This window comes from Chionomys nivalis, chromosome 9 (genome assembly GCF_950005125.1).
Source record: "Chionomys nivalis chromosome 9, mChiNiv1.1, whole genome shotgun sequence".
Classification (NCBI taxonomy): domain Eukaryota; kingdom Metazoa; phylum Chordata; class Mammalia; order Rodentia; family Cricetidae; genus Chionomys; species Chionomys nivalis.
This window is the reverse complement of record NC_080094.1, coordinates 35658660-35760277: the sequence shown is the minus strand read 5'-3', so window position 1 is coordinate 35760277 and position 101618 is coordinate 35658660. Positions and strand designations below refer to the sequence as shown.

At 39.6% G+C, this 101618-nt stretch overlaps 2 protein-coding genes across 5 annotated transcripts; one reads left to right on the top strand and one right to left on the bottom strand.

The window, feature by feature from the left end:
• Positions 1-744: 744 nt before the first annotated feature.
• Esf1 (ESF1 nucleolar pre-rRNA processing protein homolog) lies at positions 745-47657 on the bottom strand. Its single transcript, XM_057781932.1, has 14 exons — positions 47571-47657; positions 45538-46214; positions 41989-42320; positions 37764-37877; positions 37036-37136; positions 36251-36403; positions 35169-35283; positions 32939-33083; positions 27341-27499; positions 18047-18168; positions 14369-14456; positions 6341-6417; positions 5033-5179; positions 745-2435 (listed from the first exon to the last, which is right to left on the bottom strand). Exons 2-14 carry the CDS (start codon positions 46175-46177, stop codon positions 2142-2144), a joined length of 2487 nt encoding a protein of 828 aa, XP_057637915.1. The 5' UTR covers positions 46178-46214; positions 47571-47657; the 3' UTR covers positions 745-2141.
• Positions 47658-47804: 147 nt separating this feature from the next.
• Ndufaf5 (NADH:ubiquinone oxidoreductase complex assembly factor 5) lies at positions 47805-82908 on the top strand. 4 transcript variants are annotated; one of them, XR_009057758.1, is made up of 11 exons: positions 47805-48046; positions 51584-51624; positions 55861-55924; positions 59777-59824; positions 61896-61999; positions 64077-64116; positions 65268-65465; positions 69625-69685; positions 76317-76413; positions 79587-79670; positions 80002-80036. XR_009057758.1 is itself a non-coding variant. In XM_057781746.1 (11 exons), exons 1-11 carry the CDS (start codon positions 47828-47830, stop codon positions 80327-80329), a joined length of 1032 nt encoding a protein of 343 aa, XP_057637729.1. In that variant the 5' UTR covers positions 47805-47827; the 3' UTR covers positions 80330-82908. The 4 variants fall into 4 exon arrangements, 2 of the variants coding, with proteins under 2 accessions (XP_057637729.1, XP_057637730.1); XM_057781746.1 differs by lacking the exon at positions 76317-76413 and adding an exon at positions 80240-82908 and having other exon boundaries at positions 80002-80084; XR_009057759.1 differs by lacking the exons at positions 79587-79670; positions 80002-80036 and adding an exon at positions 77271-77454.
• The last annotated feature ends 18710 nt before the right edge of the window (positions 82909-101618 follow it).

The following is a 101618-nucleotide window of genomic DNA, read 5'->3' as shown; positions in this document are numbered from 1 at the left end:
TTGTGGGCCACAGGACATCACCTAACAGTCACACGGAGGGAAGCTTGAGCAAGACACCTCAAAGCCTGCCCCACAGTGACACACTTCTTCTAACAAGTCCACATCTCCTAAGAGTGTCACTCTATGAGATTAGGGGGCAATTACATTCAAACTACCACAAGTATCATGGATATATTGATCTTATATAAGTTGAGACGTATTCTTTCTTAATTTTAGATTTTAAAAAAATAAGGAGATATCAAACCCTCCCATATTCCAAAGTAATTAATTTAATAGACTTCACCTATATATAAAACTGTAATAAATTTTTTTTTTTTGTTTTTCGAGACAGGGTTTCTCTGTAGCTTTTTGGTTCCTGTCCTGGAACTAGCTCTTGTAGACCAGGCTGGTCTCGAACTCCCAGAGATCCGCCTGCCTCTGCTTCCCGAGTGCTGGGATTAAAGGCCGGCAAAACTGTAATAATTTTATAGGAAGACATAGTAACTGTAAGCAAAAGCACAGTGAAATGACAGAACTTTAGGACTACAAGGGTAACAAGGTTTATTGGGGCTAGCTACAGAATAGCCCAGGCTACACAGAGTTACCGTTTCAAAAAATGAAATAAAACAAATCAGAAAAGGAGTCAGTGTGCTCAACTGTTTGCTTCACTAGTAAAAGATTTTACAATTTAAGCTACTACTTAGAAACAAAGGTTCTAAAAGAAAGAAAGACAAAAAAAAAAAAAAAAAAAAAAAAACCAGCAAAAGTAATGAAACTGCTGAGAACTTGAGGTAGAAGCTGGTCAGGTCGTGCAGGGATCCCAAATAGGAGCTCAGTCTTTGTCTAAGGCCAGGAATGCTCAAAGGGAGTTCTGACCCTTGGTTCCTTGTAGTCTCCTAACCCTGCCCAGATGCAAAAGTAAGGCTATAACAACTGAGGCTATTCGGACACCTTGTATATGCCAAGGGGATGGACAGACTACCTCCCCATGCCTCATCCCAGTGTCTGCAAGCAACCCTCTAAAAAGATCCTAGAATAGGAGCAATGGTACCTCATTCCCATCTATGAATCTACAACGAACTTCTAAATCACCCCCTTTTTAGAAACTGCTAGGATTTTGATATTGCTCTGAGATTTTCATCTTTAATAAATATGCTTTCTTGGTAAACAGGCTTTTATGCTAAAGATGGTAACTTTAGTATAAAACAAACCTACAGAATTTGTACTGTCTTTCAAAAGAAGGCTGTATTGTTAATCGCTACAGTCCATTTTGGTTTTATTTCCTTTTACTTATATGCAACACATCCAGTTTTCCTGTGTGAGTGGTCAGTTAATAGCTCTTAAAATCTATACCAGATAAACCAAAGGGCATTAGTCTTGAAGATGTCCTTTAATTTTACAAAGAAGTGGGATTCCCTTTATTCTAGTATACCTACCCTTCCAAAACATTATAAAAAATCTAAAGAACAGAAGGATTTTTGTTGTTGTTGCTACAAATAGAAACATGAATGCAGAGTCCACAAGCCCTTCAAACGAAATTATGCGCAATATAAAAATGAAACTCTTTCCAAGGAACTGTTTTGTTCATCAGTTAAAGTCTTATTTCAGTTATTTTTTTCAGAATAGTCTGCTTGAAGTATATATATGAGGCAAACCGACACTATAAAAACTAGCAAAAACGCAAACTAGTAGAGACACTGTGCACTTCTGCTCATACATCAGCTCTACATGCAAATTACTAAGCATGGAAAAAAGTTCACAGCTTCATCCTTTATGCTACAAAAATAAATTATCTTTAGCTCTGCTTCCTGAGTTTTGAGACATTAAGGTACTATATAAACATATATATGTATATATATATGTACATATCCATATATACTTTTTAAAAATTTGTTTTTCATCTGTACACAAAAAAATGGACACCATTTTTTTTACACATATTTTTGTTTGTTTTTTAATTTTTGAGACAGGGTTTCTCTGTTTGGCTTTGGAGCCTGTCCTGGATCTCATTTTGTAGACCAAACTGGCCTCGAACTCACAGAGATCCTCCTGCCTCTGCCTCCCGAGTGCTGGGGTTAAGACAGCTACATTCCCATTAACCCTTAAACTATTTCTGTGTACTTGAGAGCACAGAGACAGTGTCCAGTTATTTGACTCTCTGGTTATTTGACTCTCTGTTTTTTTCTAGCTTGGAATTGCTCTGTTTTGTTTTTCACGGATTTAATCAGCAAAGACAAGGCAGGATCTGAGTGCTGCTTCTGTGCCGCCTTTCCCGTGTCCTGCTGAGCTCTCTCCACTGTTTGAGTAAGTAGTTCTTCTTTTCGTTCTCGTTGCCGAGCTTTCTCTTCAAGAATTTTTTCCATAGCTTTTGTCTTCTTGAAATTAGGATCAGAAGGATCCAAATTGAATAAGTGTGAAGTGTACATTGCCTGAAACCGTGCGTCACTAACATTTACCTGTGAATTCAAAGAGAACAAATAAGTAAATAAAGACAAAGAGCTGCTGGTTCTTAGTACACAAGTGTGTGCACTGTGCGATGAGGCATCAGAACCATTTTCTACAACCAAAAAAGGTCTTCTTTTTTTTTATTTTTAAAGAATTTATTTATTATGTATACAATACAGTGTGCCACTTCCATGTATACCCACATTCCAGAAGAGGGCACCAGATCTCATTACAGATGGTTGTTAACCACCAAGTGGTTGCTGGGAGTTGAACTCAGGACCTCTGGAAGAACAGTCAGCGTCCTTAACCTCTGAGCCATCTCTCCAGTCCAAAAAAAAGGTCTTCTACTTTGTTATTTGAGACAAAGTCTGTCTTTTAAGTCTAGGTTAGACTATAACTTGCTGCTCTTGAACACAGGATCCTCCAGGTCTTGGCGTCCTAAGAACTCGGATTATAGGCATGTGCCACCACGTCCAGGGTAGACTCAATGGACTCTTAAGGCCTGCCCTTCAATCACAATGTGAAGGATACGCTGTTCTCTTCCCCCAAAACCAATCTACTTGAAAGGGAAGAATAGTGGCCCATGTGTATAGTGGTATGTAACTGGATCATTACTTTCACTGACAGGGAAGTGGTTCCCAAGGCAGGGCTTCTACTCCTCACTTAGCGTAATACTGACTTCTGTCCATCATAAATAAGTCAATTTGGACACTGCTTAACTGCTTGGAGTTTAAGCAGTCACTGCATTATGTGTAATTCTAAGAAATTTTAAACTTGGTGTTAAGCAAAAGTAGTTACTAGCTAGGCCAGGTAGTATGGGGCAGCAATCTCAGCTACTCAGAGGCTAACTACAGATTTAAGGCCACCTTGGGCATCTTAGCAAAACATTGCTTGAAAATCTAAATGCAAAATGGTAGCTGCAGATGTTGCTCAATGGTAGTGCTAGCCTAAACCTGTGTGAAGTGCTAGGTTTGATCACCCTGGAATCACAAGCAGTTATTGGGTGGGGGCAAAGAAATCCACTCTCCAGTCCAAGATTTGTAAGATACAAACCCCAAACTTATCCTCTAGATGTTTCTACAAAAAGCACTATGGTTGTACCTTGAAAAGTATACCTGTCAATCCAGTCAGGCTTAGCAGCGAACAACAAAGAAAAAACCTGAGTGTACTGGAGATGGATTACAGCTTTACTTAGAAGATGACAGACATGATACCGAGAGTAACAAAGGAACTCTCATGAAAACTCTGTGTGAGTGCATGTGTCTGTACAGGTGTCTGTGCCTGCATGCAGTGACAAGAGGTTGGGGCTGGAGAGATGGCTCAGAGGTTAAGAGCATTGCCTCCTCTTCCAAAGGTCCTGAGTTCAATTCCTAGCAACCACATGGTGGCTCACAGCCATCTGTAATGGGGTCTGGTGCCCTCTTTTGGCCTGCAGGTATACACACAGACAGAATATTGTATACATAATAAATAAATATTTTAAAAAAAATGTTTAAAAAAAAAGAGACAAGAGGTTGATGACAGGTGTCTCCTTTAACAGTGTCTGCCTTATATTTTAAGATAGCTTCTCTCAATGAAGCTGCAGCTTTATCACCTGGGTAGGCTGGCTGTCAGCAGGCCCCCAGGATCAGTCTGTCTCTATCCCCTACAGCCCATACACATATGCTCCTGCTCCTAGCTTTTAGTGGGGTTCTGGGATCCAAACTCAGGTCTCATGAAGGTCCAGCAAGTTCTTTACCCACTGAACCATCTCCACAGCCCTCATGAAAAAGAAGTTCGTGTGGTGTGTAGAAGTTAGAGGACAACATGAGGGTGTCAGTTCTCTTCTGCACCATGTGGAAGACAGGGCCTGAACTTGGCTGACAGTCTCAGAAGCAAGTGCTACTACCTGCTGGACCATATCACAGCTCCACGAAAGATATTTTACGCATAGTTATGTGTGAAGGCAGAACTCATAATAAGAAATTATTCTTTGCTTTTTAATTAGAAAAAACCAGTTCATCAGAAACTTCATGGGGACAGAAGCATACATGGACAGGTAGAGCAACAGTGGCCTTGCGATCTTTCTACATACTATGAAGAAGCTGATGTCCCTCCCTCCACTTTGGCCAAATTCAACATTCAACCGTCTCTTCTTCCAAGTTCACTAGTGGAAAATGTTAAGTAACTCCTAGTAAAATATGGCCATTAGGACCAGGCACTTACCATAAGAAGAAAACTGAAGAGGAACAGAAACATGATATGAAGAAATTAAAAAAGCATTGCCCACTATGTTGGCTACTGTACACAGTGAGAGTGAGCCCAATATCATGTGAACCCTCCATGCTCAGCTACCTCTCAAAGCATGAATATCAATGCTTCTGGTTTTAACATTTAAAGGCCACAGATTTTTGTTTAACACAGCTACCAAATTAAAGGTAACAATTTCACTTAGAGCTCATCACTCTGGGATGAACTGTGTTAGATTAAAGAACAGTTGCTCTATTACCATTAAGGGACCTTTAAGGGTTTTTCAAGGGTAACTCCATGTCTAATTTCTATACCCAGAACTGCCTTTAGATTTAATTCCACCTTCACGAAACTAATAATGACTTGTGCTGCCAGTTACCTCAAAGTCATCCTCAAGCAACTCCTTCTTTTTCATAAGCTTTTTCTTCTTCTTTTTGCTCAGATTCTGGTGTTCCACAATCTTGTCATAATTGAAGTGTTTCTTGCTGTCTTCTTCCTCATCCATTACAAGCAAGGCCATTTCAGCCTATGGAAAGAAACACAAAACTTCAAACCTACAGCAGAGTTTTCCTGCACTGCTACTCTGAGGACTGCTTATAGTCAATGAGTGGAGAGTAGAAAGAGGCCCAAGATACATAGTGTAGGTCCATTCGAGGCTGTGACGTGAGGATTAGCTACAAGAAAGGAGGAAAGGAATAGTCTTTATGCAAAGGACAGATGTCCATCCTTGTGGAGTAATCTGATTAGCAAGCAAGGGAACGAGAGCCCTGGGTCTTTCAAATACATTCCATTTCCACCTTATTCTCTCTAAGTAATGACAGGAAATTTACTTTGTGATTCAAATTACAGCTTCCAGATGTGCACTTCAGCAACTAGGAAAATTCTTTTGCTCGTTTTTTTTTTCTTGTCTCTTTCAATACTGATATCCTTTCATGAGCTAGACTCAGCATTTGCTTCTGAGACCAAGTATTCTGCTTCTACTGACCATGACATCAGAGAGACACCTCTCGAGTCAAGCAAACAACCACAAGCAATAGAGAAAACACACAGGCCCATCCGTTGTGACCCTTACACATATGAACACTTTAATTTCTTTTCCTTCCATCACTGGCACTCACATTCAGCTTCCTTATTGAATCACGTCCCATGTCTTATGAGAACTACTTAGCATGCAAGGGGGAGAGAACAGAAGAATGTACTAAACTGAACAGTCAAGATCCAAAGCCTGCGCCCCTGTGTTACGCATAAGCATCACAGCATTTCTAATGAAGATTTAGCATTGTACAATAAACTTGTATTTACTACTAATAAAAGAAATTAGCATTTGAAAATCTGTAACAGAAACTGTAACAGGATCAATAGATCCAAAGGATATGCAAATACTACTTTATGTTCCAACAACAATATCTTCTGTTTCGGTCATATTAAAGGGTGAGAATGAGAATATCTCCTTATTCATAAAGGGCTTGAGAAACTTTTACTCCATATTAGCTGGAGAAATAGTGTTTGGTTAAAGGTAACATTTAAAAATATGTGACTAAAATATTTATGTATCTTATAATGTATTTACAAAACCCACTGGAAAAATCAGTTTTAAAATTAGAGACACTGAAAACCCACATGAACCACATCATTCCAACTCCTCAGACCAAACATCGATAAACACTCAACAACGACCACTTTCTACCTTTTGTTTTTCTAGCTCAGTTTCTTCCTCTGAAGATGTGCTGCCCTTTGCACATTTCGTTGATTTTTTCTTTATACCTGGTACAACAAACCAAGAGAGGGTTAAAATGACAAGATTAACAGGCAAAATCTGTTTATACTATAAACAAAATGAAGAAGGCCATGGGCATAAACAGCATACACAAGCCTTCTGGAAGGTGACTAAGTACTGCAAGGAAGGTATTTCTGTTGGTATGTGGCACATTTCTGTAACTCTAGCACTCGGCAGAGGACAAAGGGTTGTGAGTTCTGAGTCTGATATATAGTGAGACCACCTCAAAACCAAAGCAAAACACCAGTAATTAATAAAGAGAATCATTAGACCATTACTGAACAAATTCATTACTGAACAAAATGGCTTAGTTCTTTTAGAGAGAAAACAAAAATCCCACACAGGTTATTTAAAAGGATGAACAATTTGCTTCATCCTAGAAAAAAAGCATTGGTTATGCCCTTATCTGTAAAACAGGTTTGTTTTTTTTATTTTTAAATCTATTTTGGTGTGTCTGTATGCAGCTAGCTATGCATGCAACACATCAAGTGTGAAGGCCAAGGGACAACTTGTGGGACTTGGTTTTCCCTTCCTATCATGTGGGTCTTGGGAATCTGAGGTCTTGGACATGGCAGCAAGCCCCTTTACACCCTGAGCTATATCCTGCATGTATGTGTGTGTACCAAGTGTATGCCTGGTACCCGTGGAAGTCAGAAGAGGGTATCAGATCCCTTGGAATTACAGTTACAATTGAACTGCCATGTGGGTGCTGGGAACTGAAATGGAATTCTCTGCAAAAGAAGTAGGTGCTTTTAGTTACTGAGCCATCTCTCCAGCCCCAAACATGGAATTTAATAAAGGCAACTACCTGTAGGGTTAGTCTAGGGACTCCATAGATTAGTAAACTGTAAGAATATAGTTACTGTTTGGCACATATTATTATATGGTACCCGCAATTATTGCCATTATTGCCTGATTATATATGTTTTAAGTTTCTTAGTAATTGTGCTGATACTATGACTCTTTTTCTTTCTTTTTTTAAAGGGATGTACTGTATACTTTAGTCCTACTTTTTCAAAAGCAAAATCTTTATAGAGTTTATACAATTAGGGCTGGGTGTATGTAGCTTAGGGGTCAAGTGCTTGCCTCATATGAATGAGGCCTTCCGTCTATCCTTAGCACTAAAAGAGGAAAGTTACAAATTGGCAATAAGAAAATAATTCCAATGTCTGTAGCACAAATTCTTTTTTTTTTTTTTTCGAGACAGGGTTTCTCTGTGGTTTTGGAGCCTGTCCTGGAACTAGCTCTTGTAGACCAGGCTGGTCTCGAATTCACAGAGATCCGCCTGCCTCTGCCTCCCGAGTGCTGGGATTAAAGGCGTGCGCCACCACCGCCCGGCTTGTAGCACAAATTCTAATTGGTATTAATAACTAAAAACTCAGAGTTAGACATTGGCGTTAATGCTGAAGATCAGAGAAGCAGAGTGACTAGCCACTAGAGTTCTTTTTACTTCTATCAATGCTCAGACAGAAGGGGCAATCCATCCTCAGACTGCATTTGTCTCCAAAAAGCCCCAGACTACACTGAGCTCCTGTCTCCTCCTGCCATACAGTCCTCTCTCTGTCTGACAGCCATATCACTCCTGTCTCCACCTCCCTGGTGCTGGGATTGAAGGCGTGAGAGTTCAAGTGCTAGGATCACCTTTGTGTGAGCTCTGGTTCTTGTTTAGACAGATTCAATCTTGTATAGCCCAGGGTGGCCTAGAACCAACAAAGAGTCCTCTGACCTGGGACTAAAGGTGTATGCCACCACTCCCTGGCTTCTAATGGCTTAGCTCTGTGCTCCGATCTTCAGATTAGTTTTATTTGTTGAAACACAAACAAAACATCATTTCAAATATTTCATTTCCAAAAGAAAAAAATTAACTTTCATCGTAGAAGTATATTTTCAAAATTCTCCTAACTCTTTTGATAACAAATTGCAGTTTAGGGGAAAAATTGTAACAAATCTCTGGTGCTCATACTGGCTCCTAACCCAACCCAAATACCACATCTGGCATCAATCAAAATCAATTCTTTCACATATTGAAAGTTTATACAATTTTATAAGGTGTATAAGTTTAGCTCTACAGGATGCCCAAGGGCAAGTATGTTATAAATATACTCAAGCTCACCTTCTTATACTACTGTTTTGGTTATGTACACTCTTAACTACATAATTTTTTTGTTTGTTTAAAAAAACTCATTTACTTATTTATTTTACTTCCTGGCTGCACTTTCTCCTCTCTCCTTTTTTTCTAGTTCTTCCCTCTAAGGCCCACTCTGTTCCCATCCCCACATACATTCCCCCTCAGTTTCTGTTTAGGAAAGGGAAGGGCTCCCATGATTATCAACAAAACATGGCATTTCAAACTGCTAATCATTATGTCTTGAATATTTTTGGAAACTAGGTATATATCCTTAAGTAATGACTGCATTTTACTTCTATAGTACTAATCTCCAGGATTTATCTTAACAAATTAACAATGAAGGCAATATTGTGGCAATACATTTATATATCAATTTAGGCCACCTGAGCAAAGACAAAACAAATAAAACAAAACAAAACAAAAAAACCCCCAAGACAATGAATTTTGAGCTAACACCAGCTCCATCTAAGAATACCTATTGTCTAACCACTACTGAAGGGAAAAAAAGAACCCACCATCAAGCCTTACACCTGGAGGCACAAACAAAAATACAAAAGCTCTTATTTACTTCCTTACAGGAACTGACTTCTCTAAGACTACAAGTAGGCTTCCATACATGCTAGTTGGTTTTGTCAACTTGACAGAAACCGAGACATATTTGGGAAAAGGCATCGTAATTGAGGAACTGCTTTCATCAGACTGCCCTGTGGGCATGTCTGTGGAGCATTTTCTTGATTAATGGTTGATGTGGGAGGATCCAGCCACTGTGGTCCATGCCACCCTTGGGCAAATGATTCTGGGTGGTATAAGAAAGGAAGCTGTGCAAGCCAGGAAGCAGTGCTCTCCTACAGTCTCTGCTTCAGTCTGTTCCTTCCTCTAGAACAAACCTCTTCCTCGAGGAAGGGACATCACCTTGAGATGACGGATGGTTGTGGAAATGTCAGACAAGTGGTTTGAATAGGAATGGCCCCCATAGACTTATGTGTCTGAATGCCTGGCCATGGGGAGTGGCACTATTAGGAGGTGTGGCCTTGTTGGAGGAAGTCTGTCACTGTGGAAGTGGGCTTTGTGGTCTCATAAGCTCAAGCTAGTCCTAATGTGGCAGTTTCCTGCTGCTACCTGTAGGTCAAGATCAGAATTCTCAACTCCTTTCCCAGCACCATGTGGGCCTGCTTGCTGCTATGCTTGCCATTATGATAATGGACTAAACCTCTGACACTGGAATCCAGCCTCAAATGTTTTCCTTATTAAGAGTTGCCGTGCTTATGTCTCTTCACAACAATAAAAATCCCAAATAAGACATATGTCCTTCCTTTCCCAAGTTGGTAGTAGCCAGTGTTTTATCACAGCAACAGAAACTAAACTAGGACACTGTCTTCCTACACCCTGTTGGATCATAAGCACAGAACATTACATCAATCTTTGCTCTTTGCTATACTTTGTATGTACCCTGGTAAAGAAAAAGTCGTTTATCCTGGAAGGAACAAATTTGAAATTTGATACGGGATTCCCCTCTGTATGCTGTGAATGTTTTATTACCAATTGGTTTGTAAACGGAGACTGCTTGTTCATTTTCCAGCTGCTCAGACTACACAGTAACTATATTAATTATAACACTGTTTGACCAACGACTTAGGCATATTCCTAGCTAGCTCTTATCTTTTTTTAAAAATATTTATTTATTTATTATGTATACAATATTCTGTCTGCGTGTATGCCTGCAGGCCAGAAGCACCAGACCCCATAAAGATGGTTGCAAGCCACCATGTGGTTGCTGGGAATTGAACTCAGGACCTTTGGAAGAGCAGGCAATGCTTTTAACCTCTGAGCCATCTCTCCAGCCCCCTAGCTCTTATATCTTAAATTAACCCATTTCTGTGTATTGCCACGAGGTATGGCTTATGGGGTAAGGTTCTTTTTTTTTTTTTTTTTTTGGTTTTTTTTTTTTTGAAACAGGGTTTCTCTGTAGCTTTGGTGCCTGTCCTGGAACTAGCTCTTGTAGACCAGGCTGGCCTCGAACTCACAGAGATCCGCCTGCCTCTGCTTCCTGAGTGCTGGGATTAAAGGTGTGCGCCACCACTGCCTGGCTTGGGGTAAGGTTCTGACAGCTGTTCTTGCGTCTTTCTCCTTCAGCAGCTACATGTCTCCTTGACTCCACCTACTCACACACTCTCTGTTCTCATTTCCTGCCTGACTTTACTCTGCTAAGCCTTTGGCGGAAATAGCTTCTTTATTAACTAACGGTAATAAGACATATTCACAGCATACAGAGGGGAATCCCACATCATTGGCTAATAAAAAAAAACAAAAACAAAAAAAAACAAAACTGTTTCGGCCTATGGCAGGGCAGAATAAAGCCAGGCAGGAAATCCGAACAGAGATATGGAGAGTAGGCAGAGTCAAGGAGACAGATGCCAGAACTTATCGACAGGCCACAGTCTCGTGGTGATACACGGATCAATAGAAATGGGTCAATTTATGATATAAGAGCTAGGTAGGAATACACCTAAGCTATTGTCCAAGCAGTATTGTAATTAACACAGTTTCTGTGATTATTTAGGTCTGGACAGCCAGGAAATGAAAGAGTAGTCTCCAACTACAGAAATTAACTGAAAATTATTCATTAAATCCATCTGTTTATACATATATACAATATATATCAAACATCTTTCTTTCTTTCTTTCTTTCTTTCTTTCTTTCTTTCTTTCTTTCTTTCTTTCTTTCTTTCTTTCTTTCTTTCTTTCTTTCTTTCTTTTTTTGGATTCTCGAGACAGGGTTTCTCTGTAGCTTTTGGTTCCTGTCCTGGAACTGGCTCTTGTAGACCAGGCTGGACTCGAACTCACAGAGATCCGCCTGCCTCTGCCTCCCGAGTGCAAACGTCCAGTTTGTACTGTAAGTAACTGTACTGATGCATAAAGTATGGGAGAAGATATCATGGTGACAGAAGTCATGGGTCATTTAGTAAGTTGGATTGTGGTCTAAGAAATATGCCATTAGTAAATTCTGCCACTATGTGAACATTACAGAGTATTCTTACCCAAGCTAAGTTGGCTTGGTCTCTAGATATCAGGTTACTGAACCACCATCCGTCACATATGTAGTCTGTATTATTATATGGTGTGAGGCTTTATGGAAGTATCTTCTAACAAGTGCTGAAAGTCTCTGACAATGAGTGCTTGCTCAATGAATGGATACCAGGTGTGCAAATGGCTTTGCACTCTGTTTACATTACTACTTAAAAGGGGCATTTTCTTTTTTGTGAAACACCCTGTGAGGTTCAGCTGGTTCTCTCCTGTCTTGGTCTCCTTTCCTGTGGCCTTGCTGCACATTCTATACTTTTGCCTCTTGTCTGGCCTTCAGATTTATGTCTTGTCTTTAGCCACTCTTGGTTATCCTGGCCAAAGCAACCTCTTTAAATTTGAGAACTCATTTAATTGATTTCCTTTGGCAATAACTCCCCTCAAAATGATCTGTTTTTTTGGCCAACAATGGACTTTTTTTCTGTGAAAATTGAGTTTTCTAGCTCTCACTAGTGTCTCTTTCAACATGTTTTCTTTGCAGGAATCAGCAATATGTTAAGAGACACACCAGATGACGTCACTTTCCTGCTTTAAAGCTATTTGGTGGCTTTCTACGGTCAACAATAAAATCCTAACTTTCTGTCAAGACAACAAAGCTCTGCAGGTCACTTCCTATTAGAAATTCACCCTAGCTCCACACAGAACTCCCTCTCTGACGGTGCCCAGCCATAAGATGACCTTCAATTCCTTCAACAATGCACAAAATGTCCTTTCTCACTTTACATCCTTTTCCTTCCTGTGTAAGGCTCTTCTTTTGGTAGTCTGTGCCCAAGGTCCCCACTCAAATCTCAACACCTCAAGGGAGCCTTCTTTGCCTATTCTATTTACAAGACACACCGTTTTCTCTCTCTCCCTCGTTATCTTCTCTGCACCACTCTTTTAAATACCATACTCATATAATCTTGCTTCTACTTTTAGTACATCTTCCCTGAAACCAGACTGTACAAAAGATACTGTCTTGTCTTTATTGCTACTGCTATAGCTCTAGTTTATCAGACTGCACTGCATCTGACAATCACAAGATTTAATGACAGAGTGAACAAACTTGGCAAGACACCCATTTTAGTCATACATTTCATGTAAAAAGTTCTCATTCTATTTTCCTTTAAAACAACGAAGTACCACTAACTTTTAAAACAAGATAGAAGTCGGCAGTGGTGGTGCACGCCTTTAATCCCAGCACTCAGGAGGCAGAGGCAGGTGGATCTCTATGAGTTCAAGGCCAGTCTGGTCTACAGAGTGAGTTCCAGGACAGGCTCCAAAGCTACACAGAGAAACCCTGCTCTGAAAAACAAACAAACAAACAAAACCAGATGATAGAAACAATTCTTATGGAGCATTCTGAAATAAAAACACAGTGAAAACAAATTTTGCCTATATTGTCCACTTAGAATGTTTGATACTAATGCTAGGGAAAGCTTACATGCAATTTAGCTGCTACCCTACACTACTGAACTATTTAAGTTATTCTTTGAATGCTGCTCTGAGCTCTGCAATCTGACCAGATTATATATGTCAAATGAAGCACTTTGGACACAGAACAAGGAAGCTTTAATGCTTCACAGTTCTCAATAATAAACTTTGTTTCATCATCTTTTAGAAATGATCACAAAGGTATGAGAAAAAGCAGAATATGCTGCTAGGTTTCCATTTCCCTTTTCAATTCCTAAGAATCTCATAGCATATAATAGAATTTATTCAACTTAATCTCCTTTCACCAATAAAATGTCAGTGCTAAAGGGCCGTAAAAACCAGGAAAGAATTTAAGCATTTTGACTTTTCCTGTTGAGAACTGTTCTGGCCCACTGGTCAGGAGGGACAAGAAGCAGGGAGATCTCATAAACTACTCTTTACAAGGCCAGCTTGGCGCTCTCAAGAATAAGTACTGGGAGTTCATGTGTGTGGGAAATAAGGATGAGGGGAAGGCAAAGTACACAAGAGCAATGAATACTTACAGTGCTTTCTGCACAAACTTGCCAAGTATGGCCTCAACCTTACCAAGCACATATATCCAAAAGATACAAATGAAAGTATCTGGGAAGCATAAGTGGTATAAAAACCATGGAGACAAGACTCTTTAGACATAGGAAGCTGCTAAGTCATCTTAGCCTAGGGATTTGAAGAAAATTGGAGCTATGAGAAAAGCTGGCTTTTAAACTGTATTTAAGAAGGGTAAATGAAAAAGGGACTAAATATTAAGCATAGATGTCTTTGTATATTTGAACAAAAAAGGCTATTATACTATCATTTTATGCTTACATTTAAAAACTATATACATGCTAGACAAATTCTTCACTGCCTTTGCAGAGACCTGCTCTCGTAGAGGTCCCAGGGTAGGTTTCCAGTCTACACGGCAGCTCATAACCATCTGCAACTCTAGTTTTAGGTGTTTTGACATCCTCTTCTGGCCTCTTGAACACTGCATGTATGTAGTCCACATACATGCAGGCAAAAGAGTCATACACAGAACATAAAAATAAAGAAATCTTTTTAAAAAGTCCTTTATAATGGAATTACTTTATATCTTCTATATACAAGAGGCGTGTTGGTTCTTCTCAATATGACTTATGATTGAACTCTTCAGGACAGACATGGTATAAACCATTGATTAAGCTATCCAAATTCTAGCATATTTGAGAGAATGGCTAGTTTTAACTATTTTTTTTTTCAACTTATATTATCCTTTTCTTTGGATTACAACTGAAAAATCACAAGTACAGGCTGGCTTACCTATTTTTTTAACTTCTTCAGCAAAGTAGGGATCATTCAAATCAACATCAGAGGGAAGCTCATCTTCACTGGCTTCTTCAGCAAGAGCCTTAAAGATGAATGTAAAAAGAATTGCAACATTATAAAGACTGAAGTATGTGAATATGAAAAAAATGATAAACATTTTTGAAGTCAAGAAATTCAATATAGAGGCTGAAGAGATGGCTTAGAGGTTAAGAGCACCACCTACATGGCAGGTCAAACTGTCTATAGCTCTATGTTTACATATGCATGGAAAATAATTAAAGGAAACTATGATTTTTGTAAGAAAAGAATATTATCAAATATGGGATCACTGTCCTCAGAAAGTTGTAAGGTGCATACTGTGCTGTTCAGTTTTTGTAAACTTGACAGAAACTTGAAGAATTGCCTCCATTAGACTGGCCTGTGGTCACGTCTGTGGAGGTACTAATTAAATGGCTAATTGATGAAGTTGGGCCTAGTCCACTGTGGATGATGCCATCTTTAGTCCTGGGTTGCATAAAGAATGTAGCTGAGGAATCCAGAGAAAACACGCCAGAAAGCAGCACTCCTGTTTTAGCTCCTACACTGACCTTTCCCACAGACAGCATATGACCTGGAAGTGTAAGATGAAATAAACCCCTTCTTTCCCCAAGTTACTTCAGGTCAGAATATTTTATCATAGTAACAGAAACCAAAGCAGGACTCAGACATTTCCCTAATATAATTTCAAGAGACTTCCTACATTATATTGGTCTATTTAACTAACAAAACCATAGAGTAAATTGAGATTAAGACTAACCAGACTGGGTTTTTTTCTAAGAATGTAAAACATCCCTGTCATTTTACTAAATATGCTTAGAATCTCTATTCATCCTGAATGCAAAATGATCCCCTAAGCTTTAAAGGCACCGAGGAGTCCGAAGGCTGTTATCAAGACTGGTGCAGGCACTGAGACATTGATTATTTACTGTATGTATTTTAAATGTTAGTAAGTCCAGATCTCCTCTTTGCTGCTTTTCCTCCCTCTGGCACTTGCCAAACTTGGGAGCCTTCATTCAGAGTGACCCTCTAGCCAAGCCCAGGTGGTGAGAAACTGGTGCATGGCTCCAAAACCACAAAGAAACCCTGTCTCGAAAAAAAAAAAAAAAAAAAAAAAACCAAAAAAAAAAAAAAAACCCAAAAAACAAAAAACAAACATAGATTACTATCAGCCCACTAAAAGTAGGTGATTTCAATATCCAGCTTCCTCCAGTAGAAAGATCATTTGGATAAAAGATGAACAGGGAAACAATCAAAAACAAATGATATTATACATCCAATGAACTTATTCCACCCAAACATCAAAGAATATGCATTTTACTCAGCAGCCCATGGAAGCTTCTCTATAATAAAATGTATCATGGAACACAAAACAATTAAAATCAAATAACTCCATGTATCTTACCTGACCATAGTTAAATAAAAGCTAAAATCAATCCCAAATAAATCTCAAGTATACAAACTCAATGAGAATAAACAAGTCATTATTAAAATGATTAATGAGTCAAAGAAGAAATCAAGAAAAAAATTTTCTGGAACTAAAAGAAAATAAAACTACAATGCAACAAAATCTTTGGGAGACATTAAAAACAGTCCTGCAAGCCCCTAAGTGCCTACATACCAAAATTATAAAGAGCACAAATAAATGACTTAATGATGTAACTAAAAATTTTGGACAAAATGATAACAAATCCAGTAGATGGCAAGACATAATAGAAACCAGAGCAGAAACCAATGAAACCAAAATGAAGAATCAACAAATCTAAGAGCTGCTATGAGAAGATAAACAAGTTGACAGATGCTCTGGCCTAACTAACCAAAAGAATGATAGAGAACCCAAATAACAAAATCAGAAATAAACAGGGAAACATTACAACAGACAGAAATTCAGATAAGGAAATTTTTTTTTTGTTTTGTTTTGTTTTTGTTTTTCGAGACAGGGTTTCTCTGTGGCTTTGGAGCCTGTCCTGGAACTAGCTTTATAGACCAGGCTGGTCTCACAGAGATCCGTCTGCCTCTGTCTCCCGAGTGCTGGGATTAAAGGCGTGTGCCACCATCGCCTGGTGATAAGGGAATATTTAAAACACCCCAATGCTGTTAAATTGAACAATCTAAAAAAAAAAAGAGGAACTTGAATTTGTAGATTTATCCAGACTATCAAAGTTATAACAATCTCAACAGACACATAACAAATGAGATTGAAAAAGCAATAAGGCTTCTGTTGGGGAAAAAAAAGCCCAGAAGAATTTTACCACTTTCAAAGATCTGAGCCAGTCTTCTTCAAATTTTGAAAAAATGAGATGACTCAGTGGTTAAGCACTGGTTGCTCTTCCAGGTCCTGAGTTCAATTCCTAGCAACCAAAAGGTGGCTCACAACCATCTATAATGAGATCTAGTGCCCTCTTCTGGCATGGAGGTGTACAGGCAGGCAGAACAATTTAAATCTTGAAAAAAAGCTTTTTAAAAGAATAATAGCAATAGGAGGACTCCCAAACGCCTACCATGATGCATGCTGGTATTGCTCTAATCCCAATGCCAGGTAAAGATACAACATAAAGAAAAATTCACAGGCCAATATCCCTGATGAACATAGATTAAAAAAAAATACTCAATAAAATATTTACAAGCTGAAGACAGACATATATCAAAAAGATTATCCACTATGACCAAGTTGGCTTTATCCTAGATACAGGTATGGCTCAACACATGCAAGTTAACAATGTAATAAATAACATAAATATACTTAAAAAGAAAAATCATATGATTAAGTAAATACAGGAAAGCCTTTGACAAAAATCCAACATGCCATCACGATAAAAATCCAAGAGAGTGGTGCTAGAGGGAATATATCTCAATATAATAAAAGCTCTATGTGACAAACACACAGCCAACACCATGCTAAATGGAGAAAAACTTAAAGCAATTCTATTGAAATAAGAAACAAGACAAGTCTGTCCATTATTCCTACATTTTTTCAATACTGAGCTTGATGCATTCATTACCTGGAGCCATCAGGCAAGAGAAGGAAATTAAAGGGATACAAATAAGAAAAGGAGAACATTAGTGTGGTAGTGGTGCTTGTCTTTAATCCCAGCATTCAGGAGGCAGAGCCAGGTGGATGTCAGAGTTTTCAATCAGCCTGGTCTGATTGAAAAGTGAGCTGCATGACAGCCAGAGCTACTCAGAGAAACTGTCTTGAAAAACAACAAACGAAACAAAATCAGAAAAAGGAAAAAGTACAAATATAGGGGAAAGTCTCAGAGTGAGTATTTTATTGACTCCATCAAGACTTACTTAGAAAATCTTCCCCAAAACTGCTAGCTTTATTACTTGTGGAATCACTCTACAAATGGCATTTAACTGCCTATTTAAGTTTTGAAGAAAGCTTAGTAAAAGGAGGTACCGTATCAAGGGGGTAGGGCTTTTATCCTACTTTGCCACTTTATTACAATAAAGATCAAACAGTTACTTCCTTGTAGATGGGTGTGGTGGTCCACACCTACAGTCCCAGGACTGGGATGGAGTGTGGGCCAGACAGGAAGATTCTGTCATAGAGACATGCATTTCAAAACTACAGGTGGGGTGTGAGGCACACAACTGGCATTCAATAAACACCTGACGAATTAACATGGATACCTTCTGTTTCTTTTTCAGTCTTTTCTTCTCTTTCTTCTTCTCTAAAAATTGTTCCCAAGGGGTCAGCTTATCCTTTCCCTCCAACTTGTTTTTGACCATTTCTTCTGCACTTTCCTTAAGGCCTAGAAATGGAAAAATAGTTTAGCTTAAAATAGTACATCTTTGCTCAGTTAAAGGGTTACAAAAGCAAAAGAAAACAAACAGTTTATGTACGTAGGTATATCTAACAATCAAGACCACAAAATAAATCCTATTTCCAGAGAGAGAGAGAGAGAGAGAGAGAGAGAGAGAGAGAGAGAGAGAGAGAGAGAGAGCGAGAGAGTGAGCGAGCGAGCGAGCGAGAGATCTATCTGGCCAAAGGAAATAAAAAAGATCAACCAATATATGATCATATGGACATTAATGAAAAACCTATTATTAGTCAGACATGCTGATTTACCTACAAGCCTAGTACTTCAAGGTTAAGTTTAAGTTCAGTCGGGCTATACAATAGGAATATTGTCTCAAAACAAACATAACTTAAAAAATAAAGGGATGAGAAACCCCAATATTTACTGAGGTCTAACCCTCCTCTCTCTATATTTGCTTTGAGCTCCCAAGGATAATTACTGATTCTCGGCTTTTTGGTGAAGACTGAGTGAACAGAAATTTTAGAGTAAAAACTCAAACTACAACTAATAGCTAATTAAGCAAAATCATCTTTAGTTTTTCCTGTCTCTGAGAACAAATCCTTGAGTCACCGCTCAGGCACTCTCCAAGACTATGGAGTTGAGTTGCAGAGGTCACCAGCTTCACTCTGTTCTATACGGCTGCTGTTTGTTCTAATGGTTCATCTCTAAAGCTTTTGTTCCTAGACTACTCTAGACTCATGTATTCTTCAGCCATTAAAATTAAAATTAAATACATTTTTAATGTATTTACCAGTAAGACAGAACCATTCCCAGGACTGTTTTTGCACTTACAGCATTTTGAATGTGTTTGGGAAGATGAATTAGATCAGTCACCTCTTTTCTCAAAGGACCATTTTGACCATTCCATTCACTGTCACATTTTATTTTGTTTGTATGGAGACAAGGTCGCACTATGCAGACCTCGCAGACTGGGCTGGTCCCCAACTTACTATGTACGCCAGATAGGCCTTGAACTTGTGGTGATCCTCTTGGCCCTGCCTCCTGACAGACTGGATTATAAGTGTGTGCCACCACGCCAAGCCATTTGCTATTTTTAAAAGATGGATTTTGTGTCACATAAATATTTAAAGTTCCATATCCAAATAAGTCCTTCAAAATTTCTAACAAAGACAGATGAATAAATAAATACCATCATCTTCAAAGAAGACAGAAAAGTAGTTATATATTTCTTACTCTGGCTGGGCTGGAGAGATGGCTCAGCCATTAAAGGCTAGGCTCACAACCAAAAATTTATTTCTTACTCTGGTCGTAGTGATGACCTTTGTCAGCTTAGGCTTAACCCTCTCCTCTGCCTACTCACACTCACTTTACCTTTGATCTCAGGATGCAAACAAAATAAATTGGGCAGAGATGAGATGTATGCAAACCCTCCCTCCCACACGCACTTCACTCGCTTTCAAGTTCAAAATATTTGGTAGACGTACAAATATACAGAACTACTAACAACAGTGCTTTAGGCTGTGGGGATGAAAATCCAGGTTGAAACAGCTGAATTCTAAGGTCTATTTCCTGGCTGTTAGGCAAAGATTTAGTCTCCAAATTCCTAGGACCTAGAAAAGTATTAAATTACATGTATTCTCAAGTTTTTTTTTTTTTTTTTTTAATGAAATACTGATGGTAGGAACTCTGATTTGTTAGATACCAAAACAGAAATACAATCATCAATTAAAAAAAAATGTATCTGGGGTTGGAGAGATAGCTCAGAAGCTAACAGCACTGATTGCTCTTTTAGGGGACCCACGTTTGATTCCCAGCACCCACATGGTGGCTCAAAACTGGTGTAGGAAGTCCTTACACCACAAAACCACCTGTAACTCCAGTTCTATGGATCCAAAGACCTCTTGTCTTCTGAAGGCACCAAGCATACCACCAAGTGCTTAATATACAAGCACATAAAATGAATCATTAAAACCCATTCTTTATGAGAAAAACATTTCATATTAGTACATAGTTTTTAGGAGGTATATGAATGATACAAAGTCATATACAGATACTCAAACAAACCAGTAATGTACCTAGGGAATTTAAGGTGAGATCCTCACATAGAAGACACTAAATTCTGAAAAAAAAACAAGTTGATTTCACATAACAAGATAGACTGACATATATAATGCATATAGTTCAGCATATAATCAGTCTATCTCAACTTTCAAAAACATACTATTATATGATTAGATAATAGTTAAATCTTTAATATCTTTTCATTTTAGTTTTTTGAGACAAGGTTTGGTCTAGAACTCACGAGGTGAACTCACAAAGATCCACTTGCCTTTGCCTCCCAAGAGCTGGGAGGAAAAGGCATGTGCACCACGCTTGGGTAGAGGTAATTACTGAAAAGGGATTATGTGATTATTTTTGTATTATGTAAGTGAAATGTCATTTTATTTGGTACTCGATTCTATAGCTCTGCTTTCTAAGTCCCACCGGCATATGTCAGTTCTGTATACTAAAAACAGTGTGGACTCACTTTCTTTCACATTCCATAATATTTAGCATGGTCCCAAACACACAGTAAGTACTTAATAAACATGTCTGTCTTGATCCATTTGAAGGAAGGATTCTTATTTCCTGCCAAGTATTTGATCTTTGAAGTTTAGAACATATTATTTCCAACAAAAAAAAAAAAAATGAATCAAAACTCTAAGGTCTAAATGGCTTCTAACTGGTTCATGTATGCAATATTTATCCTTAGGAAATAATACTTCTTTGGAACTTAGTCTGTTTCTAGCAATAAAGAAACAGTATCTTAAATTCAAGTCAGTCTGTAGTTCTCTTTGCCTGGCTTTCACTAATATACCAAAATAGAAGAACAAACACATTGCAATGAGTTAACACCACCACAATACTTAAAAATGCTTTGTTCTCCTTGTCATCATGAGGTCACTGAAATCTCTTGCCACAGATCACAGTTGTTTATGTTCTGAGTTCTTAAAAATATGCCCATCCCAGAAGTCTCTTGGCAAATGCACAAGAACATTCTTCGGAGCCAGTTTAGCCTCATTTAAGAGAAGCCACTTTGTGACTGAAAAACAACTTCATTTTACTGCTTTTAGTTTTGTATAAATTGGTTTAAAAAATCTTTATGCATATATTCATGGACTAATAAATTAAAGATATCAATAATACCACAACTAAGGTATTAGCTGTGAGCCATGAGTGCAGATGATTCAAGATGACAATAATAATTTAACAAGCATAACCTATTCAGAATGGTTTTGGCAGTTTCTGTGCATATAAAAACTCATAAATATTCCTATAAAATCTACAAGAATATACATTCCTTCTGACCTTATCCACACGAAATATTTGAAAAGTCTTCAAAGGATAGCGTATGAATGATTTAAAATAACTAGGTACTATTACAGGCTTTGTTTATAAAAACAAAATGCATGCTTTAAGAATTTTCATATAGGTCAAAACTGACACTTTTCTTTTTTACATAATTAAGGGCTTAGGATTTATTGGGAGTATTTATGAACACTTACATATCAATCTCTTAAAATTCTTGTGTGTGTTAAAAATTAGACTATGTAGCACTCAATTCCAAACACTTTAAAAATGTTAGCAACCACCATCACTAACACCAAAACTCCAAATGTGGAATCCATTCTGGGTCCTAGATTTTATAGAGGTTTGAAAACCACCAGTCACGTCCTGAGGAGCACTGCCATCAAGGCACCTCTTTAAAACAGCGTATTACTCCTGAAGGTATGAGGACAAGGAAGGATACATTTACCCACATGACAAGTGTCAAAGGGACACTTGGTCCAGATTAGCGGCCAGTGAGGGTCCTACAGCGCACATCTTATAAACGGCTATAGAAAGCAAGTGAAAGGAAAAGTGACTCAAATCTGTTCCACCCCACTGACTGGGAGCAACACATGGAATTGGAAAGAAAAATAAAAACTAGTTGCTGTAACAACAGCAAATAGCTAAATCTGTCAGTCAGTCTGAGTCAACAAATGTTGCACTCAACACTATTAGAATCCTGTTACATTTACCATGTGAAAACAAGAGTTAAAACGAGAATAGTAAGTCTAAGAAAGATGCCCAGACTCGGAATTTCTGCTCACATAACTAATTGTGCATTTCCCCAAACATTTAATAAATACCCACGGAAGATGTGCCCTAAGTACTCACTGAATAGGTGCTACTTTTTGTTGTTATTGCCTAAAGTTATTTCACTGGAAGTAAATGCTTTATGTTTGTCTAGAACTTCAGTTATTTTTCTCTAATTCTTCTAAATCCCCTTCCAGTCGCCCTTAAAACAATGACGGCTTCCACTTTCAAGGGCATTAATTTTACTACACATCAAGCAGTCCCCAATGCCTGCTTCTTAAAGTTCAGTGTCCTAAAACACTGACTTCAAATACAAGACATGTGGGCCTCATTAGGGAGCTATTGTTTCTTGTATTTCTCTCAAGTTTATCTGTATGTTTTCTTTGCCTCTCAAGCAGTTTGTAAGCATAGTAACATAATACCAAGATATCCTCATATTAGCAGACTGACATCTGGTCAAGTCTGGGAACTTTCAGCAAAGACTGAGAAATTATATGGACTATTGTTACTTTTATACATTTATAGGCCAGGTAGGAAATGAATGAAATCTTTTACATGAATGCCTAAGGTACAAAGAAAAAAAATTCCTGAGTTAAGTCTCAAAAAGAAAGCTCAAATATAAATATTAAACTAGTTCAGAAGCAGGAAGTTTTCCTTGGGGATACAAACTAAGCTAATATGGTCTAGTATGGATCTGGGTCGTTATGAGCTGCTAGCCAAGGAGGCAGGGGAAGTTTGGAGTCTGATCATAGTGGGAGGTCCCAGGATCCTTAAATGTGCCCCCAGTAGATGGTGAGCCTCCCCCTACAGTTCAGGGGGAGTAAAAATACAGTTCCCCTCAGAGACTCTGTAACCACAGCCCACAAACCCATGGACTTGTGGTTGGAAGTCACACTACTTGTGTGGTCCCAAATATACCAACTTAAAAATTTGATAGGTCTTGGATTAGAAATGCCTCTAGGCACCTGACAAACACTCTCTAAAAGTAGACCTGATACAGAGTTCCTGTAAGAAGAGAAAGATCTGAGACAGGAAGATTCCAATTAAAATTCCCTATGAGCTAAAGAAAGTAGAAATAAAAACCAGTAAGACAGAACCATAGACTATGGATTTGAAAACTAAGATTACAAAATACAAATCAGCACTTAAAAAAGCAAAAGAGGAAATTAAAAAAAAAAAGGATTATCAAACAGATGAGACAAGTTTATAGGAAAAAAGAAAAAAGCAACTCTCAGAGATAAAAATATCAAGTCGGTGTCCATGTTAAAATACATATATATTACAGAGAGAATTAATGAAATAAAAGCAGAACTAAAGAACTACCCAGCAAGTCGTGTAGATCCAAAGGCACAGAAGCCAAGAGTTATCAGACATACACCAAACATGATTTCTACAAGAGAATCAGAGAAGAAGAAAACTTAGGACTTTAAGAGGAAAATGGCAGAGTAATTTTCAGCTGATGAGAGATATTATTCAGGACTATGGTATTCTATTAATTACAAGCAAGAGTTAAAAATAAGCAAAACAACCATACCATACTAAAGCCTAATATGGCAAAGAGGGTAAACACACTTTAAAAGCCAGGAACCCAATACAGCACTTTCTGAAACTGGCTTCCTCAACACACTGATACATTTTCTTCTTCCGGGAAGGGGTTAAGATGTAGACTGACCTAGCCTATCCACAACAGTAGGTGCTCTCCCTCTCTAACCTGCAACACTCACAGTCTCACCAGCATAGTTAGCTCTGGGAATAGACCCATCAGAAACTCTATCTTTTCTTTTTCACGATTCATTTTGGTTATCACAAAACATCAATATACATAAAATAAAAATAAATAAAAATCTTAAAAAAATCCAAAAAAACTAACCCAACAAAAGGGAAATAATATCTGGTACTAGAAACCTAGGCAACTACATAGGGCTAGTGAATCATGTATCTTAGGAGAACTTAAGCCAGCAGAATCCCTAACTATACTCTGAATATTAGTCATTATACCCACAAATAAGTGTAGTCCTCACCGCTCATCAAGGAAACTTCTTGTTGCAACACATGGAGGCCATCACAGAAAACCACAACCAATCAAAATGCAGTTGCAGAGCCTAGTCCCAAAGGATACATCTACAGTACAACTCCCAGGCCTAAGGAGCAAGGATCATTGTGGAAGAGGGAGAGAAAGGCTGTTAAGTGCCAGAGGAATTGGGATTTACTGCGACACTATGCCTCCTAGGAATGTCAGAAGCTATATCTAGAAAGTCTTATCAATATGACCGCCTAAACAAGGATGACATCAATGCTCACAAGGCTTAAGTTCACAAAGAAAGTATACAGGCAACTAAAGAACGCTAAGAGCAGCAGAAATGGTCCTCCCCAAGGAAAAGCATACAAATTAGTTATATAAAACTAAATGGTCAGCCCTGAAGAAAACATACACGTACTAGTAACATTCTACAGAATGAACAGACTGTATTTTTGTATTTAAAAATTATGTACACACATACACACTCACATTTATGCAACAACAATTGATGTGAAAAACAGGACATGAATTTGAGAGCAAGGCAGCATATATAGGCTTGGAAGGAGGAAGGGATGAGAAAAGTTATGTAACTATATCATAATCTCAAGAAAAAAAAATTAAAAATCTTAAAATACCCAAACCTAGGCCTTATATAAACACTAGAAAAATATAAAACTATAAGTGAAACAGAAACAAAATGTAATATAACCAGCATAGAAAGCATCCCTAGACCAGCCTGGTCTACAAGAGCTAGTTCCAGGATAGGCTCCAAAACCACAGAGAAACCCTGTCTCGAAAAACAAAAAACAAACAACAACAACAACAACAACAAAAGCATCCCTAGTTTTTATGCATGTGTGTGTGCTTGCATCACATTTAGGCAAAAGCCCCTGGAGGACAGAAGAGGGTGTCAAGGCCACAGGAACTGGAGTTACAGAGAGTTGTGAGCCATCACATGGGTGTTGAAACCAAACCCAGGTCCTCTGCAAGAAGTGTAAGTGCTCTTAACTGCGGAACCATCTCTCTAGCGCCTGCTTCTCTTTTTAATTATACAATTCACAAATGATTCAAATGATATTTACACAGTATTCAGCTTATTACCTTACAAAGCTTCCTTAGCCAACCCGTTAAGAGGATGATTCAAGGTTGATTAAGCTTTAAAATTCTAAGCACCTGACAGCTGTGAGAATCTGTAGTTACCATATAAACTTTCCTTTCCATCATCACACATCTGTAGTTGCCATATAAACTTTCCTTTCCATCATCACACCAGGAGGCAAACTGCAAATCCTAGCTCATGTTTAAGCTCAGGCTTTCCATTTGATGCTCTCCTCTCAACTCATTTCCCTTTTTTTTCAGCCTAAGGCTAGCTGTTTTGGGTATGGCATTTGGAGAGTTTCTTTGGGTTTGTGGTTCTAAAGATCAAACTTGGGAACTCATTCAAGCTAGACAAGTACTTAGCCACTGAGTTACACCCCATCCTTTAACTACCCTAAAACCCCACTGTGGCACTAGGGACTTAACCCAGGGTCTTGCTAGACAACTACGCTATTACTGAGTCATATCCCTGGCTTTCAACTCAAAATTTAAAACAGCTGGCTTTTAAAAAAGTTATGAGCAAAAACCATTTTGTGAATATATTTCAAATAATGAATACATTGGCAATAAATGGAAATAAAGAAATAGCCAAAAATAAATACTGAACAGGTTTTAAGATGTTTGAAAATGAAATGTTTGGATAAGGGATACCTAACAAAATGAATGCACAACTGATTCAAAACATTTTGTTTCTGAATAAAGAATGAATAATTCAATAGTCATATATGCTTGTCCCTGCTTCCTGTGTACGCTTCCCAGTGGAAGACATGAAAAGTACAGAGATCAAAGAAAGACAGGGAAAAGGACAAGGCTAAAGAGCAGACACCAGAATAAAATGGGAACACTGTTTTGAATAGTGGAGGGAAGACACGTGGAGAAAAAGATGGACCCCTGCACTCTGGCCCAATACAGGAAGGAAGGGGAACTCTCTGGCTGGGGGAGATAGAGTGCTCTTGCTGATGCTTCTCTGGACCCCGTTCCTCCTTCTCAAGAGTAAGGGTCACAGGGGCTGGAGAGATGGCTCAGTGGTTAAGAGCACCGCCTGCCCTTCAGAGAGTCCTGAGTTCAGTTCCCAGCAACCACATGGCGGCTCACAACTATCTGTAATGAGATCTGGTGTCCCCTTCTGGCCTGCAGGCATACATGCAGACAGAATACTGAGAATACTGTATACATAATAAATAAATAAACTTAAAAAAAAAAGTAAGGATCACAATCCCAAGTGAAAGGAAAGGCCTATGACATTACAGCTTTACCACTGGTGTAGTCTTCAGAAGGAATCACAGGTTCACATCAGACAAAATCCCATCACTGAGACAGGGAAGTAGACACAGCCCTATCCCTAACCACGAAGAGATTTACAACTGGCACCTACTAGGAAAGGGAAAAATCAGCCTTTTGTAATGGAACGACTCTGGGCATATCAACCACATGCTAGTGTAGGCCCCATGCTCAGAAGTAGTAGGCCAATATAAAACAGATGCCATTTATTTATTTATTTATTTATTTATTTATTTATTTATTTATTTATTTATTTTTGTGTGTGTTTGCGTGTGCATTTTGTCATTTTGGGTTTTTTTCTTATATATTTTCTTTTTAGTTTGTTTTGATTTTTATCTTTTTTAAAATAATTTTTTTCTTTCCTTTTTCTGAAAAAGAACATGACGTTGAGTGGGTAGGGAAGAACTTGGGAAGAGTAGGGAGAGGGGAAAGAATATAATCAAAATATGAGGAAATTTAGGATAAAAATGGAAAAAGAACATAAAACATTAATTATGAGGTGAATTAAATACCATTTCCTTACCAAAACATTTTTGGAAAACAGAACTTTTTAAAAAAAAACATGCATCTGAAGAGGTGTTAGCATCTTTACGATTACATCTAAATGCATTCAGAAGAAAATTTTTACTTAAAATCAAATCTCACCTGGAACCCACTTGATCTCCATTTCCATATCATTTTCTTTTCCTTTTTTTTCTTTTTCTTTAATAACTTGCAAGAGCTCTCTATATTTAGCAATTTGTTCTTCATCATCCTTCTGATATTTCTTTGTTTTCCCATCTTCTACACTGACTCCATCCTCACCTAAATAAAACAAAATTAATCTTATTTAAAAAAAAAGAAATACGTATTTTCCAACTTTAGTGTGTAGGTCTCTTGGTCTCTTCAGGATACAGCTGAAAAGTGTTGTCAAAGAAACCCTGCAACCACACAACATAAAATCAGTCTTCAACTTGTGAAAATGAAAAGGACTTCAGTCTTGTACTCAATAAAACCCAGAGGCAGTGAAGTTAGTAACAGCATTGCAGAGTACTACACAATATTCCCTTCTATGTAAACTGCAAGAGTGACATCTCAGTCCCCTCTTTGTCATTTGCCTTTAGCACTGCGGCTTTAAAAAGGCTCTGTTCAGCAGAAGGAGCCCGAGTGTTGCTGGATTGAGCCCGATAGACGGGCTGAGCTTCTCAGGCCGCACAGCGCAGGTAAGGAAGTCATTTAGAGCACAGACCTGAGATTACGAAGTCCTCTCCGTTTGACTGTGAATAAGCACATTTACTCTTAGACTGTTGCTCAACAAACAATGATAAAGACAGAAACACTAGGAGCTAATTCAACTACTTTCACCATGTGGAAAGACAACTAGTATTTCTGAATTCTAGTTTCATAAAAATTTTAAATGTGAAGACACAGTCATGGTAAAATTCATGGGTAACAAACATCAGAGAAAAATCAAACTATAAATTTTGTTTTTCTATAGTTTCACTGCAAATTCTTCAAGTCAGTAACATAAATTAGAAATCTGGGTTTTAATATAAAACACACAAACTTATCAAATTCATTAAACATCACCAGTGGAGGAAAGTTTGGAAGTGAAACAGTGACGTTCTTGTCTTTGTAACCTCTAGTCACCAAAAACTGTGATATACGCACGGAGCAGTGTTAACACCTTGCTTTTACATCTTCAAAAAGATGATTTTCAAAAGGAAAACAAAAAGTTGACTAAGAAAACATTTAAAAGTTACTTTTCTTTCTAAGCGAATTAACGGCTGTGGACTTTCTTTCCATCATCCTAACACACTTTCGGATTTTCACTCAAGCAGCTGAAGCTCATATCTGCTGTTTGTGCCACAATAATAATGGTGGATGGAATTTTGTCATGTATTCAATGGATAAAACATGAGGAACACATTAACAAAATGGTAATGTATTTCATTCTATTAAAAACTTACTTCTGAAAACATAATTAGAAGCAAGCTCCTTCCAGGTTGGAATTTTAGTGGTGAAACTCTGATGCTCACTTTAAATTGATTTTCTCCAGTACTAAAGCTGTACTTTCTGAAGCTCTAGAGTGTGGGTAATTCATGCAGCTCTGCTTTCCTAACTAAAGGACAACATTTTATGAGCACCTTAACAGTACATAAGATTTTAAAAAAACTAAATTCAAACAGTGAGCTACTCTTATAGACAACTATCAGGAACATTTAGTGTCCAAATTTACTAGTCAGAGGCACTAAGTTACAGATTAAAGTAGGTTTGTAATTAATTTAAATACTGAAGAAAAGGGATGCTTTTGGAAAAACAATTAGTATATTTCAAAGTGAAAGATATTAATGTCTAGTTTTAAGGGTTAAAATTAAAATAGCTGATATAAAATACTATGCTAAATACTTTATAGACATCATTTCAGTCTATGAGCCAGGTATCATTATAATTCTTGTTTCACAACTACAGAAGGAAGGAACCAGGTGCTAAGAAAACTTGACTTTGTTTTCACTGTGCCTAAGTCCAGTTCTGAAACCAGCAGGGCCTAAGTTTGGCTTATTTCCTATTTTACAATACTGACGGTTAGGCCGGGCGGTGGTGGCGCACACCTTTAATCCCAGCACTCGGAAGGCAGAGGCAGGCGGATCTCTGTGAGTTCGAGGAAAGCCTGGTCTACAAAGGGAGTTCCAGGACAGGCTCCAAAGCTACAGAGAAACCCTGTCTCAATAAAACCAAAAAAAAAAAAAAAAAAAAAAAAAAAAAAAAACAATACTGACGGTTGAACACTGGGTTTTCTGAAGCTTAGCACTCTACCATTGAGTTATATCCCCAACGAGTCCAAGATATATTGGAAAAGTAATGCTTATCAGAAAAGCACAAAATGTCCACATAGGCAAATAAATGTACCTTTTCCATGCCAATGGGAGATGAAGAGACTTCATCCTTCTTATTTACGGCAGAAAGGTTATAAAGGTCTGTGAGAAGGCTATGCTATAGACATTAAGAAATATAACATTCAAATTCATGAAAAAGATCAACAAGCAAGTCACCAAGACCTTAAAATGTAATATCCAATAAGTACCACAGCAAATTATGTAAGTTCTTTATTAAGCTTTCATTACATTTATTTATTGTGTGTATGCATGTACCAAGAGAACTTTTAGGATTTGTCCTCTCCTTCTGCTTTGTGAGTGGGTTCCAGGGATCACACTCAGGAGCCACTGACCCATCTCACCAGCCTGAAAACTATTCATTTTCAAAAGCTATGAATATTTAAAGAATTAAATCATTTTATTAACAGAAGCTATTAAACACAATTTTCTTTACCTTACATTAATACTTCAAAACAGTATTTTATGGCAAACTTCTAAGGATAAAGAACTACTTTCAGTGACATGAAAACAAACAACAGATCATTCAGAATCTAAGACAGTCAAGGCTTAATAACCCTATGTTTAAACTAGAAAAGTATCTATTCTTTCATATGCCTTTATAGAAATAATACACTACGTAAAAGGAAAATGTTAAACTGCTAGGCGGCAGTGGTGCACATCTTTAAGCCCAGCAATGGAAGGCAGAGGCAGGCAGATCTCTGTCAGTTCAAGGCCAATCTGGTCTACAAGACGAGTTCCATGATAGCCAGAGCCACAAAGTGAAACCTCATCTCGAAAAACAAAAAACAAACAAAAATAACAAAAAAGAAAAATGTTAAACTATAAATTATATTCTTTCTTGTTGATTTCAAATATTTATACTTATGTTTAACAATTCTGGTTTTTCATTTTCTGTCAGCACCAAACTCATAATTTTTACTGTTTAGTAATTCTAATAGATGAGAATAGCAAAGATGTAACAGCAGATACTATCAGTCTTTCTCTGTCTCTGTCTCTCTTGTTTGTTCAAGACAGAGTTTCCCTGTAACAGCTCTGGGTGTCCTGGAACTTGCTTTGTAGACCGGGCTGGCCTCGAACTCACAGAGATCCACCAGCCTTGTCTCTGCCTCCCTAGTACTGGATTAAAGGCGTGTGCCACCACCACCCAGCTAGATACAGTATTTTTAAAGTCTTTCTAAAAATTTCAAAGGGATTACAAAATGAAATTGAAGCTTGAAAGAATCGAAAAGTTAATGAATTACTATGTCAAAATCAAAAATAGAGAATGGAATATCACAAGGATTATCTAAGTGTTTTAAGATCTACATTATTTCTGAGAACTTCCCATTTACTGATCTATAGCTGTGAACTCAATGGCAGACTATTAAGAATACAAAGGACACAAGTGAAAATTCACAGGAGGAAGAAGTTCAACTAATCCTCTGGAATTAAGCAGAGGTCCAGAGGGAGGACCAGACTGATGGAGGAAGGTCATTGGTTAATTGATAAAAAAAACTGCTTGGCCTCATAGATTAGAACATAGGTGGGTGGAGTAAACAGAACAGAATGCTGGGAAGAAGAGGAAGTGAGCTCAGATGCAGGGCAGCTCCTCTCAGAGCCAGACGCGATGCAGCCAGCCACCAGGTCAGACATGCTGAATCTTTCCCGGTAAGTGCACCTAGTGGTGCTATGCAGATTATTAGAAATGGGCTAAATTAATACGTGAGAATTAGCCTAGAAGAGGCTAGATATAATGGGCCAGGCAGTGTTTAAAAGAATACAGTTTGTGTGTTGTTATTTCGGGGCATAAGCTAGCCAGGCGACGGGGAGCTGGGTGGCTGGAACGCAGCCCGAAGCTCCCACTACACCAGACAAATATCAAACTTAAGAAACTGAACTACCAAAAAGTGCATTGTTGTCTTGACAAATAGGCACAGAGGAATTCTAGAAGTAAAATAGATAATAACCAAGATAAAGAATTAAGTGGGTAGGTACACTGCTGAAATGACACTCTCAATACACACACACACACACACACACACACACACACACACACACACGAACAACGAAGTACCGGCGAAAACGTAAAAGAACAGAAATGTTTTAGGGATTTATCTCAGTAGTAGAGTGCTTGCCTAGTACACATAAAGCCCCAAATCAAAAGCATCTAAAGAGAGAAGATACAATGGAAAGATTTAATGCATATTTAAATAGAGTTCTAGAAGGGCAGGAGGAAAATCAAATGACTGAGAACATCAATACTGAAAAAAAAGATATCACTGTGAATTGAATGGACCCCCAAAAAACCCCAAATTCAACACACATCCATCCACCCATCCACCCACACCCACACATACACATCCATATAAATCTACTCTTAGAATAAAGAAAATCTCCAGACAACCTTCATAAACACCAATCAAGTCAGAAGTCAGTGGGGTGTTATTATCAGTGTGGGTCCAGAGAAGCCTTTGCGAATTCAATTTTAGAATCCTTTGCAAGCAAAAGCAAAAATTTCTGGCATTTTCAGACAAAACAAACATCAAGAGAGTTTTGACAGTAGCTAGTTCTTAGTAAAGGTATTTCTTAATGAATACTTAAAGCTGAAGGAAAGAGATTTAGAAAAAAAAAAGAGCAATGGAAGCCAGGGAAATGTAAAATAAGAGCAGTATAAAATAGTGTTACATAAAAAAAGTACAAAAGTTATTTAGGATCACTAGAGTGGGGTTGGGAATGTATATCAGTTAGCAGAGGCCTTGCCTAGCATTTACAACAACCTGAGTTCAGTTCCCAGCACTGCAAAAACTGAATGTGATGGGCTATGCCTATAAATGAATTATAGACCTTGGGAAGCAGAGGTAGGAGGATCTTTGTAATCTGCGACTTAAAGTGAGCCTAGTCTACACAGAGAGATCATTTCAAAACTAAATAAGGTGTTGGAGGGGCATAACAGCATTTTATATATTTACAAGTCTAACAGGTTAGGCACTTTTATTATGTTAGGGCTTAAATAAATTTTTGTGGCTATAGAAAATTAGCCTGGCAAAGTATTTAGGATTTAAAAACATTTTTATTTATTCTAACTATTATTGTATATGTGTATGCACGTGTGCGCACGTGTAAGTAGGTGGACATAACTATACCAAAACATGCATGTGGTGGCCAGCTCTCCTCTATCATAGGTTCTGGGGATCACAGTCAGGTCATTAGGTGTGTACAAGTGCTTTCATCCAACTGATCCATCTTGCTGATCCTTCAGACATGTATCTATGCATATACATGCTTATAATTCTATGCATATAAGTATGCTATACAGTTTGAAGATCTTTTTAAGTTTTGCCAAAGACATAGTTCCATTAATCACCCAGTAAAAGGATTAGCAAAGTACCTTGTGGTGCTTCTTCCTCTTCTTCATCCTCACTAGAGGAAGCTAAGTAGGCCTGGAAGTCCATGTCCAAAAGCTCCTCCTTTTTAAACTTTCTGTTAAGTGTTGTGATTCTTTCATGATCAGTCTCATCCCAAGTGATCTCCACCTTGAACCAAAGAGTGAAAATAAAACAACAAACAAAAGCACAAAGGTGAACTTACACTAAAGCACATTGTTAACTTTGATGTTTAGTATTTAGTTAAAACGCATGTTACGCAAGGTGGAGCATGCACGCCTTTAATGCTAGCACTTTGGAAGCAGAGGTGGATCTCTGTGAGTTGGAGGCCAGCCAGGTCTACATAAGAGTTCCTGGCCAGCTAAAGACACAGTGAGATGCTATCTCCCGCCTCCAAAAATGTCACAATGCACATACAAAGATCAACCATGGTCATGCTTAAAAAAAAGAATACATGAATGGCATGATTAATAAATGACATCCTATTTGTGGACAGAGAATCATGTGTTCACTTTTACCTTCCCCCTAATTCTCAGCTATATGAATGCTATTTCATTACTGAATATATTACTGAATGAACAGATTAACACTGGTTAAAAAAACCAAACCAAAACAAAAAACACCAGAAAAAGTTAATACCATTATGAACCAGTGAGAACATGATTTTCTTCTAGAGAACTGAAATGACAGTAGAGTCATAGATGACATGAAATCTGTTAATAAAGCAGCATAATCTCAACAGGTAACGTTTTTCTAAAAAGATGAAGAGTCGCTAACGACAAAGGTTTTCATGATCATAAGTACAGCAAAGCTCTATAGCAAGTAAGTTCATCGAGAATATAACCGAGGGAGACTGGCTCCTAACCTAGATTCTGGTGGCTCTCAACCACTGCTGCTCCTCATGTTGTGGTGACCTCCCCCATCATAAAATATGCTACTTCATAACTGCATTTTGCTAATGTTATGAATTGTAATATAAATATCTGTGTTTTTCAATGGTCTTAGGCAAAGTGGCAAAGAGGTGAGGTGCAAACTACAAAGGGGTCGTGACCCACAGGTTGAGAAGCACTGCTTTATTCAGTACCCTGTGGAAGGGTTTTATATTTATAGCACAATAAGCTCAAGTCCAATTTCTCCATAGCAGGATAACAAGTTAGGCACTAATTTATCATGAGATCCTTAAAAAAATCCTTGCCACTCTCTTGGAACTTCTAGCCAGTCACAGGACTCAGCTACCCCTACTCTGGTAAGTCTGTGGTCAAACGGCTGCTGCAAGGAGAACAGCTATTGGTGACTCAGATCAGGATGCACAATCTCCAGACTAGCTGGCTAGACATGCTGCCTATTTTAAGTGTTGAAAATAACATGATGTGGCTGTACCTTTTAGAATTCACTTCCTCTGGGGTTTTACTATAATTTGTAACTAATCAAATACCAGAATACCCTTCCACAGCAAGGAGCAAGCAGATATGACACCAGCTTTCTTGGAAGAGCACAATCGTCTATTACACAGTGAGTACTGCTGCAGGCCAAGACTTAGGGTGAGAGAAAACCATTTAGCTATGTAACAAACTACTGTGACGTACAGAAATCTTTTTTTCCCCGAGACAGGGTTTCTCTGTAGCTTTGGAGCCTGTCCTGGAACTAGCTCTTATAGACCAGACTGGCCTAGAACTCATAGAGATCCGCCTGCCTCTACCTCCCGAGTGTTGGGATTAAAGGTGTGAGCCACCACCACCCGGCCAGAAATCTACTTCTTAGTAATATGAAAATTAGTAGTACCGAATTAGTCTATTTCCTTTGATGACAAAACTTTTAAAATCACATCTGCAGAAAAATGTGCTCTTATTTCAAATGGTCAATAACTCTGTGTAGCTCTCATTTGTGGTAAAGTTATGTCCTTCCTATTCCCTAGGCATTTTAATAACTGACACAATGCCTATTAAAAGAATATAAGATAAAACCCAGGGCTTCCAAATGTGCTAGACAAATTCTCTACTACTGAAATACATTCTCAGGTCTTAAGAATCTAGTTTAAAGTATATGGATAAATAGAGGGAAAATAACAACAAGAGTCTAGCTACACATTTAATTATTTTTTTAATACAGGGTTTCATGTATTGCAGGCTGACTCTTGAGCTCCTGGTACCCCTGTCCAACTTCGCAAGTGCTGGGATTATAGCCATGTGCCACCATGCTTGGCCCATCTATACACTTTTAAGAGTTAAGAAATACCGTTGATGTTCCCATTGCAGCGGATGTGAAATATTTTGGTTTATATGCTGTTAGATCAACTTCTGAGGCCACATCCTTGGGCTCATCATCAAAAGTAATATCATCTGGTATAAACCTAAAAAAAAAAGTAAAATCTATTTAAACAAAAATGTAGTGATTATTAGAGTTATAAATTTTCTATTAATTAGTGATAGTTTATATAGTTTATACACTACATAATAGTTTCCATACAGCACAAATATAAAAATTTCTAAAAGGTTAGAAACAACCTTGGCATATCTCTGAAATTTGTAAACTATATATCTGAAGTATTATATTTGAGAGAATTTTATATACAGAGAGACTGCATTAAGAACTAGTTAATATAAGCTATCTTCCAAAGACCCAGATGCAATAACAAAGTCATTAACTCATTTTAGAGTTCAAAGATCAAATAGAATTACTACTAGGTAAGTAGTCTCAATATAGAGTAGCATAATCAGGAAAATTCACTAAAAATAAAAGTTTAAGGCTGATTTAAGAATAACCTCAAAGCCTTCATTTCACAAGTAATTAATCTTTACATGTAAATCAGTCAAGATGACTAATTTTAGGCATCAAGCTAGGGAATGTGGGATGAAAAGTAAATAATCTATGATTATTATAATCAGGCTTTAATAATAACCACAGGAGATTCTTCTCACACATATATAAAATGCACTGCTATATAATGTATCAAGAACTACTGGGAGAGGTGGTAGAGACACGGCTTAGCAGGTAAGAGCATCTGTTGGTTCATGCAGAGGATCTAGGTTTGAATCCTGGCACCTCCTACCTGATGGCTCATAACCATCTGCAACTTCAATTTCAGGGGATCTCAGCACATGAAGTAAAAATAAATAAATCTTAAAAATATTTTTGAAGGAATTATTATTTCAAGGACATAAATAATGAAATGGTTCATAAATTACTTTTCCTTCATTATATTAGCTTTTTCTTGTTCATTTTCTAGAATGTAAGAAAGTACTACTCATTCAAATATTTTACTACATATGATCTTGCTATATTGTAAGATTCATCTGTTAAGACATGAATTGAATTACCTTAGGTCTATAAAAGAACAACTGCTTTCAAATTCCAGGCCATCACAATCTTCATAAATCTTACTTGCTGTTTCAGGAGAATCACAATCCACTACTGCATAATAATATTTCAATCGTTTGAACTGATAGTCTCTCAGCTTCTCTCTAGAGGCCCTAATGGGGGAAAACTAAGTTGAACATATGTATACAAAAACACAGAAACTTCTCCATTAAAAGGTCAGAAAACAACTTTTTCAAGAGTTAGTTTTCTCTTTCTACCATGTGGGTGGATTCTGGGGTTGAACTCAGGTCCTTAGGTTGTCAGAATAGACGACAAGTACTTTTACCCACTGAGCTATCTCGCTGGCCAAGACCTGAACTTTATAAGCTTAATTTTACTTAACTATACTCTGTTCCTTGAAGGTCTTCCTCTGCCACTTTTGTTACCATCCAGGTAACCAACATTTTTATTAAGTGCACATGCAGCTCCACCTAGTGGTTTAGTGGTTTAAAACTACTTCAGTTGTTTTCTATAACATAAAACCATTTTTTTATTCCTTTATTTTTCTATTTAACACTCAAAAAATATAATACGAAGGTAAAAACAAAACATTCATAGCAATGAAGATAATTATGAACTTTTTTCTCAAATACGACAATCATCATTTCCAAGCATACACACAAAATGCTGGCATAATGTGCCATCAACTATAGTCAGTCATCAAGTTGTCTGAATCCTAAGTGTTAGTCTGAGTGAAGTACACGACTTTACTCGGGTAGTTTTATATTCTGGAGTGACTCAGTACCAGTCTTTTTCGGGGGCATCCTCAGGAATACTCAATAACTCTACTGGTCCTTGAACTTGCTCTTCTTTCATCCTCTCCTTTCCAAACTCCGAAGGATATATCTGAACACAAAAAAATAGGGCTGATATAGTTCATACATTCTTTTATATATAATATGAAGAGCTGTCAAAGCTAAGGCATCAAGAGTCATGACTTAGCTCAATAAAAACAACTCATTTCAAACTCCCTGCAAAAAAGAAAACTCATTTCTAACTATATAAAGATATTGAAGAATTTTCTTTAGTAATTTTGGCCAGAATATAATAAATGGGGATAAAAACAAAGCATCATAAACACCTGCACTCTGTCCCTAGAACCCATGTGGGAAGGTAAACATCAACCTGCACTCTTGTCTCTAGAACCCATGTGGGAAGGTAGGTATCAACCTGCACTCTTGTCTCTAGAACCCATGTCAAATGGAAATAACCTACTTTTGAAAGGGATCCTCTAACTTCCATCACACATCTGTATATACACACAAAACTAAAATATAAAGCAAAAAAAAAAAAATTGCTTCCCCCCCTTTAAATACCTGTTACATCAGTTTTATAATAAAAATGTATTGGACAATTTCCAGATGAATAAAATATTTTTTTGAAGAGGAAAATTAAGTCAGTTTAATTAGAAACAAAGTCAGATTTAAGTTAAAACACCTAGAAATATTCACTTTAAATGAAATCAATTCTCACCTTTACAGAAAAAACAACTCCTCCTTTGGGCTTAAAAGAATTGAACAGAGCCAGCAAATCTTTTGCCTTTAATCTATCCCAGTCCATGTTGCAAACTGCTAGTCGGTGTGTAATCTGAGAACATTAAAGTATTATTAATTATTATAGAATCTGTTTTTTTTGTGACACAGTCTCACTATGTAGTCCAGGGCTGTCCTGGAATTCACTATACAGTCTAGGGTTGGCCTTTAACTCACAGAGATCCATCTGCTTCTGCCTCCCAAGTGCTGGGATCTGTATCATTTTCAATGCTTGAAATCAGAAAGATAAACAATGTAGTATAGTCTTTCTCAGCACCTGTTATTTAACTGATTTAACATGCAGAGAGCTTAATGTGAGGCAAACAATAGTAGAACCACAAGAGATGAGCATTATCTATAAATTGATTTTTTAGAGTTCTTGAACCAGGATGTGATCACAAACTGATGTTTTAACCACAACAGCGTTAAAGATAGGGAGTAAGGAAATGGGCTACCACAAAGCATGTACTTCTGGTGCAATAAGAACATAAATACAAACTGCTACACAAATAAGTATAAAGCTTTTGTGTACTTTAAATTACTTATGTAGAAATTCTTGGTGGGCACAATGACACATACTTTAAACCCCAGCATTCCAGAGAGGCAGAAGGACCACTGCAAGCTCAAGGCCAGCGAAGTATTTGTAGAAAGGTTCTGCTTGATAAATATCAACACAAATTCAAGACAAAATTTCTAAACAAACTAGGAATAGGAGGAACATTTCTCAACATAATAAAGTCTATATAAGACAAATATATACCTAGCATTATACTAAAGAGGGAAAAATTAAGAGCATTTCCTCTAAAATCAGGAAGGAGATAACAGTGTCTAGTTTCTCTACTCTGATTCAAAACAGTACTTAAGCCAGGTTCCCAACCTGTGAGTCACTACCCCTTTGGCAACTCTCTATTTCTAAAAATATTTATATTATGATTCATAATAGTAGCAAAATTATAGTTATGAAGTTGCAATGAAAATAACTTTACAGTTGGGGGGTCATCACAACGTGAGGAACTTATTAAAGTGTCGCAGTACTAGGAAAGTTGAAAACTACTGACTTAAGGGATACATACAGGAAAGGAAGAAATCAAACAACCCCATTTTCAACACGATCACACACTCAAAATTTTAAAAGACTCTACCTGGAAACTCTTGGACCTTCCACCCTATCTCTTAGAATGTTCTTCCAGACTTGGAGGGTGTGAGGGTACATGTGTGCAGGAGAATCCCTCAGGCTCACTGACCAGCCAGTTCAGCTTAATCAGTGAGCTTTGGCTCCAGTGACAGACCTTGATTTAGAAATAAGGTGGAGCTGGAAAGGGTGGCGCATAGCCTTTAATCCAGTACTTGGGAGATAGAGGCAGGAATCTCTATGAATTAAAGGCTAGCTTGGTTCTCAGAATGAGTTCCAGGACAGACAAGGATGTTAACCTTGGTCTCAAAAACAAAAACAAGTCGGGCGGTGGTGGCACACGCCTTTAATCCCAGCACTCGGGAGGCAGAGGCAGGCGGATCTCTGTGAGTTCGAGGCCAGCCTGGTCTACAAGAGCTAGTTCCAGGACAGGCACCAAAAGCTACGGAGAAACCCTGTCTCGAAAAATCCAAAAAAAAACCAAAAACAACAACAACAACAAAAAAATTCACCTAGAACCAAACCAAACCAACCAAAGAAGGTAGAAAATAATTGAGCAAGAAGGTCTATGTACCTACACATACAACACAAATGAAATAAAAAAGGGAAAAAAAAGGAAATTATGACCTTTGTAGAAAAAAGAATGATATTAAAAACTGTTAAATGAGATATACCGGTCTCAGAAAACAAATACTTTGTTTTCTTTTTTGCTGGGTTTTAAAGTTTTTTTTTAGATGTATTTATTTATTTATTATGTATACAACATGCCACAAGAGGGTGCCAGATCTCATTCTAGATGGCTGTGAGCCACCATGTGGTTGCTGGGAATTGAACTCAGGACCTCTGGAAGAGCAGTCAGTGCTCTTAACCTCTGAGCCATCTCTCTAGCCCTGGGTTTTAAAATTTTTTAAATTTTTGCTATATGTGTTTGTACACTTACATGCAGAAGTCAGAGGTCGACACTATTGTGTCTTCTTCAATCACTCTATGTGTTTTTATTATATTACTGTTATTGGTAGTGTAGTATTAGTGTATTGGTAGTGTTCTGGTAGTGTTAGTGTAGTGGTAGTGTTAGTGTATTGGTAGTGTAGTGTTGGTGTACTCATAGTGTACTGCTAGTGGTAGTGGTAGTGTAGTGGTATTGTAGTGTTAGTGTAATGTTAGTGTAGTGTAGTGGTAGTGTATTGGTAGTGTTAGTGTAGTGTGTTGGTAGTGTTAGTGTAGTGTTAGTGTAGTGTGTTGGTAGTGTTAGTGTAGTGTTAGTGTAGTGTGTTGGTAGTGTTAGTGTAGTGTGTTGGTAGTGTTAGTGTAGTGTTAGTGTAGTGTGTTGGTAGTGTTAGTGTAGTGTATTGGTAGTGTTAGTGTAGTGTAGTGGTAGTGTGTTGGTAGTGTTAGTGTAGTGTGTTGGTAGTGTTAGTGTAGTGTAGTGTTAGTGTATTGGTAGTGGTATTGTAGTGTTAGTGTAATGTTAGTGTAGTGTTAGTGTAGTGTGTTGGTAGTGTTAGTGTGTTGGTAGTGTTAGTGTAGTGTAGTGGTAGTGGTAGTGTAGTGGTGGTGGTAGTAGTAGCAGCAGCAGTATTTTTAAAGACAGGTTTCACTATGTATCTCTGGCTGCCCTGAAACTATGTAGACCAGGCTGGCCTTAAACTCATAGAGATTCACCTGCCTCTGCCTCCCAAGTGCTGGGATTAAATTGTGTGCCACTACACCTGGTCTCTCACCAAATCTGGAGCTTACTGGTTGGTTAGATTGGTTGGCAATGAGCCTTTAGGATCCTACTACTTTTGTTCACTGAAACTCAAGTCCTTATGTTTGTATAGCAAGCACTTTATGGATGGAACCATCTCCCCACTCTGTTAAATCCAGATTTAAATTTGTGTGTATATACATCACGAAATTACAAAGGGTCCATAATAGTAGAGGGAGAGATGGAAGCTGGGGAAGAGAGAATGAAGGAATACATGGTATATAAAAACAGAAGAGGGAACTATTTGGGGTGAGGAAAGGGATGAGCAATGAGCAAGAGCAGGGCAGGAAGGATGCAGAGGGCAGGATAGAAGGAAGATGGGCAGGAACAAAGTATACTGGCATAAATGACGAAAATACCACAGCAAAGTATATTACTTTTCATTCTATCTTTAAAAATTAATTAAAAACAACATTTTACAAAAGAAACACTGCCTCAAGCAACAACAACAAAAGATAAAAGGAAGGAAAAGAACTTTCCCATTTCATGTGCTTGGACATGCATCTAATCTATACACACTAGCTCCATTTCAAGGCGTTTACTCTTTCTAATGTTGGGACTGAACTTAGAGCCTTGCACATGCTAGGTAAGCACTATAACACTGAGTTCATCTCCAGTCCTTAAAACAAATCTTAATCATCATTAATACCACCAGGGTCTAGAGAAGTGATTCACTGGTAGTATCCTACCTGGCAGACAGGAGGCCCTGGGTTCAATCAACAACAAACGAGCCCCACATTTTACCAGTAAAACTTTTATCACTTAATTTATTTTTAATGCTTTCTTTTGTTTAGTTTTCTTTTCTGAAAAGAGACAGGGTTTTATTGACCAAGCTTATAATCCAAGTTAGCTTAGAACTCACTATGCATTCCAGGCTACTCTTAAGCTTACAACAATTTTCCTGCTTCCTAAGTGATGCTACTACAGGTGTGTGCCACCATGCTCTTCTTTATTCAGCCTACTAATGCCGGTCAAGAATTCCATCACTGAAGCCGGGCGATGGTGGCGCACGCCTTTAATCCCAGCACTCGGGAGGCAGAGGCAGGCGGATCTCTGTGAGTTCGAGACCAGCCTGGTCTACAGAGCTAGTTCCAGGACAGGCTCAAAAAGCCACAGAGAAACCCTGTCTTGAAAAACCAAAAAAAAAAAAAAAAAAAAAAAAAAAAGAATTCCATCACTGAATTAGATAGATGTCCAGTTCCTTCCTACTTAATTTAATAACATCAACCAATCACCCATAAAAGCTAACTGTCCTGTTATTTATAAATAATTTACTGCAAATGTTACCTCATCAGCCCGAGGAGCATCTTTATCTAATTCTCTCCAAGCATGTTCAAAACCAGGTTCTTCCGGAAACAGATCTGCAAAATCGTCTTCATCTTCAGAACTAGTTTCGATATTTCCTTTACCCCTTGCCAGATCAGGACCACTGTCACTTTCATCCTCCTCCTCACTGTCTTCCTCCTCCTCTTCCTCTTCCTCCTCTTCATCATCATCAGCTGAAGTTCTATCATCACTTGTGACTTCATCTTCAGAGTCCTCATCACTTCCTATCTCACTAGCACTGTCTGAATCTTCCTCCAGGGCATCTTTTTCTCTTGCCAGAACGACTGGAAGCACTACAGCATATTGGGGGAGGGAGAAAGGAGACGTGTATACTGAATTAAGTTAAATCCAAATTATTGATATTAGATCCAGTATAACTCATACAAAACAAAAGGAACGTAAGTTCAGTAAAATTCATGCTATATTAAGTTATTTAAGTGAAATCATAACATTTATAAGATGATGTAAGTGTATTTATATACTTATTTAGTATTCGTGGAATACCTGCTTAGTGGTTGTGTTTAGTACACAACCACTGGCAAAAAGTTATCAATTTCCAGTTGAATAAATAAGTGACAAGCATTAAAATAAACAATCAAATCAATACGCACACACATACTCTACAAGCATTAAAATAAACAATCAAATCAATATGCACACACATACTCTACAAGCATTAAGTTTCCAAGATTGTGGTTATTCAACAGCTAAATAAAGGAAGAAGAGGAATTAAGTAAGCACAGTGAGAAAACGGATGAAGGAAATTTGTTTTGAACAGTAAGGAAAGCATCTGTAAAGAGCTGTCAATGACAGAGAAGTAGCAATCATTTGTGGTTTATCGCTAGCAAGGAGTCAAGAAACAGATTTATTAGATTGAGGATGCCATCTCAACTAACTATAGAAAACCGGGGGGTAGAGCAGGTGTGAATTATAAACGGAGGGACAGAATAGTACTCTAGACAAGAAAAGAGGACAGTATAAAGCTGATGGCAGTAGAAATGTAACAAAGTGAGAAGCTTCAGACGGTACACTGACAGGGATATTTGATACGGAACAAGAGTTTTAGAAGTGTCAATGAGTCCTGCCTTCCTAACTTACAAACACGCCCCACTAGCCCTAACTGCTAGACAGGTAAACATGAAACACTGGAAAATAATAAATTTGATGAGGAAATTTTATTTTAGTTGAGTTCTGAATATTTGAATTCAAAGAGTCTTCAAGGTTAACAGCAGTGTGCTTGCCTAGCATGCCCAAAGCACTAGGTTTGATCCTTGGAATGAAACAAAGCACCTTTGAGTCATGTAGCAGAAAACATCAATAGAGCTGTTTACTCTAAGTAAAGTGTGAGCTGGTGATTAAATTTATAACTCATTCATACATAACTGACAAAACTTGCATTATGAATGAGATTACCAAACAGCAATGGTAACTAAAAATTTTCTGCTAACATTTTGTAAGTGTTAGCTAACCACATACCAAGATATTTTGTTTAAATAGGATCTCATTTTTCTTTCACGCCTCTGAAGGAGTTCGTACTTTACTTCTGAATACAATCACCTCTGCATGTGTGAGTATCTTTTGTACTGCATTTAAGCTGGTATTTCTGTTTCCGCTTACTCAAAAGGCTCTAAGTTTGGAGAATGAAAGGTAAATTTTAAAACTTAAGGTAAAGAATGAAATTTGTTCTTAATTCTATGTTTTTATAATATTGATTAATTAATCCAATATTTATTGCCTATATTGAACTAGGAAAAAGCAAAGAGAAAACTTATATGGTCTCATGTCTTTAATTATTAATTAATGAATCATTAGTTAATGCACTATATTGAGGTGAGTTAGAGAGATGGTTCAGTGGTTATGACCATGTAGAAGATCTGGTTTGGTTCCCAACACCCACATGGTGGTTCACAGCCACCTGTAACTCCAATTCCAAGGGATCCAATGCCCTCTTCTTTGACCTCCATAGTACATATACATACATACAGAACAACTTCAAAAACTATTTTTGTTTGCATATCTGTGCATGATATGCTTATGTATGGGGGGGAAGGGGGCACATATGTCATATGTGGAGGCCAGCACAATTTTGTGCAGTTAGTTCTCTACTTCCTCCTTTACATGGATACTGAAGGCTACATTGCAGAGCTTGAGAAGCAAGCACCTTTACCTGCTGAGCCATCTTGCCTGTTTTTAATTTAAAACAGGGTCTCATATAGTCCACACTAGCCTCAAAATCACTATGAAGCTGAGGATGGCCTAGAACTGATCCTTGGAACTTATCTTAACAATTGTCAGGATTACAGGCATTATCAGCATGCCAGGATACGGGGAGGTATTTAAAGTAAAAAGATTTTGCAGATACTATTTGGCTGAAAACTACTGAAGTCTTTAAGATTTTACTGTCTAACAGAATAGGACTACTGATCTACATACATCCAATCCTAAATTTGCTCAACAACTTCTTTGGTCCTCAAACTTAATCCCAACTGCTACCATCCCCAAAATCCAAAACAAATAATAAACAATTAATGCATCTCTTATGAATTTTTCTCTGGTTATATTTTGATTAGCCACTTTTGACATTTTTAAAACTCACTTATGGCCCTTCCTGCTACAATATTTTGTATTACAGGTTTGACATCTCTACTTTTGCTCTATGCTGTCCAATATGGAAGGTAACAGTCAAAAGAGACAATTTAGTATTTTAAATATGACTCTTTCAATTTGAGATTAATACTAAACAAGAATGTAAAAGTACAAATTTGTTATCATTAATTACATAGAAATGAAATTGATTTACTGGATATAAATAAATAAAATTATTTCATCTCTTTATTTTTCCTTTTTAATACCACTATTAGGAAATACTATTACAATGTATTTCTAGTGGATGGTGCCAGTAGACCAGGGTCATCACACAGAGTTAAGCAGGCTGTTATCTGCCTAAAAGCATCTACAAGAGGGAAAGAAGAGCTAAGACCAAACCTAATTTCCATTCGAGTTATGCACTCTGCAGATGCTGCGCTTGCTCAAGGGAAATCAACATGTTGCTTCAGTCAAAACTGTCATTCTCTCACCAAACTATGAACCCCAGAGCACTGTGTCTGTGTGGTTACAGGCTATGCCATTTTCTAAATGAAACAGACAGCATACAAGCTCGCGATAACCCTAAGGAGGGGACCACGCCCTACAGTAGTTGTCACGTAGCTGAATGAACTAAATGAAGAGTACCCAATTCTACTTACCTTCTTCAAGCACATCTCTTCCTATGTACAACATACAGGAGTTCTCAGCAGTGTTCACTAGAAACCAACATCACTTACCCAAGCTTTCCTGCTTGTCTTCTGGTATCAAAACAAGAAGAAATTGCATATTGTTTCTTTCATGGTTATATATTTTAAAATAAAACACTTGTCTGTTCTCATCACACTACAAAATGATTATTGTTTATGTTTTCAAAAGAGCACAGCAAAATAGTATAATACAGAAGAATCAGTACTTCAAACCAACCTGATTGCTTTTCTCTTTTTGCCTTAGAACAAGTGATTGTTGGAGATTTCACAATTTCAGGGGTACTGGAATTTTTGGTCCTTGGTTTTCCTTTGGGCAAAGAATCTGTACTGTGGTCGGTGATGTTCCTTTTCTTTTTTGTATTTTGTGGAAATTCTTCACTATCCTTTTTGGGACTTATTTCTGAATTTGCCTTTTGAGATTTACACACATTTTTCATTTTTTGAATTCTTTCAGAATTATCTAAATCATTTTTATTTATAGGATCCTTCTGATCAATTTTTTTGGTTTCTTTCTTTTTCTCCTCAATCAGCATTTTTGACTCCACTTCTTTTTCAGTCTGTTTCTTTTTCTGCTTTACTTTCTTTTGGTCCAGTACTTTGCTTTCTTCATCAGAGAGATCAGAATCAGAGTCTGAAAGGTCATAGAAGCGTTTCAGGTCTTCCGTAGTGCTGTGGGTGATAGGGCGCCCTCTTTTGTCAACAGCATAGTTCAATTTAAACTTTTTGTCATGAAACATGGCTCGAAATCTCTTGTCAATTTTGACTTTTCGGTCCTTCTCTGGCATTTCCCAAAATCTGGGATCCTTTGAAACCCTCCTAAACCGCTGGTCATTCATTATTTCTTGTTTGGATGACATTTTTACGGTCTTACTGAATATCCAGAAAAACCAAGCACTGGAAAATAAAATAAATAGTACAATGAGAAATGCTTAACACCATTAAAATATAAGAAAAAAACCACATTTGTTCATTGTGTGCCCCCCCCCCCCCCCGTCCCAAAATTAAGACAGCTTAAACTTAATTTCAGCTACCCAACCTATTCTGGGTCAAACATAAAAAAAAGAAAAACATAGTAAAATATAATCCTTACATTACAGCTTACTTGAAATGAATTTAAGACAAAGCAGACAGAATCCTAGGGTAATGTTTAGTAGCTGATTGCACTCATCATTTCTGTGTATTTCTAGACTGTATTTGTCATCAATTAAAAGATTACTAGGGCACGGAATCACATACATGTAAAGCCAGGGTACTGAAGGCAGAGACATGATTATCTGTTTGAGGCTAGACCTTATATAGTTACAGAGGCAACTGGTGGTCAGCCTGGGCTACACAGTGAGACTGTTTCAAGAAACCAAAGCCTGACATCTGGGAGAAGGCCCAGTCAATGAAGTGCTTCCTGCTTAAGTATGACACGGATTTGATCCTCTAGAAAAAAAAGTTGGACAGTGTTGGTGCATGCCTTTAATCCCAGCACTTGGGAGGCAGAGGCAGCAGGCGGATCTCAGTGAGTTCGAGGCCAGCCTGGTCTACAAAGTTACAGGACAGGCAGGGGGCTACACAAAGAAACTCTGTCTGGAAAAATCAAGAACCCACCCCTCCCCCGCAAAAAATAAAAACTAACTAACCAAACAAACAAACAAAAACTGCACACATTAAAAACCCTGCATGCCTATAATCCTACAGCTGGTGGCTGGAGTGGGCAGAGGCAGGAGGAGGTCATCCAACTTAGTTTATTTGAGGAGCTTCAGGTTCCAATGAGAGCTCCTATCTCAAAAAATAAGGTGGAGAGCAATTGAGGCAGCCACCTTTGGCACCCATAAGCAAGCACCCTCCCAAACGTATGAGCACACAAGGTCATGGACATGTGGCCTGGTGTGACCAACTGTATATGCAACAGACAGAGAGAAAAACAAAGTAAGATTCTCAATTTCAGCTGGTCTCATTTGTTTTTTATACTCTAGTTCCATTCTCTTTGTTAACCTTCATATTCTCAACTGGGCTGCTGTACTTCAAAACCCTTTACTTTCTAACGGGAAAAACATAAAACGTCACGGATGCGCTGATAAATTCCTTTCATCCCTACAGTCCACTCCTCCTCTGGCTTGGGAGCTCCAAGCTAGCTGGTTCCGGAACGATCCTGCCGCTTCACAAACTTTCGGGGAAAGTTCCTCGGCTGAGGTCGCTTGAGAGCAGCCCTGAAGAGAACAACGGGGCCAGAAAGGGACCAACAATGGGCGCACTACTTACAAACCCCAAAGTCGATCCCGTCGGAGACCCACACAGCCCCGCACTCGTCTTTTCGGATCCCGGTCTGAGTTCACATGGAGCGCACACCTATAATCCTTTGCGTGACGCTCGCCAGTAACGGCAGGGGAACTAGGACAAACTACTTCAATTTTGCCTTTTCCCTCTTGGAACAATTTTGTATCGTTGTGCTAGCCGTACTCCCATCGGCGCATGCGCACAATAGAAAATTATACCCTGCTGTGGCGCCGTGACCGGAGATGCTGCGACCGGTCGTGCTTTGGCGCTTAAAGCGGCTCCGGGGCCCGGTGGTCTCCGCAGGGAGCGGTGGTCGCAGGGAGGTAGCGTCCGGTGTCCCTCCTTCGGGCAGCACCTCGCCCAGAGCCCTAAACATCTTCGACAGGGAATTGAAGAGGAAGCAGAAAAACTGGGCAGCCCGACAGCCTGAGCCCATGAAATTTGACTACCTGAAGGAGGAGGTGAGACTGCGGGACAGCGACGGAGGGAGGCGCGGAGCCCGACTGGGCAGGCAGACCCGCCCGGCCCTGTGACCTTGAGAAGAAGCTTCACCTTTCTGGGCCTTTGTTTTGTGAAAGTCCGGGCCTCGGGTAGTGTGCACGGCAGTCACTCATTCTCTTAGCAAGTACTGCTTCTGCTTGAGTTCCAGGGCAAAGCAATACCCCCCATCCCAACACACACACTCCAGACCCCCGCTTTTGTAGGATAGCATTAAGGAGAGAGCGCGAGACACGCGTAGACAAGGAATGTATTCAGCTAAATGTGGTGAAGAAGAAGTGAAATGGCCTGATTGATGGCACGGATGGTCAAGAGCGGCTGCTGTGGAGAAAGATGTGAGAAATCGTCGAGCTGAGATGGGAGATAGGACGAGTCACCTAGGAAAAGGAAGAGATAAGTCCCGAACTCCTGAGGCAGAAAGGACCTGTAGGGGCCTTTCAATAAGCACCTCTTTCTGTTGCAGAAAAGCACCCGAATTACAGCCCTACTGAAGCCGCGTGAATGCAGAACTAGAACATATTCACTAAAGTGTATGAAGGGAAAAGACTTCGATGTACCTAACCCTTGCCCATCACCCTCTCAAAACAAAGACAACTATATTCCGAGTTTTCAAATAGTAATCACAGCTCCAGAATGTTTATAAGAGGTTGAGTGAAGTGTGTGAAGGAATAGTAGACTTCAACGCCAGATGTCACTGGCCCACTGCAGGGTGGTACTTGCCATTCAGTTCTCTCTCTCTCTCTCTCTCTCTCTCTCTCTCTCTCCATCCATCCATCCATCCATCCATCCATCCATCCATCTATCTATCTATCTATCTATCTATCTATCTATCTAATCTATCTATCTAATCTATCTGCTGGGTTTCTTTGTAGCTTTGGAGCCTGTTCCGGAACTAGCTCTTGTAGACCAGGCTGGCCTCGAACTCACAAAGATTCGCCTGGGATTAAAGGCGTGCACCACCACCACCCGACGAGTTTCTTTTATATTGTGCTGGGGGAGCTGGTCAACTGTATTTTTCCAGACTTGATGTTTACTAATTTGCAAAAGTTACTAAAAGGAAAAAAAAAAGCAGTTAATGTAGATTGGATGAGTATGGTAACACACGTCTGTGATCCTGGCATTCAGGAGGCTGAAGCTGGGGGATTAGAGGGTTGTTATGAGTTCAAAGCCAGCCTGGGTGTCCTTTCTCAGACAAAACAAAAACATAGTTAATTCATTTAGAAGCTACACAAAGTTTGTACTAAGTTTTTATTAAGGGATCATTTATATACTGATTTATAATCCTTAGCCAAGGTGAATAATTTTTAATTTAATGTATCTCATGCCAGTGTCTGTGAACACTAATATATCAGTTGTTGTTAGGAAAAATACTAAGACAGCCGCTCCGCCGGCGCAAAGAAATCCAATCAGACCAAATCAAACTGAATTAAAATGCCCATGTTTTATTAAATGCAACACTTTCTATTGGCCTAGAGCTTGGCAGGGGAGACAGAAAACCGGGGGGCATATGCAAAACCCTCTTCCTCTTCTGGGCTCCCACTTAAATACCCTGTGGGAGGGGTCAGGACCTGGCATGCTCTGGGATTTGGAGTCCAGACCAATGCAACTCCCAGGCCAGGGGGCTGGGGTGGATGCCAGGGGCTGGGGTGATGCTCCTAACTTAACATTACAGTTCTCCTGGTCTTAGTTGGGGTTACTATTGTTGTGATAAAACACTATGATCAAAAACAACTTGAGGAAGAAAGGGTTTATCTTACAACTCCCAGGTTACACTTCATTTCTGAGGGAAGTCAGGCCAGGAACCTGGAGGCAGGAACTGAAGCAAAGGCTATGGAATCATGCTCCTTGCTGGTTTGCTCCTCATACCATCCAGGGCCACCTGCCCTAGGGGCGGCACCACCCAGGATAAACTGGATCTTCCCACATCCATCATTAATCAAGAAAGTGTCCTACAAGCCGGGCGGTGGTGGCGCACGCCTTTAATCCCAGCACTTGGGAGGCAGAGGCAGGCGGATCTCTGTGAGTTCGAGACCAGCCTGGTCTACAAGAGCTAGTTCCAGGACAGGCTCCAAAGCCACAGAGAAACCCTGTCTCGAAAAAACCAAAACCAAAACAAAACAACAACAAAAAAATGATGATGAAAGTGTCCTACAGCCTAGCCTATAGGCTGATCTTATGGAAACATTTTCTCAACTAAGATTTTCCTCTTTCATGTGGGCAGTGGCCAGCCCACACCTTTTTGGCCCACATTTGTAGTGATGAGGTGAGCAGGCCTGCTTTTTGTCCCTTCCCGGCTCCCGCATGGTTAGCTTTACACCCGAAATAACAACACACAAATTGTATTCATTTAAACACTGCCTGGCCCATTAGCTCTAGCCTCTTACTGGCTAACTCTCACATCTTGATTAACTCATTTCTATTAATGTATGTAGCACCATGAGGTGGTGGCTTACCGGGAAGATTCTAACCTATGTCCATCTTGGGCCAGAGCTTCATGGCGACTGCCTCACTTCCCTTCTCAGCATTCTGTTCTGTCTTTCCCACCTACCTATGTTCTGACCTATCAGGCCAAGCAGTTTTCTTTATTAATTAACCAATGAAAGCAACAGATAGATAGAAGATCCACCTACATCACACACTTTTAATTCTAGCACTCAGGAGGCAGAGGTAGGTGATCTCTGAGTTTGAGGCCAGCCTGGTCTACAAAACAAGTTCCAGGACAGCCAAGGCTGTTACACAGAGAAATCCTGCCTTGAGAAACCAAAGGGGTGGGGGGTAGGGAGAAGGAAAGAAAGAATTCTCTCTTCCAGGTATGTCTGGATTTGTGTTGAGCTGACAAAAACCAATCAGGATAATGTTTCTTTCCTTTTCATTCTTATCTTGCATCACATGGAATACAAAGGCCAAGTATGTATACCATTTTTTAAGATTGTTTAGAGCAAGTTTTTGTTTTGTTTGTTTGTTTTGAGGCAAAATCTCACTGTAGGTCTGGTTGTCCTGGAATTCACTATGTAATATAGACCAGTCTGGCCTCAAACTCACAAGAGACCCACCTGTGTCAGCGTCCTTGTCTTTATGTTGTTTTTGTGGTTTTGAGACAAGGGTCTTTATAGTATATGCTAGCTTGGAACTCATCATGTCATCATTTATTACAGACCAGCCTCAGATTTGTGGCAATCCTCCTGCCTCAGCCTCCTGACTGTTAGGTCTATAAACATATACAGACATATATAGCTGCCACACCTAGCAGATTATTTAATCTTGATTTTATTAAATTGGCTCTAAAGTAATTTGCTTCAGTTTGTTTCCAGGGATATGTTTTATAATATTTTATCTATATCCAGTATTTGTAAAGAAAGTTGCTGTGGGAAAATAGAAAATGGGATTACAAAGTACTTATCATTTTGAAACGTAATTGACTCTTAGGTTTAAAAAAAGAATGTTAACTTCTCTGTTAAACCTTCTCTGTGTATTTAACCCACTGACTTGAAATCTTTCAGGTTGGCAGTCGGATTGCAGACCGTGTGTATGACATAGCCAGGTAGGAGATGATGTTATAATGAGATGCAGTCCCTCTTTTTCTCCCTCTCTCCCTGCTTGTCTTTCTTCTCTTAGTCTCTCTGTCTCTCTTTCCCTAAACAGCGTCTTGCTTTAACTCCTAGGCCTGGCCTTGAACTGAGCATCTGGGAATACAGACATGCTCTACCACTCCTGGTGAGCAACAAAATCTGTCCTTGAGTGGAGACTTGAAACTAAATGATGAGAACTTGATATGTGAGAATTTTATTACCAGACTTGGCGATATAAATAACTCTAAACATCTTCTTTCCTTTTCAGATGCTTGGGATAGGGTCTCACGATGTAGCCTAGGCTTGTTGGCTTCCAGCTCATGGCGCTCCTCTTGCCTCTGCCTCCTGAGTGCTGAGATGATGAGTATGCATGGCCCCACCTGGCTGTCCTTTTTCTTGTCTGGGAAAGCAAATGACATTTTCTTCATTGTTATTTTCTTTTTTAAAAAATAGTATGGATGTAAAACTTTTGCCTTTCTTAAGCCTGAGTGGCTGATCTATTTGGTTTAGACCAAATTTAGTAATGGAGAGATTGCTGAAAATATAGAACTAAAATATTGACTACATGTGAAATCTTAAGATTTATTAAACCTACATTTAGGTTTTACTGAAATGAGCAATAGAATCTTTTGCCATTTGAGTGAGGGAGAAAGTGTAGCTAGATTTGTTTCCCAGTTTATGTCGGTAAGGCCTTGCCCATTTTATCTTACACATTGCTAATGGTAGTACAGATCTTATGATAATTCTCTGGGGAATGACTTGAGAAAGAACACTTTCATTAAGTAGTGTAAAAATCTTGATGTATCTGTTGCTCCATGCTCTGGGCATAATGAAAGCTTTATTGATTCCGGCTTGTCACCATGTAGTGGAACTGCAGCCAAATACTAGAATTGCTCTCCGACATTAGCAAATCACTCCTTTTTGTTGACTTTTCTTTACATGACCTTCATTGAATTATACCAATATGGGATAAATTTATCATAGTTTTCTGTTCAAAGCAGGGAGAGTTTTATAAAATCACAGGCTCTCCAGCTGTATTGTAGATACACCTTTACAAATGAAAAGGAGTCTATAATTTTGTAAGGTAGAAAATACTTCCTTATGGCAAAAGGGCCTCCTTTCATTTTTGTCACTAATTATTTTAAAGACAAAAATAGCTTACTGTTACCATTTCCCTGAATTATACTTTGTTTGTGATTTAATAAATGAAGCATTAAGTTTTTTTGCTTTTCGGTTTGGAGTTCACAAACTATGCCACAGCTATAAGGATAATAAAGCTAAATCCATGAAGATTGTTGTGATTGTGACTGAAATTTTAATTTAAACTTTAAATGTTTGGAATTAAATTCTTTAAAATACTTTTAAATGTTCTTGTGTTGACATCCTATCCATTATTAGAGTACTTAACAGGCCTGGATTTGTGCTTACCATGCACAAGCCTATGGTTTCCATCCTTTGTATCACAAGGAGAAACAAACAGCTGAGAAGTTTGTATTATCAGTGCTCTGCTTTATTAATTTAAAAAACTACAGAAATTTTTATTACAGAGAGTTGGGCCTTTTAGTACTGTTAAACAGTGAGATAACTCATTTTTCTTAAACAGTTAAACTGAGATAAATATTTTTTTTTTATTTTTAATTTTTGGTTTTTTTGAGACAGGGTTTCTCTGTGGTTTTAGAGCCTGTCCTGGAACTAGCTCTTGTAGACCAAGCTGGTCTCGAACTCACAGAGATCCACCTGCCTCTGCCTCCCAAGTGCTGGGATTAAAGGCGTGCACCACCACCGCCCGAATATTTTATAAATAGTAAAAGCAGTAATCTCTTGTTTTCTGAAGACTTTGTTTTTAATTTTATCTGTATATATGTGCACCTGAACGTGTGTAAATGCAGGTACCTACAGAGTCTGGAAGAACTAGGGTTGCAGGTAGTCATTAGCCACCTGATATGAGTGTTGGAAACTGAGTCTGGGTCCTCTGCAAATGCAGCAAGTGCTCTTATTCATGGAGCTCTCTCCCTGGCCCCACACTTTTTCATTTTATTGATGAGGAAACAGATGTAGCCAGGCTTAATCACGTTTAGTCACATGTGCAGGTCCAAAATTTGAATACATGTTTTTCTAATTCTAAAAGTATTATTTATTGTTTCTTCATAATCCAGACATAAAACATTCAGTAAAATGTCAGTAGTGTTTTTCCATCTGGTATTTTATAATTTGACATGCATCTTTTTATCATTTTTTATGTGTATGCATGAACATGTGTGCATACATGTGTTGCAGGTATGTGTGTGCATATGTACTTAACGCGTACTGAAACAAGAGGTTGATGTTGGGTGTCTTCCTTGTCACGTTTTACCATATTTTTTTGAGACAGAGTCTTTTGCTGGACCTTGCTGATTGTGCTAGACTGGTGTCTCAGATAGGGTTTCTAATGCTGTGAGGATACATGGTGACCAGGGCAACTCTTATAAAGGAAAACAGTTCATTGGGGTGTCCTTCTTACTGTTATACAATCAATAAAAACTCAGAGACATATATTGGCATTCATCTGGAAGACCAGAAAAGCAAAGCAGCCATTCACTGGCTCTTACATTAACCTCAGTTCAAAAATGGTGATCCTGCCTCCGGGAAACCTCAGATGAGATTGAGACTGAGAGCTGTCTCTTCCCATTTTATAATCTTCTCTAGGGCTGGGATTAAAGGCGTGCACCACTGCGGCCTGGTTTCTATGGCAAGCTATTGGGATTAAAGGTGTGTGTTATTGTGGCTATTTGGATTACAGGTGTGTGCCATTACTGCCTGGTCTGTAAGGCTGGCCAGTGTGACAGTTTTACTTTTCTGACTTCAGGCAAGCTTTATTTATTAAAATATAGATGAAATGCCCCTACATTTTACAGTTCAGAGGTTCAATCCATTATCATTATGGTGTAGAACATGGCGGTATACAGGCAGACATGGTGTTGGAGAAGTAGCTGGGAATCCTACATCTTGCAGGCAACAGGAAGTTAACTGAGACACTGGGTGGTATCCTGAGCATTAGAAATCTCAGCCTGCCCCCACAGTGACACACTTCCTCTAACAAGGCCACACCTACTCAACAAGGCCACACCTCCTAGTAGTGCCACTCCCTTTGGGGGCCAGTTTCTTTTTTGCTGCCACAGCTGGCTGTCTAGCAAGCCCCGGAGATCCATCTGTCTCTTCCTTTCCAGCACTGGGATTATAGGCACGTGCTGCCACACTTAAGCTTCACTTCTATGTGGGTGCTGGTGCTTGAAAGTCATCATGCTTGCATGGAAAGCACTTTATTAAGTGGGCCATCTCCTCAGCCCATTTTTGGCAACCATTCTTTTTTTTTAATTAATTTATTTTTTAAAATTTCATTTTACTTTCCAACCACAGTCCTCCTTCCCTGCATCTCCCTTGGCAGCCATTCTTAAGAAAAATTAAATTGCAGTTCTTTCTGTTCTTTTGTTTACAGAAACAGTTGATGTGTGTCCCAATTTAGAGGAGCTAGTCTGATATGGAGCTCTACTCTTCTGACTCTGGGTTCAGATAGACTGAATTCAAGAATTGATTGCTGCTTATATGAGATGTTTGAGTTGGGACCTGGAAGATAGCTCAGTAGTTAAGAGAACTGGTTGTGCTTCCAGAGGACTTGGGTTCTGTACTCAGTACCCATATGGAGATTCACAGCCATCTGTAACTTCAGTTCTAAGGAATCGAATGCCCACTTTTGGTTTCCATGATCACCAGGCGTGCACATGATATACATACAATACATTGCCATCAAAACATTCAGATATATAAAATAAGAATTAAAAATGTGTATTTAAAGAAAAAGAAGATATTTGAATTGACTTACTTAGACCTGGACACTTGGAACTTACTGTACTCCTAAGTTTTCAATAATTCTTGGAGTTTTTAGAGGGCGTGTTTTTAGTTGTTTTTCCCCCTGTGATGCTGGAGGTTGAATTGAGTGTCTTGCACATGCTAAGCAGGAACTCTCCCACTGAGCTGTATCCCCAGCCCAAGTTTAAAAACGCTTGATGACATTTCATATGGAAAGTAGAACATTATATCTTCTAGATACAGCTGGTGCGTCAAGCCTCCTGAAAGGTGTAGTTGGTAAAATGTTCTTCCTTGAGATTAGTTCTTGATTATTTTATGGCCTGTATTGCAAAGCTTAGCTTTTATGTCTGTTTTTTTTTCAGAGATTTTCCCCTTGCACTGGATGTGGGATGTGGAAGAGGCTACATAGCACAACATTTAAATAAGGTATTTTATACACTGGCTTAATCAATTTTGAAAAATAAAATTGTGTGTGCGCAAATACATAAGCATCCCTAGAGCATTTGTTTGTGTGTGCAGGTACATGTGGTTTTTAAGACAAGTCTCTCATAGGTCATCTTCTTGCCAAGTAGGCTATACTAGGGGGCCAGGAAGCCCTGGGAGCTGCCTGTCTCTTCTACCCCTTTGTAAGCATTGCAGGAACCACTGTGATCACCTTTCTTAAATGTGGGTTCAGGGAACTGTGATCACCTTTCTTAAATGTGGGTTCAGGGAATTGAACTCACAGTGCTTTGAAGGCAACTGAGTCATCTCCTCAGCCCTTAATCCCCTAATTTAGTTTATTTTAAGAAAAGACTTCTCTTATCACTTTAGTTGAATATTTAGATTTCACTTATGTTAAAATTGCTAAACATTTATTCAGTGCTTCTAATATAATGATATTCAATAATTTCTTTACACCTATATAATTTTCTCTTTATTTGCATTTTGTTTAAGCATTTTTGATAATTAGCTGGTGTGTAGTGCAATGGCAGAACGCTTGTTCATCGTATGTGAAACTCTGGATTTGACTCTTGGCAATGCAGAATACATACATTCATAATTAAGAAAAATTAATTTTATTAGTTAGAAACTGTATAAAATATAGATAGCATTTAATAGTACTCATAATAGTTTATTTCACATTTTCTAACACAAGCCATGTCTTAGGATTTCTGTTGTGAGGAGCCTTTTGCTTTTTTTTTAATTTATTGTATACACTGTTCTGCCTACATGCCAGAAGTGGGTGCCAGATGATTTTGAACCACCATGTGGTTACTGGGAATTGAACTTAGGACCTCTGGAAGAAGCCAGTGCTCTTAACTCCTGAACCATCTCCAGCCTCCGACTCTTATAAAGGAAGACTTTAATTGGGGCTGGTTTACAGGTTTAATCCATTATTGTCATCACGGGAAGTATAGTGGCATGCAGGCAGACGTGGTGCTAGAGAAAGAGTTCTACATCTGGATCAGCTGGCAGCAGGAAGAGACACTTGAACATTTGAAACTTTAAAGCTTTTAAAGCTTACCCCCAGTGACACACTTCTCCAACAAGTTCACACCTCCTAAACCCTAAGTAGGGGCATTCCCCAATGACCAAACATTCAAATCTGTGAGCCTCTGGGGGCCATTCTTATTCATATCCCCCCAAATCATAAATACATTCATTTATTCACTTATTCTTTTATCCTTTGTGCATAAGACACTGTGCTAGACACAAAGATGAAAATGGGATTTAAAAAATAATTGTCTTATTTTTAGTTATGTGCAGATATGTTGGCATGTGAACATGTGCACCTGAGTGCAGGTGCCCACAGGGACGAGAGACATTGGATCCCCTGGGGCTGTGAGCCACCTGACATGGGTAGGAAATGAACTTGAATTGTCTGAAAGAGCAGAAGATACTCTTTAACTTCCTAGCCATTCCAAAGCTCCTGAAATGTCTTAAGAAAAATCTGTTTTGATAAAGCATATATTTGGGCTGGGGTGCAGGGGAATTGTGAGACTCCCCAATTGCTACTACTGACAATAAGAAATGCCATCGGAAATAAAACATTTACTGAAGTGCAGTGAAAGTTAAAGGCTAGGAGAAACTTGGATGTAATCTTATAGGCACAGGATCTGGGTTGATGGTTCATAGCATTGAAAGTCAACATGGCAGAAGGTCAGGGAGAGTGCTGTGGAGTAGATATAGTGATGCTTAGGGACTATTAATTTGGCATGTCATGTAAGAATTAGTAAAGAAGAGAGAAAGACAGATTCATTAGGAGGCAGTGTTAAAGGCAGTGCAGTCTTGGGAGAGGAACAGATTTAAAAGCTGTAATGTATGAAAAAGCTAATAAACCCAGCAGAACTTGATGAGTGATTGGGTCTGGAATTCTCTTTTGGATTTCATATATATCTGCAGCTCCACTCCTTTCTGCCTTTGTCTCACCACATTGACCCTAGCTGTCTGCACCTCTTGCCTAAACTGCTGCAATTACTTCCACATTGGTCTCCCTGCTTCTGTCTTTGGCCCCAACAATCTGTTCTCACTTCAGGGTGATCCTTTTAAAGTAGAAGCCAAGTCATACTTCATCTTCTCAGACTGTTGGATTCTCTTCTGACAGTCATAATCATGTATCTCATGTGTATCTTTGTATGTGTGCAAGCGCATGCCTGTCACACCACACCTACGGAGATCAGAGGCTATAGGAAGCTGATTATATCCATCTACCATGTCAGTTCTGGTGGCTGAACTTAGGTCATCAGATTGGCTGGCACCTGGCATCTTTACTCACTGACCCATCTCAGCAGTCTCACGGTTACTTTCTAAAATGGTGCTCCACTTTGGCCGACTCTAAGTTCCACAGCACTTAGATGTTTGTTTCTTTAGTGTCTTTCTTCTTGTACTAGACTTGCTAATTTTTGTTCATTACCAAAATTATAGTTCCTATAACCCTCAGTGAAAAATCTTGACATCATGAGTGTATGAATGTTAAGGTAACTTCAACTCAGTAGGTGTATAACTCAGAGATAGAACACTTGCCTAATGTGGACTCTACTACTAAGCTGTGTCTCTGGCCCATCTTTTGATTTTTAAGAAGCAGAAGTCAATTTAAATACAGAGATATTTTTTGGAAGTTCTCATGCAACTCAGATTTTGCAGAAGAGCTGTCTTTCACAAGGTATTGGGACTTAGAAACCGAAGTATGAAGTATACCCCTGTTTACATGCTTTCTGGGGTTACATGGATGCTACATGTTATCTTCTGTCTTTCTCTCTTGTAGACTGTCCCTAGTATTTTTGATGTATGTGGTCCCAATCTAGCTTTTTCCAGCTCATAAGAGCTAATTGTTATCTCTCTCCAACTCTGTTTAGTGGCATTGTATTGATAACTTGAAATTAGCTATGGCAGAAATAGTCACACCATGGAAACTGTCATGTACTACTATTTTGTAACCCTGCCAAGAGTTAGATTTTAGCAACCGCTGCTCTAACCTGTGAAGCTGCAATAGAAATCACTGAAGATGTTTCCTGGAGGTCTCATGGTGCTATAGATGAAGAGATAGACTGACCAGGACTGACCCAGTGAGAACAGACTGCTGTGCTCATGCTTAGACCGTGAGCCGCCACTAGGGGGCGATTTAGTGAACAGTGACATGGTAGGCACCAAGAATTGTGGGCCTCATGAGTAGAGTCCTTAATTATAAGCAAAAAACTATCAAGTGTACGTTTCTAATACACAGATAAAACTGGATAAAACCAAAAAGGTGCTCAGAGGTAAGAATTTTCCCAATGCCTGTTGTTAGTTGAGAAGAAGAGGCCGGAAGACCCAGATTAAAGATTAGAAAAGGTAATGATGGAGGGATCAGGATCCTGGAGAGAAGAGCAGCATGGGGAATTTAATATGGGACAGAAGTCTTTCGAACCATTTTACTCTTGGAAAGAAGAGAGGATCATTGAAACGGAAAATGAGCCCCTTAGCTCCTTTCTTGCTTTCTCTGTAAACTCTTTGAATGGAGACTAAAAGCAGGAATCTGTTCCAAGTCCATTTATCACAGGAGTGTGCAGTCTAGCTTGTAGCGTATTAAACCAAGAAAAGTTCATGTAGTTGAGTAGAGTAGGATGTATTCTTTTTAAATAAGTTAAATGTATTAATATAATTAATTCCATGTATTTAAATCTGTGGTATTCATTATGTCTCTAAATTTGCATATCATACTGGAATTGATCAGAAAATAACATTACAAAACTGAAAATTATAATTTACTCCTTTGGAAATTTTGGTAATTGTTTTTCTCTCATTATCCCATTGCAGGAGATTGTGGGAAAGATTTTCCAAACAGACATTGCAGAACATGCTCTGGTAGGTAGCTTTTTAATACTCTTTGTTTCTGACCACCTGGCTTAATTTTTCATTCTTTATTTCTTTCACAATGTAATGTAAGTGTAATTATAAATATGTACACATGAGGAAGACTCAAACAATGCAGGGAATTCAGTAAGGAAGAGGTTCCTAATCTTACTTCCCAGAGACAGCTGTTGGAGCCATTTGGCCTCCCACCTTTATAAACGTGTGACTACCTCCATTGCCCAAGTTCATGTGAACAGTAGTACATTAACATTCCGTGGTTTTATGGAATGTCATTCTGTTTGAATATTGTTATATGTGTGTACCTCTTTTTAAAATGACCACATAGGCTGCCAGTATGTGAGCATCACATAGCAGATTTCTCTGAGCAGGTCTAGAACCCTGCTGCAGTTCTGGTTTCTCCGTAGCATCCTGCTGTTAACATCACCTGTGTGTTTGGTTATTTACTTTTGCCTGTAGATAAATTCTTGATAAAATTCATTTGTTCATTTATTTTTCATGTTCAGTATATGTCTCCAGATTGTCCCTAGAAAGATGAATGAGGATTTTCCATGAAAGTGCTTTGTTTTGGGGCTGGAGAGATGGCTCAGTGGTTAAGAGCATTGCCCGCTCTTCCAAAGGTCCTGAGTTCAATTCCCGGCAACCACATGGTGGCTCACAACCATCTATAATGAGGTCTGGTGCCCTCTTCTGGCCTGCATGCATACACACAGACAGAATATTGTATACATAATAAATAAATAAATTAATTAACTAATTAATTTAAAAAAGTGCTTTTTTTCTTCTTTTCTTTGGCAACCCTGGTCCAACCCCTTTTGTTTTTATTACTCAGACAAGTAAAAATTTAAAATTGCCTTTTTAATTTTTTTCTGTTTTTGATTACTAGTTCAGTAAAATAACTTGATGGATAGCTTGATTATTGGATTTCGGCCATTTATCAGTCAGTCAGAGTCTTTCTGTCTTTGTCTCTCTCTCTCTCTCTCTGGGCATGGGTGTGTTTCTTTTTCAAAATTTATTTTTAGTTTGTATTTGAGTGTTTTGCCTGGTTGTATGTATGTGCTTCGTGTACATGCCTGTTGCTTGTGAAAACAAGAAGGGGGCATCGAGTGCCTTGAAACTGGAGTTACGGATGGTTGTGAGCCTTTTTGGGTGCTGGAAATTCAACCTGGGTCCTCTGCAAAGAATACAAACTAACTGCCTGCCAGTCAGTCTGCCTGCCTGCCTGCCTGCCTGCCTGCCTGCCTGCCTGCCTGCCTTCCTTCCTTCCTTCCTTCCTTCCTTCCTTCCTTCCTTCCTTCCTTCCTTCCTTCCTTCCTTCCTTCCTTCCTTCCTTTTTTTGTTGTTTTAAGACAGGGTTTCTCTTTGTATAAGTGCTCTGGCTGTCCGGGAACAGCTGTGTAGACTAGGTTAGCCTTGAACTCACAGAGGTCTTCCTGCCACTGCCATCAAGTGCTGGGATTAAAGGTGTGCACCACCACACCTGACACTCATTGGTATTCCTTGACTTTGAATTTTTAAAATAACTTTTTGACGTGCCTTTCCTCTGACCTTCTTTGACTTGAGCTTATACATGTTTTTTTTTTTTTCTAGGTCATTTGTAAAAGTTTATATTTTAGAGATGTTAACTCTTCATAATTTATATTATACCCACTTTCACATCGTTTATTGCTTTTTAGAAGCTTTTAAAAATTAGTTTGTCATAAAACATCAATATTTTCATTTACAGTTTCTAACATTTTAGTCATGTTTATATAGGTTTTAAAAAAATCTTAAAAGTATAAAGGGTCACCCAGATTTACATCTAGTACTTTGTGGCTTCATTTGTTGCACTGAAATGTTCAGTTGCTGAGATCTGTTTTAGTGTGAATGGATGTATTTCTTACATTTTTTGGAACAGGTAGGTGTTACTTAATTCTTGAGTGCCTTTTGTGTGTCGCATTTTGTGCTGTGTTTTGTTTTTTGGTGGACGCTACTGAGTGAATATACCATTAACAGTATTTAACAATGATTGTCTTAGTAATTGAAACTCTATTTAAATATGTTGAACTTGTTTTTTTACCATTAGAAAAATTCCTCAGAAACAGATATACCTACTGTGAATATTTTAGCTGATGAAGAATTCCTTCCCTTTCAAGAAAACACATTTGACCTGGTGGTTAGCAGCTTAAGGTTAGTAATCCATTTGAACTTTTAAAATGTATGTTAAAGAGGCTGGAGAGATACCTTGTTTGGTTAAGTGCTTGCTGCATAAGCATGAAGATAGAAGTTTGAGTTACAAAACCTACATAAAGGCAGGCATGGTGGCACATACTTGTAGTTCCAACTCTGGAGAGGCTGTGACAGGCAGTTCCCTGGAGCTCCATGGCCAGCAGCAGCTCAGTCTTACTTGATGAGTTCCAGACCAGTGAGAGACTGTTTAAACAACAATATGGTGAGAACTTGAGAAGCAAGCATGAGGTTAGCCTCTGACCTCCATGTGCACGCATGTGCAGGCATGTACACGAGTATATGCACACACACGTGTGTGTATCTATATATGTTATAAATAGGTCTAATTTACATTGTAATATTTTAGGATAGCAGCGGATAATGGATTAATTTAACTCCCTATCCCCACCCCACCTGGAATTAAACCTAAGGCCTTGGGTTAAAGACAAACACTCTGTTACTGAGCTATATAATCTTCACCATGATAGAATAAATTCTTTTTAGTTACAAACTGGTTATCTTAGTTTGTAATCTTTAAGATTCTTCTGTTTAACAATTAAGGATTCAGGACATCCTAGTGGAAATACGATGTGTCTTAAATTTATTTTTATTCTCAAGTTTCTACATACAACTTGCTAACACTCTTTTCCTGTTACACATGAGAGAATAAACATGATAAAAAGAAGAGAAACTTTAAAAAGTTTCTTATGTGTAAGTTTAGAACACTTTGCTTTGATTTCCATCGTCTTAAAAGGTGATAGATGTACTATCTACCTTTTAAAATAGAAAAAAATCCAGACACTGGCTGTTCCAGCTACTGGCAAGGGTGTAGAGCACCAGCAACTCTGGTGGGAATACAAAATGATAGAGACACTTTGGTGGTTTCCTGAAACTTGAACATACTTTGTTAGGTTCCAGCATTTATACTCATTGGTATTTACCCAAAGAAATGAAAACTTATATACATACAAAATCGTTAGCATGAATAATAAATTGTTCTTTTAAAAAGTTTTAGATTTATTTTGTTTTTTGCATGTGAGTATTTTTTTTTTTTTTTTTGCATGTGAGTATTTTAACTGTGGTGTGTATGTGTACTGCATGTATGTCTGGTAGTTGTGGAGGCCAGAAGTGGATGTGAGTCTTCTGGAACTGGAACTGGAGTTACAGATAGTTGTGAGCCACCGATTGGGTGTTAAATACTGAACTCGGTCCTCTGTAAGATTAACAAGTACTTTTCACCGCTGCAGCTATGTTATTAATTGCTAGAACTTGAAAGCAACTAAGATGTTGTCTTAGGATTACTATTGCTGTGATGAAAAACCTTGATCAAAGCAATTTAAGAAGGAAAGGGTTTATTTCACTCACAGTTCCATGTAAAGTTCATCCTCAAAGGCAGTGAGGGCAGGAACTCAAGCAGAGCAGGAACCTGGAGGCAGGAGCTGATGTAGGGGCCATGGAGGAGTGCTGCTTTCTGTTCCTGCCTTGCCTCCCCTGCCTTGCTCAGCCTGTTCTCTTTCAGAACTCAGGACCACTTGCCCAGAGGTGGTACCACTCATAATGTGCTGGACACTCTTCCACTGATCACTAATTAAAAAAATGCCCTACAGACTTGTCTACAGCCCAGTATTATTCCCTACAGCCATTTTCTTAATTGGTTTTTTCCACTCAGATGATTTTAGCTTGTGTCAAGTTAACGTAAAACTATCCAGCACAGATGCCCTTCAGTACTAAGTGGTTGAATTGTACATCTCGACAATGGAATTATTTAGCACTAAAAAGAAATAAGCTGTCAAAACATGAAAAGAATGCAGGAAACTTAGACATGTTACCAAATGAAAGGTTATTCAAAAAGCTGTGTATGCTGGTTCCAACTGTATGACATTCTGGAAAGGACAAAAGTATGGAGACAGTTAAAAAGGTCAGAGTTGTGGAAGTGTAGAATTTAATTTCAGATTTCAAAATTCAATTCCTTTTTGTGGTTTTAGCCTAGTGATAATTATATTAATGAAGGCTAAGCAACTATGTGTTTCTATTTTAGTTTGCACTGGGTGAATGACCTTCCTAGAGCACTTGAACAGGTGAGAAAACTTGTGTTGACTCAGTTCTGTGTTAGCTTATTATCACAGATTGACAAATGTTGCTGTTTTCACGTTCAAAAATCTGACAGTGTGGAATGAAACCAAGTGTTTATAATGTTCTGTGGGCTGGGTATCCTTGGTACTCTCTTTGACCTACAAATATGTACATTAGGTGGCATTCCTTGAGAACTTTAAGAATAGTTGGTTGTAGAGATGTATATATTTATAAAAGACTTAATTACTATGTAGAATAATATTGGTATCACAAGGCGTGTTCTTTTGTTTGTTTTTGTTTTTTGAGACAGGGTTTCTCCATGTAGCCCTGACTATCCCAGAACTCCCTTTGTAGACCAGGCCTGCCTCAAGCTCAGAGATCTGCCTACCTTGGCCTCCTGAGTGCTAGGATTAAAGGTGTGCACCACCACTGCCTGGCTACAAAGCATATTCTATATTAAAAATTTCTTCTCTTCCTTTATTGCTTGTGAACGTTTTCTGCATAGGAACTTGTTTATGTTTGTGTCTCTCCTTTGTATTACTCTCAGGAAATGTTAGATAAATGCCTGTAGATTGGTGTTTGTCAGTGAGTGAACAGAGTGTTGTAGGTAGATGATGGTGTGGTCAAGTCAAGTGGGGTGTCCGAGAGAACGGTTAGAAGGAAGCATACAGGGCTGTGTGAGAACTGGCCTCCACTAGGCTGAAAGTTGTGAGCTGTCACTTGTACTGCATTTCTTTAGTCAGAATAAACCACAAGTCCAGCCCAGATTAAAGGATTGGGAGATAAATGACATCCGTTGTTGGGACATCTTATAGAATTACTTTTCAGAGGGCATGAACAGGAAGGAAGAATTATAGTTTTGATGAGGTATTATTCTTTAAATGTTTTTTCCTGTAGTATTCTGTTACTGTAAAAAGCAAGTTGTGTCTATAAAATTTGAAAACACAAGACATCTTATAGATACTAGTATCATTAGTGAATGTATTATCTGCCTTTGTCATTACTGTACAACATTACTACATACCATACAGCAGTGAGTCTGGGTTTCTTGTCTGATTGGCAAAATAATGTTGGTAGTCATAAGTACTAACTTGGATGCATTTGTTTTGATATTGCTGTCTGTAAAATTTGAATAGTTTTGTTATATTTATTACAGATTCATTATGTCTTAAAACCAGATGGGGTGTTTGTTGGCGCGATGTTTGGCGGTGACACGCTCTATGAACTTCGGTGTTCATTACAGTTAGCAGAAACAGAACGAGAAGGAGGCTTTTCCCCACACATTTCTCCCTTCACTGCTGTCAATGACCTAGGACATCTGCTTGGGAGAGCTGGTTTCAATACCCTGACTGTGGTGAGTATCCGGAGAACCGAGTAACCCACTAATCAATCGTATTGCTTGGGGCAGTTCTCCTTGTTTTACCCTTTTTTGGAGGGGATGTCCTTACTGTCTTTAGTGCGCATAAACACAGCCTGACTGAAATGTCAGGAACAGAAACTCTTCAGTATTTATATTTCAGGATAAGGAGCTCCAAAAAAATGACCACAGTTTATGAAGAGACTTCCCTTTAAATAATATGTATTTATCTTGTGAGGGAGGAAAAGTATGGTGTGGTCAGAGGACAGCGTTTCGGAGTCAGTTCTGCTGTGGGCTTTAGGACTGAACTCAGTGCTTTACCTGCCAATCCCTTTGAGAGATACTTTTAAAAATTCTACTCCATTAGAATCTTCAAATCCAAGTTAGATGTGATATGGGATGAGACCACTACAGATGTGATACTGGGTATCCATTATAGGGGCATCTGTGGTACTGTCCCCACCACCAGCTCTTAACTCAAGCATACACAAATGCCTACATTCTCCTAAGTCTAGGCTTAGTTGAGTTAGAACATGCTCTGTTTCTGTCAGTGTTGCATGATTAATAAACACTCAGAGAGAGAAATTGGGGTTCAACTTGAAGATCCAAAAACCAAAGCAGCCAGCCACTGGCTCTTACCTCCACCTCAGTCTGAAGTGGCGATCCTGCTTCCAGGAAACCTCAGAATGAGACTGACTGAGAGCGTCTCCTCTCGTTTTATAATCCTTTCTAGGACTGGGATTAAAGGGCTGCACCACTGGGATTAAAGTCATGCAACATCAGTTTCTGTGGCAAACTAGTGTGGCTACTGGGATGAAAGGTGTGTGTTGCCATTACCTGGTCTGTAAGGCTGACCAGTGGGGCTGTTTCTCTCATCTTCAGGCAAGCTTTATTTATTAAGATACAATTGAAATGCCACTACAAGTCAGGGTGAAGAGTTTTACAGAGAGGAAGTGTAGAAGAAACAGATTCTACATAGACTGATGGGATAGCACACTGGATATAACTTAATTTATTTTGGGGAGGTGTTTTTGAGAGTGGGTCTGTTACACCCCCAAGTTGATAAGGAAGTCACTGTGACTTTGAACTGAACTTTCTGCCTCCACCCCAGTGTACTTGGATCACAGGTGTACACACCTGGCTTCTGTGACTATACTATCTCTGTACTACTTAAAGGAATTTAGGAGAGGTACTTCAGTTTCTCAGCATTTCTTAAAAATATATAAATGGGGCTAGAGAGATGGCTCAGAGGTTAAGAGCATTGCCTGCTCTTCCAAAGGTCCTGAGTTCAATTCCCGGCAACCACATGGTGGCTCACAACCATCTGTAATAAGGTCTGGTGCCCTCTTCTGGCCTGCAGATATACATACAGAATATAGTATACATAATAAATAAATATTAAATATATATATAAATGATTTTTTCCCTCGAGAAGCCCCTGATATTAAGTGGTCAGAGGGCATGAGGTTCCCTGACTGTTGGTATGAAATACCTACTACTTTCTCTGCCCCTCTCCTTCTACTCCTAGAACTTCTAAGGGTAACTTCCCAGAAGATAGGTGTCTCCTTTCCACCTCTCCAGTCACAGTTGCTCTCCAGGACTCATTCTCTCTTGAGATGAGTTGAATAGATTTACTATAATTCCCAAATCCTTCTGACATAGAAACATAACTAAATGTGATTGGAGGTGATTGAAATTTCTTGTTGAAGAAAACCTCCATTTGCGTAACTAGAGATGATAAACTATTTGAGCTAACTTACTGTAAATGCATTTTGTAAGATCATCCATTTTAATACATCATACCCACCTGTGTAGTGGTAGAATGCAAGAGGGATGAATGTGCAGAAGCCCTAATGTAAAATAAATAAATAATAAATAAATAAATGCCTCGGGGGGGCGGGGGAAGGGAATAAAAAACAGTCTGGGAGAATAGGCAAGGCTTTGGCGAGCTGAAAGCAACCTTGATATGTCTTGCCTATGTCTGGGTTGACATCTATAATTTTTAAATTGTCTAAGTCAATAAACAGTGGTATTGAGATGTTGAACATCTGAACATTGGAAAGCTTAGCTTAGCTGGTAGAAGAAGTTATGCATTGAGGGGTTATTATATTTTCAAGATTTTTAAAAATTATAGTAGTAATTCACAAGTAATTCTTATAAATTTAAAACTACAGATAAACTGAAAAGTTCCTGGACAGCCAGAGCTACACAGGGAAACCCTGTAAAGAAAAGAAAAAAAAGAAAGAAAATCTTAACTCATTAGAACTCATTCTTTTTGTTGTCGATATCTCTTTTTAACAATTTATTTTAATTTTATGTGCGTTGGTGTTTTCCCTGCATATATATCTGTGTGAGGATGTCAGGTCCCCTGGAACTGGAGTTACAGAGCCACCAGCTGGGGTGCAGGGAATTAAACTCGGGTTCTTTGAAAGAGCAGTCAGTGCTCCTAACTGCTGAGCTATCTCTCCAACCCCAGAACTTACTCTTTTTTTTTTTTAAATATTTATTTTTTTGTTTTGTATATAGTATTCTGCCTGTGTGTATACCTGCAGGCCAGAAGAGGGCACCAGACCTCATTACAGATGGTTGTGAGCCACCATGTGGTTGCTGGGAATTGAACTCAGGACCTTTGGAAGAGCAGGCAATGCTCTTAACCGCTGAGCCATTTCTCCAGCCCCAGAACTTACTCTTTTAAGACTAAAGGTAATATGTACTACTTGTTAATATAAACTCTGCATTTCTATAAAAAGAACTACACTGGACTGAGGATATAGCCCAGTAAAGAGTTCTTACCTAGATTCCGTCTCCACCACCACTAGACAGGAAGACAAAAGCGAAGTAAAAGCTTCTTTAGCCAGCTGTGGTGATGTGTGTAATCCCAGCACTTGGCACGCAAAGGCAAAGGGATCATGAGGCCAGAATAGGATGATGAACCGTGTTTCCAAAGTACAGTGTCAGACTTGACAGTTTTATAAATTGCTTTTATTTGTACTTAGTAAAAAAGGGTTAGGTTCCCTTGTCTGCTCATTGGTAGAACCCTTCACCTAGCTGGTATGAGGCTCTGAGTGCAATTCCCAGTACTGTTATAAAAAAAATGATTTCTTTCTCTCTCTCTCTTTTTCACACACACACACACACACACACACACACACACACACACACACCCATGCATATTTAAAATATATAATAATGAAATGTAAATATAGCGAGACAAGATAGAACAAATTTTGAAGTATAAATAAGTCTCCTCTGATCTCTGCTACTTCATCCTTCTACCCAAGACAGGAACTTGAAGCAATACACTGATATAGAAAGAGAATAAATGCATGGATGCTTATTACTAAGCTAACATTTTCCACTTTTTAAATGTTTTTAAAACTTTTCCCACTCTTTTGCAATCCATTCCCAAGCCCCAGGGAATAGTACTGCCCACAGTGGGCCAGTTCTTCCCCTTTCAAAATAGCCCCACAGGCAAACCTAACACAGACAATCCCTCACTGATGCTCTCTTCCCACACAGTTCTCCATTGTGACGTGGTGACACATATTTTCTTTTCAGTTTAATATCTAATGTGTCCTTTATCTGAACAAAGTATGTTAAATGGATGTTTGGAGTTGGGAGATTGGGTAGGAGCTTGCTCTTTCCACTCCATGCCTAACTTTGTCTTGTAGTACCAAGAATGACCCCCTTTTGGGGGAATATTTTACAAAAAAACAAAAAGAAGCTGCACATGGTGGCAAAGGCCTTTAATCTCCATAGAGGCAGAGGTAGGCAGATCATTGAGTTTGAGGCCAGCGTGGTCTACATAGTGAATTCCAGAACAGTCTAGGCTACATAATAAGACCCTGTCTTGAAAAATAGATAAAAGTGACCATCACAATATAAAGTAGAGTGACTTCATTTTGCTTTCGGAGAAGAAACTGGCACAGTTGTTAGAGTTCTGGTAATATAACATTGCAAAGAATATTCAAAACAAGACAATTCTTGGTGGACATAGAACTCAGTGGTGGACATTTACTTTGTACTCGTGAGGCTCTGGTAAGGGACATTTCCTGCCTACCTTGAGAGAAGTAGTTCTAACTCCTTTCCAAAGCTTGATTTTTGTTTGTTTGTTTCTGATAGTCCCGTGAATATTATGTTTTTCTTTTAAAACTAGGATACTGATGAAATTCAAGTTAACTATCCTGGAATGTTTGAATTGATGGAAGACTTAAAAGGTAAGAAAGGCATTTGTAGACTCCATTTGACACTGTACTCTAGGCATTTGGAATCCATTCTTGTAGAGAAAGCACACTATGGTCTAAAATGGAGGAGGCAGGCAGTAGGCATGTCACAAAGAAGGGTTAAATTAGAGTTGTGGTCAGTGCTGTGAAACTGAGGCTCACACCACTGCGGCTGCTTCTGGAATAACATAGGAGGATTTGCTGGAGGGTACACGTGTTATAAAATACTTTAGTGACTTCCATCAGCCGAAGTTCATCACACACACACACACACACACACATTTAAACACATTTCACCTTAGATAGTTTAGTGAGTTTGAGATTGAGGGTTTAGTTAGAATAGATCCTGATCTGTGAGAGTAAAGAGATTTTGTTTGAGAAGCTGGCATTTGAGCCATGTTTTAAAGAGATAAAAATGAGTTAACTGGATGAAAAGGTGAGAGAAGTGTGTCTCAGGCACAAAGAATAGCATATTCAAAAGCCTTTTGCAAGAGAACATAGCTGGAATTGGATAAATGGCATTTGGCAGAGGACAGTGAGATGGAGTGTTTAATGATGGGATTGTTAGCAAGCAAGAATCAGGTCCTGCACAAAACTTTACAGTTCCTGAATTACTTAGTTTTGTCTTTATGACCAAATACCTGACAGAGGCAACTTAAGGGAGAAGTCTGTGTTGGCTCAGGGTATGCGGTCTGTCATAGCAGGGAAGGCTGTGTTCTGGGAGAAAGGCAGCTGAAATACCACAGCAGGAGGCCAGAAGTTATAGTCCTCAAGGCTTAGCTTCCCAGTTGCTGTCTTTCCTCAGCTAGGCCTTCCCTCTTCCACAGTTTTCCAGAATGGTGCCACCAGCTGAGAACTGAGATTTCAAACACAGGCTTTTTGGCAGTGGTGGTGTGGTGGGGTTCCATGTTTAAACAATAACACACCCTCTTAATATTGTTTTCCCTTCCCTGGGTTTGATCTCCAGTACCCAAAATAAATGGACAATTTGACTTCCCAAATTCTTGAAATTTGGGGTGGGTTTGGTTTTGTTAGACTGTGTCTCATGGTTTGGCCCCAGGCTGGCCTCAAACACAGGGCTATGCTGTTTTAGCTTGGTTTACAGGCATGGGTTACCCAAATTAATGTGTTGAATGCATTGTTTTTCTACATACATGTTTGCCGTCTCCTCAGAATTAGGGAAGGCCCTTACCATTAGTTCAGATCCAGAGCTTTAGCTTGACTTCGAAAGTTGCATAAATGTAACTGTACCAGGCTTGTCAGTTAGACCTTCAAAAGTCTCTATAATTGCTTTTTTCACGGTTCATTTGTAGCATCCTGATGTATACCACACCTGCAAAGTGGTCCAAGTGTCAATAGAGAGCTCTTGATTTGTCTCTACTTATGGTCATGCCCATGTTGAAGCTAAATTCCTTAGTCTGCTTCATCTGACAAAGGTCCTCAAGGGTTTGGTTTTTTTTTTTTTTTTTTTTTTTTTCACTTTTTAATCCCCAACCTGATGCAGTGGCCTTAGTGAAATAAGTATTTGGTGAATGCAGTCTTATAAATTTTGGTTACCTGTGTGTCTTTGCTGATCATCCTTTTACCCCTGTAGTAATTTGAGTATCCCACATCACTTCAGATCTTCATTCATATTTTAAATTTTTTAAAAATTTATTTTATATGTATATGTATTTTGCCTGCATGTATGTATGTGTGCCATATGTGTGCCTGGTCCAGAGAAGGCTAGAAGAGGATGTTGGGTCCCCTGAATTTAAGCTTATGAATTCAGTTCCTGGGATCAAGCCCTGGTCCTCTGTTAACACAAGTATTCCAAACCACTAAACATCTCTCCAGAGTATTTTTAAGAGTAAATTAGCAAAAGAAACTTCCTGCAATAAAGTTTGCTAAGAGATAGTGGTGTTTTGGAATTTGGTAAGTGTATTTCAGATATTTAGGAGGGAAATTGACAGTTTTAGGTAGATCAAATATGGCCTTTGTGAAGAGTAGATGCAGTCTTACAAATTTGGACTGTGTGTCTATGCTGATGAGCCTCTTACGTGCTGTAGGAACTTAAGTCTTCTGTATCACTGCAGCAGAACTGATTAGGGGATGGGGAGGCATGTGTGTGTTGTGTGTGTATATACAAGAGAATAGTCCTAGTAGACATAGATGTTTGTGTTCAATAGCAGTAAGTTCCCAGCTAATGAAGCTGTCTTCCTTGTTACAAAGGAAGTAATACAATATAGAGGTACAAAGCTTGAGAATTATGTTGCAGCACTGGGAAATAGTCATTGAAGAGAAAGGTGAACTGACTAGGGAAAAGTTAGAGTTGGAAGGGTCCATTTGAAGTCAATCAGACTTTTCCGTGTGGTTGGCTACATACAGAAAGGTAGTTGGGTCAGTTAGGGGTAGAGTTTTGCTATTTAAATGACAGAAATCCAAAAGTGAAAGGTAACTCCATAAATATAATTGAAATAGTGGCCTGGAAGAATAGGAAGTAGAAGACAAAAGTAGGTTGGGAAGTTGGGTGAAAGTTGCTGTAGCTAAACATCTCAGAGTAGTCAGAAGATTGTTATGGCTGAAGTATGTAATCCTGCTGAAAGGGTAGAATGATAAAGTCAGAAAATGAGATGCCAGGTGAATGATGGAAGGTAAAGCAGTTATAAGTGATAACTCCTTCTGGGGCATAGCTCACAGATGAGGCAGAGAGATAGAGCTCATTGGATATGAGGTGAGAGAATGGAATTTGATAGACACTAGCTCTGAAAACCCTTCCTCTCAGAATGGTGGCATGAGCAGAGGCACACAGGAAAACTGAGCCAGGTGCCAAAGCTTACAAAGGAGGGGACTAATCTGCCAGCAGACAGGAGCAGGAGAAGGTTATGGCTCAGTGGACAAGCCCCTACAGGGTAAAGGTTTACACAGGTGGAGGAAGTAATATCTGGGAAAACACTGAGGAACAACAGCGACACAGACCCTACCTCCCAACTTAAGAAGGATGTGACTTATAAACAGTAAATAGATACCTTCTATTGGGAGCCTTCCAGCTTGTTCTCCTTTGTGAACTACTTGATGATGCTCTCTCCCTCTCTCTCACACACACATACTTTCTTTGTCTGTCTGTCTGTCTGTCTGTCTGTCTGTCTCTCTCTCCCTCTCTCTCTCCTACACACACACACACATCACATTTCATTAGTAACAGTTTTGATTGCTGGTGGAGTTAAAGTTGGGGGTCTGTGAGATAGAATTATGCTTACCTAAAAAAGCCTTTATGTGGTTCTGAAAGTTGTAATGTTTTGAAATAATGAAATTTATAAAATTGCTTGCCTGTTCTTTTATTTATAGATTTATGGTTTTTACAAACATTGTTGCACTTGCTTATTTCAGTAGTTCTCTTGGTAACTGTGTTGCCCCTATGTTAAGTGATAAATATTAGGGCTAAAGAGAACGCTTGAATCTAAGTGTCAGAATTAGGTGCCAAACTCTTGTTTCCTGCCCTGGCTTCTAACTGACCCCTGTTGCTTATTGTAGTTGTTTATTAGTGATAAGGTCCTGGCATGTTTGCTTCCATCATGTTCCGGTTGATCACAAGGCCCATTTCACATGGTTAGCACACTTCTGAGTGTGTAGTAACACTGCCATATTCACCCAGGGAAATACACATAGCCCAAAACTTACCATTATGGTCCCTTTTCATTATGAAATATAGGGTTGGTAGGCTCTAGATGTATACTTAAGATGATAAAGATATTAAATGACAGCAACCATTTTTGAACACTTCCCCAAGTACTAAACACACTGATAGAATCATGGAGCCCTTTTATATAAAAGCTTTAGACATGGTAATGAACTTATTTCTCATTTAGGCTTCAATGATAATTCTTCAAATGGAGTGTTTATTTTGTACTGGTCTATATTAAATGCAGTGCTCATGATTCATTTCAAGAAAGAAAAATAGAGAGAGTCAAGAAATTAGACCTATCAGTTGGGAAAGGTTACTGCCCACTGATTTAAAAATACAGTAATTACTCTGCAGTTCTCTGAGGCTTTTTCTTCCCATGTGTGGGTGCTGCCCTGCCCCATACGGCTGTGTGTTTCTAAGGATCAAAAATCGTTAGCCTTGCACATGTAAAGAAAGTGCTATATCTTCAGCCTCTGTTTTTGAGATGGTCTGTTTATGTATCTCAGGCTAACCTTGATCTTGCTTTGGATCACAGACTGACCCCAGACTCCCTGTCTGTCTGCCTCTACCTCCTGAGTGCTGGAGTTATAAGTATGTACCATTGTATCTGGCTTAGATTTTTCTAATACATTGATTTATAGGTGAACACATCAAGGCATAAGTACTTTATCTCTAGTCATGCTAAACTAGAATTAGTTGCTTGAATCTACATACTATATAGTAAATACAGATATATCTTTAAAACAGTGAAATTAGTCTTTTTGTCCTGTTAAGTGCTATAACCTCAATGCTATAGCAACTTGTTGTACATATTTTTATTATTTGAGGTTTTCATATAATATATTTTGATCATATTCACTCTCCCCAAACTCTTTATAAGATCCACCCACCTTCCCTTGCCTCCCAGTTTTGTGTCCTTGTTCTCCTTGCTTACCCCACCCCCAAGGCCAGTTTGTGCTACTTGGATCTGTGGCCTTCTGCTGGATTGTGGTTAGCTTATCAGTGGCTACATTCTTAGAAAAAAACTAAGCCTTCCTCTCCCAGCAGCTCACAAATGGCTAATAGCTCTTCAGATAGAGGTGGAGCATTGTATCCAGCTCCACCCTCCTTTGCCGGGACTTGATTTGGCTTGGGCTTGCCAGGTCTGGTACATGCTGCCACTCAAGTTATGATTTCAGAGGCTTAGTTCATTATCATCATGTCAGGGAATTTGGTGGTATGCAGGCAGGCATGAAGCTGAGAGTTTACCTCCTGATCCACTGGCAAGCAGGCAGGGAGAGACACACCTCCTCCAACAAAGCCCATACCTACTCCAACAAGGCCATACCTCCTAATCCTTCCTTAACAGTTCCACTTACTGGGAACCAAACATTCAGATACAGCTATGGGGATCATTCTCATTCAAGGGCTATTCTCTTCAAATCACCATACATGGTCTTCAGGCTGTGATGTAGGTGATTTCATTGGTTAATAAAGAAACTGCCTTGGCCCATTTGATAGGCCAGCCCTTAGGTGGGTGGAGTAGACAGAACAGAATGCTGGGAGGAAGAGGGAAGTGAGGCAATCGCCATGCCTCTTCTCTCTGAGCAGACGCGATAAAGCTCCGGCTGCAGATGGACGTAGGCTAGAATCCTTCCTGGTAAGCTACTGCCTCGTGGCATTACACAGATTACTAACTATGGGTTAAGGAAGATATGAGAGTTAGCCAGTAAGAGGCTAGAGCTAATGGGCCAAGCAGTGTTTAAATGGATACAATTTATGTGTTGTTATTTCGGAGCATAAGCTAGCCAAGTGGACGGGAGCTGGGTGGCAGGAACGCTGCCCGCAGTCCACAGCTCCTTCTACAAGGCTGTTTGCATTTTTAACTGTTTGCATTTTTAACCACCTTCTAGACCAAGTTTTAGAACCTTTCTGGTCCCTCAGAAGGGTGCCTCAGCCCCTTTCCAGTTGGTGATGCCTGTTCCATGGGGGTCTTAATTCGTCTTACATTTTGAGGCTGTGTTTTTCACACTTACCCTTTCCATTGATACCTTATCTCTACTGTGAGGCCTTCTACGAAAGTCACATGTCTCTGATGTTTTTATCTGTTGGTGGATTAAGAAGAGTTATATGTGTAAACATGCCATTTGAGAAACTAGACAAAATGTTAACTGCTGGATTTTATATTTTTTCACTTACTATTTATTGAGCAGTTGCCGTGTGCTAATTCCTCAGCCAGTGGGAGAGATACATCGTTTCTGATCTCAAGTTGCTAATATTTTAGGTAAAAGAACTTCCAAGATAGACTGACAAACCTGTAAAATGAGAGAAGCAAAAAGGATTTGGCCTTAAATCTGCTTATGATGTCAGGGAGTCTTTTGTAGAAAAGGCTGAACCTAAGCTAAGGTTAGCTGTCCAGGAGGATGAAGTGTAGGGAAAATTTGGAGGAATGACACAGAGAACGGTGTGTATAAAGCATGGGTGGGGAGATATAAAAGGCCATGTGTGTCCTAAGCTTGTGTTGGGGCAACTATGGTAATAATATTGTTTAAGTGTATAGAAGAAGCAGATTTGTCTTGAGAATTTCCCGCAGAGATGAGTCAGACTGGGGAATAGTAGAAGCACACTGCATGCTTATAAGGCATGGCTTATAGGAAGGCTAAGACTGGAACTAGCTTGACCAGTCTGTCCTGATACACGAGGAACCAAGACACAGGCCGGTAAGGAACTTGTCTGAGTTGTAGTTAGTGGAGGCAGACAACTTAATTCATTCATAGCCTGAAATCACAGCTATTTACTCTGTAGGGAAAGGCCAAGGGCTATGAGACTTGCATGAGCTTGGGTGCTTGCAGGGGTGCTGCTGTGCTGACTGGAAGGTGGTTATCTCCCCAGTTGGCTTTTGTATTCTACATCTGTGTTGTGGTTGTTTTCCGAATAGTTGAGGCGTGTCTCATTTTAGCTGCCATTATTATTAATTCACAGAAAAAATTCCAGAATATTGACATAATTTTACAAACAAGTTGCATTACCAGCTGATGAATACATGAGAAATTTTCAAGGCTTTCACAGTGGTTTTAAGGTAAGTTCAGTTTTTTTTAAGGTAGTATTCATCATTGCTCCAGTAATAACATATTAAAGTTTGTTTTTAATAAGCAGTTGAACTTAACCTTAAAAACACTGTGAGAAACCTCAATCTTTGGCCAAGATCAAATGTGAAAACAGTGAGAGTCTTAAACAGTCCCTGCCGTCTGGTCTATCACAGGCTCAGGTCGAGTCTGCTGTCATAGATGACTTTTCTAGGTGGTTGACAGTCAAGCTTCCCCACAGTGTACTATAAGATACTCCATTTTAAAGATGAAAAACTGGTTTTACTAAAGGTAGAACCATTCTTGTCCTAGGTTACATAAAGTTGTGCTCCCAGGGTTCAGGTTCTCTTCAGTACTTCACAAGGAAAGGGGGCGGTGTTCAGTGAGACAGTGCACGTTCCCGAAGAAGAGTGGACTCCTGAGGCAGTGGAGTTGCTACTGATGCTGTAGAGTGTGCTCTTGAATCTTCTATAACTGAGCTGGGTCAGACCCACAGAGGTGGCATGTGCCTAATGATCTTATTTAGAATATGCAAGCAGTGGTTGTTTGGAAAGCATTTTAGAACGTCTAGTAGACCATTCTGTGCTGTATGTGTATTTACTGCATGTGATGTGTCAGGAAGCCAGGGGCATGGAAAGCTGAACAGAAACTAAGGTGACTGTGTCCCTCATCGGTAGTGACCCTAGTTTACTTTTGGTCGCTATATGATTGATATTCACTATGTGGAAGAATATTTTTAGGATGAATATAGAGTGGGTCTAAAATATTGTTTTAATCTTGTTTTCTCTCTCTCTCTCTTTCTCTCTCTCTCTTTCTCTCTTTCTTTTTTTCTTGTGTGTGTGTCTCTCAGCATATGCCACACATGTAGATGCCTGTAGAGGCCAGAAAAGGACAGTGGGTCCTCCAAAACTGGAGTTATTGGACATTATGAGCCTCTAATGTAGGTGCTGAGAATTGAACTCAGGTCCTCTGGAAGAGCAGTATATGCTTTTAACCACTGAGCCACCTCTCCAGCCCCCACTGTTTTTTGTTTTGGTTGGAGGTTGTTTGTTTGTGTACTTGAAAAGGGGTCTCACAGCTGAGGATGACCTTCTCTAATCACGGTCCTCCTCCTCTGTACCCTAAGTGCTGGCATGGTAAACGTGTGTGTACAGTTTACACCCAGCCGCAATTTTCTTTAACTTTCTAGTTTGTAGCTATTAATAATCTTTATGAATTGGGCCATTAAACTCATAAACACAGGGCATTATATTAGTACAGTCAGTTTCATTACTTATTGAAGCAGTGGCCTCAGAAGCCAGAAGAAGCTGTCAGATCTGTGGAGCTGGGGTTCTAGGTTGTTGTGTGCTGCCTGATGTGTGTTGGAAGCCAAACTCAGGCCCTTAGCAAAAGCAGTGTGTGCATTTAATTTTATTACTAAAATTTTACTTAAATAAAAATTTAAAATCACTTATTTTTAACTCTTGAAGAAAATAAATCATTTCCTTATTAGTGAAAGTAAATAGTAGACGCTGCTCAAGTTTTTGTTTTTGTTTTTTGAGATAGAGTTTCTCTGTGAAGCCCTGACTGTCCTATGTAGATCAGGCTGGCCTCAGAGATCTGCTTGACTCTGCCTCTGGAGTGCTGGGATTAAAGGCATGTGCTGCCACTGCCCGACATGTAATAAATTTTAGTATTAATAATTATAACATTTTAAAGTTCCTTTAGTTATTTTATAGAATGATCTTAAACATGACCTTTCCAAATAACTTTAAATTTATATGTATACATAAAGAACCAGGTGGTGGTAGTGCTCGCCTTTACTCCCTGCACTCAGGAGGCAGAGGCAGGCAGACGCAGGTGGATTTCTGTGAGTTCCACGGCAGCTAGGGCTGTTACACAGAGAAACTGTGCATCGAAAAACCAATAGATAAACAAACAAACGAATGAATGTATATATAAAGAAAGATATATAACATTAATTTATCTTTATTTTTTGTGGTACTGGGAAATGAACCCAGGACTCTGTGTGTGTGTGCGTGTGTGTGATATGCTTATGTGTGCATATGAGTGTGTGTGCAGCCTCCATATGTGTACACATGTGGTTGTCAGAGGTCTTTGTCATTATCATTTGTTGCTCTCTCTCTTTCTCTCACTGAACCTGGAGCTCACTAATTTTTAGAACGAGCTGCCTCAAGGATTCCCTTGTCTCCCTTTCCAGCACTATGATCACAGGCAGGCGACACCACACCTAGCTTTTTCCTTTTTTCTTTTTTTTTTTCCTTTTTTTTCAAGACAGGATTTCTCTGTGTTGCCCTGGCTGCCCTGGAACTCACTCTGTAGAACAGGCTGGCCTAAAACTCACAGAGATCTTCTGCCTCTGCCCTTCCCCCTGCCCTCTGCCTTCTGTCTCTGCCTCAAGCTGGGTTAAAGGCATGTGCCACCACTGCCTGGCACACCTGGCTTTTTATGTTAGATCCTGGACATCATAGTTGTACAGCAAGCACGTTACCCATTAACTCATATCCCTAGCCTCTTGAACACATGTTAGGCAACCACTATACCACCTAGCTATCTCTCTAGCTCTACAATAATAATTGTCAGTAAAAATGGCTTCTTACCGTCAACTTAGGGAAACAGTTTGAAATTTTAAAATAAGGGAAGATGTCTGAAGATTAATTTTAAAATGCTAAGATAGTGTCTCTGTAGGGAATGCACATAATTTTTAAATCTAGTGTTAGTAAAATATCACAAATTTTGAAGACATGGCGTTGGTCTTGTCTAATGAGTCCTACAGCCCTTTTCCAAGTTTTGAGCTTGTAATTATATATGCTGCTTAGAAGGAGGAGGGCGTTGTCACAGCATCACAAGAAGGGGTATAAGATGTGGTTTTCTTTGAAAGGCACTTGTCAATGTTTGTGACCCATCTGGAGTCTAAAGCTGTCTTACAATAGACGGTGGCTATTGTGGGAAGAAGCATCCTGGGGCTTCCCTTCTGAGAGTTTCTTACCCGACTTAATAATGAAGAGGCTTCAAGCAGGTTTGCTGCAGTCAGAAAGCAGGCTAGCTATCATCTGAAGGCGGATGAGACTGATGATAGGTACGCTGTTGGATAAGATGGATCATGTCTTTATCCTGAGCTGCGAGGGTATTTGCAGTATTTTCTCAAACTGTAGTCTATTTTTAGGTATGGGTGAGAGCAACTGTTCTTGGAACAGAAAAGCCCTGCTGCACCGAGACACGATGCTGGCAGCTGCGGCGGTTTACAGAGGTGAGCTCCCCACCCTCTCTACCTGCGCTCATGGAGGGGTTTGTGCTGTGTGCTGTTGGCTCCACAGTGCTGTTTCCTTCTTGCAAGATATTGTCAGACTTCGTGGGTTTTATTCTCTCTAAACACAGATCCTAGCTCTGTATCTGTTTCCAAACAGCTCGTTTCCAAAGTGTCAGCTTCTCTGTGTTGAGACCTCTGTAAGGCATTCATTCTCAGCCCTGCAGTTATCTCAGTGCCCATTTCTCTTTAAAATATGTGATTTTATTTTATTGAGCAGATACTTTTTTCTCACCTGATTGTTTCCAGAATTTAACCATGTGTGTCTTTTTAGAAATGTACAGAAATGAGGATGGCTCCATACCTGCCACTTACCAAATCTACCACATGATAGGATGGAAATACCATGACTCTCAGGTAACATTATTAAGGTCTATCTTTTCCTAGAGGGTTTATGTTTCTCTTTGTTTTCCATTGTTGATTGACTTAGGGTATGTTTTATTATGCATGACATGATTGGAATTACTCTGGGCTTATCTATATCTAATATCTTTTATTTTTATTCTTTTCAGGCAAGGCCAGCTGAAAGAGGCTCTGCAACTGTGTCATTTGGAGAACTAGCAAAACTAAATGATGTCATGTCACAGGGAAAAAAAGAATAAATAATTTATTCAATTATAATGAATTTTAGAATTTTCATCAGAAATGAATAACTTTCACATCTAAATTATTGCAGTTTGAAGCAAGAAGCAATGTATTAAACTATTTCCTAGCAACCTAATACTGATCCATACTTAGTAACTATTCCAGGTTCTCATTGTTTCTATTTATGTGAGGATGTTGTTACCTAGTGTTTCAGGCATCTTTGCAGTTTCAGCCTGAAAGCAAAGGAAATATTTTCCTGTGGCGGAGGGGAGGGGGTGGCTTGAGGTAAAGCTAGAAATATGTGCATTTGATAGAAAAACATTACTCATACTAGCATTCTGTACCTTTCTGCCTTCTGGTCTTTTGTTATCTCTGTGGGCGGATCACAACTCTGAAGGTGAGAGGAGGGGCAAATTGCTAGGTTCTGGAGAGTTCTTGTGCAGTGCAATGAAAGCACTTTTCATAGTGACTGCCGTAGACACTGAGGCCAAAATTATTTCTTACACTTCTTTTTGTTTATTTGATTTTGGAGACTGGTCTTACTGTGTAACCTTAGCTGGGATGGAACTCACTATGTAGACTAGGCTGGACTCAAACGCCTTTAGTGTTCAGATTACAGGCATGCTCTACCACATGTAGGTGCTTGTCACACGTTTGTCTTGTCTAGATGGCCAGAGGATTCTGCACATTCTACAAAGCTACTATATGATTATGGATTTTGAAAGAACATCTCTTTACCAGATCCACCTCCTTTGCTGAGTGTGTTATTTTTGTTGCTGTTAGTTTTGATGTTTTTAAGGTTTTAAAGTTTTATTTTATGTGTATATGTATTTTGCCTGCATGTTTGTACCATGTGTATGCTTGGTACCTTCAGAGACCAGAAGAGGGCGTTGGATCTCCTGGAACAATGTTAAGGGTGATTGTGAGCCAGCACATGAGTGCTCGGAACCAAACCTGGATCCTCTGCAAGAGCAGCCAGTGCTCTAAACATTGAGCCGTCTCCTCAGCTCCTCCTCTCTTATAAGAGCAACTGAATTCTGCTTCTTTTTTTTACTTCTGTGATCTAGGTAGGATCACCATGATTTCTACACTACTTTATCTTAAGAGAAGGAACATTTTGAAGAATTGCAACGGCAAAATCTCATGTAAACATCCTGGTGTAGTGATGCAAAAAGCTGTTTACAGTGAAGCTTTCCTTGTTAATTTTAGATCCGTTGCTATCCTAATCCAAGTCCACTGTCTCATCATCTCAGGGTCAGAAAATTCAGGGCTTTGTGTTGGAGCTTTTGGTCTCTAACTACCGCCCCCGTTTAGGGAGTTTGTGGAGCCTTAGGAGATGGGGCCTACGTAGAGGAAGTGGATGATAGGGGCCGCGTGTGTGTTTGTGCATGCACACGTGCATGTGGAGCTGGAGTTACAAGTGGTTGTGAGCAGCCACATGAGTGCTGGGAACAGAACCTAGGCCCTCTATAAGAGTAATAAGTACTCTTAACCACTAAGCCAGCTTTCCAGCCTAAAATAAACATTTTTTAAAAATTTATTATTTACACTTATTTATTTATTCTTTTGTGTTGAAGGGGGCCACACCTGTTGTAGTCAGAAGACAACTTGCAGGAGTTCGTTCTTTTTAACATATGGGTTTCTGGGATCCAACTAAGGTTGTCAGGCTTGGTGCAAACACTTTACCTACTGAGCCATCTCTCTAGCTTTGAAGTAAACATTTTTATTTTTTTGATCCCCTTTCAAAACATTTTCATCCACTACTAGGTGGAAACACCATTAATAAAGACTATTATTGTATATGTGTATTATATATATATATATATACACATTGTATATGCATTGTATATACATATTGCAGACATGTTACAATTTTTATTCTGATTATGTAGTTCTTAGGTGGGGATAGAATAGTAAATATTATTTTGCCTTAGATTGGCCTCTTTCTAGGAAAGAAAGAAATAGGAGTACACATCTGAGGGTGGGGTAGATATTTGGTGTGGGAGAGAGAAAAAAGGAAGGAGAAGAAAATAGTGCATTGGGCCCTGGTGCATTATAGCAAATAAAAAGCTAATGCTCTTGCTAGCTGGTGGTTTTACATTGCTACACATATAGCATGGAGCATGAAGACATGGAGCTTCAGTTTCCTCCCTGAGTACCCTGAATCTGAGACATTGAACGAATAAAGACATTCAGGGGGTATTGAAAGGCATTGCTCTTTCCCGTCTCTCCTCAATCACTCACTTGAGGCAAGCCAGCTGTTGAATTTCCAAAGTGAAATGGGAGAATTTGTGAAAACTGACTTTGAAAATTCAGTGAACTATGAGTACATTCATGGACTCTTTAGTTGGTTCCCTTTTGATTGTCTGTTGAGTTGCTGACAGCTTCTTATTAAGATGGCGCGATGGTACCCCACACTTAATAGGCTGTTAAAGGAACAGAGTGTATGGAAATAGTATGGGTTTTCTTTTTAACGAAATAAAATAAGACAAAACTACTGTATGTGCTTTTTAAAACCCAGATTTGATCATGCTCTGTGAGCCTGCTCTACCCTCCCATTAAGATTTTTGTAGTTGTGTGTATATTGTGTAAACATATACACAAGAGTGCAGGTGCCTATGGAATCCAGAAGAGAGCATTGGATTCCCTGCAGGGAGTTACAGGTGAGTGTAACCTTCCCTACACAGGTACTGGGGATGAGTCACTTCACCCGTAAATACTCTTCCAAAGTAGCATGTTTAACCCAGCCTGTTTCTAGTCTGTAAGTATGGGGATTGTTTTCAGCATGTCAGAATCATATTGGCAGAGAGTCAAGAACAGTTACCAGATTTACCTATAAATGGGAGTATGGGAAGAGAGAAATTCCATGTGAGAACATGGCAACCTTTATAGCTAAAGCCTAGAAATACAAGAAAGGGGCCTGGGAATCAGGTGGTCTGGGGTTAGCCCTGACCCTGTTTCTAGCAATTTTGTCTAGCCTTAGGATCTTCATACATAAGACTACATGTTTGGTTTAGTCTTAGGAGAGGCTCCCAGCCCACCTTGCAAGTATCTGAGTGTCAAGTGAACTTTTACTATAGAGATGTGAAAGTCATCTTATCCTGGAGAAGGCACCAGCAATGGACTAAAGAAATGATTCAGCCCCAAAGTCAAGCTTGATGAGCCAATGAGTTTATTGGGCTTACTCAAAGGTTTGTGGGTGACTGAAAGCTGCCACACTACTACAAAGTCTCAGCATAGAAGACAACTTCCACACTATATATACTGTATAGCATAAGCCTAGCCAGGAGAATATAGCTCCCTGGTATAGAAATACAACTGGGAGAAAGGTATAGGAAGGAATGACTAGACACTCAGATGAAGGTCACTTTCGAGTAGCCTCAGCAATTCTGATGAAGATAGTAATGCATGTTGAGCTCCCAGGATGGCTTTCTACAGCACTGACTTTTTCAGGCATTTCCATATACTTCCCTTCTGTTGAGAATCATGGCCTAAGCAAACCCTTCACTGAGGTAAGGAAGTGGTTATGAGCCATTGGACAGACTGAAATGAGAAGAACATCCAGTCTGACCCCAGGACCTGGAACCCGAGACAAACTGACGAGGGATGCCTTCCTACGCTTAGAGTTTCCTGGACCTTTGTTTACTTGACATTTTTGTTGGTGATGCCCTGTTTAATGGGTTGCAGTCTGGTATTTTCACAGATCTGTATCACTGATTGGTTCACATTTTCCTCCATCATGCTGATCTTCCTCTAACTTGGGTAGTCCTTTTCCCTTTAAAGTTAAGTTTGATTTTTATCTGATGATAAACTGGGAAAGAAGTACAGAAATACTTTGTGATTACCTTAGGTTCTTCCACTTTCCCTTTTCTCCTTTTCCTTTTTAGATCTTGGCGGTGTCCCATGTATCCCAGTTTGGCCTCAAACATGTAACTTGCTATGTAATTGAGAAAGACCTTGAACCTCTGATACTCCTGCCTCAACTTCCCAAATGATGTGATTACAGATATGATCCACCTTGTGTAGTTTCACATACTGTGGATTGGACCCAGGACTGCATGCTAGACACGCATTCTTTAAAAATGACCTACATCTCCAGACACAAAATGCATTTTTTGAACAATTTTCTGAGCTGTAAAGGAGAGTTCAGTCTCTTGCACTCAGTATGGATGACCTGTATTTTCTGCAGAACACATTTTCTCTAGTCCTAAGGAAGTAGACATTTGGAAAGTTCCCTGGACTCTACAGAAGTTCCCAGTTCCTTACCCAGATGACTAGGTCATAGCTGCAAATCACACAAGCACTGAAGATGTTTGGGCCTCGGGTGGCAGTGGCAGTTCTGTGTAGGACCAACTAGAGGCATCTGTAGTCAGGTCAGATTGTCTGCTGGCTTCTTGAAAAGTCAGCTAAACACATGGTTCAAAGTAACTTCCTTTATCCTCCACAATGCCATGGGTTTTTTTTTTTTTTTAAGCTCTAAGTATTGATGGACGATGGTGTCACACACCTTTGATCCCCACACTTGGGAGGCAGAGGCAGGCAGATCTCTGAATTCAAGGCTACTTTGGTCTACAGAGTGAGTGCCAGAACTACACAGAGAAGCCCCATCTCAAATAACAAACAGCAAAAAAAGCTCTGAGTATTATTCTCTTGGCAGACAGTTAGTTTGTTGATAAACATCATAATTATCTGTAGCTCCTATGAAATACTAGTACCATTATCCTACTTTTCAGGTGAGGAAACAGGCGTGGAGATTGTGAGTTTTGCAAGTTCACATAAATAGCAGAGACAGTAGTATCTGACCTCATTGCTGTGTGTGATGAGGCAGAACAAGCAGTTTTAATGCTAAGGGTATAGTTTGGTGGTAAAGCATTTGCCTACCAGGTATGAGTGATGTTTCCTGAGTTGGATTTGAATAGGGGTGGGGTGGAGTGTGTTAATTACCTCATAGCATTTGTTACTTTTCTCATTGCTAATAACAAAATACTTGACAGAAGTAACTTCCGGAAGGGCTTCCTTTTTTTTTTTGGTGAGAGAGGCATGTGTAGTCTAGAAGCAAGGATGAATGTTGTTGCACACCATGTTCTCTTGCCCTGGTTTTGTTTTTGTTTTTTTTAATGCAGTGTGGGAACCCAGCTTATGTTAAGGGTGGGTGTGGTAGTTTGAAAGAAAATGGCCCCCAAAGAAAATGGTACTATAAGGAGGTGTGGCTTTGTTGGAGGAAGTATATCGCTGTGCACACCACCGTGCTCCCCACCATGATGATAATTGGCTATCACCCTAATTAAATGTTTGTGTTTTTTTAAAATAAGAATTGTTGTGGTTATAGTGTCTCTTCTCAACAAGAGAAACCCTAACTAACCAGTGGGTCTTGTCCTACACATGCCTAGAATTATGTCTCCTAGGTGATTCTAAATCCAATCAAGTTGACAATAAGTCACGTCTGCCACCTTGTAGAGGACAAGAACATGAGCCTCCAGACTCTTTATATCTTCCTCCCCACCTGCTACAGTTTGGATCTGGAATGACCTCTACAGGTAAATATGTTGAAGGCTTAGTCCTATTTATGGTTCTCTTAGTTGGTGATGGGACATTTAGAATGTGGGACCTTATGGAAAGAACATAAGTCATTAGGGGTGTGGCTTTGAAAAGCACATTGGAACCTTTTTGGTTTTTGGTGTAGGTGGTCCTTCTGTCTATGTGTTTCTTTCATTGGTTAATAAAGGAACTGCTTTGAGCTATAGCAGAGCTATAGGGGAACAGAGCTAGGTGGGGAAAACTAAACGGAATGCTAGGAGAAAGGCCTCTAGATGCCATGGATCCGTGGTAGATGTGTTGAAACTTCGCTGGTAGGCCACGACCTCATGGTGATATACAGATTAATAGAAATGGGTTAAATTAAGATGTAAAAGTTAGCCAATAAGCTAGAGCTAATGGGCCAAGCAGTGATTTAATGAATACAGTTTCTGTGTGGTTATTTTGGGGCTGGGCAGCCAGGACAAACAAGCGGCCCCTTGCAACATAGGTGAACAACTTTTGTTTCTGATTGCCTTTTCCATGTGAGGCTGCCTAAAGCAGCAGGGCCATGCATCCATGGAACTAAAGCCTCTAAAACCACAGGCCCAAATAAAACTGTTGTGATAAGTTCATTTTTCTCCTGGTTTTTCTTTGGTTTAGGTCTTGGTGGCAAAGACTCTGTGCACCCTAGCCTGTTATGAGTTAAGAACTAGGGAGAGGATTGTGTCCTTAGCATACACCTGGCCATCCTGTTTCAGAATCTTGGTCCCTGTATATTTTTCTGCCTGCCACTTTCTAGGTCCCATGTACTCTCAGCTCAATTGTCTTTTCAATTCAACCCAATTTCTTTTCGATTTTCCTACCCTGATTTGAAGTTGTGTTACTTTGCCCTTTCTGCATCATTTCCTGTATGTAAACTTAGTCTGACATCTTCAGCTAAATGTTCACCTCCTACACTGATACTGCTATCACACCCATAGTTCTAGTAGCACAGAGATAGAATGAATACGAACACTGGAATTCAAATGAACACAGCAGTATCAGGCACATTTAGCTGTGAGTTCTAAGATCAGCCACTCAGTTGGAATTAAAGATGGACTGTTGCCTCAGAAATCTGAGTGTCGAGGAAAACAGTAGTTGGATGTGCATGGTTACAACACAGTTGTTGGGACTAGGGGGAGACATATGCTGAGGTGAGGGGACTCACCTCAAGATAGTAGGATTTTGAGGTGAAAGCAGAATTTTTAGCCAAACTGAAGGAGCATCACATTATAGGATAATGTACATCTCAAGTCCAGGTAGGTATCTAGCTGTCATTCTACACCAAAATGCCCTTGCAGAATGGCAGTTAAGATTAGCCTGGCTTCTGAAGTCAGGCCTTCCCACTGAATTCCCTTCTATCATTATGTAGTTGACACTGATAAGTTACATAACACTGAAACAAACTTTAGAAATGTTAGTGCACAACATAGCAGAGAATAGCATGATGTTTGTCATTTCTAGCCTAGAAAGCCCAGGCTCATTAACATAGGCAGATAGTAGGCACTATAAAGAAAGGTATGGATTGGCATGAGGGTAAGAGGATTCTCAGAGGTAAGTATGGTTGACACATTTGAGTTAAGCAAAATTTAGTGGCTATCTTACCTGTGACTGTTTCATAGAACCTCTATAAGTCTCAAGAAAGCCCTCTCCCTGCCACACCCAGGCTTCCATACTCTTATCAAATCCTCACTCAGCACAGTGGTGTCAGGTGTTGTAGAGGCTTGTTAAATAATTTGAATCATTCTGGGAGATTCAATGTTCAGTTGTTAGGTGGAGATTCCTCCCATAAGACAGCACAATAGCTAAGACCTGGGTCTCGAGTGAGTGACCTGACCTCAGTTTCCTCTTGTGTAAAATCAGGATGGTGGCACGGTGTTCTCCCAGGAAGACTTGTGAGGATCAAATGAGTGAGTCTGTCTAGTTAGAACAGTGCCTGGCATGTAGTAATTGTGACATGTTAGCTCTCATCTAGAAAGTTTTAAAGATATTTTCAAAAATAAATTGATTGTTCTTATAATGCCCATTGGTCTTCCATGAAATTGCTTCCTGTTCATGCTAGATGCCCGGTTAATAAAGTTAGGTACTATGTGAATCACTGACTTATTTATTTTTGAGATATTGATATATCCCAGGCTAGCCATCATCTCACTGTGTAGCTAAGTAAAGCCTTAAACTTTTGATCCTCCTGCTTATACCTCTGGTGCTGGGATTAGAGTCTTACACCATTCTACCTGGCTTCATTTTTATATAAAAGTTATGCAAGTGTGTACATGCCGGGGCACAGGTGTGGTTAGTGCTCAGAGGACAGCTTTTGGAAGTTGGTTTTCTCCTGCCACCTTATGGGTTTCAGGTTTGTTGGGTTTGGCTGCAAGGTCACCTACATACAGATACACAATTCTCACCAGATACACACTTCCCTTTCCTGCTTCCTTTTATGAGAAGACTAAATCACATGACCTCAGACATTTCTTTTGCTTCTCTGCAAAATCTAAACAAGGCTTGCATATAGGAGCACTGCAGAAATGCTTTAATAAGGTGATGATGAATCATTTTCATCTTTAGCAAATATTTTCTGATGAATGAAATAAAAATTAGAATAGTCTTTTTCACACAAGCACATACCCAACACACAAAATAGGAAGCAGATATTGTATCAAAACAGGCATACATGCTAGATGAAATTCACTGAGTACCAAATAGAAAAAAAGGTAAGAATTCAAGCAGTGCTATTCTTGCCACAAGAGGGTCTTAAAAGTATTTTCCCCATATTTTGTAGACCTCAATTTCTCATCTGAGAAGCTACCCTGCAAGCATTTGAAATTTGAGTCATAAGATACTAGAGCAGTTGCACTTTGCAGTTGAGAAAGCTGCATCCTCCAGAAAGGGACTTGCTGTTGGCAGTACAGAAGTGGAAAGGCAGGTGCTTTAGCTCCCTTGGCACAACCCTGGCACATTTACCCGGCTCAACGGCAGAGTGGGGAAAGGAATGGTAAATGAACTTTGTTGGGGTGGCTGGGGGGGGGTGCTCATTTCAGGCCTCTCAAGATGGAGTTCACAAACCCAGGGTCACCTCTCACGCTGCGTGTGTTCATTCAAGTGTTCATGTTGCAGGTCATAATAGACTGGTGTGTGTTGCAAAGGACACAACCCAATACCAAAACTCTTGCCTGTCACCTATGTCCAGAAATACTGGTTACCTTGGCTTCCAGGAGTTTTAAAAGATACAGACCTTAGAGAAGAATAAGGTTTCTTTGAGAAGGGAAACAGAATCACAAAAACCTAGTTTTGCCTCCTTTATTTAAGGTGTTAGAAACTTCAATCAGTTGCTTAGTAAAACAGTGCTGGGATTGGAACCCTAGTTCTCCCGCTAGGCAAGCACTCTATCACTGGCTGCCCCCACAGCCTACATCTGGGAATCTTGAAGGACTAGCTACTGCTGAGTTGGTAATAAGGTATGTGTGTTGTGCTGGCGAGATGGCCGTTTGTGATATGAAAGCCTGGTGACCTGGGTTGGAGCCTCACGGCACAGAAAGGTGGAGAACCGGCTCTACAAAGCTGTCCTCTAGCATTGCCATATTTGTGTGGTGTACGCACAGCAGTCAGTGAGATGAACTGCGTGCTCTGTGATGTGTGTTATGTGAGGGGGCTTACTATGAAAGAGGCTTTTAGACTACATTGAGAGAGGAAAAGTGGGTATGGACAAGTTTGTCATTTAGTAATTGATTAAATTCCCAACTGCAACATAAAGGAGCACAAAGATTGATCTTAAATATGTCCCAGAGGCTCTTGGGTTGAAAGCTTGGTCTCTAGATAATGGCACTCTTGGATGGTATGTAACCTTTAGGAAGCAGAGTTTAATGCAAGGAATTAAGGTCACCTGGGACGTGTCCTTAAGTACATATTGGGCTCTTCCGCACCTTCCTGTCATTTGCTTCCTGGTTGCTGTGAAATGAACAGCTGTCTTCACTGCAGACTCCTCACCGTGATGCTGTCTCACTATAAACCCCCAAACCATAGCTCCAACCAAGCGTAGTCTGAAACTTCCAAAAGGTGAGCCAACAAATCTTCCCCAGAAGTTGCTTCTCTCACCTTCAGCACAGTGGTGAAAAGCTGGCATGTGTATAGTCACTGCTGAGGGTTCAAAGACCGAACAGGGCTTGAGGAGATGGCTTCTTGACAGTCAGTATGCAAACGCGAAGACCTGAGTCTGGATCCCTAGCACTCATGTCTTCTGTAACCCAGCACTGTGGGAGAGGCATGGAGACAGGCGGTCACTGAGGCTTGCTGGCCAGCCAGCCTATCAGAATCAAAGAGCTCCTCTGGCACATGCACATGGGCACATATGCACATACGCATGTGTGCATGCACACACACACACACATACACACACACACACTCCTACATGAACCATGAACATGTATGTGTATTTACTATACACAATGAATAAATGGAAAGCACATATATGTCTCACTATACACTTATGTTTATTAGTTTATATTTAGCATACTATTGCTGTTTTAATATCTTTAATTATATGAAAAATGAACCTACCTGTTTTCCTATGGAACAGTAGCTTGACATTTGATTAAGAACCAAGTTCAACCCAGGTGTGAGCTATTCCAGCACCAAGGAAGCTAAGGCAGGAGGAGTGCCATGAGTTCAGTGCTGCTTGGACTATATAGTGGATTCTAGAGCAGCCTGGGCTATACTGTGAGATCCTGTATCAAAACAAAACAAAAAAATAAAATCCATCTTGGCTGCCTGCCGCAGGTGTCTGTCCCTAAGTGGACCTAGGTGCAGTATACACGCTACCTGCTGGGAAGGCCACATTCCTCATCCCCTCAGCTGGGATATGATTTACTGCTCAATGGGGTATCTGAGACCTCTAGACCCCTCCTCTATGGTCACCTTCCTATTCAGGGTTGCAGGAGTCCTTAATCCATCACAATCCTGCCCTGGCTCTGGGATATTCAGGGTGGTCCCAGTTTCTCTGGACTGGGACACCCAGTTTCCTGAGGTACAGAAGAGCATTGGTCCCCCCCCCCCCACCCTCAGTAAGCTGTCCACACTTTGTCCATGCCTGTCCAGGACAAGCACCAAAGCTACAAAGAGACCCTGCATCAAAAAAACCAGAAAAAAAAGTTGGAAGTTGCTGGTCATGCATTCCTTCTCAACAGAGTGACAGCGAGCTCTTGTTGAGATCTGGGTGACCTGTGTCATGTTCTGGTTGCCAGGTTAGGGAAGAGAGAGTGGTATAGGGGATTGGTGATTTCCACAGGAAAAAATGCTGAGAAGCTTCCGTGGCGCTCAACAATTCCCTTTTCATATTCCTGTGACTAGTTCTAAATTTTTCTTGTTGCAAAGAAATATTCTCATTCCCCCAAACAGACTTAGAGTCAAGAAACCTTTGGGTATCAAGGTTGCCTTTTATTGATTAACTTGGAAAAGAACCCAGACTCCTGTTTACATGTGTGAACCCCAAACCCAGCTTCTCTTTCTCAAGAAGTTGTCTTTTAGTTGGGCGGTGGTGGCCCATGACTTTAACTGCAGCACTTGGGAGGCAATGGCAGGCAGATCTCAGTGAGTTCAAGATCAGCGTGGTCTACAAAGTGAGTTCCAGGGCTATGGAGGGCCTTGAGTACCAGCCTCAGCACCCCCTCGGGTCCAGCTAAGATTCTCTTTGGCAGTCGAAAACTGGCTGGGGAAAGGAATCTGAGGGGTAGAACAAACTTACTGACGTTCTTTCTGTATGTTTCTTTATTCTTTGGACGATGAAGAAAAATGGGAAAGGGAAGGAAAAAAGAAGGGCCGTCCTCCACACAGCTTTCAGGTTATATAGGCATGCAGACAAGTTAGCAATCCCATAGGTGGTAACAATAATATCAAATACACATTTCACAGAATCACAAGAAAAAAATCGCAAGGAGGTGCCTTACGTCTCTTGGCTGTGAAGCTCCCCAGCAGATGGGAACACAGCGTTGGTAGCCATAGCAACTTGCGGGCTTGATTTGCATTAGCATCTAGCTGATTGAGTTAAAAGAAATCTCTATTGGGAACTTTGCTTTTGACTCCAGTAGGGTGCCCAAGTAAGAATTTTTCTCTCTGAAACTAGTTTTAGTGACTCAGGCCTTTTCCCTGTATAAACAGTTCATTTCCTGGGCTATGATCCTATGTTAATTGAAACTAAGGGTAAATATATAATATTAGCAGTTTTAACATTAAGACAGAACAGAAGACCAGTAGATTACACCTTCCTGAGTCTGCTGTTTGAGTCCTGTCAATAACGAAAAGTTGTAGATTTTGGCTATGAAAATAAAGATTTGACTAAGTGAATGCTTTCACACCAGGCCTCATGGTGTGGGGAAAGGTATCCAGTCGCCCTACAGAAAAAGTCAGGTTTATACTGCTGGAATATTATTTATAGAAAGAAGAAATGTCATGATTTCACAAGATTTCTACAGAACTGACAGTGACTTATCCAAAAGACAAGTGTTCCCGCAGCTCCGCTGAACGGGTTCTCCATGTGAATGTGTACACATGCACATCCCGTGGGTCTGCCTATTGGTCGTCAGCTGTACATTGACTGTGTAATACTTGTGGGCTCACCACACAGGACAGCCAGGACTGGTACACAGAGAAACCCTATTTCGAAAAACCAGAGAGGGGGCGGGGGTTGTCTTTCTGGTATCGATCTCAGTTACTGATTGGGGAGTCTAGGGTGTGAGTTCTGGCTTTGTATCATTTCCTACTAATCCCCACGGATCGTCCTAGATGATCTTGATCCTTCTGGAAAGGGTGCCCATCATTGCTTAATGGGATAACTGCTTGAAAAAGTTATTTGGAACCAAAGAACATCTAGTTAGTTTTCCTTCCTACTTTATCAGATGCACAGGGAAGGACTCACCCAGACATGGGAAGTCCATTTTGCGATGTGTTTGTGGAACACGGGTGTCAAACTCAACAGGCAGCTGAGAATGACTTTGAGTTTCTGATCCTCCCGCTTCGTGAGTGTTGGTATTACAAGCATGTGGTACCACACCTGGTTGAGGATAAGGGTTCAGGAACCCCAACATGCTAGGCAAGCACTCTACCACTTGAGCACATCTCCAGCCCACAGGGGCTCCCCAAGCCCTATTCATTTCTCTGCATTTTGTATGCAGCAATACTGTTCTGTCTGCTTGGGATATTGCTGGAGTGTGAACAGTGCCCTGTGCGCTTTTCTTTCCTTGTTGGCACCTCCCAGTTTTAGAGCTTTCCCTAAGCCATTAGACCCCGCCCCAGGCCCATTCCTCCCTCCTCACCATATTAGGGAAGTTGGTGTGCTTTGGACCTCTTCCTGAAGTCATGTATTTCTGCTCATTTCTGCTCAAAGTGTGACTTGCTCCTGAAGGGTCATCAGGTTAATTGACATTAAAGTTTTATGTTATGATTTGAATCTGAAATGTGCTGTCTCCTGAAGGCTTGACTGTCGGTAATGGGGCTTCGGGGAAGTGACTGGATCCTGACTGGTTGAGGGGGGTGGGTGGAGACTGTGAGATGTAGGGCCTAACTAGAGAGGGAGGGGGTTGAGATGAACCTTGTTCCTGGCCTCTTCCTCTTTTTCCTTTGTCACATGTTGCTGTGCTCTGCTCTCTGCTTTAGACAAAAACTGAAACTGTGTGAGAAAATCATCTTCTCTATTGCTTTTCTCAAGTTTTTTGGTTGTTTTGGGTTTTAGTTTTGTTTTGTTTTTGGTCACAGGAACAAAAGGTGATAAATACAGAGATTAAATTGACATGTGTCTGAGGTGTGCTCACGTATGTTTGTTTCTTGTTGTTTGTTTTGATTTTTCTAGACAAGGTTTCTCTGTGTAGCCCTGGTTGTCCTGGAACTAGTTTAGGAGACCAGAAGGACCTCAAACTCAAGAGATCCACCAACCTAAGCCTCCCAAGTCCTGGGATTAAAGGCTTACACCACCATCGGCCGGCTTTGTTTCTGTTTCTGTTGGTGTATGTGTACGGCTGTATATGTGCGCATGTGGAGGCAAGGGGCTGACTCTGGATCTCCTCCATTCCTCTCCACTTCATATATTAAGGCGGAGTGTCTTCCTGGGGCCAGGGCTTGCTGATTTGTCTAGCCAGCCAGCTTCCTGGGAGTCCCGTTTCCATCTCCCAGTGTGCTGAGGGCCACAGGAGGGCTGCTGCACTCACTCAGCTTTCAGAAGTTCTAGGGATCCAAGTCTATTGTGTGGTAAGCACTTTGCCTGCTGGGTCATCCCCCACAAGTATTTTCATTTTTGAGAGGAAGAAAATAGGCTGTAGACACCCTAAACAAAGCAGCTTTTTAGTGGAGCCGCTTGGAAGAGACAGTTGTCGCGGATGCCCCTGGGCATAGTTAGCTTAGTTTTGCACAACTGTGAGGTTGAGTTTGTAGCAGATATGAAGCTATTGGGAATCTTTGCTAAAATAAATGGTATTCGTGGTGTATTGACTATTACGAGAAAGGGAGATTCTAGCCAGTGTCAGGATGTTGGTCAGACATGCAGACTCTGCTCCTCCTGTGGTGCGACACAGCCACCCATCAAATCATGGGCCTCTCTGCAGCATCTTGAATTGCCGTGTCTCTGTGAAAGTGATACTCAGGTGTACCCTGTTTGAATCTGTGGTGAAGGTGAGACACGATATTCCTAATTCATAAGAAAACTGACTCAAGGTAGTTGTGACTTTATCATTCCATTAGTAAATAGTTTCAGGTCTGTGATGGGCATCAAGTCTCTTGATAGCCTGAGTAATTTTATAAGAAAGTAGGTTGAGCAAGTCATGATGAGCAAACCAATAAGCAGCACCTCTCCCTGGCCTCTGTATCAGCTGCTGCCTCCAGATTCCTATTCTAGCTTCCTTCAATGATGAACTTGCTTTTGGTCCTGGTGTTTCATTGCACTAGAACTATAACTAGGACATGCATATAATATCTTTATGTCCTTTGTTGTTTTTTTTTTTTAATCTATTAACCACCGAGTCCTATTAGTGCATGGGTGTGGGACATCCATTAGAGTGTGGTCACCCGACTAGGGTCCAGATCCTAAAGAAAAAGGACGTTTGCTCTCTACTCTGTCAGTAGTCCCCCAGCTAAGGGTGGGTGCTCAGGTGCTGGACTACTGACTGTCTCGTCATGGTTGCTGCGAGCTCATGGTTGTAGCAGTTGTCCAGAAGTCACTATCACTCCAGCCCTCCACCACCTGCCCCTTGTACAAAGAAACATGATGTCGCTTGCATGATCATGGAGAGGGTGAGTGGTATATGCACAGGGCCTATAAATAGTAGAATAAATAACTGTTGGCTAGATTTTAAGTAGACCCTACACCATTTTTTTTCCTGTGGTGATTTGAGGTAGAATAGACCTTAAGTGTTGGGCACAGATGTTTCCCTCCTTGTTTCTGTTTTTTAGGTTATAGCTTTCTTCACTTTGTTGCTACTCACTTTGTCTTAGCAATGACTTCTACTGATTTGTACTTACAAATTATTACCCCATTCTAGGATCTTAAACATTATTTTAATTTTTTTTTCCCAGTTTTTCTACCACCACCCCATGCTCAGGTTTGAAGCCAGGACCTAGCACATGATGGGTGAGGAAATCCTCAGCCTTTAGGTTTTCTTTAGGCAGGAGCATGCTAGCTAGCTCAGGCAGGCCTTGAACTCTTGTGTAGCCCAAGCTGATCTTAAACCTGATCATGCCCTTCCTCCACAGTCAGTGTGCTGAGAGTGTAGGTGTGTGCCAACAAGCAAGCCCACTGGCTATTCCTGATAGTTCTATGTCAACACATTCTATCAAATAGAGTAATTAGTATTGTTTTCTTCCTTTGGTGCCTCACTCCCTTCGTCCAGTGCTATAGCCATCTTTCCCTTTGGTTTCCAAGGCCTTCTTGTCAGGGAAAGGAAGACTAAGGAACCATAAACAGCTTTGGACCGCCTTGGCCTCCTAGAAGTACCAGAAATCACTTTCACAGTTCATTGGCCTGAATTAGTCACATGAGATCAATACACTCATCAAGGAGAAGCTTAGGGGAGCATCGGGAATGTTTTATTGAACACCATTAATCTGTACTACAGAGAGTAAGGAGGTAGCATGTTCCTTCCATGTTGTCTCAGCATCCCCTTTCTTTGACTATAATCTGAAAATTAAAATTTAACAGTAAAATAACAGTCATATTCCACCAGCCCTAACAAATGTGAGGACTGTCATCTTGTCCCCATCTGTTTATTTTTATAACAGCTTGAATGGAGCTATAATTTCCATAACATAAATTTTCCCTTTGGAAGAAAAGATTGAGTGGATTTTAATATATTCACAGAGCTGTAGAACCATTAATAATATGAAATATTAGAGTATTTCATGGCCTCATAATGCCCATACATATAAAATATTCTTAAATATTTTGAGAAATTGACAGAGCATTTCCTACAGAGTTCTATTGTTGGGAGGGACGTCCTATAGATACCTGCTGTGTCTAGTTGGTTTGTAGTGTTAGTCCATTTATGATCAGCTACTGAAAGTGGGGCAATGAATGCTCATTATTGGTGGATTGTCTCTCCCTTTAATCCTGCCAGATGTTCCTTCATGTATTTGGTATTGTATGTTATAATCTTAGCTTCCTGAGAAGTTGTTCCTTTCACTCTAAAAGCCCTTCTTTCTCTGTGTCACTTTTTGTTCAGTGCTAGGGTCAAGCCAGGACCTTGGATGCACTGGACAATTGCTTTACCCCTGAACTACACCTCTATTCCTTTTTCTTAACGTAAAATATTTGCCTGGCATCTGTACCACTATTTTTGCTGCTTTGGTTACTGTTAGAATAATCATATTTTCTTTTAATATTTTGTATCTTTGAACTTAATGTATCTCTCTTTGCTAAAGTTTATCATGTTTACATCTTTGCCTCTCTAGAATTTAATGTAGTTTATGAGGTAAAGCTTTAATTTTTGATTTTTTTTTTCCTAGCAAGCTACCCAATACAAACAAAAAAAAATCCTAATTCTTCATTGATTTGAAACACCCGTTATACAGTATATATTGGGTCTTTAGAGGGCTTATTCTATTATAACTTATGTAAATGGTTTAGTTATCAATAGCCTTATATTTATATCAGTTTGTTTATTTCCTCGATATTGTCTTTCTTTCCCAGAAATTGAAATCGGTTTTTTTCATACAGTATATTCTCATTGCAATTTTCCTCCCTCGACTCCTCCCAGTTCCTCCCCACCTCCTTTCCCATCTGAGTCCACCCCCTTTCTGTCTTTTATTAGAAAGCAAACAAGAATCTAAGGGATAATAACAAAATGTAATGAGATAAAACGAACACAAACACATTGAAATAGAACAAAACAAAGAGAAGGAAAAGACAACCCCTTTAGAATCACAAAGGCGAGAGAAGTAATAGAGCATTTTCTCTAAACTTCACAAACACAAATGGTCTGAATATTGTTATTGTAATTCTTACTTGATAGCTGTTTTTTGGTATATATTATTATGATAATGTTAAAACCTTTCTTGTTAATTAGACAAAAGGGAGAAATGTGCAATATTCCTTTACACTGTGTGAATATATGTTACCATGATTGGTTTAATAAAGACTGAACAATTGCTGGACAGGATAAGGTTAGGGGGAGAGCCAAACAGAATGCCGGGAAGAAAGGTGGAGTCAGAGGGAGTAGCGAGCAGATGCCAAGAGAAGCAAGATGGACAAGCTATACTGAGAAAAGATATCAACCTATGTGGCAAAGCATAAATAAGAATTGTGGGTTAATTTCAATGTAAGAGTTAGTTAGTAACAAGTCTGAGCTATTGACTGAGCATTTATAATTCATATTAAATATCCATGTCTGTTATTTGGACGTGACTGCCGGGACAGGAAAACTCTGCTTACAGATCACAATCAAGAATGCACATTCCATTCTAAATTATGAACAAATAAAGTGGAAAAATGATGCCTTTCTTTCTCCCTTCCTTCCTCTATTTTTCTTCTTTTATATTTAGTTTTTTATACTACAATGACTCAAAATGTGTTTTTTTTAAGAAAAGGATTTTTCTAAAGAAAATTGTAAAGTTTATTTTTTGCTCATTTTAATACTTTTGAAAGTGCAAAAGTGAGCCAGGCAGTGGTGGAACACACCTTTAATCCCAGCACTTGGGAAGCAGAGGCAGGTGGATCTCTGTATGTCAAGGCCAGCTTGGTCTACAATCGAGTTCCAGGACAGTCTCCAAAGCAACACAGAGAAAGCCTGTCTCTAAAAACAAAACAAACAAACAAGGAAACAAAACGTGCAAAAGTGAAAACAGACGCCATAACAGTGAAAATTATTTTTGCTGGTAACATGATAGCAGGATAGACGAAGAACGGAAACTCAGCCCTTGAGAGGCTGAGGCACAGAACACTGGGACAACTTGGGGTCCACAGCTATAACCTGTCTTAAAAAGGGAAAAAATAAAGACAAAAGAGAATGAGAAAGGCTGGTGGTAAGGTTGCCAATCTACTCTCTGAGCTATGGAGTCCTTACCTGGAGGTTGTTCATGTTGTTTAATTCTGGTTTCTCCAGAGGAGCTATTGAGGCTCAAAATCTGGAAACTGCAGGCTTCAGTTGTGTTTTGCTTCCAGAAAGGCCAGCCGGCACCACCTGTTTCTCTTGTTGCCTCTGCTGGAATCACTATTTTTAGTTTCATGCTTTTTTTCGTTAGTAACCTACTATTGTTAGAATGGCACATTTATTTTTAATGTGGGTTGATACTTTTACTTCAAAAAAAGATGTGTCTAGAGGAGGTGGATAATTTTCCTGTGTCAATCATGTATAAGCAAAATAACTCTGTGGGAAAAATAATTTGTTCTGGTCAAGCAAGGATTGAAGGGAAGACAATTGGTGGGGAAGCATATGGCTCCTCAGGAAGCAAAACTCAGCATGATACCCAAGTGTCCCTCCCTCACTCTGCCTCCATTTTATTTCTGACCTCTCCCCATCTCCAGTGGGTTACTTCTAAATTTCAAAGCAAACAAACAAACAAGTAAATTAAATTCTCAAATATCTTACATTCCTTTTGTGAACGAAGTAGTCTAGTTTTATATTTGTGAGCCACTATAAACCTACAGTTAGGTTTTCAGTTGGGACATAAGCACAAGTTCTTTGAGCTCCAACAGGATTTTCTCTTCAGCCTACTTTGAGCAGGGAGGCCCTTCTTCATTCAGAGGTGAAGCTGTGTACTTGTGGCTTTGTAAACTCATTTAACACTCTCAACTTCCTAAGTGAACCGGAAAATGGAGCAGTTAAGTGACTAAAACCATAGTGCTGCTCTTGTTTCTAAGGTCAGAGTCATTCTGTGCTGCTCAGCCACAGCTCACACCTCAGCCCGAAACTGTCAAGGACTTCTGGGCAGCGCAGCAGGACAGCTCGAGTCTTGGTTTGGTTGAGACCTAAGTCAGAGTTAAGGAAAGGAGCCAGATGCCCCCTCTTTGTAATCTGGGAGTCTGGGTGTCCTGGGCTAGAGTTGCTGATGAGTGATGGGTGTGAAGTCCTGAAGTGGGAGGGTGACAGCAAATGTTTTTTAGAAGTTTCTGATCACTGTTGCATTTTCCACTGTAAAAAGACAGACAGCTCTCCCCTGAAGGGTCTCAGAAAGGTTCTACAGGAGCAGCTGAGGACGCTTAATCTGCCACCTTTCTGTTAGAAAACAAATACAAGAAAGAAAACTGCTTATCAGTCTGCAGAAAGGAGCTGACAAAGTTCCCCTTTGGAAGAAGCTTTCTTGAGGTGGTGAGGGATCTGGATCAGTGATATAACGTTTGGAACAGAGGTCATAATGGATTTGCGTGTGGCACAGCCTAATAGCAGGGAGAGTGAGGCCATGTGCCAGAGGACAGAACAAAAGCAAATGAAAGCAAGAGAGACCAGACTGCCCGTGGAGCCAGATGCCTTTCTACCAGCACCGGGGTAAGGATGCAAACTTCTCCTTTCAGCAGAGAAGCAGGGCGGATAACAACATGGAAAGGTCATTATTTTTTTCCTAAATACTAGTAGCAATTGTGCTAAGGAAGAAATTGGGAAAACACTTCCATTCACAGTGTCCATAAATGATTAAAACAGGACAAGCCTAACCATGGGGGTGAAAGACCTCTATTAGTCAAATCCTTGCCTTCATCTTTGCTTTGAGAAAATCCTAAAGACACTAGGTTCCTAGTGGAGAATCACGAGAGCCTACATGGTGAATTTCTATGCTTAGAAGTTCCTGTGCCAGTTTAGGAAAATAGTTCCTGTCCTTAAACCATCCTGTCTTTGTCCCTGTTCCCTTCAACCATGAAAGAGCTAGGGGTAGGAGAAATGGGGAAATGGAAGCTAAAAGGGTAGGACTGGCTATTCGCCACACCCCTGTCCCTCTCTGTCAAGGTTCCAGGCTACAAACGACTAGCTGTGTTTTGTTCTAGACATCTTGTTCACGTTGGTCAGTCCATTCTGCTAGGCCCTGCGTTTCTCCCAGGGGCAGAACTCGTTCACTGGGTAGCACTGGAATACAAGAATTCTGCTTTAAACACCCTCTGCTAATGGCTGTGAGGATAGAAAAAAGGGGGAACTAAGGAATCACAGGAAGGGAAAGGAGAGCTCTCATCATCTGGAAATCAAGCATATCAGTACAATTAGCAGCATTTCCTCTGAAGGTTTTCTATGTGTGGATGATATTATTCTTATACAGAGATAATTTCAAGTTAATAATGTTAAAATAGCAGTAAACCATGCTAAGGCCTTAGTAGTTGTGACTTTTTTTCCTTTTTCTGGTATTTTCAAGGGATCTCATAAGACTTGTTTACAATAAAAACACTTTTTCCTATGAACCCTGTGATCTATGATATCCTTATCAGCTCTGATCCTATCCAGCACACCCCTACAAGGACCCCATAACCCCATTCAAGTCCTTAGTTACCCTTTGAAGACAGGGATTCAGAATCCACCAAAATCACATATGTGGCTATGTAAAAACAATGAGAGGCAACTTTTAACACTTGAACTTAAGTTTATGTTAAAAATCTATTTCAATAAGTTCTAACTCTGCTTCATACTGACTCCTCCTGAAATTCTTTTCTGTGAAGTTGGGAATCCTGACAGCATCTGAATGGAGGGCTCTTAAAATAACTCCTCAGGCTGCAGGTGGCAGCAGCATAGAGCTGTGTCCCAGGCCCTACAGCTGCTGATCTGATTGGCGCTATCTGAAACAGAAAGCTGATCATCGTTCCACGTGTCCATAGAACAGGAAGAAAAAAAGCTCACTTCACAGACTGTCTGAAGGATGAAGGCAACTAACTCGAGAAAATGCTTGTCGCATGGTGGATGTGCTGACCGTTGGGTTTTCTCTCTCCTACAACACACATTGCAAGCTTCCCGAGGACGAAGACCAGATAGCATTCATACCGATTTCTCAGGTTCTTGGCAGGGAATCTGGGACACAGGAAGTGCTCAGTGGATCATTGGATTGGAGGAGTGGGAAGAGCCGAAAGCAGTTGCCCCGTTTCCATCCTCCCAGGTCTCACAGTGCTTTGAAAGTGAAACTGATAATTTGGCTACTTGCATCCTGTTGGTCCAAGGCAGTGATCCTCAACCTGCAGCAGGTCAAGACCTTGGGGGGAGGGGTAGAATGACCCTTTCACAGGGTCACCTACCAGATACCCTGCATATCAGAGATTTACATTATGATTCGTCACAGTAGCAAAATTACAGTTATGAAGTAACAACAAAA

Bases quoted from the DNA above. Each gene is read 5' to 3' on its own strand.
- Ndufaf5 (XM_057781746.1), top strand. From the start codon at position 47,828: ATGCTGCGACCGGTCGTGCTTTGGCGCTTAAAGCGGCTCCGGGGCCCG. The intron at 62,000-64,076 runs GTTAGTAATCCA...TTTCTATTTTAG, and splicing joins CTGGTGGTTAGCAGCTTAAG to TTTGCACTGGGTGAATGACC. The intron at 69,686-79,586 runs GTAAGAAAGGCA...GTCTATTTTTAG, and splicing joins ATTGATGGAAGACTTAAAAG to GTATGGGTGAGAGCAACTGT.
- Esf1 (XM_057781932.1), bottom strand. From the start codon at position 46,177: ATGTCATCCAAACAAGAAATAATGAATGACCAGCGGTTTAGGAGGGTT. The intron at 14,457-18,046 runs GTATCCATGTTA...TTCATCTTTAAG, and splicing joins GACTGAAAAAGAAACAGAAG to GCTCTTGCTGAAGAAGCCAG. The intron at 6,418-14,368 runs GTAAGCCAGCCT...TTGTTGTACCAG, and splicing joins TGAAGAAGTTAAAAAAATAG to GTATAAAGAAAAAATCAACG.